This window comes from Abramis brama, assembly GCF_963993115.1.
Source record: "Abramis brama genome assembly, chromosome: 23".
Classification (NCBI taxonomy): domain Eukaryota; kingdom Metazoa; phylum Chordata; class Actinopteri; order Cypriniformes; family Leuciscidae; genus Abramis; species Abramis brama.
The window spans coordinates 17,921,867-18,065,365 of record NC_139985.1 but is presented as its reverse complement, the minus strand read 5'-3'; the positions used below and the strand labels follow the sequence as shown (position 1 = coordinate 18,065,365).

The 143,499-nt window shown below is 37.6% G+C and overlaps 11 protein-coding genes across 14 annotated transcripts; 6 read left to right on the top strand and 5 right to left on the bottom strand.

Annotated features, from left to right (window-relative positions):
• Positions 1–586: 586 nt before the first annotated feature.
• Positions 587–3,951, top strand: LOC311074561 (keratin, type I cytoskeletal 19-like). Of its 2 annotated transcripts, XM_084101269.1 has the most exons (8): positions 601–1,154; positions 1,337–1,419; positions 1,957–2,113; positions 2,284–2,445; positions 2,643–2,768; positions 2,876–3,096; positions 3,220–3,233; positions 3,321–3,951. In XM_084101269.1, the coding sequence occupies exons 1-8, from the start codon at positions 663–665 to the stop codon at positions 3,443–3,445; spliced, it is 1,380 nt and encodes a 459-aa protein (XP_083957395.1). In that variant the 5' UTR covers positions 601–662; the 3' UTR covers positions 3,446–3,951. The 2 variants fall into 2 exon arrangements, with proteins under 2 accessions (XP_083957396.1, XP_083957395.1); XM_084101270.1 differs by lacking the exon at positions 3,220–3,233 and having other exon boundaries at positions 587–1,154; positions 2,876–3,101.
• Positions 3,952–23,977: 20,026 nt separating this feature from the next.
• LOC311074721 (keratin, type I cytoskeletal 19-like) lies at positions 23,978–27,897 on the top strand. The gene is made up of 8 exons (XM_084101580.1): positions 23,978–24,585; positions 24,768–24,850; positions 25,380–25,536; positions 26,330–26,491; positions 26,689–26,814; positions 26,922–27,142; positions 27,265–27,278; positions 27,366–27,897. Exons 1-8 carry the CDS (start codon positions 24,094–24,096, stop codon positions 27,488–27,490), a joined length of 1,380 nt encoding a protein of 459 aa, XP_083957706.1. The 5' UTR covers positions 23,978–24,093; the 3' UTR covers positions 27,491–27,897.
• Positions 27,898–42,638: 14,741 nt separating this feature from the next.
• Positions 42,639–45,786, top strand: cUnh6orf120 (chromosome Un C6orf120 homolog). Its single transcript, XM_084101676.1, has 2 exons — positions 42,639–42,773; positions 44,626–45,786. Exon 2 carries the CDS (start codon positions 44,664–44,666, stop codon positions 45,222–45,224), a length of 561 nt encoding a protein of 186 aa, XP_083957802.1. The 5' UTR covers positions 42,639–42,773; positions 44,626–44,663; the 3' UTR covers positions 45,225–45,786.
• A 1,118-nt stretch (positions 45,787–46,904) lies between these two features.
• On the top strand, positions 46,905–49,998 carry mrpl4 (mitochondrial ribosomal protein L4). The gene is made up of 9 exons (XM_084101574.1): positions 46,905–47,084; positions 47,200–47,281; positions 47,720–47,888; positions 47,967–48,018; positions 48,157–48,274; positions 48,377–48,483; positions 49,139–49,248; positions 49,616–49,689; positions 49,808–49,998. The coding sequence occupies exons 1-9, from the start codon at positions 47,037–47,039 to the stop codon at positions 49,951–49,953; spliced, it is 906 nt and encodes a 301-aa protein (XP_083957700.1). The 5' UTR covers positions 46,905–47,036; the 3' UTR covers positions 49,954–49,998.
• On the bottom strand, positions 49,963–55,510 carry hyls1 (HYLS1 centriolar and ciliogenesis associated). Its single transcript, XM_084101573.1, has 7 exons — positions 52,999–55,510; positions 52,012–52,172; positions 50,932–50,977; positions 50,770–50,833; positions 50,496–50,577; positions 50,346–50,372; positions 49,963–50,249 (listed from the first exon to the last, which is right to left on the bottom strand). The coding sequence occupies exons 1-7, from the start codon at positions 55,427–55,429 to the stop codon at positions 50,118–50,120; spliced, it is 2,943 nt and encodes a 980-aa protein (XP_083957699.1). The 5' UTR covers positions 55,430–55,510; the 3' UTR covers positions 49,963–50,117.
• A 2,629-nt stretch (positions 55,511–58,139) lies between these two features.
• Positions 58,140–71,877, top strand: col9a1a (collagen, type IX, alpha 1a). Its single transcript, XM_084101355.1, has 32 exons — positions 58,140–58,351; positions 58,877–58,951; positions 59,088–59,126; positions 59,213–59,275; positions 60,669–60,722; positions 60,903–60,938; positions 61,236–61,259; positions 61,369–61,422; positions 61,512–61,565; positions 61,675–61,707; positions 62,177–62,233; positions 62,326–62,379; positions 62,578–62,631; positions 62,772–62,825; positions 62,908–62,961; positions 63,143–63,196; positions 63,751–63,804; positions 63,885–63,938; positions 64,022–64,075; positions 64,188–64,232; positions 64,926–64,979; positions 65,062–65,115; positions 65,196–65,249; positions 67,471–67,542; positions 68,165–68,200; positions 68,537–68,581; positions 68,698–68,730; positions 70,107–70,253; positions 70,502–70,556; positions 70,660–70,848; positions 70,981–71,058; positions 71,197–71,877. Exons 1-32 carry the CDS (start codon positions 58,277–58,279, stop codon positions 71,400–71,402), a joined length of 2,064 nt encoding a protein of 687 aa, XP_083957481.1. The 5' UTR covers positions 58,140–58,276; the 3' UTR covers positions 71,403–71,877.
• A 190-nt stretch (positions 71,878–72,067) lies between these two features.
• On the bottom strand, positions 72,068–73,883 carry ptp4a1 (protein tyrosine phosphatase 4A1). Its single transcript, XM_084101356.1, has 5 exons — positions 73,749–73,883; positions 73,507–73,599; positions 73,298–73,428; positions 73,127–73,201; positions 72,068–73,037 (listed from the first exon to the last, which is right to left on the bottom strand). The coding sequence occupies exons 1-5, from the start codon at positions 73,851–73,853 to the stop codon at positions 72,920–72,922; spliced, it is 522 nt and encodes a 173-aa protein (XP_083957482.1). The 5' UTR covers positions 73,854–73,883; the 3' UTR covers positions 72,068–72,919.
• Positions 73,884–74,163: 280 nt separating this feature from the next.
• Positions 74,164–76,460, bottom strand: LOC311074632 (uncharacterized protein). Its single transcript, XM_084101357.1, has 2 exons — positions 76,307–76,460; positions 74,164–74,304 (listed from the first exon to the last, which is right to left on the bottom strand). The coding sequence occupies exons 1-2, from the start codon at positions 76,343–76,345 to the stop codon at positions 74,209–74,211; spliced, it is 135 nt and encodes a 44-aa protein (XP_083957483.1). The 5' UTR covers positions 76,346–76,460; the 3' UTR covers positions 74,164–74,208.
• A 2,749-nt stretch (positions 76,461–79,209) lies between these two features.
• Positions 79,210–82,666, top strand: lgsn (lengsin, lens protein with glutamine synthetase domain). The gene is made up of 4 exons (XM_084100997.1): positions 79,210–79,349; positions 79,524–80,151; positions 80,274–80,440; positions 81,367–82,666. The coding sequence occupies exons 1-4, from the start codon at positions 79,320–79,322 to the stop codon at positions 82,552–82,554; spliced, it is 2,013 nt and encodes a 670-aa protein (XP_083957123.1). The 5' UTR covers positions 79,210–79,319; the 3' UTR covers positions 82,555–82,666.
• Positions 82,667–83,025: 359 nt separating this feature from the next.
• Positions 83,026–106,292, bottom strand: myom2a (myomesin 2a). 2 transcript variants are annotated; one of them, XM_084100996.1, is made up of 37 exons: positions 106,174–106,231; positions 104,741–104,843; positions 102,761–102,853; positions 102,447–102,582; positions 102,087–102,238; positions 101,256–101,348; positions 98,803–98,891; positions 98,670–98,711; positions 97,530–97,691; positions 97,286–97,447; positions 95,717–95,858; positions 95,292–95,485; positions 94,751–94,807; positions 93,139–93,266; positions 92,645–92,828; positions 92,028–92,202; positions 91,774–91,895; positions 90,419–90,606; positions 90,160–90,286; positions 89,823–90,001; positions 89,580–89,694; positions 88,686–88,845; positions 88,275–88,381; positions 88,146–88,190; positions 87,900–88,036; positions 86,738–86,882; positions 86,569–86,628; positions 86,403–86,470; positions 86,205–86,318; positions 85,986–86,073; positions 85,529–85,567; positions 85,303–85,408; positions 84,987–85,150; positions 84,573–84,609; positions 84,452–84,474; positions 84,118–84,173; positions 83,026–83,964 (listed from the first exon to the last, which is right to left on the bottom strand). In XM_084100996.1, exons 2-37 carry the CDS (start codon positions 104,818–104,820, stop codon positions 83,467–83,469), a joined length of 4,467 nt encoding a protein of 1,488 aa, XP_083957122.1. In that variant the 5' UTR covers positions 104,821–104,843; positions 106,174–106,231; the 3' UTR covers positions 83,026–83,466. The 2 variants fall into 2 exon arrangements, with proteins under 2 accessions (XP_083957122.1, XP_083957121.1); XM_084100995.1 differs by lacking the exons at positions 92,645–92,828; positions 93,139–93,266; positions 94,751–94,807 and having other exon boundaries at positions 106,174–106,292.
• Positions 106,293–109,554: 3,262 nt separating this feature from the next.
• Positions 109,555–139,194, bottom strand: ly75 (lymphocyte antigen 75). Of its 2 annotated transcripts, none has more exons than XM_084100742.1 (35): positions 138,911–139,194; positions 135,692–136,060; positions 133,080–133,253; positions 132,309–132,467; positions 131,638–131,754; positions 129,898–130,032; positions 129,617–129,817; positions 129,349–129,506; positions 129,150–129,257; positions 128,865–128,953; positions 128,306–128,475; positions 125,129–125,337; positions 124,895–125,037; positions 124,735–124,816; positions 124,517–124,588; positions 121,849–121,972; positions 121,529–121,564; positions 121,251–121,420; positions 120,460–120,524; positions 120,283–120,350; positions 119,215–119,351; positions 119,026–119,134; positions 118,752–118,915; positions 117,459–117,588; positions 117,150–117,370; positions 115,219–115,381; positions 114,931–115,089; positions 114,574–114,696; positions 113,816–114,004; positions 113,171–113,394; positions 112,877–113,060; positions 112,624–112,782; positions 112,122–112,244; positions 111,755–111,943; positions 109,555–110,833 (listed from the first exon to the last, which is right to left on the bottom strand). In XM_084100742.1, the coding sequence occupies exons 1-35, from the start codon at positions 139,002–139,004 to the stop codon at positions 110,661–110,663; spliced, it is 5,190 nt and encodes a 1,729-aa protein (XP_083956868.1). In that variant the 5' UTR covers positions 139,005–139,194; the 3' UTR covers positions 109,555–110,660. The 2 variants fall into 2 exon arrangements, with proteins under 2 accessions (XP_083956868.1, XP_083956869.1); XM_084100743.1 differs by having other exon boundaries at positions 129,617–129,814.
• Between the last annotated feature and the right edge of the window lie 4,305 nt (positions 139,195–143,499).

The window sequence follows — 143,499 nt, the reverse complement described above, 5'->3', positions numbered from 1 at the left end:
ATAATAAAATAAAATAGCCTAAAATAAAATTGAATACAATAAAATAAAATAAACAAACTGGGCTGAAGTACTCAGGGAGTATGAAGTACTCAGGGAGTATGACCTGTAAAAGGGTGGTGAAACTGTCTCAGATGATCTCACATCGCCTCAGGGAGTTACCTGTCAGCTAAATCCTTCTTTATTATAATTAAAATGGTGAATTTATAAAATCTTGCCCGGCTCAGCCTCCTTTTCCTACTTCTAATTCTCAAAGAGATTTCCTCCACTGGCACAAAACACTTACAAACACGCTCATTAACACACACACATGTATACAACTTGTGTGTCGAAAGCCTAGTTGTCTTATTGTACTCCCTCCATTGTAGTCTGGAGGGTGAGTACATCTAAGGAGTATAAAATTCTTTTGCAGTTTCCTCACCAGGGTGGAGCCTGAACACTAAGTTTCAACTCTGCTGTTGGTGACAGCTGGGTCTGGCACAAACACACTCTCCCACACACACCTTACCTCCCTCACCCACCCACAAAGTGCTGGAGCCACCCTGGATCTCCATCTCTATAAGAGGTCAGAGCTGGGCTCAAACGTGCCATCCTAGCCAGGACAACTCTAACGGTTTCCTTCAGTGTCCTCTCTGGGTTCATCTCATCTCCGTATCCATCCAACTATGTCGGTCTCTGTTCGCACAACATCCTACAAAGGTCCCAAGACTGTGACCTCAAAGTCCATAGTCACCAAGAGTCGGAGCTGTTCGCCAGCCTTCCCACAGAAAGCCTTCAGCGTGCATGGAGGTGGTCATGGTGGAAGCACCCGCATCTCTTCCTCCTTGCTGCATTCCAGAATTGGAGGCGGTGGAGGATACGGCGGAGGATACGGTTTTGGTGGAGGATATGGTGGAGGATTTGGTGGAGGATTTGGTGGAGGATTTGGTGGAGGATTTGCAGGAGGCTGCGTTGTAAATGACCACCAGCTGAATGAGAAGGCCACCATGCAGAACCTGAACGACCGTCTGGCGTCCTACCTGGAGAAGGTGCGCTCCCTGGAGGCTGCCAATGCCATTCTGGAGAGGCAGATCCGCGAGTACTATGAGAAGAAGGGGCCGATCGCACAGAGGGACTACAGCGCCTACTGGAACACCATCAAGGACCTGAAGGACAAGGTACAGTGATCTCTAAATGAATGACACATATAGCAAATTCTAGTGTACTGACATTTCTTTGCATACAGCAGCTGAAAAGCAGACTGCAGATAATCACTTCAGGTTCTGATGATCTACAGCAATGCTCCAGATTTATACATTCTAATGTAATACAATTTATATATCAATATTCTACCTTTCAGATTAAAAATGCTACCATCCACAACGCCAACATCCTCCTGCAGATCGACAACTCTAAACTGGCTGCTGATGACTTCAGGGTGAAGTAAGTTAAACAGTGTTGACCACTAACTTAGACATAACGTTGATGCCTAAAATGCATCACAGTGTTTATCTATGCCATTCAAAAGTTTGGGGTCATAAAGATTTTTTTGTTTTTTTGTAATGTATTACAGTTTCGACAAAAAATATTAAGCAGCACAACTGTTTTCAACATTGATAATAATAATAATAATAATAATAAGAAGAAGAAGAAGAAGAATATGTCTTGAGCACCAAATCAGTGTATTAGAATGATTTCTGAACGATCATGTGACACTGAAGACTGTTATGATGCTGAATATTCAGCTTTGACATCACAGGAAAAAATTGCATTTGAAATAATATTTTACATTATTAATGTTTTACTGTATTTTTATCCAAAAAATGCAGCAGTGGTGAGCATGAGACTTTCAAAAATATTTTAATACTTTCATACTGAGACCAAAATTTTGTATGGTAGTGTGTGTATATATATGATACTCGTCATGTTTAAATGTTGATCTGTGAGTTTAATTCCCTGTGTGACCTTTCCACCAATCAGATATGAGCATGAGGTGGTGATGCGCCAGTGCGTGGAGTCCGACATCGCTAACCTGAATCGCTTGCTGGACCAGACACACCGGGCAAAGGCCGACCTAGAGATGCAGATCAAGAATCTGCAGGAAGAGCTGGAGTTTATGAAGAAGAACCACCAGGAGGTTTGTAGTAGCTTTCTGACATAATCATCTATATATGACTGATCCTGAAAGTTTGGACCACTATATTATATTATATTATATTATATTATATTATATTATATTATATTATATTATATTATATTATATTATATTATATTATATTATATTATATTATATTATGACGTTTTCAGGAGCTGGCAGCACTGAGGTGTCAGCTGACAGGCACAGTGAATGTAGAGGTTGATGCTGCTCCTCAGCAAGACCTGAACAAGGTTCTGGACGAGATTCGTTGTCATTACGAGACCATCATACAGAAACACCGCAGGGAACAGGAAGACTGGTTTAAAAAACAGGTAAGACCTTGTCTGTCTCTTTAAATTATCTTGTTGTGAATTCTAATTTACCATTATACATACTGAAAAACTGAGTTTACTGAAGAATAAACCACATATTCCAGCTGGTGTCTTATAGTACTGTGGTAAAACAATATATCTTAGATTACGATATTCAGTACTTGAATTCATATTGTGTGTTTCTGTCTTTCTTTTAGACGGCAGGATTGACCAAAGAGGTGACCCAGAGCACAGAAATCATCCAAACAACCAAGACACAGATCACAGATCTGCGACGCACTCTGCAGGGTCTGGAGATCGAGCTACAGTCGCAACTCTGCATGGTGAGAAACAAGTGAAAGACATTAGATACATTATCTGAACCAAAGGCAGTTTTATGGCCAAGTATGCTTTATTAAGATCTTTGTGCTTGTTCTCATTACTCAAACAGAAAGGAGCACTGGAGAACTCACTGGCAGAAACAGAGAATAGGTACAGCTGTATGCTAGCAGGCTACCAGAACCAAATCAACATGTTGGAGGCCGAGCTGTGTGAAATGCGGGCTAGCATTGAGCAACAGGGACGAGATTACGTCATGTTGTTGGACATCAAGAGCCGTCTGGAGCAGGAGATCGCCACCTACAGAAGCCTCCTGGAAAATCAGGACATTAAGTAAGGTCATTTATTTATAAAAGTTAATGTGAGTTAAAGTCAGTGAAGCATGGATCATGTTACATTATCTTGTCCTGGAATGGCTTCACTAATTCTTTTTTTTTCTTCCTCCTACTCTTCCAGGACTCAAATACCAGGTAATTGAAATCTATCTTTGTATATAGTGGTATGGTCAGTTTTAGGCATGTTTTACATTAAGCATTAATGACTCTTTTGCCTTTCAGGTGGATCTGTCTCTTTCTCTGGTGGATCTCACTCTGGCTCATCAGGTGGTTCCCACACCATCTCAACTGGTGGACCAACAATCCAAATAAAGCAAACCACCACCACTTCACACCGTACTTACTAAACACAGAGCATGCTGCTCTGTGAGACAGTATTCAAACACATGCACACATTTAATTCAAAACGAGTGTTCATACACATCATTTGTGATATGACAAAGAACAAGGAAACAAGTGTTTAAAAGCATTGAAATACACTCACTGTTGTGTTTTTGTGTGAAAGAAAAAACTGTCTCTGAAAATAAAAGTGCTGTCAGCAATAATTTCGTATGTGTGTTTTTTTTCCATAACACTATGACTAAAATTTAAAATGCTGCTAAACACATGGGAGTTATATTCTCGATGCTGTAGTTTATTTGATCAGTCACAGTATATCATTAATCAAGCTTAATTTGACTTTTCAACTACAATTAGGCAGGGTGAACTGAAAGCTTTTACAATATTTTAGCTATATATCATTGACAAAAGTATGTGGTGCATTTTCTTCCAAAAATGATTTTCTTTCTCAAATTCATGCTTCAAGTTGACAAAGCACAATAAACGAAATCACACAATAACTGTTTAACCAGACATAGCCTTAATTTGCATCTAAATCACTTTCATTGATTGTCTTTCATAATTCACTTACCATAATATTTATTAATTAATATTAGATAATTATTAATATTATAATTAATAAGAGATTAATAATTAATTTACTATCTTGAAAGCCTATAATTAAAAATAATGAACTGTGGTAATTAAACTTATTTGACACTGGGTATAACTGTACACACAAAAGACTGAGTCTCGCTGTATCGCTCAGGCTGCACTGCAGTGTCTATTCACAGGCGCGATCCCACTACTGATCGGCACGGGGACTTTGACCTGCTCCGTCTCCGACCTGGGCCGGTTCACCCCTCCTTGGACGACCTGGTGGTCCCGGGCTCCCCCAGGAGCACCATATCGATACCGAACTTAGTGCGGACACCCGATCGACATAGTCCACTGCAGTCCAGAACCCCTGAGCTCAAGCGATCCTCCAGCCTCAGCCTCCCAGTATCTTGGATTACAGGCGCGCGCCACTGCACCCGGCGAGAGCTGTGAGAATCAGCGCTGATACTGAATCTAGTGGCTCACAGCGACATCTAGTGCATGAAAACAGATGATTAGGTTACAATAAGGCACCGTTAATTAAAGCTTTTTATAATCTCCTTGGTTACTTTTTTATTTTAAATGGAAGTGGTATATTTTCTTCATAATTATATGTTTTCAAATGTATGCTTCAAGTTGATTCAACACACCACAAAAAAACACTACAGCTGTTTAACCAATTAAGTTTTCCATAACTTTCATATTTGCCTTTCATAATGCAATTATAAGAGTATTTATAGCGCTCTGTGAAAGCAGACTGTTAGACTACCGTATACCACAAACACACACACACACACACACACACACAAAACTCAATAGCTGTTTAACCACATTTAAGTTTTACATAACTTTCATGTAGTAGTAATAGTAGTCTATGGTAGTCTAACAGTCTGCTTTCATAGGGCGCTATAAATACATTATGAAAGGCAATTATGAAAGTTATGGAAAACTTAATTGGTTAAACAGCTGGGGTTTTTTTTTTTTTTTTTTTTTTTTTGGTGTGCTGAATCAACTTGAAGCATACATTTGATAACATATAGCCTAATTATGAAGAAAATATACCACTTCCATTTACAGTTTTTTTCGAACTGGAGTCACATGTGCAAAACTCTAACTACAGTCTGCACAGCAGCAGTTCGTGTGGACCAAACTCTAGTTTGTTTTTCATTGCTTGAACACAGTTTTCAAAACTCTACACACTTATCCCATGACTTTAACCACAACCTGCACAACACTGTGGATTTACAGCACTTTGTTCAAATGCTAACACACTGCTGTCAAAACTGTGAACCACACATTCAAAACAGAATAGAGTTCAGCCTTGTGCCTTTCAAGATTGCAATTTCAGCTGAAAGGCTCCCATACACAAAATAAATATATTTGAAATATATTTTTGGAATACATGCAAATATTCGAAATTGGCCCAATAAATATATTTTAGTTAAATATATGTAAATATATTTCACACTTACTGTAACATCATATATTTTTGTTATATTTCAGAATATATTTCAAAATGATAAATATAAGTGACCAACAATGCAAATATATTTCAATGTATTTGGAATATATTTCAATATATTGTTTTTCTGTATGGGTGGAGGTGGAAAGTGTTTGGTCACCAACCACATGACCAAATGTCTCTTTTGGAAGCCATGCGTGCTGGATGTGAGGACACGACTGCCAGGGATGGATAAGGCACTCCAGAAGGTTCTTCCCCAGGTGCATGGCAAGAGAGAACATTAGATGTGATGTTGATGAAAACCTGTGGCCTGATGCTAGAGAGAGGCAGGATTAGCCCCTCAATTATTTGTTCGAATTACATTACATTACATTACATTACATTACATGTTCATATGTACTTTTAGTTTCTACCTTTTTTTTCTCATTACTGTAATTCCGTAAATTACTACAGACTATTGAAGCAAACTGCTAATTTTCATTTACCTTAAATAATTGTTATGTTCTAAAAAAATTATTTTTCTAGAAAACAATTTTTCTCGATTGTTTACACACATTTTCTGAAAGCATGCCTCATATTCTCAGAACTCTACACACAAATCCAAAAACACACACACAATGGGCAAAACCCCTCAATTCTCCTGCAAAATGAAACTTTACATTCAAAACAATGTTATTTCTTCTCAAAATGGTATTTTGTTTTCAAATGACACACACAAACCATCATATGAACAGACATTTATAAGAACCAGTTGAACACTGATGTGCTCAATGTAAAACACTATGATGAATGGAAAACACTTTTTCTCCATTTATCATAATGACTTAGGCCTTTTTTTTTCAGTGTTACACTTTCTACAGACAGTACATATATAAGTGTGTTGTAAAATATTTGAGAATATTGTTTTTATACTCAGAACACACAAATACACGGTAACAAATATATTTTATTTTTCCCACAAAAACAATGTACACAGTGTACATCCCAACCAACACAAAGTTGTACATACAGTGGTCTACATACAAAACAACAGAAGAATTTACTGCATACAGTTACAGTAAAAAAAGAAAAATCCAATGTTGGCATCCATTGCTCCATTGAAGAGCTCACCTGTTGCCCTTTTATGCTAAAGCTCTGATTGCTAATTGTAAAACTGTGTGATGGGTGTTTGCCCATGTGATGAGTCAGTGTGCATATTTGAATGGCAGTGTTTTCCTTGTGAAAACAAGAGATTTTCTGCATGAAAATTGTGCCAAAAGCAGAGAATTGTGTGTAGTGTTTTGAAAAAGGTGTGTTTTAGAAGTACAATTTGAGTGTAAAGCAGGAATTGTGCTTGTAGTTTAGAGGAATTGGTTCAGGGGGTTGGTGAATGAGTTACATGTTGTGGTCATTGTGTCTCAAGTACCAGAAAATGTGTGTAAACAATCGAGAAAAACTGTAAATAAATCATGTGAAAGAATGTCACTCTTTTCTTTGAAGAAAATATTACTTTGTATGAAGTCACTGAAATTGTTCAAACTGTAAAGATGAAAAGTTTGTATTTTCTGTATTGGTGTTTGATGCTAGTGTTTTTACTCTCAGTGTGTTCTGAGTGACAGTGTGTGTTATCTCAGTGAGGGTTGTGCATAGTGTTTGGCTGCACTGAGCCTGTTTTGAGCCATGTGTTAAGAGTTGTGTTGCTTGGAATGAGTTTTGCAGGTGATGTGAACTGTTTAGCTCAGGTGACTGTTGGTAGTGCAGACTGTAGTTAGAGTTTTGCACATGTAGCTCCAGTTGTGCTCACTGTCGTTTAGCAATCGAAAAAAACTGTAAAATAAAAAAGCAACCAAGGAGATTATAAAAAGCTTTACTGTAATTAACGGTGCCTTATTGTAACATAATCATCTGTTTTCATGCACTAGATGGCGCTGTGAGCCACTAGATTCAGTATCAGCGCTGATTCTCGCAGCTCTCGCCGGGTGCAGTGGCGCGCGCCTGTAGTCCAAGATACTGGGAGGCTGAGGCTGGAGGATCGCTTGAGCTCAGGGGTTCTGGACTGCAGTGGACTATGTCAATCTGGGTGTCCGCACTAAGTTTGGTATCGATATGGTGCTCCTGGGGGAGCCCGGGACCACCAGGTCGTCTAAGGAGGGGTGAACCGGCCCAGGTCGGAGACGGAGCAGGTCAAAGTCCCTGTGCCGATCAGTAGTGGGATCGCACCTGTGAATAGACACTGCAGTGCAGCCTGAGTGATACAGCGAGACTCAGTCTTTTGTGTGCACAGTTATACCCAGTGTCAAATAAGTTTAATTACCACAATTCATTATTCATTAATTATAGGCTTTCAAGATTGTAAATTAGATGTCAATCTTTTGCATTTAGCCTATAATATTACATATAGGCTATTTACAGTTTTTTACAATCACTTTGCTACTATTTTCAGAACCTTGATGTCATTTTTCAAAACTCTAGACACAAAACTCAAAACGGTTATCACTTGTAACACAGGCTGTCTAATGTTCAAGACATTGCATTGTGCATTCACATCTTTAAAGAAATCTTGCACTTGCACAATCATTGGTTCAAAAAACAAATTTACTGTGAAATACCATTGAAACATAACTATAGATCACCCACACACAAGCAACCGATAGTTTCACTGTGTCATTGTTCGTACAATCATTAAATATTGTAGAACAAAATAGGTGATACAGGTTTCATTATGGTACTACATGTACAGTAAATACATCTCTGTAAAAGTACTGCAGTAGTAGAGAGAATATTAAAGACACAGTGGAATCATTGAACAAAGTTTGTAATATATTGATGCAAAACACTACAGTACAATCACAACATAGGTTTATTTGAATCAAAGCAAAAATAATTAGCTATGAAATAGAAAAGAAAAGACAGTACTGTAAAACATCAAATGCAGTGTTCCTCAACTTGCTTGCTTGTACTGTAAGAAACAAAACAGGAGTGATTATCTATACAGTGCAGTACTGTCAATACTGTAAATAGTCTGAAAAGGTGGTACAGTATTTGGGACCATAGACACAGTGTCTGATGAAGCATTATGATAAAACATTAGGCTCCATGGATATTGTAGTCTAATTGGTTCATGCTCTACAATAATTGGTGACAATGAATCTCGTTATCTTGAAACTTTCATGATTTACAGTAAACATGGAAGATTGTTTGTCTGTTTCCATACAACTATGCGTTAACAGTAATGCAACAGTTACTTATCATTTTGAGCAGTTGTATCAATTGATAGTTAGATCATTGTGACCACCATCACCGAGAGTTTCTTTCGAGAGCATTTCCATCATCTACAAAAGAAAGATTGTAGATGGCTTGGGCTTAAGGCCGCTAATGGTTTAGCCTATATCCCCTATATTGGTTACCTAGAGTTGGACGTGGGGGTACTGGGGCAATGCATTCCGGGGAGGGGAATTTTAATTGTTAAAGACCCAGAGAATAGCACTCTTAAAGACCGCAAGCTCGTTACACCCGGGATACTTGGAATTAATGTAATTGGGGAATGCTATCAGGTCCTTTTTAAACAACATGGGTCACAGCTCTTTCACTCCCCCCCTGTGAAATCGGAGGCACCGGCAGCCCGATGTGCATTGAGACACTGCGACCACATCCAGGCCATTGTAAATGCACCGAAGCCGTTCAAAGTGAAAGTCCATGGAAAAAGCCTTAACCATGGTCCCGGTTACATGCCCCCAGCTTGAGTCCGCAGAGTTTTTGCTGGAGCCCTTGGGCTTTGACGAGGAGCAGTTGCCCGAAGGCCTACTGGTGTCCCCTACCCTGGTGCCGGCTAGAAAGGGTTTTCTATATGCACCTGTAGTGAATGTGGGTAACACAAAGGTATGGTTGCCCCCACGCCACCCTATTGGCACTGTACAAGTTGTGGCGGCAGCTGCAACAGGAACAGCTGCCTCTATATCAGTCGACCTTTCATGGGAACAGTGTCAAGCTTATGTCTCCACACAGGAGGTAGCTGAGTGCTGCAGTGTCCCTGAGTTCACGGCGCCAGACTTCCCGGGGTTGACCCAGCAACAAGCTGCTGAGGCCAGGGCCCTCCTTGTCCAGTATAGCAACATCTTTTCCCAAGGGGAGGGAGACCTAGGATGCACGTCCTTAATCAGCCATGAGATTCCCCTGTTGGACAATGCTCCTGTTCGACAGCCATATCGTAGAATTCCACCCTCCCAGTATGAAACGGTAAAGGCACACATCCGACAGCTCTTAGATAGTAAAGTCATCAGGGAAAGTAGCAGTCCATATTCTTCTCCAATAGTCTTGGTGACTAAGAAGGATGGGAGTTTGCGCCTCTGTGTAGATTATAGGCAGCTAAATGCAAAAACCCGCCGTGACGCATACCCCCTTCCCCATACAGAAGAATCGTTGGATGCACTTTCAGGAGCGAAATGGTTCTCCACCTTGGACCTCGCAAGTGGATACAATCAGGTTCCAATGGTGGAGCAGGATAAACCAAAGCCTAAACCGCCTTCTGTACGCCTTTTGGCCTGTTTGAGTTCAAAAGAATGGCATTTGGACTGTGTAATGCGCCTGGAACGTTCCAGCGTTTAATGGCGATTGCAGATACCAGTCCGTTCTACTGTACCTGGACGATGTGATCGTCTTTTCCACCACCGTCCAGCAGCATCTGGAAAGACTGGGAGAGGTGTTTTCCCATATGCAAAAACAGGGACTAAAAGTAAAACTGTCAAAATGCCGTTTTTTCCAGCACCAGGTCAGTTACTTGGGGCATGTGGTCTCTGCTGAGGGAGTTGCCACGGATCCCGCCAAGATAGAGGTGGTTAAGGAGTGGAGACGCCCTGGACACCTGGCTGAATTACGATCTTTCCTCGGTTTCGCGAGCTATTATCGTCGTTTCGTGGAGGGATTTTCAGCCCCACTCCACCATCTGGTAGGAAGACTCAGTGGACCTCGAAGGAAGGCAAAGACCCCCCCAGTTCCTCTGGCCTCGGCCTCGGACGAAGGATGTGAGCAGGGGCGGACTGGGACCAAAAAGTGGCCCTGGACTTTCTGGCCCACAGCAGCCCACATCATAACACATTGGCACAATAATGTGCAGAATAATTTTTAACACCTTATAGCATAAAAATATAACACAATACAAAAATTAATGCTATTTAAACATTTATTTTAAGTAACAACATATATTAGGTCATATTTGTAAAACAAAGGGAAACAAACAGAAGAACATTGCTACTGCTACTCTTCGCGCCAAATGTACTGTATGATAGCCTATGTTAATTTGAAGCATTTCACAGCACCTACCTCTAATGCTTTTTTTAACACGTAACCTTTTAGCTCCACCTTTTCTTTTCTTCCTCTTTTCATCCATGGACAATTATAATAATTATATAAATTATTATAAAATAATTATCTGCTTAGTGAACAAGTCAGTGCACGATAATAGAAAAACAGCGAGCAAAGAAGTCAAAACGGTACAGATAGAAGGCTGTTTTAATGTCACGTCATCTTACCTGAGTGTTCCTTGGCGAATATTTCAATATTAACATGAGCGGAGTGGAAGAAAGAAAGTGTTTAGCAGGATTGATATTCAAAACGGTAAGCACGCACTGCTTTGTTTACGGTTTGTGTATCTGCAGCGTCGGTTTCTCTTTTTGAATGATAAATATAGATGAATATATCTGCAGAAATAGACAGTTGTTTCATTTACACGCAGACGCAGAATGTGCATTCTAGCTTGCAGCCGGTCAGTAGTTGTAGTTCTCTCGGTGTGTTCAAGTGCTGCTTTTTTCCCGCGACGCGAGGCGACAACACAGTCGGCTTTCATAAGCGCTAGTTCATCGGCGTCATTCAGTGCAGTCCTCTCCCAAGAACATGAAGGGAAAGTCCGTCCAGTCGCATTTGCCAGTCGGGGACTCAGAGCTGCTGAAAGAAATATGGAGAACTATAGCTCCATGAAGCTTGAACTACTTGCAGTAAAATGTGCAGTAACGGAAAAGTTCCGCGAATATTTGCTGGGGAACCATTTCACAATCCTTACTGACAATAACCCCCTGAGCCATCTGCACACGGCAAAGCTGGGCGCGACCGAGCAGCAGTGGGCTTCTCAGCTGGCGTCATTCAATTTTACCCTCAGATATCGTCCGGGCAAGAGCAATCAGAACGCGGACGCTCTTTCTCGTCAGTATCTGGAACGCTTCACCTTCAGAACAGAGGTCCCCGCATTGGGTGCATTGACCAGCCTTGGTCCGACGCCTGCCATAGAGGGCCAATGCGGGGAGGTGGTGGCCTTACCGGGGCGTACACCTCAGGATCTCAGCTCGCTTCAGGAAGCAGACCCAGTCATCGGGCCCTTGAGGAAGTACTACCAAGAAGGGCGACGGCCAGGTGTAATGGAGCATGAAGCGTTACCCAAGTCCAGCAGAGCCCTGCTCCGACACTGGGACCGCCTAGTCAACGAAGAAGGAGTTCTGTACCGCCTGATTCTTGCACCAGGGGGAGGTCCGGAGACTTTCCAGCTACTGCTGCCTCAGTGCCTTGAAGCCGAAGCCCTATGGAGTGTCCACGACGAGCAAGGGCACCAAGGCATGGAAAGAACACTCCAGCTACTCCGGAGCCGATGTTTTTGGCCCAGTATGACTAAAGATGTTGAACAGTGGTGCCAGCAGTGCCAGCGATGCGTTCTGGGGAAGGCCGTCCAGCCCAAAGTCCGTACGTATTGGAGCACGATGCAAGCCACTCGACCAAATGAAATCTTGGCTCTCGACTTTACTCTGCTAGAGCCATGTTTATGAAGTACTCGCAGGCTGTCCCTAATAAAGACCAAAGAGCTCCCACTGTGGCCAGGGCCTTGGTGTAGCAATGGTTCCACAGGTTTGGTCCCCCAGCTCGTATACACTCTGACCGGGGGCGAAACTTTGAGAGCCTCCTGATCCAGCAACTGTGTCAGATGTACGGTATACAAAAGAGCCGCACCACTCCGTACCAGCCTCAAGGGAATGCCCAGTGTGAGCGGTTCAACCGCACACTCCATGACTTGCTGCGCACATTACCTGAGACAGAGAAGTGTCGCTGGCCACACCATCTGCCTCAGCTCACCTTTGCCTATAATATTACCCCACACCAGACCACAGGTCATACACCATATTATCTGATGTTTGGCCACCACCCAAGATTGCCAGTTGATTTCTTGCTTGGTATCAGGGAGGCTGCCCCAGACACTAAAACACTTGAAGAATGGGTTGAAAAGCACCAGCAAAGCGTCAGGATGACTCATGAACATGTCAGACAGAGATCAGAAGAACTGGCCCTCAGGTGGAACTAGAACCATAATGATCAGGTGAACGATGCCGGCTTCCAAGAAGGGGATTTGATCTATCTGCGGAACCACCCACATGGGAGAAATAAAATCCAGGACTACTGGACTTCTGTGGCCTATTGAGTTGTACGCTGCCCTTCTGGAGCAGGAGAGGTATACACGGTGATCGCTGCAGATGCGGGTGGACCTGTTCGACAGGTGCATCGTTTTGAGATGCGCGCCGTCCCTATGGGATTGAGGCCCGGGCCAGGTGGTGTCCCTGGTCCAGCTTGGGAAGAGGAGACCCCCAAAGATCCTCCTGCCTGGAACGATCGTAATGCCCGAGATGTGATCATTTGGTATGGGACAGAACAAGAACCTCAAGCTGTACCTGCTCCAGTGTTGCCTGAGGACAACATTGTGGCTGTGCGCCGTTCAGCGAGGTCTACGGCAGGGCAGCACTCCAATCTCTACCATCTACCCCGGCCGACTTGTGGCAGAAATGATGGTCCATCAGGAATAGAGGGTGAAGACTCCCGGGCATGAGGTGTCATCGTTGGGCCGCCGATTCATTTGGAGGGGGTGGATTGTAGCCTGTGGGTTTGAGGTGCTCTCTTTTCTCTCTCTCTTCTCCCTCTTTCTCCGCCTCTCGCTCACTTTCACTCTTCCCCGTATTGCTACATCACCTAATGTGGGTGGGGGAGGTTGGAAATTAAGAGCAGGCAGGTGTATAGGCACCTGGGGTCCTCATGCCGGTAGCCATTCACTGTAGCTAGCTGCTAACGTGTTTGAGTGCAGCAGTGTTCCGGGGTGCTGTTTGTAGCGCAAGGTATGTCCAAACTATCTGTTGTTGTATGACTATAATGGTTACTTGGGTTCAGTGCACTAAGGGAGGTTTTATTGTTTTCTTGATGGGCTAAGGTGTTACCGAGTGATTGCCAACAGCGCTACTGTTTGTGTGTGTGCGCGCGTTTCCAAAACATGTTTGGAATGCCTAGAGTGACAAGCATAGAGGAGGTACACTTTTATTCTATCTGTTTTAGCGTACCCCTGCTTGTTTATTGCGTTTGTTGTCATGAGGCTCCGTTGTTATGTTCGCCAGCGTTCAGTGACCCTGGTGAATGCGTGAAGCGCCGGAACACTGTCTACTCACCCAATCGCTAGACTGCAAAAAGGTACGTTATGGCTCTGATTATAATGTGTTTGGTAAAAAGCAAAACGTGTAACAAAGTTATGTGCTTCATGGTCTTTGCTGAAAAGTAATTGTAGAGGGTTTTTCTCTCAGTAATTCTACCGGCTCACATCTGGTTAGGACATACTAGTGATGTATGTCTCGAGACCGGTCTTGACTTTTCACGGCCTTGACGGTCTTTGGTCTTGGTCTTGTCTTGGTCTCGGACCTCTCGGTCTTGTCTAGGTCTCCCTGTCTCAGACTGACATGGTGGTCGGGGGATTTAGCAATACAATACTACAATATCCACTACGACACAACGTTCGATAATGCACCATTATTATTATTTCACGCCCTTCAAATGCAACCAATCACATGCATGTATTTTTTTGTGACACAGTCGTTGGCGCTCATCCATACATATAACATTATTTCTACCAGAAAGACTCGGGAGACTAAATACTGTGACAATTAACCATTTATTAGCAACCCAGCAAGCAATAAAGTTCTTTGGCGTAGGCCCCGTCGTAGCTCGAAATCTGAGGGTCCGGACTCTGCATATCCTGCCTGAAGATCAAGGCAGGGGCGCAGCCAACCCCCGTGAGGTATGGAAGGGACCATCCTGGTGGTGGTGAGGAGGATGAGGGAAGGATTCAATTTGGAGGAGGTGGGGAGGATGGTGGTGAATTGAAGCGTCAGCATCTGCGAACTCAAACATGAGTAAGTACCGATCTTATATACCACAAGTGTTGGAATGTGATTGGATAGATAAAAAGTAGAGTGACGTAACAATTAAGTCTTCCTGGCAGAACTTAATGCTAGAGCTTTCATGCCTCAGTGAGTGAGTGTAGCGTAGAGCGTAAAGAGCACAGATCCAGCATCTATAGTAGCCTAGTCAGTCAGTAGTATGTCAGCGAATTCCTTGGTCATAAAATTTGCTTTCGTAGAACACAATGAGTTCTTCTGCACTTCGTCAAATAAAAAGAAGCATTCGGCGAAATGTAGATTCTGCAAAGTCTGCTTGACAGAGACAGCCGGGACCACCTCAACGTTCACCAGACACCTGGAGCGTAAACACAGGGAAAGGTAAGCTATCAACCCATTTTCAAACTCTTTGAGGTAAAACCTTTCCAACCTCCCATGACCAAACAGATCATGTATCTACTGAATTATTGTTGTTTATCATGTGTTCTTCTCACACGTGCGGTATAAGTTATTTAGGGACATATTTTTTTGCAAGCCTCTCTAAGGACGTAACTAACCTGGTGAAGAGTGTAACTAACGTTACATGCTAAGTACAGGTAGTTAGCTCTATCAGTGGCTACCGGCGGCTGGCACTACTTAAATCAACATTTTACTAACGTTACTTTTGGCGAATTTATTGAAGGAGAAATGTATCGAAACAGTTTCAGTGAGCACTTTACGGGCTGGTACGGTGTGGTTGGTTATCGACTTTAATTGGCATGTTTAATATGTGATTGACCCGTAAGGATGGGCATTTCAACAAGGGTTTCAAAACATTGCGATGTGAAATGCCACAAAAAGCGGTTTGTGAATAGGTCTTAGTGAGTTAGGAGTCCTCTCGACTTCTTTTAAGCTGTCCCAGGCTTAGGTGCTACTTTTAGGGCTAAAATGCTTCGTGAATTACTCTTAGTCAAAAAAATTAGGAGTCCTAAAGTTACGAGTGACACGCCCATTATTTTTAGGAGTTGCTCCTAAATTCGCCAGTTAGGAGCTACTTTTAGCCTTAAAATTCTTTGTGAATACGGGCCCTGATGTTTAGACTGTACACATAGATGTAATGTCACTGTACTTGTAAGATACAGTAGTTTGTTGTGGTTAAATAGAAACAGATGTCTTACAGATTCATTTTCCCCTATTTTGTTGGTACTTGGAGTACAAAGCAGGATCTGCAGCATCAATGACAATAGCTGACCCCACACAGCCTCAAATATCATCGTTTGCTCAAAGGGTCCACTTATATTCCCCAAATTCAGCCAGGCAACAGGCCATCACCCAGTCCATCCTCCAGGACCTTGTGGTTGGATGCTCTCTCCCCCTGTCTGTCGTTGAAAATCCAAATTTTAGACGCTTCCTGAATGTCCTGGATAGCAAATACACTCCCGTGTCTAGGACCAGCTTGACAGAGAAGCGGATACCTCAACTTGTCACTAAAGTTAAGGGCGACATAATCAAATCCCTGGAAGTCCAGTCAAATGTTGCAATAACAACAGACCTCTGGTCTGACCGGAGGCTTCAGTCCTTCCTGGGAGTTACCGCTCATGTTGCCTGCAAGGACAAGGACTCTTACAGTTTAAAATAATTTTTGCTAGACGGTAGGCGTTTCACAGGGAAGCACTGTGGGGAACGAATCGCCTCAGCATTTGACAACATTGTTGAGGAGTATGGCGTTGGCCATAAAATAAGCTACATTCTGATGGATAACGCGTCCAATATGAAGCGGTGCCAGAAGTAGAGCAGCCTGAAGGTGACAGCAGCGATGACCTCGATGATGAAACGATGTGGGAGGATGCAGAAGATGTAGAGCCATAGTCATCGGGTGAACGTCTTTCTTGCTTCGCCCACTCGCTGCAACTCGTCATCATTGACGGGATGAAAGAGGTAAAGGCAATAGCTAGAGCCATTGCCAAGGGCAGCATATTGCTGCACAGCAGTAGCAAGTATAGGGACATGTTTGAGGCCCACTTTGGCTCTAATAAGTCTATCCCAGCAGCAAACAACACCCGCTGGAATAGCACCTACAAGCAGTTAAAGGCTCTCACCACACTTGACCACCGGGGCATCACAGAAATGTGCAGTGACACAGAAAATTTAGTGTTTTCAACCCGAGAATGGGCTCAGCTGAACGACCTTTGTGCTTTGCTTGAGCCATTTTCTGAGGCAACAGACCTCACAGAAGGAGACACTGTAGTTACCATCAGCATGGTGGTCCCCACCGTTCTGGACTTACGGACGCATCTCATCAAGATGGAATTGCACCTGCCGCAGATTGTGACAATAGTCAGAGAAATGAAAAAGTCTTTAGAGAAGAGGTTCTCAGGAATTTTCAGAAGGATCAACATGGATGAGGGAGATCCGGAGCAACCATTTAACCATCGCATCTACTTTCTTGCTGCCATGCTTGACCCCCAGTTTGGATTGGGTTGGGTAGATTTAGATGTCCAAAATGGTGAAACCAGTCCAGCACTGAAGAGGTTCAGAGATGACCTTAAAAAATCATTAACAGATGGCTATATTATTATTATTATTATTATTATTATTATTATTATTGTTGATGTTGCTATTATTACGGTCATTGTTTTTATATAGTCACTAGCAGCATCCTGTCTAATCCTGTCTTTTGTGTGTGTGTGTGTGTGTGTGTGTGTGTGTGTGTGTGTGTGTGTGTATGCACCTTTTTCCAGACCTTTTGATCACAGAGGTAGACAGAGATGCAACTGCAGCACCGATAGCAGAAGACGCACAAGGCACAGAAGAATCGCATAGTGACTCACCGCCGCCCCTGAAACATCAGCGTCTTCTTTCACACTACAAGGCTTTTAAGTTGCAACGTAGCACAACCCAGAACTCGAGCATTAATGCACAAATAAGCAAGTACCTAGTCAGCATAAATGACTGTGACTGTGATGCACTGACCTTTTGGTCAAAAAACAAAGAGCGTTTCCCCAATCTACACAATGTTGCCTTGAAAGTTCTCTCTGTTCCTGCCTCTTCTGCCCCAGTTGAGAGAGTTTTTAGTAGAGGAGGCATTCTAATGAGACCCCACCGTGCACGGCTAGGCCATAAGATGTTGCAATTTTAAATTTTCCTGAAGTGTAATCAACCACTGTTTTAAAGCACACACAGGTGCGTGAGGCTTCAATTAGCCATCCCATAGCCCTACTCTCTGGATCCATACAGTGGACACACTGGAGCCTCTAGGTCTAAATGAGGATTTAGATCTATCTTGCTTCCTTTAGACCTGGAGCCTTTCCAGTGAATGGACTCAGATCCCCTCAAGAAAATTCACACTGGTTCCCTAACCATAGAACAATTTGTTCTTCTCAGCTAATCCACACTGGTTCTAATTTTAATATCCACACTGGTTCTGCGCACATGATATAGTATGCCTTTCATTCTAGTCTGTCTGTGTTCTATTGTTCTTGCCCCACTGAACAACAGGCTTGATTTCATTGACAGTGTGTTATAATCACTTCACATTGGTCTCTTGGTTCCCTAACCATAGAACAATTTGTTCTTCTCAGTTAATCCACACTGGTTGTCACTGTTTTTAATATCTACACTGGTTCTGATATTTATAATGTAATTGTTTGGTATATGTATAATTGCCTATGTGTAGTTGACATGGCTGCCCACCCCCCCCCAACTCCTCCCTGAAAACTTAACACACAAATGCGCACATGATATAGTATGCCTTTCATTCTAGTTTTTGATGTATTAGTTTATCAATCTGTTCTTTGTCTATGGTATCTGTGTTCTATGGTTCTTGCACCACTGAACAACATGTTTGATTTCATTGACAGTGTGTTATAATAACATGCCACTGCAGACATCAAGATATCAGAATCTTATAAATTCTTATTCTTATTAATGTACAATTTGATGTACAGTTTTTGATGTATTAATATTTAGTATTTGTATTTTGCATTTGTTTAGATTAATTTGTGTCTTTGATATCTGTGTGTGTGTGTGTGTGTGTGTTGTTTGATTACAGTATTGTATTTAAGATGGTGTTAGACTAAATAAATGGTCTTTTAAATATCATCTGCATATCTCCGTTGTGTTGACTAAACATTAGGCCTAATCCAAGTTTATAATTGTGTATCTTTAATTTGATGTTACGATTTAATCTACACATTAAGTATAATTTCAGTTGGTTACATATTTCTCATTCTTTAGACAGTTGTTGGAGGAGCAAGATGGTGTTGGAGGTGTTTGAATAGTTGATCTCACCCAGTCTGCAAAAACATTTACAGTGAGCTCACAGTCACACACATGACATGGTCTGTCTCTGTATTGTTCTGCCTGTGTAGTTGAAGTAATACCGTCTAATATGTATTAAATGTAAACTGCGGCTGAACCGTAGTATGCTGCTGTTCTTGAATTCATACAAGTTATTGCTTAGCTTCAACACTAGACTGTTTTTTTTCCCCTCCGGTCTCGACTTGGTCTGTCTTGGTCTTGTCTTGGTCTCGATACCCTCTGGTCTTGGTAGTGTCTTGGTCTCGGTTTAGGCGGTCTTGACTACAAGTCTAGGACATACCAATATTTAATTTATGGGTCTTGTGTTCGGCATGTGTGCGTGTGTGTTTAGTAGCTATATGTAAATAGACTGACTGATTATGAATCTTAGGCGCAATCTGATTGTCGGCTGCTGTTCTCTTAAATGTGTTTGAATGTGTATGTATGTGCAGGTGCTGCTTTTTAGACACTTTTCTGTTTTGTTTATTGATCTATTGATTTTTTTTCTTTTCTTTTACCACTAGCCGGCGGGCTGTAAGAGATTTGTGTTAGTGAACTGATTGTGGCCACCGGCTAGCGGTTTCTTCTTTTTGTTTGTCTTCCCCCCCTTCCCTATTAATAGCCTTGGTGTGGATTGGGCCCATAGGATAGATAGCCCACCGGGTTCTAGCCTGGTTTCCTTAGAGTGTTTCACCTATTTGGAACCAATGTGTGCAGTGTAATGCTGTGAAGTGTGCATATTTTGTAATAGCTCAAAGAGTATGGTTGCCGTGGTGTGTAAACTGAGTTTTTAGTGTTCGTTTTACTCTAAAGTGGTGTGCCTTAGCTCACGTGTGGTATCGAAACCTAGGCCTGGTTAAGCTTATATTCCGGTGGCCCACCCAACTATGGCTTATTCCTATGTTAAATGATGGATTTGTGTGTTATTTATTGACAACCTAAAGCGACTCATTTTTAACTAAGATAAAATGAAGATTGTATCTTTTTACTTTGCTAAACCAAGCCTGTGCGTGCTTCTTTATAAAATAGAGTCCCCTTGCTCTCACCAGTCTTGTCCAAGGGGTGGCGTAGTCAGCACTGCCATCGCCCCACCAGGGGGCAACATATGTATAATTATAAATGCAAAATACTGACATCTAATTTAAAATCTTGAAAGACTATAATTACAAATAATTAATTGTTTTAATTAGACACTGGGTATAACTGTGCACACAAAAGTCAGAGTCTCGCTGTATCGCTCAGGCTGCACTGCAGTGTCTATTCACAGGCGCGATCCCACTACTGATCGGCACGGGGACTTTGACCTGCTCCGTCTCCGACCTGGGCCGGTTCACCCCTCCTTAGACGACCTGGTGGTCCCGGGCTCCCCAAGGAGCACCATATCGATACCGAACTTAGTGCAGACACCCGATCGACATAGTCCACTGCAGTCCAGAACCCCTGAGCTCAAGCGATCCTCCAGCCTCAGCCTCCCAGTATCTTGGATTACAGGCGCGCGCCACTGCACCCGGCGAGAGCTGCGAGAATCAGCGCTGATACTGAATCTAGTTAAATATACAGTATTGTAGCAAATTAGCTCTATGAAATATTAATAATCAATAATAACTGGTTATAATTGATTATGAATATTTGGATCAGTTAATATAATTAACTTACTGTCGTAAATTCATATTACAATCAATTAGCCTGTTTATCCCGTGAACACTCAGGATTAATTGTTTATTAACTCTAAGAAATGTACATTTCCGAGGCATGGGAAATGTCTTTCTTAATTTACAGTACTACTAAGAGCAGTAGCAAAAATCTAAATGATTAGTGACTCCAGTTATGAGCTTGAGACAAGGACAACTTTACGTGTGACATGAACAAGATTTTATTAACTAGTCTAAACACTTAAACTACTCTAACATACACACACATACATGCATACAGTTTACCAAGGGAAAGAGAGCTGAAGCAGAATACAGGAAAGCAAGAAATTATAGCATTGTTTGAAATCATTGTTTGTCAGCAGATCAACAGCCTTGAGCAAACCATCAGTTTAGTTCTAAAACGGCCTTCTTTAAAGGGGTAAGGATACTTAATGTATCAAATAATGAGACTAAGTTTGATACTTGCATGTCTCGCCCATTTGAATTAAAATGTCCTGATGCAATTTGTTGAGGCTCCAGTTGATCTTTGCTGATGTGATCTTGATGAGAGAGAACCAGTGGTAGTCAGAGTATCTTTGGTGAATGGAAAGACAAGGCCGCAGCCTGGCACAAGCTTGGTGGGTCCTTGGAGGCTTCTAGTTCAGCATCATCTTCACGTCAGCATTTCAGAAAAGGAGTAAGAGAGAGCTAAAAGCTGATCAGTGACTTTAAAGCGTGAAGATGGCACAACCTCTGGAGGTGCAAGAGCCCCCTTTGGAGGGAAATTTTAAGACCCTTTGTGTTCTAGCAGGGCATTTGAATATGTACTTTCATTGGGTGTTTAAGAAAAGAATCTTTAAGATTCTTATAATGCATCACAAAGTTAGCAACATGTAATGTAAATTAACAAATCGGAGACGAAGATAGGATTTTTTAGAGACCAAACATGCCGCACATATAATGTTGGTTAACCATAATATGCAAAGTCTGAAACATTAACCCAATTGAGTTTACAAGAATACAAACGCCACATAAAAGGGAAAATCATGAGATGGGAAAATTAGATACATGTTTACACATTTATCAAGTGGTAATATATAGAATATATATAGGATTAAAATAATTTTTATTTCTCTTCCTCTGCAAGAATTTAAGTGAGAGTCACAGCTCTCAGGACATTCTTTTCGATCGTAAAACTCCATCTCAGTGTGTGTCCTGTAACAAGACACTGCTTCCTGCCAGTGTTTTAGCTTCATTTGGGGAACGTTTCACAGGCCTTATTTGGGAGAGTGAGTTTGCTGGATTATTCATTAAATAAATGAATAATATGTGTGTGTCTGATTGGTCCAGACGCTACAGTATGTATAATTAAAAATGCAAAATATTGACATCTAATTTAAAATCTTGAAAGACTATAATTACAAATAATGAATTGTTTTAATTAGACACTGGGTATAACTGTGCATAACAAAAGTCAGAGTCTCGCTGTATCGCTCAGGCTGCACTGCAGTGTCTATTCACAGGAGCGATCCCACTACTGATCGGCACGGGGACTTTGACCTGCTCCGTCTCCGACCTGGGCCGGTTCACCCCTCCTTAGACGACCTGGTAGTCCCGGGCTCCCCCAGGAGCACCATATCAATACCGAACTTAGTGCGGACACCCGATCGACACAGTCCACTTCAGTCCAGAACCCCTGAGCTCAAGCGATCCTCCAGCCTCAGCCTCCCAGTATCTTGGATTACAGGCGCGCGCCACTGCACCCGGCGAGAGCTGCGAGAATCAGCGCTGATACTGAACCTAGTGGCTCACAGCGACAGCTAGTGCATGAAAACAAATGATTAGGTTACAATAATGCAGCGTAAATTAAAGCTTTTTGAAATCTCCTTGGTTACTTTTTTTAAAAAATGGAAGTGGTATATTTTCTTCATAATTATATGTTTTTAAATTTATGCTTCAGGTTGATTCAACACACCACAAAAAAAAAAAAAAACACACAGCTGTTTAACCAATTAAGTTTTCCATAACTTTTATAATTGCCTTTCATAATGCAATTACTTTAAGAGTATTTATTCATAGCGCCCTATGAAAGCAGACTGTTAGACTACGGTAAGCATGGTGAGCTGAAGCTTTTTACAATATATTTTGTAATACTTTTATTGTCAAAGTGTTTTCAAAATTGTATTTATTAAAAACTGATGTCTCGGGTTGTTTTAGCACAATACACAAAATCACACAATAACCGTTTAACCACATAGCTGAAGTTTTCTAGACATAATTTTAATCTAGCCATTCATACGACATAGTCCACTGCAGTCCAGAACCCCTGAGCCCAAACTCCTCCAGCCTCAGCCTCCCAGTATCTTGGATTACAGGCGCGCGCCACTGCACCCGGCGAGAGCTGCGAGAATCAGCGCTGATAATGAATCTAGTGGCTCACAGCGACATCTAGTGCATGAAACCGGAATAACAACCGGTTTCATGCAAAAACAAATGACTCAAAATTTGAGTAAAAATATGTTAAATGTAATAATAATAATAAATTAATTAAAATGAATAAAAACATGATAAAATGTTATTAACCACAACTTTGTAATTCTCCCATGTAAGACAATATTTCTCATTATTCCCCACCGTTTTTACCTAAAGCATTGTGTTTAATTATAACCAAATGCTCAAGACAGACAAACATGCACACATGGGTTATTTATAAAGAAAAAAAAAGTTTACTCTTTAGTTTTAACTAAATGATGTAAAGGTATAAACTTTTTTACTTTTACTCATACTTTGATAAAAATATTGACAATGTACCCATAGGTAAATACCCCATGTTCAGTACAATTTCTAAGTACTTTTTACACCCCAGCTCACATGCACCATAAAACAGCCTTAAATAAAATAATAAAATAATATAGCCTAAAATAAAATTAAATACAATATAATAAACAAACTGGGCTGAAGTACTCAGGCTGATCCGTATGACCTGTAAAAGGGTGGTGAAACTGTCTCAGATGATCTCACATCGCCTCAGGGAGTTACCTGTCAGCTAAATCCTTCTTTATTATTATTAAAATGGTGAATTTATAAAATCTTGCCCGGCTCAGCCTCCTTTTTCTACCTCTAACTCTCAAAGAGATTTCCTCCACTGGCACAAAACACTTACAAACACGCTCATTAACACACACACATGTATACAACTTGTGTGTCGAAAGCCTAGTTGTCTTATTGTACTCCCTCCATTGTAGTCTGGAGGGTGAGTACATCTAAGGAGTATAAAATTCTTTTGCAGTTTCCTCACCAGGGTGGAGCCTGAACACTAAGTTTCAACTCTGCTGTTGGTGACAGCTGGGTCTGGCACAAACACAATCTCCCACACACACCTTACCTCCCTCACCCACCCACAAAGTGCTGGAGCCACCCTGGATCTCCATCTCTATAAGAGGTCAGAGCTGGGCTCAAACGTGCCATCCTAGCCAGGACAACTCTAACGGTTTCCTTCAGTGTCCTCTCTGGGTTCATCTCATCTCCGTATCCATCCAACTATGTCGGTCTCTGTTCGCACGACATCCTACAAAGGTCCCAAGACTGTGACCTCAAAGTCCATAGTCACCAAGAGTCGGAGCTGTTCGCCAGCCTTCCCACAGAAAGCCTTCAGCGTGCATGGAGGTGGTCATGGTGGAAGCACCCGCATCTCTTCCTCCTTGCTGCATTCCAGAATTGGAGGCGGTGGAGGATACGGCGGAGGATACGGCGGAGGATACGGCGGAGGATACGGTTCTGGCAGAGGATTTGGTGGAGGATTTGGTGGAGGATTTGCAGGAGGCTGCGTTGTAAATGACTACCAGCTGAATGAGAAGGCCACCATGCAGAACCTGAACGACCGTCTGGCGTCCTACCTGGAGAAGGTGCGCTCCCTGGAGGCTGCCAATGCCATTCTGGAGAGGCAGATCCGCGAGTACTATGAGAAGAAGGGGCCGATCGCACAGAGGGACTACAGCGCCTACTGGAACACCATCAAGGACCTGAAGGACAAGGTACAGTGATCTCTAAATGAATGACACATATAGCAAATTCTAGTGTACTGACATTTCTTTGCATACAGCAGCTGAAAAGCAGACTGCAGATAATCACTTCAGGTTCTGATGATCTACAGCAATGCTCCAGATTTATACATTCTAATGTAATACAATTTATATATCAATATTCTACCTTTCAGATTAAAAATGCTTCCATCCACAACGCCAACATCCTCCTGCAGATCGACAACTCTAAACTGGCTGCTGATGACTTCAGGGTGAAGTAAGTTAAACAGTGTTGACCACTAACTTAGACATAACGTTGATGCCTAAAATGCTTCACAGTGTTTATCTATGCCATTCAAAAGTTTGGGGTCATAAAGGTTTTTTTTTTTTTTTGTAATGTATTACAGTTTCAACAAAAAATATTAAGCAGCACAACTGTTTTCAACATTGATAATAATAATAATAATAAGAAGAAGAAGAAGAAGAATATGTCTTGAGCACCAAATCAGTGTATTAGAATGATTTCTGAACGATCATGTGACACTGAAGACTGTTATGATGCTGAATATTCAGCTTTGACATCACAGGAAAAAATTGCATTTGAAATAATATTTTACATTATTACTGTTTTACTGTATTTTTATCCAAAAAATGCAGCACTGGTGAGCATGAGACTTTCAAAAACATTTAAAAAATCATACCGAGCCCAAAATTTTGTATGGTAGTGTGTGTATATATATGATACTCGTCATGTTTAAACGTTGATCAGTGAGTTTAATTCCCTGTGTGACCTTTCCACCAATCAGATATGAGCATGAGGTGGTGATGCGCCAGTGCGTGGAGTCCGACATCGCTAACCTGAATCGCTTGCTGGACCAGACACACCGGGCAAAGGCCGACCTAGAGATGCAGATCAAGAATTTGCAGGAAGAGCTGGAGTTTATGAAGAAGAACCACCAGGAGGTTTGTAGTAGCTTTCTGACATAATCATCTATATATGACTGATCCTGAAAGTTTGGACCATTATATTATATTATATTATATTATATTATATTATATTAATATGTCACCCTGTAGCCTAAGACTGGTTGCCCACTGAAGCTAAGCAGGGCTGAGCCTGGTTAGTACCTGGATGGGAGACCTCCTGAGAAAAACCAGGTTGCTGCTGGAAGAGGTGTTAGTGAGGCCAGCAGGGGGCGCTCACCCTGTGGTCTGTGTGGGTCCTAACGCCCCAGTGTAGTGACGGGGACACTATACTGTCAAAGAGCACCGTCCTTCGGATGAGACGTTAAACCGAGGTCCTGACTCTCTGTGGTCATTAAAAATCCCAGGATGTCTTTCGAAAGAGTAGGGGTGGAACCCCGGCATCCTGGCCAAATTTGCCCCTTGGCCTCTGTCCATCATGGCCTCCTAATCATCCCCATATATACTGATTGGCTTCATCACTGTCTCCTCTCCACCAGTAAGCTGGTGTGTGGTGGGCGTTCTGGCGCAATATGGCTGCCGTCGCATCATCCAGGTGGATGCTGCACATTGGTGGTGGTTGAGGAGATCCCCCCTTCTATGTAAAGCGCTTTGAGTGCCGAGAAAAGCGCTATATAAATGTAATGAATTATTATTATTATTATTATTATTATTATATTATATTATATTATATTATATTATATTATATTATATTATATTATATTATATTATATTATATTATATTATATTATATTATATTATATTATATTATATTATATTATGACGTTTTCAGGAGCTGGCAGCACTGAGGTGTCAGCTGACAGGCACAGTGAATGTAGAGGTTGATGCTGCTCCTCAGCAAGACCTGAACAAGGTTCTGGACGAGATTCGTTGTCATTACGAGACCATCATACAGAAACACCGCAGGGAACAGGAAGACTGGTTTAAAAAACAGGTAAGACCTTGTCTGTCTCTTTAAATTATCTTGTTGTGAATTCTAATTTACCATTATACATACTGAAAAACTGAGTTTACTGAATAATAAACCGCATATTCCAGCTGGTGTCTTATGGTACTGTGGTAAAACAATATATCTTAGATTACGATATTCAGTACTTGAATTCATATTGTGTGTTTCTGTCTTTCTTTTAGACGGCAGGATTGACCAAAGAGGTGACCCAGAGCACAGAAATCATCCAAACAACCAAGACACAGATCACAGATCTGCGACGCACTCTGCAGGGTCTGGAGATCGAGCTACAGTCGCAACTCTGCATGGTGAGAAACAAGTGAAAGACATTAGATACATTATCTGAACCAAAGGCAGTTTTATGGCCAAGTATGCTTTATTAAGATCTTTGTGCTTGTTCTCATTACTCAAACAGAAGGGAGCACTGGAGAACTCACTGGCAGAAACAGAGAACAGGTACAGCTGTATGCTAGCAGGCTACCAGAACCAAATCAACATGTTGGAGGCCGAGCTGTGTGAAATGCGGGCTAGCATTGAGCAACAGGGACGAGATTATGTCATGTTGTTGGACATCAAGAGCCGTCTTGAGCAGGAGATCGCCACCTACAGAAGCCTCCTGGAAAATCAGGACATTAAGTAAGGTCATTTATTTATAAAAGTTAATGTGAGTTAAAGTCAGTGAAGCATGGATCATGTTACATTATCTTGTCCTGGAATGGCTTCACTAATTCTTTTTTTTCTTCCTCCTACTCTTCCAGGACTCAAATACCAGGTAATTGAAATCTATCTTTGTATATAGTGGTATGGTCAGTTTTAGGCATGTTTTACATTAAGCATTAATGACTCTTTTGCCTTTCAGGTGGATCTGTCTCTTTCTCTGGTGGATCTCACTCTGGCTCATCAGGTGGTTCCCACACCATCTCAACTGGTGGACCAACAATCCAAATAAAGCAAACCACCACCACTTCACACCGTACTTACTAAACACAGAGCATGCTGCTCTGTGAGACAGTATTCAAACACATGCACACATTTAATTCAAAACGAGTGTTCATACACATCATTTGTGATATGACAAAGAACAAGGAAACAAGTGTTTAAAAGCATTGAAAGACACTCACTGTTGTGTTTTTGTGTGAAAGAAAAAACTGTCTCTGAAAATAAAAGTGCTGTCAGCAATAATTTCGTATGTGTGTTTTTTTTCCATAACACTATGACTAAAATTTAAAATGCTGCTAAACACATGGGAGTTATATTCTCGATGCTGTAGTTTATTTGATCAGTCACAGTATATCATTAATTAAGCTTAATTTGACTTTTCAACTACAATTAGGCAGGGTGAACTGAAAGCTTTTACAATCTTTTAGCTATATATCATTGACAAAAGTATGTGGTGCATTTTCTTCCAAAAATAATTTTATTTCTCAAATTCATGCTTCTAATTTCAGCCTTAATTTGCATCTAAATAACTTTCATTGATTGTCTTTCATAATGCACTTACCATAATATTTATTGGGGGGCAACGGATCATAAAACTCGCGGTTCAGACAATATTATGTCTTTTGAGTTACAGATAGGATAGTTTTTCAGATCAGAAAAAAAAAAACCTTTAAGTAGCCATCAATACCACAGCCAGGGTAGTCTCTTTAGGGGACGAAAGGTGGTGACGATTCTGGGGGCCACTGGTTTTTCTTTCCACACCCAGGACAGGAAAGCGATGTAAACCAAGGGGTGTCAATTTTTTGTAAATCTCTTTTGTAGCTATTATTGTCAAAGGTATAGTACATACATTGTCTTAAAAATTTCTGTTTTTTTTTTTTTAACTGATGTACAATACACAAAATTACACAGTAACCGATTAACCACATAGCCAAGTTTACAGGCATAACTTTCATCTATAGCCTTTCATAATGCATCACAAGAATATTTATCTTCATCTGTTCTCATTTATTTGAACACTTATCTAATTATTTTTGAATATAACTGTTTTTTAGTTTAATCAATTAATAATTTGCTATATGGGCTATATATAGATTAACAGATGTTGTTTGATTGTTAAATATTGGTATTATTAGTTGTAAAACATTGACATCTAATTTACAATCTTGAAAGCCTATAATTAAAAATAATGAATTGTGGTAATTAAACTTATTTGACACTGGGCACACCTGTGCACACAAAAGACAGAGTCTCGCTGTATCGCTCAGGCTGCACTGCAGTGTCTATTCACAGGTGCGATCCCACTACTGATCGGCACGGGGACTTTGACCTGCTCCGTCTCCGACCTGGGCCGGTTCACCCCTCCTTAGACGACCTGGTGGTCTCGGGCTCCCCCAGGAGCACCATATCGATACCGAACTTAGTGCGGACACCCGATCGACATAGTCCACTGCAGTCCAGAACCCCTGAGCTCAAGCGATCCTCCAGCCTCAGCCTCCCAGTATCTTGGATTACAGGCGCGCGCCACTGCACCCGGCGAGAGCTGCGAGAATCAGCGCTGATACTGAATCTAGTGGCTCACAGCGACATCTAGTGCATGAAAACAGATGATTAGGTTACAATAATGCATCGTAAATTAAAGCTTTTTATAATCTCCTTGGTAGCTTTTTTATTTTAAATGGAAGTGGTATATTTTCTTCATAATTATATGTTTTCAAATTTATGCTTCAAGTTGATTCAACACACCACAAAAAAAAAAAAAAAAAAAAACACAACAGCTGTTTAACCAATTAAGTTTTCCATAACTTTCATAATTGCCTTTCATAATGCAATTACTAAAAGAGTATTTATTCATAGCGCCCTATGAAATCAGACTGTTAGACTACCGTAAGCATGGTGAGCCGAAGCTTTTTACAATATATTTTGCAGCTTTTATTATCAAAGTGTTTTCAAAATTGTATTTTACTAAAAACGGATGTCTCAGGTTGTTTTAGCACAATACACAAAATCACACAATAACCGTTTAACCACTAGCTGAAGTTTTCCAGACATAACTTTCATCTAGCCATTGTAAGCTTGCGCTCGATCGGCCCAAATTCCGGCATCCGACCAGCGCGGAAGGTCATTACGTGTTACTGTCTTTTCTCGTGGCAAAGTATTTTTTATTAAATGCAATACATTTTCTCATATGTATTTTCTCGTTATTTCATCTGACTCCATAAATGAAAAGGTTTTAATGATATCTGTGCATCATTAAATGTGAGCGAATGTTTGACTATTCTTTTTAACTCTTTAATGAAAATAATGTCAAAGTCAGTTAGAATAATCAAATGTAACAATTTATTATGTCAGGTAAATATATCATGCCAATTACATAATCAATTCAAAGATAATCAATACAAAACATCAAAAGCTCTGGATTAAAGAGAAGAGATGCGAACCCGACATTAAATTACATGATGCTAAGAGTTTTGGTCACTCTTAGCATCATGGGCCAACTTGAGTTACAAAAAGGCCCAGAGCCCTTTGCTGCATTCCATTATATAGACAGAACCTCTTTCACATGGAAACATGTGCTAACAATGGAAATTTGCATTCAGAGGTTACACCTTTTGGGGGTATGAGACCATTTGCCAGGAGACCACCTTCCTTTGTGTGCCAGTTATCTCTAAACTCTTAAAAACCTTATTACCTTTTGTTTTACTTATTTGGAAATGAGACATTTGTACCAGTCGCACTGAGACATTTCAAATTATACCAAACATGTATAATACTCGAAGATAATTATTCACATCAAACCATATGTATTTTTGGGTAATTTTCATGTGGTCTCAGCATGAGAGAGGGGGAGTGGGGAAGAAGGGGAGAGATGTATTCTGAGGTGAGACTTTGCGTCTCAAATGGCGAGTTCAAATGGTAATTTCCAGCAAGATCCTGTCTTCTCAGGGTCTGGTCGCTCCTCAACCAGACTGTCCGGCATTTTTTAATTTCTCAATTTTTACACATTCATAATGCATATAGGCTATCATAAGAGTATTTATCTTCATCTGTTCTCATTCATTTTAACATATCTGATTATTTTTTAATCAAACTGATTCATAGTTTAATCATTTGCTGTTATATTGGCTATGTATAGATTTACAGAATTTGTTTTTCGATTGATAAATATATAGGCTAAATGCAAAATATTGACATCTAATTTACAATCTTGAAAGCCTATAATTAAAAAGTTGTTGCAATCACATTTATTTGACACTGGGTATAACTGTACACACAAAAGACTGAGTCTCGCTGTATCGCTCAGGCTGCACTGCAGTGTCTATTCACAGGCGCGATCCCACTACTGATCGGCACGGGGACTTTGACCTGCTCCGTCTCCGACCTGGGCCGGTTCACCCCTCCTTAGACGACCTGGTGGTCCCGGGCTCCCCCAGGAGCACCATATCGATACCGAACTTAGTGCGGACACCCGATCGACATAGTCCACTGCAGTCCAGAACCCCTGAGCTCAAGCGATCCTCCAGGCTCAGCCGCCCAGTATCTTGGATTACAGGCGCGCGCCACTGCACCCGGCGAGAGCTGTGAGAATCAGCGCTGATACTGAATCTAGTGGCTCACAGTGACATCTAGTGCATGAAAATAGATAATTAGGTTACAATGCACCCCTTTTATCTCCTTGGTAGCTTTTTTTTTTAAAGAATATTTTCTTCATAATTATTTGTTTTCAAATTCATGCTTCAAGTTGATTCAGCACAACACACACACACACACACACACACAAAAGCTGTTTAACCACATTTAAGTTTTACATTACTTTCATCAAGACAAGAGTAATTACCTTTCATAATGCAATTAATATAAGAGTATTTATTCATAGCGCCATATATGAAAGCAGACTGTTAGACTACCGTAAGCACGGTGAACTGAAGATTATCTCTTTTGTAGCTTTTTTTGTCAGAAATAAGTGTCTTCAAAATTGTATTAAAAAAAATGATGCCTCTGTTTTAACACAATACACAAAATCACACAGTAACCATTTAACCACATAGCCGAAGTTTTCCAGACATAACTTTCATCTAGCCTTTCATAATGCATTATATTATTTATCTTCATATGTTCTCATTCATTTGAACACATCTGATTATTTTTTTAATCAAACTGATTTTAGTTTAATCAATTAATAATTTGCTATATGGGCTATCTATAGATTAACAGATGTTGTTTGATTGTTAAATATTGGTATTATTAGTTGTAAAACATTGACATCTAATTTACAATCTTGAAAGCCTATAATTAAAAATAATGAATTGTGGTAATTAAACTTATTTGACACTGGGCACACCTGTGCACACAAAAGACAGAGTCTCGCTGTATCGCTCAGGCTGCACTGCAGTGTCTATTCACAGGCGCGATCCCACTACTGATCGGCACGGGGACTTTGACCTGCTCCGTCTCCGACCTGGGCCGGTTCACCCCTCCTTAGACGACCTGGTGGTCCAGAGCTCCCCAGGAGCACCATATCGATACCGAACTTAGTGCGGACACCCGATCGACATAGTCCACTGCAGTCCAGAACCCCTGAGCTCAAGCGATCCTCCAGCCTCAGCCTCCCAGTATCTTGGATTACAGGCGCGCGCCACTGCACCCGGCGAGAGCTGCGAGAATCAGCGCTGATACTGAATCTAGTGGCTCACAGCGACATCTAGTGCATGAAAACAAATGATTAGGTTACAATAAGACAGGGTGAATTAAAGCTTTTTGAAATCTCCTTGGTTACTTTTTTATTTTAAATGGAAGTGGTATATTTTCTTCATAATTATGTGTTTTCAAATTTATGCTTCAAGTTGATTCAACACACAAAAAAAACAAAAAAAAAACATTGTAAGGCTTTTTCATTTATAACAAAGTAAGCTTTCTGCACAGAATATGATATCATTGTAATATAACAATTATATAATAAGTATATAATGATATACAGTTTACATTGGCTTCATAAGTTAATTAAAAACACAAAAAACACACCTGATGCGCATTCTTTGTTCTTCATTTTCTATAAGCAGAGTTAACAAACCTTGCTGTATTTTCGTGTAATTCATTAAAAGAAGGTACACCGCCATCTTGCTCCGACGAAACTGACTTGAACGCACCTCACGTCGTAAACACGACTTCCCACCTCGTACGTACGAACTTCCCAGGAGGACTTGAACGCACCATTAGAGCCCTGCAAGCCCTAACCCAGAACTGGGCCCTCATTAAATTATGGAATAATTAAAAAAATATATATTAAAAATAGGCCTATTTGTGTAAAAACATGTAATATTTGAGTTACATAAAAGCTTTATATTTATTTTCTTCCTAATTGTCCTTGAAATAGTGGTCAAGAACCCCACCACAAAAATGGTTTGGCCACTGATCAAAATTTGATGTTGTCATTTAATTTGAAGTTCAGTACGCTCAAAATGTCCGGTCAGCACAAGTCCGGTGCTCAGAAAAGGAAAGAAAAGAGAAGAAGAAAATAGAGGCCTGGGAGATTTTTTTTTGTTGTTGTTGTTGTTTTTTGTTTTAAAGCGGTGTCGGTGAAGCTGGAACTAGTAAAGTCAATGTAGAGCAAGGTAAGAAACAGCGCAGCAAACGCTTACGAGCATTGTCAGGGGTTTTCCTGCATTGAATTTTTTTTTGGCGGCCGCCAAAGCATTTTTTTGTCCCGCTAAAGCCTTATTTGATCGGTAAGTGATGTAGAATAGAATGACTGCTGCGCCTGACAGGGCGATAACGAGCAGAGAGAGAGAGAGAGCCCCGGCCGCGCGCGCGCGCACTCTCACGTCTTAAAACAACACGTCGAGCGCTGTCTTGCGCTCTCTCCCTCGCGCATATTAATCAAAGTCAATTGACACGATAGTAAAAGGTCGGAAGACCGCAGTTTCACGTGGAGCATTTGGAGATTTCTCTTGAATTACCGCGGGGTGTGAATTATGCTATAAAAAAAACGTTGCCTTATTTTCTCTAAAAAGCGTGCCGCCCATTCAGCTGACATAAACCACAATTTCAGTAAACGAAAAAACCTATCCAGTGATGAAATGTTTTCTGTGTTGACACAAATCTTGTGCGAAGTCCTAAAATGCCGAGCAGGGCCGTCGCTAGTGGGGTGAAAGGTGGTGACAATTATAGGGGGCCCCACAAAATCCAGCAGTTATACTATATAGGCCCCTGTTGTATGAAAAATTCTAATATTTATGTTAGTTGTATGCCTGAGATTTAAATGAAAACCACAAAAACATGCAATTTGGTTAAATATTTTTTCCAAATCTCTTACCTCCCTATAAATGGTTTAGTCCGATCTAAAGTATTTATTAATTATTCAGTCAGTGACAAACATCAGATGGACCCAATAAAAGAGTAAGTCCCACCCCAGCTCGTGAACAGAACCAATCAGAGTTGAGGAGGCAGGTCCTGAAGTTAACGATGAACTTGGTGGAAGAGCAGGAGATTGACTGACAAAATGTCGGGGAAAAGAAAACATAAATCAGGGTAGGCCTACCAGAAACTCTATGAAAAGAAGGAGAGGGAGGCCAGGAGAGTTGTTGTATCACAGTCGATCAAGACGTTCTTAAAGACAGGTTGTATTGTTATTTCGCTGGGAATAAGAAAACTACCGTCTACAGCCTGCCGGTATTGTCACTCTCCATTAGCCTATCGGTGCGCACCACAATCGACCGATTACATGGTCAAAATTCCTATCTTTTTACACTATTGTAAATAGTTAAAAAATTGACACGAGTCACGACGCACTGCATTATGCACCGGACCTGCCGGCTGATGATGTATTTATTAAATCAAGAAAACACGAATACAACACATTGCACTTGAATGAATACATTTTTAGCTTTATTTAATAATATTATCTTTATTAAAAAATAAGACAATAAATGACTTTATTTTTTAAATTTGACTGCATTCTTGTCAATTTATAAATGTTTACTTTTTGATTTATGAATTATAACAGACTGATGGGGGAAAAAACATTATTTTGCTGCTACTTTTAAAAAAAATGGTTTTATTATTATTTAACAATTTATTTTTATTAGTTGTAATTTTTATATACATTTAACTTTTAAAATAAAGGTTTTACAACAACATCACCATCTTCTGTTATATATGTGGGCCTCCATACTCATCCATTTACAGTATATGTTATCGGTGGAGGGTGGAGGGGGCCCACATCAATATTTTTTCAGGGCGCCCCGAATCCTCTAGCTACGGCCCTGCTGCCGAGATAATCACACAATGCAGAGAGAGATCTATCGCTGTCAGCAAGCCGAACGCATTCAGTTCCGAATATCTGGTGCAGTTGCTCAAGTGTAAAAAGGGTCTGAACATACACAAGGTCTAAAAGCTACAAACAAACAATCTACATTTACTTTTGCATATCCATCACAATTCTAGTGTGTTGCTAAGTGGTTGCTAGGGTGCTCTGGGTGGTGACTTACTAACCCATGTCAAAAGAGCCGACCATTTTGTCTCTGAAAGATCAGATCCATGCATGACCAGAATATCAGTGTAGTAGCTAGAGTTTCAAAAACCCAACTTAAAATTCAAGCTTGTCCTTTTCCTTTTGCCTTTCCACCCTTTTTGGGGTATAGGCCGTCAACCAGGGCTCAGCAGGCATCTCTATCTTGGGCTTTCCTCTCACCAGAGCCAGAGGTCTTGTCAGATGTAGTCCTCTGTTATTTTTCTGGAGTGGTTGAGCTCTGATATAGACGAAATATGTCCTGTCACATGGAATCAGAGTGTGATTGGACGGAATCTTTTCTACAGGTGTTGAAATGGCTATAAAGAATAACTTCTGTTGAACGCGATCCCGACTGTCTCACTGGTCTCTGCTTCGAACAAAGAAAACTTTACAACAACCTCATGGCTCCAGCCTGGGGGAAAAAACACCAGGGGCCTGATGTATAAATGTTGCATATGTACGTAATTTTTATGCACACATTGAGATTTATAAAAAAAAAAATTATTAGTGTAAATGTGTGCGTACCATACGGATACTCAATGATTTAAACTCTGTTTTACATCTGATATACACATTTAGATAAAATATGCCACTCTCATTAATGGAGTTAAGTACTGAAATTTGTGTGCTGTTGGTGTCGTGCACAGACAGACAGTAGTCTAATGATAACCATTTCCATTGTCTTCCCAATATTATGAAAAATACCAGTGTATTTGAGGGATAGAATTTGAAGGAAACTGTAAGATATGCATGTTTTATTTTTAAAATGTTTTGTCAGTAATGCGCTCTGTCAGACAATTATTTACACTGCAAAAAATAAGTCCTATCTGTTTCCATGCAAAAAAATAAGTCCTATCTGTTTCCATTTAAAAATATATAAACATCCTAAAATGTATGTTTACTTTAAAGGCAAAATTAATTTGATTTGCTGAAAGCAATTTAAAAAAATGCTATTTGGCCAGTGGAAAAAATGAAAAATCTGAAAACTTTCTCTGAAATGTATTTTGATTTATTTATTCTAAAACAAGGCAAGCATCCTGAATGACTTAGCGATGTAATGTGATGGCACATCTCATATTTTCCTAATGTGTTTTAAAACATGCGTGCTGTAGGCCACACGTCCTCTAATGACACGTCCGATACGCATAATACGAATGATTCCTTTGAACCATTCACTTTAATGAAGGGTTAAAACAACTGATCTGTCCAACACTGAATTGGTGTATAAAAAAATTAAATAAAAAAATAAATTTCGGTAACACTTTACAATAATCTTCCATTTATTAAACTCTAGTTAACTACATTAGTTAACATACTATTAATAAACTGCACTTCTACGGAATTGTTAATATCAATTTTAATTTTAATATTCATACTACTAATAGCCTACGTTATTGAAATCAAAAGTTGTATTTGTTAACATATAGAGGAAGAGCAAGGGAAAAGGAGAGATCTGGGTGCGGGGGCCCCATCTAAGATTATCTCGTCCCGGGCCCAGGCAAGACTGTCAGCTGGCCTGATTATGCCCACAAATATTAATACAGACTGTCCATTAGTAGAGAAGCATAAGCATGCAGTAGAGAATAGGCTATTTGTAAAATATTTGATGTTTGGCTGATTAAGGATAAGTGCTACCAGAATGGTGTGTCGATTAGAACACAGGAATGAGTCCAGAAGTTACTTCTCAATTGATTTATTGCCATTTGCTTGCTTGCTTCATTGTCCCATTTCATTAATGTGGCTTTACAATTGCTGCATATTGCTGGTGTCTACAATCAAACAAATATCTGATTATTTTTTAATCAAACTGATTCATAGTTTAATCATTTGCTAGGCTATGTATAGATTTACAGAATTTGTTTTTTGATTGTTAAATATATGTATTATTATAGGCTAAATGCAAAATATTGACATCTAATTTACAATCTTGAAAGCCTATAATTAAAAATAATGAGTTGTTGTAATCACATTTATTTGACACTGGGTATAACTGTGCACACAAAAGACTGAGTCTCGCTGTATCGCTCAGGCTGCACTGCAGTGTCTATTCACAGGCGCGATCCCACTACTGATCGGCACGGGGACTTTGACCTGCTCCGTCTCCGACCAGGGCCGGTTCACCCCTCCTTAGACGACCTGGTGATCCCGGGCTCCCCCAGGAGCACCATATCGATACCGAATTTAGTGCGGACACCCGATCGACATAGTCCACTGCAGTCCAGAACCCCTGAGCTCAAGCGATCCTCCAGCCTCAGCCTCCCAGTATCTTGGATTACAGGCGCGCGCCACTGCACCCGGCGAGAGCTGCGAGAATCAGCGCTGATACTGAATCTAGTGGCTCACAGCGACATCTAGTGCATGAAAACAAATGATTAGGTTACAATAAGACAGGGTGAATTAAAGCTTTTTGAAATCTCCTTGGTTACTTTTTTATTTTAAATGGAAGTGGTAGCCTATTTTCTTCATAATTATGTGTTTTCAAATTTATGCTTCAAGTTGATTCAGCACAACACACACACACACACACAAAAAGCTGTTTCACCACATTTAAGTTTTACATTACTTTCATCAAGACAAGAGTAGCCTACTAATTGCCTTTCATAATGCAGTTAATATAAGAGTATTTATTCATAGCGCCCTATATGAAAGCAGACTGTTAGACTACCGTAAGCACGGTGAACTGAAGCTTTTATCTCTTTTGTAGCTTTTTTTTGTCAGAAATAAGTGTCTTCAAAATTGTATAAAAAAACCCTGATGCCTCAGGTTGTTTTAACACAATACACAAAATCACACAGTAACCATTTAACCACATAGGCCTAGCCGAAGTTTTCCAGACATAACTTTCATCTAGCCTTTCATAATGCATTATATTATTTATCTTCATCTATTTTAATTAATTTGAACACAACTGATTATTTTTTTAATCAAACTGATTTTAGTTTAATAAATTAATAATTTGCTAGGCTATATTGGCTATGTGTAAATTTACAGATGTTGTTTTTCCGATTGTTAAATATACAGTAGGCTATGTATAATTATAAATGCAAAATACTGACATCTAATTTAAAATCTTGAAAGCCTATAATTAAAAATAATGAATTGTTGTAATCACATTTATTTGACACTGGGTATAACTGTGCACATAAAAGACAGAGTCTCGCTGTATCGCTCAGGCTGCACTGCAGTGTCTATTCACAGGCGCGATCCCACTACTGATCGGCACGGGGACTTTGACCTGCTCCGTCTCCGACCTGGGCCGGTTCACCCCTCCTTAGACGATCTGGTGGTCCAGAGCTCCCCCAGGAGCACCATATCGATACCGAACTTAGTGCGGACACCCGATCGACATAGTCCACTGCAGTCCAGAACCCCTGAGCTCAAGCGATCCTCCAGCCTCAGCCTCCCAGTATCTTGGATTACAGGCGCGCGCCACTGCACCCGGCGAGAGCTGCGAGAATCAGCGCTGATACTGAATCTAGTGGCTCACAGCGCCATCTAGTGCATGAAAACAGATGATTAGGTTACAATAAGGCAACGTAAATTATAGCTTTTTATAATCTCCTTAGTAGCTTTTTTTAAAAGAATATTTTCTTCATAATTATTTGTTTTCAAATTCATGCTTCAAGTTGATTCAGCACAACACACACACACACACACACACGCACGCACACACACACACACACACACACAAACTCAATAGCTGTTTAACCACATTTAAGTTTTACATTACTTTCATCAAGACAAGAGTAGCCTACTAATTGCCTTTCATAATGCAGTTAATATAAGAGTATTTATTCATAGCGCCATATATGAAAGCAGACTGTTAGACTACCGTAAGCATGGTGAACTGAAGATTATCTCTTTTGTAGCTTTTTTTGTCAGAAATAAGTGTCTTCAAAATTGTATAAAAACCCCCTGATGCCTCAGGTTGTTTAATTTATAGTTTAATAAATGGATCATATAGGTTATATTGGCTATGTATAGATTTACAGAATTTGTTTTTCGATTGATAAATATGTATTATTATAGGCTAAATGCAAAATATTGACATCTAATTTACAATCTTGAAAGCCTATAATTAAAAATAATGAATTGTTGTAATTAAATTTATTTGACACTGGGTATAACTGTGGACATAAAAGACTGAGTCTCGCTGTATCGCTCAGGCTGCACTGCAGTGTCTATTCACAGGCGCGATCCCACTACTGATCGGCACGGGGACTTTGACCTGCTCCGTCTCCGACCTGGGCCGGTTCACCCCTCCTTAGACGACCTGGTGGTCCAGAGCTCCCCCAGGAGCACCATATCGATACCGAACTTAGTGCGGACACCCGATCGACATAGTCCACTGCAGTCCAGAACCCCTGAGCTCAAGCGATCCTCCAGCCTCAGCCTCCCAGTATCTTGGATTACAGGCGCGCGCCACTGCACCCGGCGAGAGCTGCGAGAATCAGCGCTGATACTGAATCTAGTGGCTCACAGCGACATCTAGTGCATGAAAACAGATGATTAGGTTACAATAAGGCAACGTAAATTATAGCTTTTTATAATCTCCTTAGTTGCTTTTTTTAAAAGAATATTTTCTTCATAATTATTTGTTTTCAAATTCATGCTTCAAGTTGATTCAGCACAACACACACACACGCACACACACACACACACACGTCTGGTTTACTATCTTTGTGGGGACTCTAGACATAATGGTTTTTATACTGTACAAACTGTATATTCTGTCTCCTTACACTAACCCTACCCCTAAACCTACCCATCACACACAACTTTCTGCATTTTTACATTTCCAAAAAAACTCATTCTGTATGATTTATAAGCTTGTTTACCCATGGGGACCTCAATTTAGGTCCCCACTGTGACACGAGTCCCCATGAGTCTGTGTGCATTCAGGTTGAAGTCCCCACCGGAAAAAAACAGGTACATACACACACACACACATACACACACACACACACACACACACACACCACACACACACACAAACTCAATAGCTGTTTAACCACATTTAAGTTTTACATTACTTTCATCAAGACAAGAGTAATTACCTTTCATAATGCAGTTAATATAAGAGTATTTATTCATAGCACGGTAAGCATGGTGAACTGAAGATTATCTCTTTTGTAGCTTTTTTTGGTCAGAAATAAGTGTCTTCAAAATTGTATAAAAAAAAACTGATGCCTCAGGTTGTTTAATTTATAGTTTAATAAATGGATCATATAGGTTATATTGGCTATGTATAGATTTACAGAATTTGTTTTTCGATTGATAAATATGTATTATTATAGGCTAAATGCAAAATATTGACATCTAATTTACAACCTTGAAAGCATATATTTATAAATAATGAGTTGTTGTAATCACATTTATTTGACACTGGGTATAACTGTGCACATAAAAGACTGAGTCTCGCTGTATCGCTCAGGCTGCACTGCAGTGTCTATTCACAGGCGCGATCCCACTACTGATCGGCACGGGGACTTTGACCTGCTCCGTCTCCGACCTGGGCCGGTTCACCCCTCCTTAGACGACCTGGTGGTCTCGGGCTCCCCCAGGAGCACCATATCGATACCGAACTTAGTGCGGACACCCGATCGACATAGTCCACTGCAGTCCAGAACCCCTGAGCTCAAGCGACCCTCCAGCCTCAGCCTCCCAGTATCTTGGATTACAGGCGCGCGCCACTGCACCCGGCGAGAGCTACGAGAATCAGCGCTGATACTGAATCTAGTGGCTCACAGCGACATCTAGTGCATGAAAACAGATGATTAGGTTACAATAAGGCAACGTAAATTATAGCTTTTTATAATCTCCTTGGTAGCTTTTTTTTTTTTTTTTTTAAAGGTAAGTGGTATTTTCTTTATAATTATTCGTTTTCAAATTCATGCTTCAAGTTGATTCAGCAAAACACAAAAACACACACAATAGTTTTACCACATTTAAGTTTTCCATAACTTTCATCAAGAGTTATTGCCTTTCATTATGCAATTAATATAAGAGTATTTATTCATAATGGCCTATATGAAAGCAGACTGTTAGACTATGTAAGTAGGGTGAACTGAAGCTTTTATCTCTTTTGTAGCTTTTTTTGTCAGAGATAGTGTCTTCAAAATTGCATTTTAAAAACAAAACAAAAACTGATGCCTCATGTTGTTTTAGCACAATACACCAAATCACACCGTAACCATTTAACCACATAGCCGAAGTTTTCAAGACATAACTTTCATCTAGCCTTTGCATAAGATTATTTGTTAATCTGTTCGCATTCATTTTAACATAGCCTGTTTGATTTTTTTTTTTTTTTTAATCAAACTGATTTATAGTTTAATAAATGAATAATTTGCTAGGCTATAGGATATGTATAGATTTTCAGAGTTGTTTAATAGGCTATATTATAGGCTAAATGCAAAATATTGACATCTAATTAATCTTGAAAGCCTTAAAAATAATGAATTGTTGTAATTAAATTTATTTGACACTGGGTATAACTGTGGACATAAAAGACTGAGTCTCGCTGTATCGCTCAGGCTGCACTGCAGTGTCTATTCACAGGCGCGATCCCACTACTGATCGGCACGGGGACTTTGACCTGCTCCGTCTCCGACCTGGGCCGGTTCACCCCTCCTTAGACGACCTGGTGGTCTCGGGCTCCCCCAGGAGCACCATATCGATACCGAACTTAGTGCGGACACCCGATCAACATAGTCCACTGCAGTCCAGAACCCCTGAGCTCAAGCGATCCTCCAGCCTCAGCCTCCCAGTATCTTGGATTACAGGCGCGCGCCACTGCACCCGGCGAGAGCTGCGAGAATCAGCGCTGATACTGAATCTAGTGGATCTTTTTTTTCCTGCCTGGTCTTATATCTTGTTGCCTCTATTTGGGTTTTACATTTAAAAAAAAAAAAAAAACAGCATGTTCTTGTTCATGTACTTTTATTTTTTATTGACATGGCAGATTGTAGCAAAAATGACAGTGCTCTAATAACAGTATAGCTGAATACATTAATAAATAACAATTGACATTGAACACGATATGGATGTAATGAAGACCAAGTTCCAGTGAAATATAATTTTATATCAGCATGTTATTATCCTATTCAATTCAATGTGATAAATGAGGTAGGTCAAAAGTATTCTACAAGTAATTAAAAAGTAGTCAGATTATATTACCTAAAATGTGCATGGATTATGTTGCTAACTACATTTTTTGTCATGTAATTTGGAATCAGTAACGGACTACAATTTGCAAGTAATCTACTCAACACTGCCTGTAGTCTCACTCATTGATATACTGAAAGGTATTTTATTTTATTCTGTTTCTTATTTATATTTTATTTTGTACTGTACACTGCAATATTTTTATTGTTTGGTACATTTTCCCAACATAATTTTATTATTATTACTATCATTATTCTTTTTTGTAATCTGTATCCTTTTTGTTTGTGTTTTTAATTGTGTGTATAATGCATAATGTGCTTCTTTTGAAAAACTGAAAATTGTTCAACCATGTGTCACTCTTGTGGCTTTTTAAGAATAAGCACACTTTTCACACTCGCTATTTTATTTAATTCGTCTGCTAATAATGTTTAACTTTCTAAATCCAAATCTCACAGCAGAATTCTGATTGTTTTTTGTAATGTATGTCATTCCCGATCTGATGTCCTCCTGTCCTACAGAGGGCGCTGTGGCGCGTTATAATGACATCACGTCCCAGAACGTGCAGAAGTCAACTCAACACCTGTAACAGAAAATTCCAAACATAACGACGCCGACTCTCCTTCCTCATGGATTATTTTTGACAATGCACCGGTAACTCAAAAACAATACATGTCTGTGTTAGAACCTGTGTTAATTACGAATAGTTATTTTGCTTCAGTTTCATAGAAACTACTGGTCTGTTAGCCAGCTAGCTGAATAGCTGTCTTATTTTGTGCAAGTTTCACGAATTAGATGGCGTTTTAATTTAGAAACGGAAAGTGTATAGGCTAGTATATGGCATTGTGCAAATCATTTTATATAGGCTTAAGTATATAGGCTATATATATATTAAAACAAGGTCTTCTGAAGGTGTCTATTTTTAACATCGCTGCTATATACAAATACACCTTTAAATGGCATCTTTAAATTTCTGCTTTTACTTTCGACTGTTTATGAAACAAAAACTATCTAAAAGACAAACAAGAGATCTACTTTAAGACTGCATAGCATACGCCCTGAAACGAAGTTGCACAATTCGGTTATAAGTCTTTACAGTTTCATTTGAATATGGGGTCTTGAAGCATATTTCTCTGACAGGACTGACAGTACACGACCATGGCCATTGGCTGTGTGTGTGTGTGTGTGTGTGGCTGCTTTAAAATAGTGTGAGAGATATTTTTAGCAGTCAGTAGAGATGTATGACGCGTCAAATGGTGCCGGTTCACCATTATGCAAGGTTTGGATTCAGAAAGCCTCTGGGGTGAAAGTCTCTTGGTCATATGTCACAGGAAACGCATCACTCTAAGGCTTTTCAAAACAACATTGTAATGAATCACACTTATGCAGATAACATATTTTCCCATATTACCAAATGAACACCAGTGAGACAAACTAAGTGAGACTATATGTCACAATATATATAAAGAACAGCAGATAGAATAGTCAACAGAAAACAGCAAAAAAACAACAACAATACAAACATCCCCTTTCAAATTCTTTTAAACAGTCAGGTCCCTTATCTGACCTATAACAAAAAAAAAACAATAAAATATACTTGCAATAAAGCTGCGGCCACATTAGCAATATTTTGGTGGAATTTTGCAGACAAGAAAAAGGTCCATTGTCAGTAGTGTAGCGATGTATTAAGCACTGCGCACACACAGAAGTCCCTTTCAAACCAAACTTGAACATTATCAAAATCTACATGGAGAACTTTTTTGTCCTCAAGAAGGTGGATGCAGTTGTTAGACATTACTTTTAAGAGTTCAGAAGTTAAAAAATAACAGTATTTATTTCAAATAGAAATCTTTCGTAACAATATACACTACCGTTCAAAAGTTTGGGGTCATTAGATTTCATCAAAGAAGTTGATACTTTTATACAGCAAGGATGTGTTAAATTGATAAAAAGTGATAGTAAAGATTTATATTGTTAGAAAAGATTTCAATTTTGAATATATGCTGCTCTTTTTAACTTTTTATTCATCAATGAATCCTGAAAAAAAAGTATCACAGGTTCCAAAAAAATATTAAGCAGCAAAACTGTTTCCAACATTGATAATAAATCAGCATATTAGAATGATTTCTGAAGGATCGTGTGACGCTGAAGACTGGAGTAATGATGCTGAAAATTCAGCTTTGCATCACAGAAATAAATTCTATTTTAAAGTACTGTATTAGTTAACAAATTGTAAAGTTATATTATATCCAGCCTTCTGGTGGGATCAGGATAATCAAAAATCTTTTGGAGATCAAAGGTATCCCACTCCTATTAAAAGGTTTTGAACACATATTGAAGTTCTAGATCTAGTGGATTTAGTGTTCTAATCTGATTTCAGAATCTTTTCTTCTTTTAAACAACCTATTTACATGATTTGATCCAATCCAATAGCTGAAATACAAGACTTTTTTTTGCAGGGCCCTGATGATACTGATAACTAATATATATATTTTTTCGACTGCAGGAAGGTTACAGGTGTAGCTGGGGTCTGGCAGCAGTGACATGGCGCCGTGCTGGGGTGGTTTGTTGGTGTTGGCGGCCCTCTCCCGGGCCCTGGGCTCTCTGCAGCTTTCAGAGGAGCATTCTGTGCCAGAAGAATGGGCCCTGCTCCATGTCGTGCAAGGCCACATAGGGGCGGGAAACTACAGCTACCTGCGTCTCAACCACGAAGGACGCATTATCCTGCACATGCAAAGCCTTAAAGGGGATGCGGATCTCTACGTCTCTGACAAGACGCTGCGGCCAAACTTTGATTCCTACAAGCTTCAGTCTACCACCTGCGGCCAGGATGTGGTGGTCGTCCCGGGGGATTTTCTCAGGCCTGTTGGGATCGGGATCTACGGACATCCCTCCTACATGGAGAGTGAGTTTGAGATGAAGGTGTTTTACGACCAGACAGCACTGAAACACGGTGAAATTGAGAAAAACTCTTATCCTTCAGATGAGACTCCCGGTCAGTCTCAACACTCTCAGGGCCCCGAGGATGTGATGGAAGAAGAGGAATCCATCCTGTGGACTATTCTAATTGGGATTCTTAAGATCATACTTGAAATTTTGTTCTGATTTTGATGTGCCAGCTGGCAAAATATCACATTTGCCACAACATTCTTCCCATTTAGATCAAATAAACAGATTTTTTTTTTTTTTTTTTGGCCAGAGTTTTGACAGAGGATTAGAAATGCTTTGTCTGAAGTTTTGTTTAAATATAGCGTGGCGCCTCAACCATTCTATAAGGATTATGTTCATTTCTGCCATAGTTTTCTTAATATGTCATCTAATTTGACTAACATTTATAATCTGCATATCAACACAACTGATTGCACTTGATTTATTAAACACAAGGTTCTTTCTTTTGACCTGATTTGTTTTCTTCTGACATTTTATTGATTGAGTTAAAAAAAACAAAAAAAACAGTTGTGTGGCGCATTTTTTTGTCTTTTACTGACCTTGGGATGTAAATTCTAGGTTTTAAACTGCACTATGCAATCACACAAATCACCTTGTGATGAAGGTTGTACGGCTGTGCCTATTGTAAAGAAGAGTCTGTTGGCTAATAAACAGCAAAAAAAACTTCTGCACCTGTAGTTGTAAGATACAAATAAAAGAGTCACTTATTTTTGAAAAATTCTCAGTGTTCAACATTACTTAGGATTGTGTTCAGCTTGTGTGTTATATATGTGTATTTTTGTGCAAATAACAAGGTGGGGGTTCCTTTTCAAAAATACCAAATGAGTGAGATTGATAAAAACGGTAATTTAGGTTTGGTCACTGTTAATATAGTATGGTATTCCATGAATACTTAATTAGATAAAGCTTTGTCTCTGAATAAATCACATCAACAATATTATAACTACATTATTATTGTTTTAGAAACAATGTACAGTAAGTATATTATTTTAGAATGCGAAGATACCTGTATATACAATAACATATTATGGTCATCTCAATCTATGTATAAATATTAGAATACTATATATATATATATATATATATATATATATATATATATATATATATATATATATATATACTGCCGTTCAAAAGTTTGTGATCGGTAAGATGTTTTTAAAAGAAGTCTCTTATGCTCACCAAGGCTGCAAATCCTTCTAATATGCTGTTCTTTTTAACTTTTTATTCATCAATAAATCCTGAAAATAATATTACAGGTTCTAAAAAAAAACATTAGGCAGCAACACTGTTTCCAAAACATTGCTAATAACCGAGTATCAAATCAGCATATTAGAATAATTTCTGAAGGAACATGTGACCATAGATATCATAAAGGCTAGATGTCTCGTGCGCGCTGCTGGCCAATGGAGGTCGACGTCCGCACGTGGCGGCCATCTTGCCACAGTGTGCTCGCTCACTCGTTTAATGGTGCATATACTTTTAAATAACCATAACTTACTCAATTTTCTACCGATTTTCAAACGGTTTGGTTTGTTATAAACGTCAGAGATGTAGTTATGACACTGCATACATACACTGCATACATATGAATAATTATAACATACATGTTCAAGCATTCGGAATTATAGCCACGTTAATAACGTTTGTAAGAAACCAAACCGTTTGTAAATCCGTCAAGATTTCAGCGAGATAAGAAGATTTGTGTGCATGCTGATCACTCACCTTAATTCACAGCTTCACTGTGACAAGATGGCCGAACGGTGATGCCGGAAGTGACTGCGCCATAAGACATCTAGCGTTTAAATATGATATCTATGCATGTGACAACAACGCGGCTTACGTCATATGAGGGCGACGGAAGTGTGCACACACCATCACGACCTTCCTGACAGGGAAACCAAATAATGTAAGAAGCTGAAATTATAACAGCAGTGCTTTTAGTGTTTATTTTATTTAGCCCGCATCATGTTTCGTGCCACGTTGGCAATATGTGGAAGAACTGTTGTTAAAAGGGTAAGTGTGCGCATGCAATTCATCATGTTAAACTCTTGTGCATGCGATATTTCTGTTCATGCTGATACACACTGACTGATTAGTGTGTATTAAACCATGATTTTTCTCAACCCAGTTCATCTCATCGGTCTCCGGAGAAAGCGCGCTTCCATCAAATCTGCGACTCCCATCAAATCTCATCGGAGTCGCGGGACAAAGTAGGCAAAGCTTTGTTTATTTAATAGAGAATTATAATGCATTCTTCTTCTGAGAAGAAACAAGTCTCTGGCTTTGAAGTGTTTTCAGCTTTACACTCCTGCTTACATCCTTGAGTTAAAAGTACACCACGGTAAAAAAAGAAAGAAAGGTTTTTACAAATATACCATAGTTACAGAACAGCTGCCACAATGAAACTGAGAACTTTCTATTAGCCATTATTATCTATAAAGCTATTCAACCAACTGACAGATGGAGTGCAAGGACAACCTATATTCATTTAATATAGTTTCACAGTAATAACAACTGAAGTAATTAAAGGATTGGAAGGAACTTTTGGTTTCCATGCTACATGTTGTCAATGAAAGTGCAACAATACCATTTTAAAATGCATGTGGCGTGTGTTTTCATCGAACTGAGCGTGTCTGAACTCGTTTCAGAGAGGGCTCCTCCATCCGGCTCTGATCTTCCAGTTCTGCGCAGATGTGACGCTGATATCCCAGCTCACCTGGCACCCACTCAAACGTGGCTCGAGTCTTTGGCCGGTCTTGACAGTGAACCGCTTGGTGTGGTTGACCTACACCCTGATGTCTTCTCAGTGCCTGTTAGGTAAACCATTTAATCCTCTGAATCCTTTCAGGAGTTATGCTGCAAACAAATGGTCTTTTTTTCTGTTCCTATTAATAGGTTGGACATTCTCCATGCTGTAGAGGTCTGGCAACGTAATTTCAAACGAATAGTAAGTAACCCTGAGGAGCATTTTATGTTTTCCGGTTTGGACTTGTGCATTAAGATACCGTCCAAATCATGTTCTATGAACCTCAGTCATATTGAATCATTGTGAATGAAATAAACATATGTAATGTGATTACTGTAGAGCCATGCAAAAGTCAAGTCAAGAGCTGAAGTCAGCGGTGGAGGCAGGAAACCTTGGAAACAAAAAGGAAGTGGGCGGGCACGACATGGAAGCATTCGTTCTCCACTATGGAGGGGAGGTGAGATATAATTTGAGTTCAGTTTTAAACGCAGAGATGTATGACAATATATAGCAGTGAACCCTCTGAACCACTAACCAAATGCTCCTCTTGCACATTCAGGAGGAGTAGCTCATGGTCCACGAGGACCAACCAGCTATTATTACATGTTGCCCATGAAGGTGCGGGTGCAAGGGCTGAAAATTGCCCTAACTGCCAAACTGGCTCAGGTGAGGGGGGGTGCGCTCTAAAAGTCTTGCTTGCTTTGGAATGCACTTCAGTTTCAATTTCATATTTTGTAGGTTTTTAATTTTTAAATGTTCAGTTGTCATTTCAGTTTTTAAGTATATATATATATATATATATATATATATATATATATATATATATATATATATATATATATATATATATATATATATATATATATTAGTTCTATTTAGCTTTTACCCAGCAAACAATTAGACGTTTAATTACCGTTGAAAAGACGTCCCTCCGACACATCCCGTCATGGTTAAAAAATAGTTCCAAAATGAAAGTCGAATGGACGTCTTTGACGTTATCTGTTCTGTGTTACGTATTTTTACTGATTTATGCCATCCTACCGCTACTATTTTTGGCCAGGGACTCGACGGTGCCGTCCGACTAATGTTTGCTGGGTATTTTTTTTATTTGTTTTAGCTGTAGTAATTTTAGGACTTCTTAAACCTTAAGTTCCTTAATCTTTTTTTTTTCATGTAATTATTTTATTCCAGCTTTTTCAATTTACATTTTTTTTAAAATAGTTTTAGTTAACAGTAGCAAAACTGATGCGCTTGTCAACAAGTGAAAAGTGGTTTGGTTCATAAATATTCTGTTAAGCTAATAGTCTCATTATTTTTCCAGGATTACCTTCATATTGTGGACTCACTGGAGATTCCCACTCTAGACCCCCACTATCTCCAGGACCTGGTCAAACACAGGCAGTGGGGGGATTCAGTCCTCATCGTTGACGTGTAAGTCTGCAAGAGTGGATGTATATGCCATTGCAAACCTGATATATATATTTGTTTCCTTAAAGGGATAGTTCACCCAAAAATGTAAAATTCAGTCATTACTTACTCACCCTCATGTCGTTCCAATCTGTTCATCATATAAAGCTATCAAGTCTCTTCAGAAAATTTGGACTAAATTGCTCAAACTGCTGGATTAGTTTTACGATCTTTTTATGAACTTTCTGAAGCATTCAAGTGGTAGTTGTGCAGGCTGTCAATGGAGGGACAAAAATAACTCGGATTTCATTAAAATGTCTTCATTTGTGGAAAGACATGAGGGTGAGTAAATTTTTGGGTTTAAGTAATTTTTTGCATACTTGCATTCCAGAGGTGAAGAATTCCCTCAGAACATTCTCAAGGCAACCGAAAATCTGAAAACAGTGAATATTATTCCAGCTATAGGTAACCAAACTAACCACATAAGCACACATTTATTGTAGACCGAACATAAGGGAATGTGGCTTATTAAAGCTTCTGTGAAGTTGAAAAACATTATATGCAATTTGTTTTGTTTTTACAGGCCTAAACGTCCACAGCATGTTGAAACACGAGAGCCTGGTTCTCACTCTGGAAGCTGTAAAATTTCTTGAAAAGAAGCTTCTTTGGCATGATGTGCGTTACACTCCCCTGTATCCCTTTAAACTCCCATACAGAGACCTGCCATGAACACAGCACTGATTTCAGAGTATTAAAATGTTTATTTCATAAAAACAGTGATCAAGTTGTCTCATTTCACATATTCCACGTGGTAAAAAAAAATTCAATAACATATGAATAAATAATAACATTAAGAGTATATAAAAGATAAGGCATCAGTGGAACATTCTTCATCAGGGATAGGAGATTTTTGTTGGGATAATGCCGTGTGCTAAATCATGTCGGATCTCCCATCTTAGAGCAGATCGCTTCTTCTCTGTTGGAACCACATAATTGTTGGGGATGAATGTCTTCTGAGGTCTCGTCTGTAGAGAGTGAGAGAAGGAAAAAAACACTCAGATTGAGAGAATCTAGGCAGTCCTTTCCAAAAATAAATATATATGCATATGTGTGTGTCTTACTGGTGGAGGCTGATACATGAGTTGTTCCTGAGAAAAAATAAATACAAATAATGTAATATTTTTTTAATTTATTTAAAAATTAAACTTGCACACATTAATACTCTTCTTTTTTTTAGCAAGCAGCCACTACTAAGACAAGTACAGGATTACCCTGATGGCCCAGTGCAGCTCCTTCCTGCTCTTCTCTCCTGGAGGTTTAAACATCTCCCAGTCCTGCTTATATTGCAAATACCTGATAAAGCAGTCAAACACATTTAGATCAATGTTATGATCAGTTTGTGGTGTTCAGAGGGTTATCTATCACATTTCTAGTGTAAATCCTTCAAGTATTATGAGATCTTTAACAGCAACTGTAAAAGCCTGAACCAATCACAAGAGATTCAAGTCTTGAATTGTTTATGAAGATCAATACAGGACGCCATACTTAGCCACTGGATCAGTTTTCTTCAAGTTCCTCGTGTGAGGATGATCAAAAACTGGCCGTATAACTGTGAAGAGAATTGGATTCTGTAAATGCATGCAAACTGACAGTCATGGGTCAAAGAAACAAGTATGATCTGAAACTAGACGTGAAAATGGAACTTACATGACTTTGGACGAGGGCGGATGTCACTCTCGCTGTGTGATCGTGTCTGTTGGAGGACAAGGGCGTAGAATTTAGTAGGGACGCTAGGGTCATGTCCCCTACCAATATCCAGTGACTACTGAATTGTCCCTAGCAATAACTTTAATCAAACAATTTCAAGGACACACATTTAATGCATGAACAGAGAATATAAGGTAAGGGTTTAAGTATCCTCTTCAACTTAAAATATTCAATATATCTTTAAAATATTTTTTAAAATATGTTTGATTTATCTGTCAAACAGATCTGCGTGAAATTTGTGTTCGTTTCTTTAGCAACAGTAGATTCCTTGTCTCGTTTTCTTTCAGAATTTTCATTGGTTCAATTCATTTTTAACATTAAAATAAAGTTGAAGCCGACAGCCTCATGGGCAGCAGCTCTCCAACATATAATCGGAGTTTGAGTCCCGGCTCGGGGACCTTTCGCCATCCTGTCCCATATCCTCCTACTTTGCTTCCTGTCGATCACCTATAATGTCACCATAATTTCAATAAAGGCAAAAATGACAAATATAAATCTATAAATAAACAGTGTCATTAACTGTGTAATTAGCACCCTGCCTCTGTCCTCTACATACATTATATGCATGTACTCTGATGTAGGCTACTCTAAAGTTAAGTCTCTGTTATGCCTCCTCGTCTTCATTCCTTACCTTTAAAATATAACATTACAGCATTGATTAATTGTCAATATGAGCTAAAAACCTTAGTCGATCCCTGAATAACATTTTTTTCAGTTATGAATGTATGCTTGTTTAGATAAGTTTACAGAAAGCTAAATTGTAATGCTGTTGATTGCATAATCAAGATGATGTTCTGAGTTATAAGTGAGATCCTACCTATATAGATAATGGCTTTATATGACATGAAATTGCAATTAAAAGTCTATCATATCTATGCAAAAAATAGAAAATGGGGGTGGGGTGCTGCTTTTATATTACCATTAATGTCAAAATCAAACCAATGCCCTTGGAAAAACAATTCCAGTTTAAAATTCAAAACTGTAGAAGACTGATCAGTAGGAATGTGTCTGTGCACTGACCATGCCTCTGATGTATTCCCGGAAAGCACTCGGGGGTTCCTCCGTCACAGAGCTGGATCTGTCACTGTAACTTCCTGTTTCTTCACTCTCGGAGTCATACTGCACACGAGATGCACCGATCCGCATGTGGTCCAAACGCTCCTCCAGCTCACTAACTGTACCTACAAAACATAAGTACATGATTACACACATCCTAAACATCTATAATATTGTACATTATAGCCAGTTATTTATATCTTTTGATATAGTATGTCAGTAGGAAATATCAGCATACATTTCCAACATTCCTTTTGCCATTAATTATTGTAATCCAGTGAGATTTCTGTATGCACAAGGAGTCTGACAACAGCCGGTGCTCCACACGGAGATCTGTTAGGAAATGTAAACTTATATTTCCTACTGATGTATATGTATGTATGTATATGTATATGTATATGTATGTATGTATGTATGTATGTATATATATATATATATATATATATATATATATATATATACAGTAGTCAACATTTGAAGTGAAATAATGTATTTCAAATAAATGCTGTCCCATTCATCAAAGAATCCTGACAAAAATTGTATTGTGAAAAATATTAAGCTACACAACTGTTTTCAACATTGAGAATATTGTTTCTTGAGCAACAAATCAGCATATTAGAATGATTTCTGAAGGATCATGACATGATGTAAATTTGCCATCACAAGAATTGTGACATTTTAAAATATATTCAAACAGAAAACAGTTTCACAAAATAACTATTTTTACTGTATTTTTGATCAAAATAGTACCATATAAATATTTAAGATGTTACACGCTTCTAAGCAGTATACGCATCTTCACAATGAGTATTATATTCATAATAATGACTCTTCTGAATAAAATAGATAAATACATCTCTCCCCTCTACTTCCTCTGCATCTTTACCTCTAAAAACTAAAAAGTATTAAAATAAACAAATTAAGCAAATCCCTGTAAACAGTGTAACACACCAAGGCAGCCAGTATAAACTCTGACCCTCTTCCCCTTTGAGCCGTCATCATATCCATCATCATTCTGTTTCTCCTCGGGTCTCCTTTGAACTCTGCCCCTCCTATGCCTCAAATTAAATGGGTGGTCAAGACTGTCCCGCAAAGCCTCAACCTCCAAACCATCGTTGAAGTATGCCACATTTTGAGAGCCTGCATCTTGAGTTCCAGTGTCATTCCCTATGGGAGTCTGCTGCGGGTCGGCTTCATGACCTTTGCTTGGCGTGTCAGGAAATTGATGACCATCATCCTCACATCCATCATGGCTTTGATCAGTACAGTGTACGGCTACATCTTTCCTATCATCTGGTGATCTTGCTGGAGCTCCTCCACCAGATGTTTCTAATGCTTGATCGTCTCCGAACCACACCAGACTGCTGTTCTCCTCATAATCATGAGCATCTAAGATCGACTCGCTCTCTTCTTCTAATCCAGCCAGAGTACAGTCGTCTCTATAGTCCACTTCCTCTGGGTCTCCATCTTTAGACGAGTCTGGTCTGTACGTGCCATAGCCGGACGTTAAAATGCTTGCGGCGGGGCTGCCCAGACTTTCATGATAATCCTCATCATAGATGTCTCTAGTTTCCTTCTTCTGCCGTACATCAGCATGCTCTTCTTCCCAAGCGGGTAACATGTTATGATCGTCCACCTCTTCTTTCTGCGAATGGCCACTGGATATTGTAACATAATCATCATCACTTGCCCATGACTTCCTGTCCTGGTCCCAACTCTCCTTTCCACCAACAGGAGCATCAAAAAACCAATCTATCTCCTCTTTTTCCTTACTGCCTCCTTTAGACACTTCCTCATCCTCTTCCATCCCACTTTCATGTTCATCTGCTCCTGATCTGTTCTCTGCCAGATTGACATCGCTGCTTATATCTTCATCTTTTTCATCACTCTTTCCAAGTTCTATCTCTTTGTCATATTCATTGATTTCACTGTTTCCATCTCCAATACCATTCCTCTCCTGTTCCTCATTGCTGTCAGGGTTTTTCTCTGTACTGTCTTTTGCGAAAAAGTATTTTTCCTCTTCGTCATTCATGTCTTCCTCATTTTTAGGTTCTCTCTCATTCAGTTTGATGTTCTCTGATCCCTCGCTTTCAGAGTTTCCTGTGCTCTCTTTCTTCACAAAAGATTTGCCACCATCTATTTTGTCCTCAATGCCTTCATTATCTTCTGATACATTAGCATCTTCTTCATTTTCTTCTCCTTCCTCCTCGTCTTGTTCTTCTTCCCCACTTCCACCTGTGCTCTCTTCCTTAGTGAGACCCTCTTTCTTTTCATCACTGTCTGAATCTTTATCTGTACACTTTTCTTCACTATTTGAGTCTTCTTTTGGAAAAGACACTTCTTCTTCACTCTCCTCTACACTCACCTGATCTTTCTCGCTCTCTGAATCATTGCTTTTGTCTGTTTTCTCCTCAGAGTTTTCTCCATTGACAGAGCTCTCTTTCTCCTCCTCATTATCCTCTTCCTCCTCACTTTCTTCTAGATCCTCCTCTTCCTTCTTTTTATTCCTTTTCCCCTGTTCACACAGCTCAAACTCTTCTTCCTCGTCTTGACTTCCTTCATCCTCCTCTTCACTTTCTTCCTCTTGACTTACTTCTTCCTTTTCCTCCTCATCACTTGCTTCTCCTTTTTCCTCTTCACTTTCCTTTCTCTTTTCCTCTTCTTCCTCCACTGCAAGTTCTCCTTTTTTCACCTCTTCACTTTCTTGTTCCTCTCCCTCCACTTGATTTTCTTCTTCAAGCTCTTTTAGAATTTCTTCCTCTTCACTCTCATGTCCTGTTTCTTCCTCTTCACTTTCTTTTCTTTTATACTCCTCCTCTTCAAACTCTTTTTCCTCAGCTTCACTTTCTTCTTCCTCCTCTTCACTTTCTTCTTCCTCCTCTTCATTCTTTAGTCCTGTTTCCTCCTCTTCACTTTCTTCTTCCTCCTCTTCAAGCTCTTTTTCCTCGTCTTCACTTTCTTCTTCCTCAAGTTCACTTTCTTCTTCCTCTTCGCCTTTTTCCTCATCCTCCTCTTTTTCTTGATATGTTCTTGTTACCTCTATGCCTTTTTCTATTTCATCTTCTATGAAACATTCTCTCTCGACCTCACTTCCGTCTTCATCTGCCTTAGGATTTGTTTCAGCCTGTACATATTTCTTCTTCTCCAACTCATTCCCTTGAAGAGTTTCCTTCATCCACTCCTTTTTATCATCTCCCATTACAAATCTTTCCTTCTCATCATTACTGTCTCTTTCAGGCTTTCTCTCAATCCTTCTGTTTTCTTTCTTAACATAATCCCTGTCTTCCCCCTCACTTTCCCGATCTGTCCAGAAAGAAGAGGACAGGGATCCTTCATCATCCTTGCTTTCATTTTCCAATTGGCTGTCAAAAGCTTTATACATCTTGAGGTAGATGGACAGATCTCTTTTTTAGCCCTCAGTAAGAAAATGAAATCCTCTTCTGAGCCAAAGCAGATGGCTGAGAGGGAGGGTGAATGTAACTAAGAAGATTACTGATAAGAACTTTACTGGGTTTATTATAAGGCTAATTGCACCACCTGGTGTATGGGAGGTATTATTACTACCATACTACTCTTCAGGATATAATCTGTACACTACAATTCAAATGTTTGTGGTCAGTATTGTTTTACTGTATTTTCAATCTAATAAATGCAGCCTTGGTGGGCAAAGTCTTTTTTTCAAAACCATTAGAAATTCAGTTTGAAATAAAAAGTTGCATAATGCATTATGCTTCACATTCAATTTTTTTTTAAAGGTATACATTAGATACTTTAGTAGTTTATTAGTATTCCTGAAACATAATGACTGGACTTACCAGAATCTTCACTATGCGTGGACTCATCACAGACATGAGACCGACCTTGATGCTTTCTATATAAGGAATTAGAAAATAATGTTTATTGCACATGCGCATGGATGATGATGTTGTTTTTTTACTTTAACTATCAAATCAAGAAATTATTACGTGCCACTCCCCACCTTAACACTTTCCTTTTAATCACAGGCTTCAAATGAGCCCTATGTTCTCTATCAGGACTTGTCGTCTCACTCCCATCCAAAACTGAGTGAAATATTTCAGAAGGGCCTTCCTCAGTCTCCAGCCTGTTGGGTGCTGTGGAGGGCCGAGCTGGTCTGTGAGCAACTGAGTGCCGTAAGTATGAATCATAGTAGTGATTCATACCAGTCTCTCCATGATCGTCCTCATTAAATGTGGAGGTGAAAATCTAGGAATGGAAAATAGGAAAAACACACATATTGTGTAAACAATCCTAGAACGATTATACGTGTTTAAGTCACCATGAAATCAAAATTGTTCAATTCAATTCTTGTTTTTTATGGAATATTGCAGTTTATATAACTGATTTATTCGTGCACATCTTTTCTTTTTAATTCATGTGTCCTCATAATCTTTAATCAAAAGAACTCCCCCCTCCCCCAATGCAGCAACATCTCTTCTTTAATGATGTGTTTGCTGGCATGAGGGCGGGACAACCTGTCACTCACATGACATAATAGCAATAGCAAACCACAACGGTCCAATCAATTCCTGGTGGACAAAATCAAGTTCCGCCCTACATTTTCTTTCTAATTTAAAAAGCCGTTTTACTCGCATACACATCACAATAATGAAGAAAACACTATCGCAACTTCTGTGTCTTTAAAAACTCATACCTCTCTCTGTTGACCCGCTAAGCTGGTGTTCAAGAGAACGTAGTTAGAACCGTGACCAATGTTGTTCAGTTGGACTGAGGCAAAAACACAAATTTAACAGGTTAAGCGTGTAAAAAAAAAATGCTTTAAAGTCACATGAAATTGCACAGCATGAAGCTGGAGTGACTGCTCACCCTTTTCCTTAATAAGCGCTGGTGGACTTTTGCTGGAACTGCTGTGAGATGTTGGAGAAGTCCATTCCCTGGAGCTGTGACTCTTTGACTTTTCATGACGAATCAGCTGATCTAGATCTGGTGGAGATTCATAAATATGACAGCACTACTTCAAGGCAAGACATGCTATAAAATGCAAATAAATGCACTGATGTAGGCTGGAACAGTTCAAAATATTAGCCCACCTCGCTTGAATTCCCGCAGTCTTTCTTTGGGAATATTACTGTATCCAAGTGCAGCTAACTGCAGCTGAATCTCCTCCTCAGAATAGTCTAGACTCTCCATCTTTTAATAGCAAAATAAACATATCAGACATTAGTCAAATACGTCGAATTTACACAAGAGAAAACATCTAGCCTATCTGCTATGTTTAAACAAAACTCAACAAATCTTTCTTTAAACTACCTCACTGACAGCAACGTTCATAGTGCTGAAATAAGAAGGTTGTTGTGCAACATATAAAAAGAAAACATAAGTGAAGTTTAAAGCACAATGATTATTTTCTTCTGTTTTTCCTCACCTTTAAACGGTCAGATTTTATAGTTGTTGTCTTCACAGTACCAGGACAACGGCGGCGGTTCCGTTTTCAAAATAAAAAGATAACCGAGTAAGAAAGCACTTCAATTAAAAGTTACAGCTCCATCTGGTGTTTGGGAGACCATATCACAGTAACCACATTACAGTCGTTAAAGTATTTTATTTTATTTTATTTTATTTTATTTTATTTATTTACCTTAGACGGTTATTTATATTTTAAGAAAAATCAGGAAAAGACTGATGCAAATATTCTATTTATTTTATTGTCCCGTACAAAAAAATATAATCTCCACCATAATATATGGGATCTCGTTCAAAAAGATTAAGAATATTTTTTTTAGATAAAAGTTAGGTGAATTTCTTTTTAGATGGTGGTCACTAATACCAAGTTTCCTATGCATAAAACATAAAGTTTTACATTGAAATCTCGGCGGAGACGGTTGTTACCATATTCATTTTTTGAACCTTAGAAATACTGACAGCCTGGTAGGCTACATTTTTTGAAACTTACTAACACCGAATCCGATCTAAATCTAGGATACATCTGATTCATAGGATGTATTGTTTACGAACGGTACCCAGGTACCCGGAGCTTGAGCCACGCCCATTTTACACAAACCTTTGAACTCATATCCAATCACCTTCAAGTTCCCAACACGGCTCATGAATAAGCATGACTTTTTAATACTGCATCGAGAGACTGGTAGATGGTGTGGTTTAGTTGGGGAATATTGATAGAAAACCCGTGAACCCCAACAAACCTCCTAAAAAGGACTATTTTGCCTCCTTCAAGTCATCGGGGGTGACTATGGCGCACGCCGGGACTCTCCGCGCGCCCGTGCTGCTGATTTTACTGCAGTTAGTCCTGGTCATCTCTGCACAGGTAGGAAACAAGGGATTTCTTTAGCAGTAGAGATGGACTGTGTGGGTGTTTTGGGTCCATGGGTTGAGTGAGTCTCTGTATGGCTCTTAAAATATTTGAATATTTAAACATAGAGACAAAAACATTAAATATAGGCAGAAAAGGAATGTGTGTTTTGATGTGAAATTATTAAATAATATTTAGTCTACTAAAGCAGCAAATACATTTTTCACAAACGGTGCACATTTTCTGAACTGTTTGTCTTATATTACTTAATGCCAAGCTTCTTTATTAATATGATCTGAATTTGCAAGTATCTGACAGCCAGAACATTACTTGACATATGGAAGGTATTTTCTGTAAATTGGTCCAGGTGTGCACAGCTGTTTTCACTTTCCCAGGATAAGAGGAAAGCCAGTGTGATACCTCAGCATCAGGCGCACATACAATGACTTCATTGTTTTTAGGACTTTTAAAAAAAAATTATTTCAGGATAAATTTTGAGTAAGTGGTGGTTTGTTTCATGTTTTTTTTGTTTGTTTTTAGAGGGGGCCAGTTGGTCCAAGAGGGCCGCCTGGACCTCCAGGGCTTCCTGGGTTTTCTGGAGTTGACGGCATTGATGTGAGTCACATATCGATTATTTTGCTTACACTCTGATTTCTCAGAAACAAATTAAAGGTCTGTCCTCATACTATACACAAGGTATGTTTTGTAGCCATGAATAATGTCTCCTTTTTTTGTATTTTGTATGATTTAGGGTGAGAGGGGTCCTGGCCCCGGCCCGGATGGCCCCCCAGTGAGTATTAATCTTTTTCAAGAAACAAATGAGTACGCATAGCTGAAATTATATTCTACAATCCATTAATCTGATTAATTCGGCAGGGCCTTGATGGGGACAATGGCAAAGATGGATTAAATGGCCTTCCGGGAAAACCTGGAGCGGATGTGAGTATTGTTCTTTATTTTTGTTAAAATCTGGAAACCGAGATAAAATCAGCTTTTCTTTTCTAAGTAACACTGGCACCATCAGAGCAAGTGTAGTTTGCATTGGAGGGGTCTGAGTACTAAAAAAAAAAATTCCTAGATGGAAAAAAGGATTGGAGAAGAGAGGAAAGAGAGAGAGCAGAGAGAGACCCATATTAGCTTCCTGGTGGAGACAGAGACCTTTTTGTGTAAGTATGAAGCCACAGGAGCAGAAATGTGTACTATTACTGATGAAGCTGAGCATTAAACCGAAGAACACCTATTCCTTTGTGACTCCTCTGAGCTTCATAGTTTTTTAAGTCATTTGAAAGGCTTAACACAACACAAATCAATTTCTTTATCAGTTTTTTACTCTTGTTTTTCAGTAAAAACATCCAAACATCCTTAAAATAAGATTACTTTAGAAGCAGGCTTGTTTATGATGCGTGTTTTCAGTGACTATATCATGGGTTAAGTTTATTTTTCATACACCACTGGCAGATATATTTTCTGGTTTAATTAACGCATGAAGAAAGACACGTTTTTAATATCTTTTAATATCTTCAGTTTTAATTTAATTAAGTGATTTTATCTTGTTTAAATATATATATTTTTTAAAAGTTTCCTGAAAAACAAGACAAAAATACTGATTAAGAAAGAGTTTTTTGTCCATAAAAATTTATTATGTTAGCATTAATTTAACATACAGATGTTATATTGTAGGTTGCTTGATATTGTAGCATATCATGTTAGCATTACTTTGAAAAAAAAAAAACTTTTCAATATATTTAAGTAAATTTACAGTATATGTATGTATGTATGTATGTATGTATGTTTATATATATATATATATATATATATATATAAAATTGTAGATAGCATAAAATGTTGGTATTACTGATGCAAAGGGAAAAAAATACATTCATACTAAACCATTCTTTATGCATAATTCCATTTAAAAATGAAATTGTTTTTGGTGGCTATCATTTTGGAGAGATGTTCCCTGTTCCCTGTAATGAAGTGTTGAACACAGGCATCTGCAGTGGTCTACTGTGGTCTAAAGTTATCTACACATTTTCTCTAATATGTATATATTAGAGAAAATGTGGGCAGGGTTTGATATTTGTCAAAGTCAGGAGAAAAGTAAATGCCATTTCTGATTGGTTTAAAAAGTGGTTATCATTTTATTGTCAGTTTGTGAGAGTTTTTTTTTGTGTGAAAAATGCAATTAATTTAATACAAATATTAAATAAGCATAAATAATTAGCCCTGCAATCCTGCGGTATCACATTACCGTTAGTTCAGCTGTTGTCAGATCGGATCTGCAGTGAGTTATAGTGAAATCTATGATCATAAATGGTTTTGTCTTTCTAAGGGTTTGACTGGGCCCCGTGGTGTAGCTGGCCCTGTTGGCCCTCCTGGACAGAAAGTAAGTTTCCACTTAATAATACGCTTTATTTATTATTCCACTTTTTCTCACATATATTTGAAATTGAAAGTACTAGGTCTTTTTTTGTGAATGGCTGTATTATGACTGATGCTTCAATTACATAAGTTCTAAATGTTAATCATTAAAAGATCCTATGGTTTGATGTTTATTCTTTATTAGGGTGAACCGGGTGAGCCAGGACTAAGAGGAGCCCCTGTAAGTAAATGATTCAAATTCTCTTCACACTGATCGGTCTCGTGTAATTTCAGTGTGCTACTAGAATAATCGGATATTAATAGGGATTTCTCTTCCATTAGTTTGTTATTATGAATAGATATATCTGTTTAAACAGCGACCTCCCATTATAAGATGGCTGTACACACTTTGAACTGTTGCAGGCAGTCGGTCATTGATCAAGTTTACCTTCTAGCCCATACAGTGATGTAATGATACAAGGCTGTACTGAGCTGATGCTAAGTTCACATCATTGCACATCTGGTACTTTGTTAACAGGGTGTTGGCGAGGATGGTGAAGCTGTAAGTGCTTAATATTTGATTTAATTATTATCATTTTTTAATGGTGGGATTTGCTGATACTTTTTTCTGTTGTTATCGGCTCCTTTATTGTTTTCTTTTTTTACCGAAGGGTGCTGATGGGGAAGATGGATTACCTGGAGAGCTGGGCAAAGTTGGACCTCCTGTATGTAATGTTACTCCATTATTACAATAAATTAACATAAAGTAGTTGAATAATAATTTGAAGTGTCTGTCTCTGGTTCTGCTTTAAAGGGAAGTCGGGGACTGAGAGGTCCTGTTGGTGCGCAAGGACTGCCAGGGCCCAGAGTAAGTATTAATGTTGAGAATGAGATCTTTATGAACATTCACTCACGTCCATGATGCATATATGGCTATAAAAACAGAATTGTTAAAAGTATATTCCTTCTATCCATAGGGCCCTCCTGGAGTCTGGGATGGGAAGGAGTTGGTATGTATCCTCAAGTCTCATATCGGGTTACCTTTGCACTAAATCTAGTGTTTGCTCCTCAGATTTCAGGAAACAGAAACTCAGCAATCTTCTATTTGCTAATCTAACACATATTTGCTGTTCTATATCTGTTTTGGTTGAAGATGTTGAATTTGATGTTAAAATGAATTCAGCTGCTTGGTTACTTTCTCAATTGCTCCAACAAAACTGCCATCACATGTTAAGACTCTTATATTTCTGAGTGATTCTTCAGTTAGGAAAAACTTTATGTCCACTATGATGACCCATCACACACTATATAAAAATTCTGCAGCATCACACTTCATGCCAAAATTGACTTTGATCTTTGTTTATCTTGATCTATGTGATAAATGTTTTAAAATAGATAAGTACTCTTAATTTTAATGGATCAATCACTCGTATACATCAATGTTTCTACTAATTGATTTGTCTTTGTTATGCTTTTTAGTGTCCAAATGCCTGTACTTCTGGCCTGAATGGTTACACAGGTCTCCCTGGCATGAAGGTGCCTTTTAAATGACATTATTTCAATTAATATACACTTCCAGCCAAACACAAGGATGTCTAACACACAATGGTGTTGTTTTTCAACCTTAGGGTCACAAAGGTGTCAAAGGTGAATCAGGTGAACCAGGAAGGCAAGGACATAAGGTGACAGTTGCATAAATGAAGTTCTTTTGAACAATTAGGGAAATTATTTATTAAAATTATTATTATGAGTTATTTTTTGTAGCGCAAATGTGGGCAAATGACCTTTTAATTTATGGTGGCTCATAAATACATAATTGTTAAAATAATTAAGCTAGACAAGATCATGTCTAGGTGTGTAATTTTATTGATTTCTTACAGGGAGAAGAAGGAGACCAGGGAGCACCTGGAGAGACGGGTGCACAAGGATTACCTGTAAAAAAAGATATTACTTATCTAATATTTTTTACTGATGTTATCTGATATACTATATACTTATAGTTCATATGATGTTTGTTTGTATCTTTTCCACCCATGTGTTCCTGTTCAGTGTGACGCTTGTTTTGTTACTGTAGGGTCCGCAGGGTTTGAGAGGAATCACAGGGATGATGGGCCCTAAAGGGGACAGGGTGAGTGTCAAAAAGTCTTCATATCTAATACAATAACAAGGATATGTTTTGAAATTACCAACTGCATATTCTTCTCCATTAGGGAGTTCGTGGGAATGTTGGCGACCTGGGCTCTCAGGGTATTCAGGGTGCTCCTGTAAGTGGCAAAATCAAAATGATGTAATTTTTATCCTATAAAAATGCACTACAAAGGTTTGGCCTTTAACCTCATTTCAAAATATGCATTAGTATTCTTGCCATTTATCTGCTTGATTTGTTTTTGTAAATGAACACAGGAATTAAAACCTATAGATTTATATTGTATTTGATTTTTAAAGGGTGATCGGGGCCAAAGAGGAAAAGTAGGTGAGACTGGACCAAAAGGAGCTAAGGTGAGTCTTCACACAGCTACAAAACAACACATATACATTATATTTATATTGCCATAACAACCTGAGAGTGAGTAAATGATGACAGAATTTTCATTTTTGAGTGAACTGTCCCTTTAAGGCCCGTTCACACCAAGAATAACTATAAAGATAACTATAATATAGTTATTACCATCCACACAAGCAGACGACATGGTTCTGTATATTCTAAGCATGCAATGACATTTTTTCGCCTGTCGCTTTAAATACTCGACATGATTCTGAATTAATTCTGATTGGCTGTCAATGTTTTTATCGTTCATCAGATGAAAAAATAAATCCTTCTGAAAGTGATTTCTAAGATTTGTGTTATCGTTATAGTTGTGGTGTGGACTCTGCTGTTGTAAAATTTAGAATTTTTTTTACAACTCTACAGTATCTTTATCGTTATTGTTACAGTTATTAACTATATCTTTATCGTTACTGTTATCGTCCTTGGTGTGAATGGGCTTTTACACTAAGAAGTTCTAATAACTTTTTGATTTACTGTAATAATATATAATGTGACTTCTTTCTAGGGACCTCTGGGGTTGCTGGGACTTATGGGTCTACCTGGACCGAAAGGAGAGGCTGTAAGTCACCTGTGCTGCTAAAGTGACCTATTATACCATCAAATGAAAAAAAAAATGAATAGAACGTTTATGTGGTGTAGGGTTTGCCTGCAGTTGATGCTCGTGACGGTATTCCAGGACTGCCTGCAGTCAAGGTAATGACTTTAATTTGTGCATGCAGATTTGTCAGCTTTATTCGTGAAGTGAATTTAACTGCATATGTCTCTTATCGTTTTAGGGTCTTCCTGGGAAAGTTGGCTCACCTGGTGACGCTGGATTTCAGGGATTTCCAGTGCGTATGATCCTTGACCCCTTTTCAAAATGCAACTAGTATGCAGTGATATCTGCTTGTGAGATTACCGGGAATAGTTTGCATTATTGATTATTGATTTATTTTCCTCCAGGGTTTGCCAGGAATTTCAGGAGGAAAAGGCCACATGGGTGTAAAAGTAGGTAATTCAAGTGTGAATTGTTAGAGTGTGTCTCCGTTTGATTTATCCAAGATAGATTCCTGTTTTAAATGTGTGCTGAGAAAAACTTCTGTTTAAAGTTTGGGGTTTTTTATACATAAATTAATACTTTTATTCAGCAAGGATGCATTGAATTGATCAAAAGTGACAGTAAATACATTTACACTGTTACCAAAACATTCTATTTCACAAAAATATGCTGTCCTTTTAAATGTTCAACTCATTAAAGAATCCTCAATAAAATGTATCATGGTTTCCACACAAAAAATGAAGCAGCACAACTGTTTTCAACATTAATAATAATCACCAAATCAGCACATTAGAATGATTTCTGAAGGATCATGTGACACTGAAGACTGGAGTAATGATGCTGAAAATGCATCACATGAATAAATTGTATTTTACAATATATTCAAATAGAAAACAGTTATTTAACAATAGAATTTCACAAAATTAATGTTTTACTATATTTTTGATCAAATAAATGCAGCCTAGATGAGCATATGTGACTTTAAGTGACAATAAGTGACAAAAACTATTGAACGGTAATGTAGCTAATTTATTCATAATAATTATGTTAACTCATTTATGATATAATTCTCATTGAAGTGCTGTAAATTATGAGTTTGTGTCCATTAGCAGGAAGGATAACCTGTGTTGTCTTTGCTCCAGGGAAACACTGGTGATCCAGGTGTGGCAGGTCTGATTGGAAATAATGGGAAAACAGTGAGTCCCGTTTATCCATTTGTTCGCCTCAGCCTACAGGCCCATGTGGATGGATGAACATCTTCTGGTGTTTTGATTTCAGGGTGAACGTGGTCAGCAGGGAGAAGTGGGACCAGTCGGGGCAAGAGGTGGGCCAGTGAGTATATTTCCTCTTACATCATATAGTGTTATATAAAGAAATGTGTCACTTCTATAATGTTCTCTCTTTTTCTCCAGGGTGAGAGAGGAGTAAGAGGTCCAGATGGGCCTGCAGGCTTGCCAGGTGCGAGGGTGAGTAATCAGGAACCACAATTTAATCGAAACTTATATTATATAACTATAAAAGACGCAATAGGACATTTAGACAATAACACTCTTAGATGAAGCTTCATGAGCACTGAGAATAGCCTCGCCACTAACAAAAATATGTTCTAAGAACGTTTTGCTAACGTTCCCATTATTGGTTATGTGAATGTTAAAGGAACATTCCATGATAATTTTCCAAAAATTATGGGAACGTTACTTTTGAATGCTAAACAACTAGCATTAAAAAAACGATAGACGAACGTCCAACTAAAAGATAAAACGTTCCATGAATGATGAATAAATAAAAATTTTGTGCCAATGTTTTGAGAACATTATTAAAGACCAGATAACTTTTGAACGAATGTTTTATAAACGTTACTGGAAGAACGTTTGTTCATAACTTTGAGAGAACCTTGAAAAACGTTAACCAAAGTTCTGAGACAGTTCCCTGTTAGCTGGGATGGAGCTACAAAGGAATGGCGAAAATGTACAGAAAGAGGTGAAGGATGAAGTGAAAACATTAAAAGATGACAAATAAGACACATGTAAGTGGATTCCAACAGAAATTCCAAGGATAACATCCCGTCCCCACCACCACCCCCCTAAACTCTCAAAGGTCCTGTTCCAAATGGCATACTTGATGTGGACGTCCAGTTTTGCTGCCTTTACATCTCTGAAATCCACAAGACTGTAGGTTGTCCATTTGTCATTTTAGGTTTTATTTTAGGTCCTTACATCCTCAGTGTGTGGACTTCACAGCATATTACCCAACAGCCTGTTTGGGCAAAGTGTTTAAGAGGATAGTGAGGGCTGAGGTAACCATTTGGGACAGACCAAAATAATACTTCAAATAACAGTGCACATTACAGTTTGAAATCACTTCAACTTGAATTAACACTTTTAATCTTATTTTAACAAGCACTCTAGAAAGTTATATTGCAGTATACATTGAGACATAAGCTCTATATTATTAGTTCTGATATATTTTAATAATTTAAGGCAAAATACCCCAGGTGAATAAGGTAAGAAATTTCACTAATAGATATCACACTTCCCCAGTTGACTGATTACATTAAGAATTGCAAACATGCTTTGTATTACAATTTTTCTTAAATGTTATGTTATGTTTATATTATGTAATTAAATATGCTGTAATTTACATACAGTCCGAACACGGGATAAAGCCAGGTTCAAAATACTTTTGTCATTTTGTTGACATATTAGAGTCAAATGTTTTACTGAGGGGATCTAGGATATCTCTTTTTATTACTCCAAAAATCAGAAAATACTGTCAGCAGCCAGAATAAAATAAATTTTCGCCATGTTTTTAGGAATAACATAAAAACATATAAACTCAGGCAAATGATATATGAACAAACACCTCTGTAAAAACCTTTACATAATAGATGGGGATAAAACTGTCACATTTAGTGTATGTACGTGCTACTGAAGTGAAAAAAAAAAAAAAATAGAGGGAAAAGATCTTTAAAGACGTCTTGCAATTGTTATAAATAGATAAGATGCAATAAAGTTAACACTTAAAAGTGTAGTTTTGGACGTTTCTTTCCACAAGTCTTAAAAACATGTTATGCAAATGTCTCACAATTGACTAGTGCATGAAAAAGCAATGTTTTTGCCTGTAGTGTAGGGAACTATATTGGGACCCAACGACTTGTGCATTTAAACTTGTACTACAACACTGTTTAGATGTCCCACAACAAATATAACACAATCAGAGACATGTTCCTCTTGGTCTTAGTTCTCAGATTCCTGTCCTATGTGCTTACTCTCATGCCGAGGAGCTTAATAGTGCTGCTAACCGAAACACAATCTCCTTAGAAAGTGCTGGAGTGCTTTAGTACAGTAATCGGCTGGTAGGGGCATGAATGGCCTGTTGTCATTTGAGGCCTAGAAGCTGGGGGTATTTTCTTTGGTAAGGGGATATTCAGAGCAGGAAGGGGGGCTTGAATGAACCCTCTGTCTTACAGGCATTCCTTCAAGCAGCCGGCGAAGGGCATCAGGCTTAATCATAGTCCACATCCATCCACACACCTTACGTGCCCCACCAGCACCCTGCTCACCGAGCTGCCGACTCTGTTTTTTTTAGCGCAGATGTGGTTTGTAAGGAAGCTACAGGCACAGGCCGTGTAGTGTTCATGAATTTGTATTTATTTTATGTGTGTCTGTGTGTTTATGTATCCTACAGGGAGCTAAAGGAGATCCGGGCCTCCCTGGTCTCCCAGGGCCCGCTGGCTTCATTGGGCAGAAAGGCGACAGGGTAGGATTTCAAAAGCAGTTTCTGTCCGCTAATCAATACAGAATAGCATTCTAACATTACTAATAACATACTATCACTCTATTTATATACTTTTCTGCATCAAATTATATATGCATAGAAATATATTTAAACAATGGCTAAAATGTGCAGTATACAGTACATTAAATGCACTGGGTATTGCATCCCATAATGCAATTTTGAAAGTAAAATCAACTTTTGACATCTATTTCTTTACTCATTTGATCAGGCTGCCAAAATTTAATTTTTAGACAAAATTGGATTAAAAATGCTAAATTCTTGTATATTTTATATTAAATATAATGTAAATTAAATGTTTAATTCACTTTCTGAATTAAATATGTAATGTGGTGAGGTCATGTGTCTTCTGAATCACAGACAAGCTTTGTTATTGGTTATATGAAGTAAAATTGTTATTCACTTTATCGCAGAACTTTAAAACTGAAATTTTCTTTGTAACATTCTCTCAGAAACAAGCTGGCAAAATGAATAAATGACAACCAATCAAAATCATTATATTTTACATAGTCATGTTTAGGGTAGTTAGGATCATATGTGTTACAATTACTATTAAAAGCACAATCTTATCTTTATAATTCTTCAGGGCGCTGTTGGTCTCACTGGTCCAAAAGGAGAGCAAGTAAGCTAACTTTTTTTATTATTATTATTCTATACACTTTAAAAATATATATATTTTAATGATTTGTTATTGCAACTTTTTTTCTTTTGTCAAATCAACTTAGATAATTAATGTGGTTCAGATAACGTAATATTTTGAGTGTCTATTTATTAATCCAATCTCCATTTTATTAACTTACATTTTTAATTTCAATGAACTCAATATTAAGGCAACCAGCTAACTTTTTTAAGTTAAACCAACAATATTTTTTACAGTGAAGAAGTATAGGTTTTTTTTTAATAGTTAATATAAATAATTAGATCTAAACTAGACCTATTTTAATGCATGTTTGTTTAGGGACCATCTGGTGAAGAGGGAACACCAGGATACAAAGGAGATGTTGTAAGTAAAAACAGCACAGATATTTAATTATGTCACAGAATGTATTGGTTATGCATTCAGACACTGGTCATGACCCCCTTGCTGATCTAAAACTCCATGTCCATTTATTTTCCCAGGGTGATGAGGGCGAGCCAGGCGAGAAAGGATCGGTGAGTTTGCTTTCAGAAGTGATGTTATTGTTGAGATCTCTAGGACTGTCCTCCAGGGTTATTATAGTGAATCTCTTTCCCCGCCAGCGTTTTTGAAAAAAGTTGCCAGCCAGCGCCAGCATTTTTGATCATTTTCACAAAAGTTGCATGGCCCCCAATATTTTGTTGTATGAATATCTGAACATGCAATATGTCAAATAAAGAACAGACCCTCTGCTTTTTTTAAACAACAAAAAAGTTTTATTCTAGCTTTATGCATTCTTTTTTTTATTAACACAATGTTGGTACTTACCCACATAAATACACATAAATAAAAAGCAACATTTTGAGCAAAAAGCTGAGATCAGGTGAGAACGATGTTTAAAACATAGATGGAGTAGATCGAGTCCATAAACACCCCCAAGGCTTCAACAGTCCTATAGCTCGTCCTGGGTTGACATGTCATTCAGTAACATTAGGCAGTTTTGATTTATATGCTGTTAAATATTGATAATCACGTTAGTTTACATATGCATCTGCTTACATATGATATCGGTTGTTTCTGCTTCTTTTTCACATGTCTTTTGATCAAGAGATTCAGTACTCTTTTAGAAGATGCGTAATAGCTCCCCCTATCGTATAACAGTGAAAACACAGGAAGCCGGAAAATTCCGTCAGTGGCGGGGAAGTGTTGTCTCATAAATGACGGAAATTTGCGTCTATGGCTGGGAAAGAGTTAAAACCATAACAAAAATGTTTCTGTTTCTTGAAATAAAATTAACGTTAATTGAAAAAAATAATAATCAATTTTCATTTTGTTTTGAAAGGTCTCCTACAATAGGTTTACAAGCATCCAAGGTCAAAAAACACTTTAATTTTCTCATAATATACATTGTAGCATCACATCTTTTATCACAGTGTCTGAAACAGTTAAATCCGGTCTCTATAAACCGTTACTTTCTGAAAGCCTACTCTGCTCTGATTGGTCAGTTGGCCCAGTCTGTTGTGACTGGTCTACCGCTTTACAGTTCGTCGGAAACTAAATATATCTGAATTTCAGCTCCGGAGGATTCCACAGCACATGTAGTAATACGAACCCTAACGATGGTCGGTTTGTACCATATTAATTTGAGCCCGAGTCCTTTTCATGTGTAAGTGCATGCAAAATGGATTTTGCTTTTCCAGTGCAGAAAATAACATCCTCTCGACTTTTCGAGAGTACGAACCAAACTCTTCCAGGGCTCAGATAGAGCTGCAGTGTTTGAGAGCAGGTCAAAGTAGACGTTCACAGGGAGTCCATATTTCCAGATTTTCAATCCATAAAATGAGAAAAGTGTACAAAATTCTACGTTGGCCTTCTTGAAAATGAGTCAGAATTTATCTTTTGTTGTGCTCAGACTGGAAAACCAGGGGACGCAGGAAATAAAGGCCCAGAAGGTGGACGTGGCCAACAAGGACCCGAAGGCCCACCAGGAGAGCCTGGTCCAAGAGGCATGCAAGGAGACAGAGGGGTACCTGGACTGGCTGGGACACAGGGACGACCAGTACGCCTGTTTTAATCATCTTAATATTGACGGCTTAATCAAAGTTTATTGTATCTGTCATTCGAATTAGATTTCACTGTACTAAACTCATTATATGGTTGGCAGACCATCAGGAATTTTACCTCAATGTGATTTTGTCAAGTTCTAAAGGGATTTTTCCACCAAAGCCCTTTTTACATCCAGTCAGCGAGGAACAATAACAGGAAAATACTTGAAATATTAATAGTGTCCACATAATTCTCCTCTAGGGCCGAGCACCAACAGATGAACACATCAAGCAGGTCTGCATGAGGGTTTTGCATGGTCAGTATTTTGATATCCAAACAGATATTTACAAATGGAGGCTCAACTCATTGTTAAATCCTTGTTCTTCGATTGTTTTTGACATTTTCGTTTTTCCTCACAGGACAGCTTGCCCAGTTGGCAGCCAGTCTGACGAGGCCTGAGTCGGGCATCTCTGGGTTGCCAGGTCCTCCTGGTCCTCCTGGCCCTACAGGGCCTGCTGGAGACAATGGCTTCCCTGGGCATCCTGGAAGCAGAGGACTGCCAGGTCTCAAAGGGCCCCCAGGTCATCTGGGGAGGAAAGGGCCCAAAGGTACGAAGAGACAGTATTCAACTTCTGAAGCTGATTTTGTAACATCTGTGACCAGAATGCAACTGGGACTCATTTTTGGGCCATCAAACAGTTGAGAGCCCTAAGTCCACTGTTATGTTCCTCTTGATTTAGGTGACCAAGGTGACAGGGGAGATAGAGGGCCCACATTGGAGGGGTCTAAAGGTATACCTGGACCACCAGGGCTCCCAGGTAAGAGCAAGGCCAACATCTGATCTAATATCCATAATTTAATTCATCATGGTGCGTTAAATGATCTTGGCAAATCTGTAAATATCATGCCTCTGACCTCTGGCCTGTTTCTCCATGTGTTCTTCCACCTGTTCTCAGGTGAGCCTGGTAATCCAGCATATGGCAGTAATGGTCGTGACGGCCTCAGAGGACCAGCAGGTGTTCCTGGAATGCCAGGTGTGCCGGGACCACCCGGTCCCCCCGGCCTGAACGGATACTGCGAGTCATCTCAGTGCGTGCTTCAAGTAGTTCCAGATCCGCGGTCCATCAAAGATTCCAACATGAAGGGACCAGACGGTCTATGAGCTGACAGACATCAGCGAGCCACACATCAGAGCCCAGCGTCTCTGGACAGGGAAACTTGAGAGACTAATGGAGTGACTCCCTCTACGAGGAGATTTCTGTGTCGATGGTATATGCAGGTGTGATTGTACTTATCAAACACAAGTGTGAAGTTGGATCCGGTTCCCAGTCTCATTCAGACTGACACTTTTGTATAGGTCTAATATTTCTATTAAGAATCAAAATAAACCTAAATTTCCCCATAAATAATGCAATTATAGCTTGCAAAATAATTTGAATATACTATTATTTAGGATGCATACAGTGTTCAAATCATGCCATCACAACCTAGTCAACTTACACATTGAAGACTGTTAAAACTTTTTATATCGCAGGGGGTCCAAACGTTGTAAATTTGTCAATATTGCATTCAGTTAGAAATAATTTGCAAGCATTTTATTAAATCGTTTTCAGGTTGTTTTAACCTTGACATTCTCAGATTTTGTGAAAATGTTTGTGGTTCTTTGCAGTGGGGCTGTTTAAAAATATCTAGGAATTTTCTATATTCTTTATTTATTGTAGAAAGGATTGCTGTGACACCTGCAGTTGTGAAAATGGAGGAAAATAAAAGAATTTTGATAAAGTGCTGCATGTTATTAATTGAAAATCAGGCTTCAAAGAGACAATATTTCCTTCAGTGTATCTTTATTGTACTCTCAAATTGGCGAACTTGTAGCAACTTGTCTCTCGCTATGATAAAACACATATCCACTGATATAAATAAGAGATTTAACAGTACACATATTCAAATACCATACATAAATCAATTATCGAAATATTAAGTTACGCACATCAAATAAAAAGGCATAAAAATACCGCAGACATTGAGGTCCAGTTTAAGCCAAAACACAAACATCACACTATTGACATGGCAGTAATAGGTAAACGAAGTTTGGATAAACAACAAAAACTAGTACCCCAACCTTCAATATATTTATATAAAGAATTTTTATTTTCCTCTATTTTTTTTCTTTTTTCTTTCTTCCTGATTTTTTTCTTTTTTCAACAAAGGACATCGAGAAACCTCTCCAAATGCCATTGAGAACTGCTCCACCAGACGGCATCTTTCTGCTGTAATAAGGCATTTATTTTAGATCTTTTTGGAGGCAGGCATTTATTACAGATAGACTAAAAATCATATCAATAACAAAAAATGCATTAAACAATTTTTTTTTAATTAAACCATTTAGATTATAAAGCATACTGTGTGTTTGGCAGAGGTGGGATTTGACCATGTTCACCATCCAATATAAACTTCATCGCAAAACACCAAGCTCAAGTTCAAACAAGCACTTCACCTTGCTGACAGAGGCTCTCCACAGGAAAATACATAAAACAAAGAGGAGGGAGCGGGACACTTGTAACGAAATAAGCTTCATTTTTGTAACGGCATTTTCACACTTACCAATTAAGAGAACAAACTACTTATGCTAGATACAAATTTCCATTACACATTTGAGAAAGGCTGATGCGCAAGCTTTTACTGAATGCAGCAGTTGGTGCGGTGGCCGTTGGAGTCCTTGAATCGAAGACGCATTTTGGGATGATATTTTTCCAAATAGAAGAGCTGCTTGCTGTTAAATGCTCCACGGCGCTTTCTGGAATTAAAATAAACATTTCTCTTTAAAAATGGAGATCACGCGCTGACTATCATTATAATATTTTCACAAGTACAACGTTAACTCACTGTCGTATGAACTGAACAGCGTCCTCGTATTTCATCCCGCACTCAATCAGGGCCAGGGCAACCAGCACTGGGGCTCTATGGGAAAGAAAACATGCATAGCTCAAAACACATTTTACCCCATGTTTACACCTTATGATGCAAGCAATGATATCTTGAAACCTATGAAACTACCTTCCAAGGCCTGCTACGCAATGTACGGCAATGCAGCAGCCTGGCTCCTCCCTAAACTTGAGCCGAAGAAGATTCAGCCAATCATCAACGATCTGGTTAGAGGGAGGAGCTCCATCGTCAAACGGCCAATCCTGCAACAAAAAACGGTGTTAAAACATGACCAGAGATGATTAATTTTCATTTAAGTGAATTGGTTCATACGGACGTACCAGAACCTGAATGCCTTCTTTAACAACCAGGTTCGCGTCATACGTGGCCTCACACACTCTAACAACCGTCGTCACACCATATTTCTTCAGTTCCTAATGGATGGGATGGATGTCATATAAGTGATATTTTGCTGTTACTGTAATTATAAGCAATTGTAATAGACCCTTATTATGAGCTTTTTATTATCATCTATCCAAAACAACACTTTAAGTGTGTTCAAGCCATTTAAACCAGCACTCACCTCAATGAACTTGTGAAGCGTGGCATTAGTGGGGTTGTGGGTAATGAGGAATCTCATGTTTTTGTAAGTGATCTCCACTGGGGCAGGTCTATTCATACGAGCCATTTTGGACTTTTCAAAATAAAACAGCTTGAAAATCTTAAAGAAAAGTGGGAGAAACTCTCTCCTGTAACAACAGAAAATCTGGCGAATACAATTCGGAGAAAAGAGGTGGGCAGGATTAAGAGAATAAAAAAAAATAAAAAAAATAGGGAGACAACCAAAAAACTAAAGAAAACGAGGCTGGTTCTCTGGTGAGAGTGAAGACGTAGGGCCGGCAAGGGCAGTGCACTTCAAGAGACTTTTTTTACCCCATCCAGAACCGCCGACCGCTGTGGACACCTGCTCTCCAAGCCCGATACCGCCAACGTTAAAACTGTAACACAAGTCTCTCTTCTGATGAGGTAGCGAGGCTAGCCGTTCACTTCTCTGCATAAACGCCGTGCTGAGCCTGGCAGTAGTCCCCACTGCCCTTCAGAAACTCCATAAATGTGTGACCCAAAACACCACAGAACTGCTGCAAGGACACAAGAACAGAAGCACAAGCGGTCAGGAAACAGGACTTCATTTAACATTTTCATTCCTTCATTCATAAAGCGTCAACAGTAAGATGTTTTTCGGCTTTCTGCTTGTCCAGTTTGTGTGTGTGTGTGTGTGTGTGTATATATAGTAGTCAACATTTGAAGTGGATCAAAAAAGTTCAAGTTGCCCTAAGACAAAAACGGGTGTTGTTCAAAACTCATGGATAACTTTGATTAAAGGTTTTGATCCACTTCAAATGTTGACTACTGTATAGCCTAGCCTATATACACACACATACAAAATGTTAGCCTAAATGTAATTATAAAATAACCAAAATACATTTTAGAATATATATACTGTTCTTTTTTATTCATCAATGAATCCTGAAAATAAACAGGCTCCAAAAAAAAAAAAAAATTAAGCAGCACAACTGTTTCCAACATTGATAATTCAGCATATCAGAATTATTTCTGAAGGATCAGTAATGAGTAATGATGCTGATTCAGCTTTGCACCACAGAAATAAATTCCATTTTCAAGTATATTAAAATAAAATAAAACAATTTTAAATTTTAATAATTTCTCACAATATTACTGTTTTTTCTGTATTTTTTGATCAAATAAATGTAGGCTTGATGAGCATAAGAGACTTTTCAAAAACATTAAAAAACATCACATTTAAAAGCACCATAATTACTAGAAATTATAGCCTACAGAAGTTATTTAAGATTAAGTAATTTGTGGCAAAACCACAACCACAGAAAACAAAATGTTTACATTTACAAGTCATGAAATTTATGTTTAGAACCATGTCATCTAGTGCATGTACATTCTATATTAATCAAATATAAACCCAGAGATTTTCAGACAAGTTGATTGGATATGATTTTGGATCAATGCTGACACTCTGTATTGACCAATCATAAGTTTAGAATCTGAAACTGATACACTCATGAACACAAAAATACTCATGCATCCCTATAGCGTAAAGAACTGAAACAGTGTCTTCGTGTCGGCTTTAAAAATCAACCATATCCCTCTCATTTCCATAAACACATGACTCAGAGATGAGTCAACGAGCAGCATGTGGGTCATCAGAGAAGACCGGTTCCGATGGGATGCGTTTTCTGGGAAGGCTGAAATCTTCATGTCAGTCTCGTGAGGACACACACACGTGTCTCGTCAGCTCTTTGGGATTACCAGATACTAAGCCTCTTTAGCAAACCACTTTAAAAAGACGCAACAAGCCTCATGTATTCGTAACCCAAATCTACATGTCAATCAAATGAAAGGCACCGATGTTTGGTTGGGTTATTTTTAAGCGTGACTTTATGGAAATCAAGTGTAAAGGCCCCAAACGAGACCATTAAAATGACCAAATGCAGATTATGATGTAGAAAACCGGTCAAGGTTTGAAATGCGGAGAAATGTTTGAATTGTACAACCGATGAATTGTCCAAAACATCAACAAAATCATCATATCCAAAACATCATCAACATATGCTAATTGATCGACACAAAGACTTCCTCTCGGCTAATATTAGCAATGGGGCAAAAATCTCACAGGTTACCTTAATTTCCAACAACAACACAACACACATTATCTTCCCAGCTTAGTTACTTACTTTGATTAATTTTAATGTAATCGATTAACGACAAATAAAAGACCGAAATGTCGTTCTGGTTTCTCTCACTGATGTAACGTTAGCCTAAGTTAGCTGTGAGGCTAACCGAAGCTAACATCGTCACCAAGACGACATTATAGCGATGCAATCTAATATTTATAATCACATACACAAGGTTTTAGATTTGTAGATAGTTAATACATAATAAAACACATGTATTAATGTATATATAAACTGTGCTCGACAACAAAATCTGTTTTGGTCTAGTGTCAATTAGCTCACAATAGATCGAGATTACGACCATATTTCACAAAAATAAACCCCGAATCCGCAAAAACAATTAAATGTATATATGTTGAAAGGCTTCACTTACTGGAATATGCTTACTCATTGAAGATTGTAGCTTAATCATAAAGCCGCTCCGGAGAATATTTGTTGTGGTGTTTGACCATACAGCGCTGCCGTGTATGTGATGAGAGAGAGTCTCCGGTAACCGGTTACAGCTGGACTCAAGAAACCGCACCCAACTACACACTCTACAGCACACAACAGCCTGACTCACTTACCATACACACAGTTTACACATACATCATTTTATTATCATTCAGGTTGATTGGGACACTTTTTCCCAGTCACCTCAATGGCAAAAAGGGTCCCAAATTACATGAATTCACCCTATTTAATTATATTAATACTTTAAACATATCCTGCAATTGTAATACAACAACAGATCTTATATTTGTTAAAAAAATATAATAATTATTATTATTATCAATAATACTTTTATTTAAAATGTTATTAAATAAATGTTATATATATATATATATATATATATATATATATATATATATATATATATTATTAGCCTACAGGATGTTTAGAATATATATATATATATATATATATATATATATATATATATATATATATATATATATATATATATATTCTAAACATCCTGTAGGCTAATAATAGGCTAATAATAATTCTGGCATGGCAATGAGTGAAAATGTTGATATGTTTGGTCTTGGCAGAATAGATCTGCTACGCTGCTGCTGCTGCTGCAGACAACGGTGGCCTTAAGCATCTGGGGGCCCGTTTCAATAACTAATATGGGGCCCTACCCACATACCTATCCAGCAGTTTGAGTTGAAGACAGTTAATCTGTATTTTGGTTAGCATCCTGTGACGGGGGTTCAGCCGCTGCTGTCGCCGGTAGGGTTACAGATGCTGGACCAAAGATGTCACTTTTGGTAGACTGAATAAAGCTTTTCTTTTGTTGTCCGATATCTTTAGTTTTTCAGTACCACTGACATAGGTACGTTTCATTTCCTCTTAAAATTATTTTCCTGCTCAAAATAACATTTTAACCTAACAGCAAAAAAAGGCAAAGGTATAAAACACATAAACTACCGATTATACTTCAGATTGCTTAAGCCGTTCTCAGGGTGGTAAACGTCGCCATGGTAACCGCGGCACGAGTTCGACCAATCAGAGACGTCAGTGTTTTGCTTAGAATTGTGGGTAGTGTAGTAGCCTGGAAATCCAGACCTAAATCTAAAAGATTAATGGTCTGGCGTCGACTAATGAAAATTGTCATGCTTGGTGCTTGGGCGGCACCAAGCATGCATTTGAAAATCTCACTGCACGCAATTGGATAACACTACGACCAATCACAACAATAAACCCCATACGCTTAGCTACCAGCGGAGCTAACTGGTAGATTAGACTCTTACCGTATCCGGTCGGCAAAACAGCAAAAACGTCCTTCTTGCAAAGGAACGATTCGAGTGGCGTCTTCTGTTCCTGTTTTAAATAAAAAGCCAAGTCTAACTCGTTCATTGTAGCGGCCAAAGCCGTTTCAAACAACTGGTATTCATCCATAGCCATCTTGCAATGTTTACTAATGACTTCGACATCACAGCGCTGTCTTCATCTGTTTAGCTCGCCTCTGGCCCGCCTATATCAGATAACCCGATGTGATTGGTGCAGCTCAGATCAAGGGGCATATTTAATGAGCATTATTACTGGACACCAGAGTAACTCGCTGAGCAAATTCAACTTGTGCTCTGGCAAGAACTCTGGTTTTCCAGGGTAGGTAGTGTAGTATTTCTCCAGAAGATCGCAAATAACAAGGTTGATTTCATACCTTGTGGCTTTTATAGGAGCAGAAACTTTAGTTTCACAACCTCGTAGCTCGTGGTCAATCTACCTTGGATGGTTTAGACATTATTGCTGAAAATCAATATCCTATGGAGAAAATGAATGGGATTTTGCTGGTCTGTTAGGGCCTCCCTTGGAGGGCGGGGCCTGTTTCAATTGAAACGGGTGAAACATAGGTAAGGCCGCGTCTGGCTGCAGGGGCAAGTACGGGACTTGCTACTGCCAAAACATGACACGCTGCTGTGAGCAAGTAAGACATGCTGCTGCTGTATAATATAGCATACATGAATTACCCATAGCAGATCTATACAGGTGGAGCTGGGGAAGGTGGAGGGTTTCTGAAAGCGCACTGCAACTACTACAGCAAGTATTTGAAGGTTGAGCAGAGAGCTCATTGGCTACGGATACAACAGGAACCAATCAGCCTGCCCAATCTAGTTTTTCATGACAGAACTTTGTATTATTAATAATAAAAGTTCATTCTCTTATTTTATTCATGTAGCCGACACATATATCCAAAGTCACTTCCGATGAGGAAAATCACGAACAATTAATCACAAAGGAGCTATTAGCAATGCCTCAATGACAAAATTAGGAGCAGTCCAAACTAACTTGATTTGAAAATAAACACATAAAGATCCAGGTGCAATATATTTACAATATTTAACTACAGCTAAGGTGCTCACTGTAAAATACAAGATTAGGACCTAAACATTTCTGTCTTGTCTTCATTTAGTACAATAATCTATACATTTAACATTCTTGTATAAATGTTTTCATCTGACCTTTTCAAAGACTTGGTTTATTTATCAGTTAATCTAATAATTTTCTAGAATAAAATACATCTTTGTTTGTAGCCATGAAATATGCCTTTTATTTATTTGTTCAAATTTACTTGGCAACAACAGTGCAAAGATAGGCCTATGTTCAATTATGTTCACATTATAATCAATGGCTTTGACATTCTGTTAAATAACCTTTAGTCAAACAACTGCATCTTTCTAGAGATTTGATGAATGATGTGTTGTGGGCTGTTGAAAACAGCTGATGTGCAGAAGCTCACAATAGATGAGTGGGACTGAACAGACTGGACGGTTCATGCAAATGGTTGGGGAGAAAGGGAGCAGACTGGTTTGTTTCAGTCTCTGTTAGTCAGTTGTGTGAGTCACTTCGATTGGGAGATGGTTATGACTTTCCAGACATTCACATAAAAACCGATCATAATGCAAGAATCAGAGGAGACCAAAGATACGGTAAAACTTCAAACCTTTGCAGTTATTGTTTTGTTTTTTACTTATATATTTTTTGTTAAATGCAGTGTGTACATAAAGATGTATGTATATCATACTTTGGTAATTTGGTATCTGATTATGTGTTACTGTATTGTGAGTTATATTCAGTCTGAATGCCATAAATTTCATCTTCAGGAGAACATTCCAGACCAAGTGGATGGAGGAAGTATGAGTGCAGGAAAGAAGAGTGCAGATCTAAGAGAGAAGCATCTATCCTCCTCTAACTGGGACAGAAAAGGGACATCTGTACCCATAGTGCCATCAAACGTACCAATTCCAGGCCCCACAAATGACCCCATCCTTATTTCCATTGGCCCTCCACAACGTTGCCCCTCTGTCTCCAGTGAGTCCCAGTACCAGGGTTTCGAGAGAGAGGATGACTACGCCAACAGGCATGGATGGAGAAGGGAGAACGTGCAATATTACATGCCAAGTGAGGGTGGTGTCCCCAAACAAACAATGGATGAACTGAAAAGCGTGTTGTGCGAGAGCTCCTTACTGAGTGCAAAAGGGCAATATGAAAGAAGGAGCTACCCTCCTGGTCAAAGAGTGGACTGTAAGCCAGACCAAGTGCCTTTTAAGAGTTTCAGCACCTTCAAGCCAATTTCAGAAGCTAGGAGAGCATCCAGACTAAGAGAAGGAAGCTCTAACTTGGATTCAGGCAGGTCTTCAAGGACTGATGGGCCCCCAGACAGGTCCTCTGGTGTGAAATCCCCCACTGTTGAGACATCCCACTGGGGTGAAGCTGGCACATCACATTCAGGTCAGTATGTGCCTTTGGGTCATCTTCTTCTATGAGAATATTTATGGTTGTCTGAGTTTAACTCATTTATTTTAACTTTCTCATCTTTCACCCCTCTGTCAATCATTTCATATTTCCAACAGACAAAGAGAGCTCACAGGAACAATCTTTTGCATCTCAAAGCTTCATTTCTGACGTTGAGAAAATAAAACAGCAAATTGCCTGGGAAAACATAATCTTTGTTCGATTTGAGGCCACCGATCTTCATGGCGTAGCCCGATCCAAGACCGTTCCGGCTCGATTCTTTCATGTAAATATTTTAAATACCTCTTATTGATTCTGTACTGTAGAAAGTGTGTTGGTATATTATGGTACAATCTTAAGATGCTGTTTTTGTTCTATTGTTTACTTTTTTCTGTAAAACATTAACTCTGTATAAGGGATCAATAATTTTCATACATTATATCTTGAATATAAGTGTATTTTGTCATAATGATACCCTGGCATATTTTTGTACTGGTTTAGTCAACAATCTCATTAGAAAATGTAAATATTTTCAAAGCTATCTCACGACCAATTCATACAAATTCGTACGACCTTGCTCGTACAAATTTGTATGATTTGTCTAAAGCCCAGTGATTGGTAGGTTTAGGGGCGGAGTCAGGGGTTGGTAATTCATTCGAATTCATACAAACTGGGCAACTTGTAAAATATGTACGATTTAGCAAAAATCGTACAAGTGAGGTCGTATGAATTCGTACGAATTAGCCACCTCGTAATACGTATGAATTGCCTTGAGATCGGGTTGGTATTTTACAAAGTGTCAATTTCATATGAATTTGTAAGATGTGATTAATACGAAAAAAAAAGTATTTTTTAGGTCCATCCCTAACCCCATCACAGAAGTTTCAATGACAGCCATGTCCTCAGTAAAAAGCAAAAAAAAAAAAAAAAAAATGTAACATGGCCCTCACATGTTAGCCAATAAGAAAACTAGGAGGCACCTCTCTGTCATCTATCAATTTGCACATTTGGGTTTACTGAGATTTGGTTTGCTGAGAGTGCAGGGTTTTGGAGAGAAGAGGGTGTGAAGTTGATGGCTCAGCAAGATGGCTAACTTTGCTTATAGCAGGTTTAATGTTAGTAATAAGTTTGACTGTTTAGTATCCCTTTGTAATAAAGTGTTTTTGAAAATACTGAATCAGTACTAAAAAATAATCATTATTGACACCACAGGAAAAAGCTGTATATGGCATCCCTATGCCGAGAAGCTACCTGGAGTTAACCCTAAGTCCCAAAGTCGATGAAGTTGATCATCAGAGCACAGCCAACTTCAGCAGTGATGTCCTCCTGGTCCCAGACCTCTCCACATTCCAAATCCTCCCCTGGGCGGACCAGACCGCTCGTCTTATCTGTGACCCCTGCACAATCACAGGTGTACCACTGCGAACATCACCTCGCCTCATAGCCAAGCAGATGCTCGGTCAGCTCCAGAGCATGGGATTCTCACTCCACTCATCTTTCACGTATGAGTGCTGTATCTTCGGAGCCCCTGAACGAGTGGGACCCAAAGCTGTCTTCTTCCCTGCCACCACACTGTTGAGCAACCACGATCAACCCTTCCTTCAGGAGTTAATCAGTGGGATGTACTACATGGGAGTTGATGTTGAGAGCTTCTCATCTGCAAATGGACCAGGACAGATGGAGATTTGCTTTAAATCCAGGTTTGGAATCCATGCCGCCGACAACGCTTTCACCTTCCGAACGGGAATCAAAGAGATGGCCAGGAAATTTGACTATATCGCCACCTTTTTCACGGATGAAAATATCAACAATTCAGGATTACTCTCCCATAGCCTTTGGGATGCCAGTGGCAGAAGAAGCCTCTTCCACTCAGGCAACGGGGAACTTTCGGAGATCGGCAGGAAGTGGCTCTCAGGTCTTCTCCAGCACTCAGCCGCTCTGAGCTGCCTCTTGGCTCCAGGGATCAGCTGTCGAAATCAGCTTTCCCAAGGCAAGAAAGATTCCAAGAACCATGTTTACGCCACATGCGGCTGCAACGACAACAGCTGTTCCTTTAACGTGAAGGTTCATGGTGGACGGGAGATGCACATCGATAACAAGCTGGGTTCGGCAATGGCCAACCCTTACATCGTGTTGGCGGCCACGATAGCAGCGGGACTGGACGGTATTAGGCGTAATCTCAATGCCGAACAGGTTCTAAGCAGAGCTCCAGTTCAGCAGAAAGAGTTCCCCATCCCTATTAAACTGGATGATGCTTTAGAGGCTCTGTCAGAGGACAGCGTGTTTCGTGATGCATTGGGAGAGCCTTTCGTGCAGTATTTTATTGCCATGAAGCGTGTAGAGATTGAGACCCAAGAGCAGGATGCCGACAAGAACAAGGGACTTGAGTATTTTATTTAACTTTTGGATTTGGTCAATTTTGTGCATTTCATACAAACAAAATACATTTAATCACCATCTGATAATACCTTTCTTGAAAATAAAATCATACAACTGACTGGTATCAGCACAATGTCTGACTGATTTTATTTACAGTGTTAATGTGTCTGAATAGTCTCAACTTTAAACTTCAGAAGTAATAGTGACTTGTTTTTAGATAACCTACTTGAAGTTTAAACTTTCCAAATCTGATGAGTTTGGACCTGTCAGCTGCCCAAGGTTTCGGATGCAGCCTTGGCCCTCTAGGAGCAGAATTGGACACCCCTGGTATAATGTGTATAGTCTGGTTAGCACACACATCTGAATATTACCTTGATAGAAATCCTGAGGTTAATTAGTCAAACACTAATTCACAGACTGCCCATATTATGTAAAACTGAATCAAATTAATAATGTCCTTTTGGGAAATAAACAGAGACAAAATTCAACTCAGACTATTGAACATCCACTCCAGAGAGGAGACGGCAGATTTTTATTGGCACCAAAAAGCATTTGGAGGGTACAGAATAAAGACAGATAAGACAGCGATGGCCTTTGTGATGATTTTTGACTGTCTCAAAAGCACTTTATTTAACCTTTATTAGCTTTTAGCTGTGAAAGCAACACATAAAACACAATCTTCCTATTTTTTGTCTCAATTTCAGAGATGAACTGGTACTTTGGAGTCTGAAACTGATCTTAAAAGGACTCTTCCCTCAGATATTTTATTACAAGTATCTTTAATCTCGCAATTGTACCAGTGACAGATCCTGATTTGTAGACTTCTGCAGCAAACTAAAACCGATCATCTTCGGCTGATTTGAATTGAAACACTATAAATTAACTTTATCTATCTTCACGTATCTTCAGGTTCTATAAGCCATAGTTTTCTAGTTACTTCTTAGTAGGGGTGGGAGATCGCATGGATCTTGGCGGGGTGGGGGATCTCATGGACCTTGGTGGGGTGGGTGATTTAGGAGCTGGAGTTGGAGTGGGAGACTTCACAGAGGGAGGTGGAGTAGGGGTGGGGGACTTTACGGAGGGCGTAGGAGTTGGAGGAGTCGGGGTCTTCACCGACTGTGGAGCGGGTGTAGCTGGCTTGGGGGTGGCGGCTGGCCTGGACATCTGTCCCAGTTTGGGCTCAGGGATCTCTTCGCCTTGTTTGTAGACGCTCACTGTGATCTCCACAAATTCACCACCGTACTTGTTCCGCACATTGATGCTGTATTTTCCAGAATCTTCCACGTAAACACTCTTGATTGTGAGGCTGGAAAACTTGCCGCCCTCGAAGGTGATCTTGTAGCGGTCGTCAGACAGAATTTCCTGCTCATTCTTAAACCAGGTGACCTCTGGGCTGGGGTCACCCCACACTGTGCAAGTGAGACTCAAGCTCTGCAGAGGTGAGAGGTCACAAATTATGTGCACATGTACTGCGAATTAGTCCATAAAATATGAACACTTCATGAAAACACAGTTAACTTGTGCATGTATTAAAAATAAATAATGTAGTTCTAGTGAACATGGGAAAAGTAAAGGAAATACTACCTTCTTCTCCATAATGGTGACAACATCTGGCAGGCCACCTACCACTCTACCACGGTCTACAGAGGGCAAATAGTTAATATAACACATTTGGACACTATTTCCAACTTTTTTTGGAATAATGTCTATTTAATAATAAATAGGTTACTTCCACTTGTATGAAAATTTGGGTCATAGTTCTGACATCTGAACACATACCTAAGCGAATTTAATGAGATTATTTTCATTGCACAAAGCTTTATGCTCCTAATGGAGTTCAAGTTGAACTGCCTGAGTTCAAGTATGCATGAATACCGGATTAGACCCTTATTAATGACCGGTTCTCAGAAATACTCACTCTTCTCAGCGAAAGCAGCAGCTCTGATGAAAGAAGAGGAGAAAATATCAGTGTAAAACATCAATAGGAAAAAATAGGTGTCTGTAAAGAGAATTAATTGAAGCAATGTCGATTATCTTACTTAAGTCTTTGGAATTCCGCATAGGCATCAGTGTATGCTGTTAGGATGGAAGAAAACACAATAAGTAACACGTTGTAGAATCCATGACAAATAATTGTTTCCATGATAAAGAAAAAATAAACGTTTATAAATATAGTTTAAAACACATTTTAATATATATTTTATATTTTATAATTTAATATATACATTTTTTTTACCCATTATCATAACTGTTCTGATATGGAACAGAAAATGATACAAAAGGTTTTTCTTCCAATTATCATATCAGAACAGTTGTATTACCCCGTCATTTTTTCCCAGACTTTATGCCCCAATCATAGAAAATAAATGTGCATTCAAGTATTAGTATGTATGAATTGCATTTTTTATGTAAATTCTGAGCCTATAGCATTCAGCAGTTCAGTCTCCACTTGCCTTGTCCAGAAAGGTCAAAGGTACGAGAGTGTGATTTTTCCCCATCATGAATCTCAATGGTATAATGACCCTTTTCCTTATCTGTGGGCTCACAGATCTGCATCCAGGCCATCTCAGATGTGCCTCCAATTCTCATCTTCTCTGAGGAGGAGATCTTACTGTCTCTAAAGCCAAAACATCAAAAGAAAATCTCTTCAATTGGCGATATCCCACCGAACACAACATTGTGATGAATATCATTTCAGCATCATTTGATTAGTATATTCTGAGTCTGAAGTTCTGAACAGATGGATGGTCTCTTTTCATGTGGATGTACCTATGAAACCAGCTGGTTTTCACCTCCTCTGTGTAGTACTTCATGTAGCATTGCAGTCTGATACCCTCTGGTGTGCACTGAAGAACCAACTCAGAGGCAGAGGATCCTGTCGTGAAACACAATACAATAATAACACTATACTTATATAATGTGTTAAACTAATAGTAATTTAATTGAATGAATTCAGCGTATTCAGGTTACATTTTCACAAAATTGTCCAACTTACCAGCAATACTGGCGATGGCATTGATGATATCCTCAAACACTGGCAAAAAATAATACAAAAAATAATCATATAACATGACAATTAATGTTTAAATATAATTTGTATATAACATAATGTGCCTATTTATACACACACACTCTAAAAGCTGCCTTTATTTGATCATTATATTTAAGCAAAATACAATATTTTAAAATATTATTTTCTATTTCAATATACACTGATGAGCCAAAACATTATGACCAACATTATACATGTCTTTACCATCACTTTTGATCAATTTAGTGCATCCTTGCTGAATAGTAAGCCATGTATTTAATGCTTAAAAAAATCTTATTGACCCCTAACCTTTGAACAATAGACTGTATATATATTATTAAATATAATAAGTATATATAATTATTATTGCACACTCACACTCACACTCAGTATATATATATATATATATATGAAAAAATACCTTTGCCAGAAATATCATAGACAGAGGTGTCCTTTCCACGGTCATCGCCCAGTACAGCTTTGTAAATTCCCTGGTCTTTCCTGGAGAACTATTGGACCAAAATAGTTCCAATGTCACTGAATAGTTAGATTTATGAAGCTCTAAACTGTTAAAAAAACCTTAACTGCAATTATGTTAATGTTTTATAAACTTCGATCGCTGGAGTGCTGGTGATCATACCATGGGGATTGGAAGGGAGCAAGATCCAGACATTGGGTTGGGTGGAACGTCGACAGTTATTTCTTCATCCTCTTTAAACCAGGAAAATGTTGTCTCTTTCTTCACATTGGCCAGCTACAGTGTAAAAATATGACAAGGATAATGATATGAGACACTGATATCAATTTCTCAGTCTTTTAATTGTTGTGTTGCATTTACCTTGCAGACAAGCATCACTGTGCAGTCATCGGTCACATGGAAAGACAGGTATTCTGAGAAGTGAGGGCCTGAGAGAACCAGAATAATGTAACGGATTAATTACATCAGATTAAATACACAGTACAAACAATACTGAGATTTTGGGGATATGTGTAGCTTCACAAACCTTGTTTTCTGATGTGCTCTTTTCTCTGGAACTCAGCCTCTTTCAGAGCAACTTTGAATGCTAAAATTAAAAAATACCAAGAACATTTGCTTACAGAAGTTTTATACTATTTTAGTTTTATATAGAAATCCCATAACTGCTCTGAGACTGGACGCTGTTAAGCCCTTACCGTCTCCCACAAGAACCAGTGAGCTTTGGCTTTTGGCCTTGCCATCGTGTATCTGAATGGTGTAAGTGCCTTCATTGGCTTTGGTGAAGTGCTCAACAGTCATCTGGATGATTCCAGTTGACACATCATGGCTGATTTTGCAACCCTAAACACACAGTAAAATCAGTTTAAATATACTTTTTCAAGGGTTTTAAATGGGACTAAAACAACAACAACAATAATAACAATAATAATAAATTACTGTAAACAACAATAACAAAGATCACAATAATAATAAACAAAAAACAACGGGCTGTGGCTAATGTTGTTAATATTTGTACATTTATTAGTAAACAACAAACACAATGCTAATAATCATTTTATTGATTATTTGTAAATGTGTAAATGTATTAGTATTATTTTAAATAATAATAATAAATAACTAAGCAATTTTGTTAATTATTTGTAAATGTATTATTTGTAAATAATAATAATAACAAACAAACAATGATTAATAATAATAATAATAATAATAATAATAATAGTAACAATAAATAATAATTGGCTGTGGCTAATTTGGATAATAATTGTAAATCTATTAATTTTCGTAAACTACAGCAACAACAACAATAATAATAAATAACTGGGTCACTTTGTTAATTGTTTGTAAATTTATTAGTAAACAACAACAATAATAACAATAATAACTGGATAATGTTGTTGATTATTTGTAAATGTGTAAATGTATTAGTATTATTTTTAAATAATAATAATAATAATAATAATAATAACAATAAATAACTGGGTAACTTTGTTAATTATTTGTAAATAAATTATTATTTGTAAATAACAACAACAACAAATAATAATAATAATAATAATAATAATAATAAGGGCTATGGCTAATTTGGTTCATATTTGTACATTTATTAGTAAACAATAACAACAACGATAATAATGATAACTGCGTAATTTGTTAGAAACAAACAAATAATAATAATAATAATAGACAGTGGCTAATTTGGTTAATATTTGTAAATTTATTATTTTTTGTAGACAACAACAACAACAACAATAACAACAATAGCCTATTTTGTCTCTTAAATTAAAAAAGAAATTTTTTGGGAAAATGCTGTTATATGTCTTCTGAGTGATTTTGAAGCAGTGAAGTGTTTGGCTGTACCTCAGCACTCGTGATGGCTTTATCGTTGACGATGAACCTGTAGTTGACAGAGGAGGACAACTTCAGAGCCTGGACCCAGAAACGCACATGACCCTTCTCCAGAATCTCATAGTTCAGCTCCGTCTTCAGTGGAACAGCTGATAAAAAAAGTTAAAAAAGAAAAAAACACCAAATCATTCTTAGACAATCAAACTTCTCATGAAAGGGCAATCAAAAACATTCATGAACAATCCACAGGCAACTCACTAGGATGTCTGATGTTGTAGCTCAGATCAAGCACTTTGTTGAGCTCTGTAAAAGAAAACAGGTATCAATATTCATCAAACTTCATCTTTATTAGTAAATACAGGAGATATGTAGATGCTCATCTCTGACCTTCCTCATTGACAGAGTAACTGGATGAAACTCCATTTGTATCGGTCACCGAGACAGAGTAGATGCCCAGATCCTCCATCTCAGGGTTTACAAATGTCAGCTTTGACCTTAGCAGAAAACGTTGCAGATTTTTAATTGACACCACATTGTTTTATGATGCTGTGTTGATAAATGCAACAAAGTCTCATGACTATTCCTAAGTAATTTTCGATTTGAAAAATCTCACTATGATTTGCTCAAGCTCCCCTAAAGGTTAGGTTTTAGGGGTGGACCTTCATGATAGAGTTTTATCTTCAAATCACACGTTTTCATACGAGTCAGATTATATGAAATTGCCAACTTGTTCAATACTTACAAATTATCATGAGATTGGGTTGAATAAAATTACAAATTCACACAGAAAAGACATACTTTCTTCCAGAGGACGTGATGGAGACCCTGCTTGATTCGGTGATTTCTTTGTAGGACTTTGACCAACTGAACTTAGAGGTTTCAGAAACTTCACAAGCTTCAAAGTTCAGGAAAATGTCTCCAGTCTCTTCATCCACACCACATACGATCTCCTTTGTACCTTAAGAAACAAAATAACAGAAAATAACAACAAAATAAAGAGCTATGTATCATAATCCACTTTTTGGCATACAATGAAAGTGAAAGGTGAACCCATTTGCCCCAGGTTCTCATCTGCTTTAATTGTATGGAAAACACATCCTGAGGACATCCTGATAAACATCTTTTGAGTTCCACGCAAGAAAGAAAAGGGGCTTTTGGACTGGGTAGTTATAGGAACGAGCCACCAGGACGGTCCCCCAAAAACTAATGTTCCCCTAGGGCCATTTTCCTGGTTGCATTTGCACCACCAGTAGGAACTCTGAAGTTACGTAAGCTGGCAAACAGCAACGTCATTTAAGTCAACAAAAGGTTGAGAAGTTCCTGGGCTTCGGCGTAGGTCCATTTATCACTGTTTTCCATGTTTGTGGAGTTATGTATATGTAAACTGTGTGTTTACATGGCTTTTTAAAAATGGCGAGTACTGGTGTTTTGTAAGGCATGCATTCGGCCAATCACTGGTAGCTCCTATTGTGCTGGGTTAGACCCTACTCTGAAGTTTGAGCTAATTTAGTCCCACCAAATGGCGTTCCTATAACTAAAATCATTCCCAATTCCTGCGGTGTGAACATTACAAAAAGCAGGTACTTCCAGCAATAGTTATAGGAACTATGAAAATGTTTCTCAGGTGCGAAATCCCCGAAATACGGGTTTGGAACTATATCTAAATGCTGCATGTTAAAGAATGTCTGTTACCTGGCAGTGCTTTTGCACATACTGGATCGGACACATCTGAGGCTTTTCCAACACCTTTATCATTCACAGCCCGCACTCTGAACACATATGACGCTCCACTCTCTAGTCCAGTCACCTACATATCAGAGTATACACATTTGAATACTGAATCACATTTATTTATGTGCTTAGCTTCTGTGTTGTGCCACTTCTTGAACTGAGAGGCTATTTGAATTTTGTAACAAAATTAGTTTTGTTTCATACCTTCAGGTAACAATGCCCCACTGGCTCAGCATTCACAGTGACAAAATCTGATGAGCGCATTTTAGCCATGTCCACAAAGTATCCAGTGATGGGACCATCTCCGCTGTACACAGGGGCCCTCCACTGCACCAGAATGGAGCTATCCCGCACCTCCCAGAAACTGATGTCATATGCTGGGCCTGATGATAAGGAGAAGAATAGAGGATCAAGCTATAAGCAGCTCTACTGAAGACAATAGTGTCTTTATTCAGCTTGAGTCAGTTCAATGTTTAATTATTTTAGTTCAATATAGTTCAATATGTTGAGATGTTGAGACGGTAGTATAGTGGAGACTGACCAGGCTCAGCCATTGTCCAGGCTTCACAGGCAAAAGCTTTGCTCGGCTCAGATGGCAGGCCAACTCCGGCCAAGTTAACAGCCTGAACCTTGAACTCATAGAAAACGCCACTGGTCAGATTCTCCACCTGTGGCCAATCCGGGAAACACACGCCAAAGGTACACATTTAGAGTACATTTTTATTCCATCAGTAAAGATTATTTTCATATTCAAAGTTCTTGTTTTAAATACACAAGAAATATATTCATGTAAAGCGTACCGTGAAGATCCTGTGGACAGCCGGACTCGGGCTAACCTCCTTCCAAATAACCGATTCTGCCTTGCGCTTGTCCACGTAGTAAGACGTGATCTTAGAGCCGCCCGTGTGTTTGGGGCGTTTCCAGGCCAGGGTCATGGAGGATCCATTACAGTTCAGAAGACTGATGCCGTATGGGGCGGAGGGAGTAGCTGATTATGTGGGACAGAGAGACAATCATTCAGCGAGACGAATAAAGGTCCTGAGGATCACATATAGCATAAGTGATTGGAGCCGTGGATGAGCCATTGTGGATCAAATAATGATCAGGTGCAGAGATTAAAATAATTTACCGTGACAGCAGAATCACTTAGATACAGTGATATTGTTAGAGTGATTGGTTACGGTTAGCATTTCATAAATTCATAAACAGGCTAGACTGTCACTGTGCCTCGTTCAATGACTTTAATGCATACTGAGTAAAAGAAGAGCTGATTTTATTAGGCTGGTGTGTAAATATCAGGAGTGGATGTGTTAAATTACTTTATAAATGAAATATATCACATACATACATACCATACTCCACTGCACCCGCTGTGTAAGATAACACAGGTGTTTATATGGCTAACTTCAAAACACTTCATTTAAATGTGTCTTATAAGAAATTTTACATGTCCACCCATTGCATGGTTTCAGGTTTCTAAAATCAAACAATAGTGCACTTGATGCACAAAGTACCTCTGATAGCACACAAACATCTTAGAGACGTCTATTTGATGTCTGTATTTAAGTCTGCAAGATGTATTTTTTAGAGTGTTTGCTCATCTGCAATACGTCTCTGAGACGTCTCCTGTCAGATGTCGTATAGACATTTAGAAGATGTCTTTAAGATGTTTATGGTTTAGAATGCATGTAAAACTGATCTTTCTAAGATGTTTATCAGATGTATTTACACTGCAGATGTTTTCCAGATCTCTAGCAGACATCTTACAGATGTACCTGTGCTATCTTTTTCCATTTAAAAACAGTTCGACACATAAATAAATAAATAAATGCTTAGAATGATATACACCTTCAATTTTCTACTATATGTCCTCTCTGCTGTTGGATACATTTGCATATTTTCACATTGCATCTGAAAATGTTTTTTGCATAATAAAACATCCACGCCACTAGGTGTCAGTATAAACCACTGTTGTCTTCTGTCCAGTAAAACACATTATTTAGTGTGCCTTTAAGTCAACAATGAATCCCTTACAAATTATAATAGTCACGATATGGGTTAATTACTTGTCTTATCCTAACTTTCCATTCCTTTTATTACTGTTTTTACAAAGCCATTACAAAGACATTGCTATAGATGTCAGTTGTGTACGTACAAAGTGCAGCATCAATGAAGAGGGGAGCAGATTCCTGTGATTCTTCACTCAATCCGTAAGCATTCACGGCTTGCACACGGAACACGTAAGTATCTCCTGGGACCAAACCATGGACCACAAACCTGACAAAAGTAAGTCCAGACAGACAGGCCCAATGTAAACCTACAGTACTTCCAGAAACCACTGTAAGAATAATTAACTTCTTTGGTGTGACAAAGTTTAACTAAATCTGGACATTTCTGAGTATATTTTACCTGGTGTGTTTGTAAGGTCTGTGGTTACAAGGGAACCAGGTCTTAGAGCCGATCACAGAGGCATCTACATAGTAACCCATCAGGTTGTTGGTATGTTTTGGGGCCTCCCACTGCACAAAAGCAGATGTTTTGGTGTTTCTGGAAGCAATCACCTGTCCCGGGGCAGAGGGGACACCTGCACAAACCAAACACATTATCAGATTCGTCATCAGATTTTGCCACAGATTTAATAGGGAGTGAACTCTGCACTGCTGAAAGTGAACATGTTATGGTGGACGGATGTGGAGGTGGAACTGAACCACAGCAAATGTGAGCCAAACAACAACAAAGTGGAGGGGACAGCAATGCATTTCAGATCATATAATTATTTGAGACTTTCAAAGAAGTGATTTCCTTTTCGCAAAGCAGAAGGCTGTGGAAGCTTAAACATACATACCAATGTTCGGAACAATACCTGCAAAATACAGCATGGAAGTAGTTACATAAGCAGCATATGTAGAGCTTTGCACTGAACATCATCTGAATGATCTTTCAAACAGCTTATTTAGCATATTTTGGCATCGGACAGTTAGACAACCACAAGTTAAGTTGCAGTTTCACAGTTAGAGCCTTCTTACCATAAGGGTCCACCTTTTGGATGGGTGCTGTGGCCTCTGACGGCTCACTTGAGCCATACTTGTTGACAGTGATTATGCGGAAACGGTAAGTTTTCTTGTCCTCCATATCGAAAACAGGGTAACGGGGGGATCGTAGCTGGACCGCAGTGTTGACTCTCTGCCAGATGTGACTGTCACCTTCACACTAAGCCGAGAGTCATAGATGACCATTATGAGGAGGGTTTCCCCTTACAAACCCAGGAATTATGGGATAAACAGTCTATTTAAAAAATATGATGACTAGCACTGTGCAATTGATTTTCATGTATAAATTCCTCACAATATTACAATTTTTTTCTTGAATTTTTCATTTAAATTAAGCACTATGTTTATTCTTAATTTTTTTTTTTTTTTTACATTATTTACAAATTTACATTATATTATTTCATACATTTGTAACATTATATAAGAAAAAAAGACATTTTTTTCAGTTATAAAAGTGCAAACACACACACCTTCTCAATGAGGTACCACACAGGTGCCCGTCCCCGAGGGCTAGGTGGTGTCCAGCTCAGAACAATATACGTTTTGTTTATTTCTGTAGCATGCACATTGGTGGGTGGACCTGGTATTGTAACATACACTAAACAGAAATAAATCAGATGTTTGTTTATACAAAATACTTTTAACATCATCTACTTTACACTCTTATTCGCAGTGTGTTAGTACCAGTGTTGGGGGTAGCGCATTACAAGTAACTTAAGTTATGGAATCAGATTACTTTTTTACAAAAAAAATATCGGAGTTACTTTTTCAAATAAGTAACGCAAGTTACTTTGTTTTCCCATTTATTAACCTCTACTCTACAGCTGTGAATTTGTAGGTAAAAGTAACGCAAATGTAATGTAACAAATAACTTTATCTAAAAAGTAACTACTGTAAGTTACTTTTTTAGGGAGTAACACAATATTGTAACACATTACTTTTAAAAGTAACTTTCCCCAACACTGGACTTAGTACTAATGTGTTGAGACGACATGAATTTTTGGCAAAATAAGTAAATTAATTATTAGGACTTGTATGCTGACAAACAAAGCTACTGTAGACAAAGCTGAAAGCCATACAGTATATTACATGGATTACTTGGACTTTACTCAGAATATTCTCCGAATATATTCTGTGAATATTTTGAGCATTGTAAGAGAAAGAAAATACATTTTAGCCAAAAATTCAGTTTGTCATTTCCTGGAAAACAATTTATTATTTTATTTTTTTATTGACCACACTGCAGAAAAAAACAAACATTTTAATATGTTGAACTTTAATTAATTAGATTGATTTAATTTAGATGGATGAAATTAATTTAATGGATTATTTCACTCATTTATTTGCTGGTTAAATTCAATCTGAGAAAACATGTTTGGGGTTAAATGCGGCGATGACGGTAAATCAGCATTTTTACTGGTTAGCTGGTTAACAAGTTCACACTTAAAATGTAACCTTATCTATCATAAATTATTATTATTGCCACTATTTATTCATTTATTTTTGCCAGACAGGTCTGGGTAGCTGAAATAAATACCTTTAGGAAATCATGCCTTCCTTCATCTAAAAACAGCATTTTGCTATTTATTTTCTAATTATATATTTTATTATATTTGCAGTTTATGTAACCTCATATTAATTGAGAGACTACATGTAATATCTTTATTTAAAAAAAAATAATTTGTCCAAACATGGACTATTTAAAATGAATTAATAAAGCAAAACAGGTGATTAAAATGATGAAAAACTTGACCAGATACAGGACACTTTCCTTTATTCGTTCACATAAATTTTCGCCTAAAATCTTAATTTTGAAGAAAAAGGTGTCATTCCTTAATTTTATCCTTTGTTACAATGTCCTGTTGACATCATATGCATACATAGATATAAGTAAGAATTGTCTCTCTTAAAAATGAGATTAAAGCTTCATGTTTACCCCTTTTTGTTTCAATAATTACTACATGGTATGAATGAATGAAATGAGTGTTAAGTTGTAAGGTACTTTGACAAAGACAGCATGCAGTATAGGTGGATGGAGAGAGATGATATTAATGGCTCAGTGAAACCTGAAATCGAATGTACCTCCTTGTAGTTCCTCCTGTCGAATCGCAATGTCATATTTCCCTTCGATTTTAATCACTGTTTCAATACATAAACATAATACTTCATTTTCCCATCAGCTTGGGTGATTCCATTTGAACACATTAAACACCAGACAGCTTTTAAGATCATCACTACAGATGCATTTCTGTGTGCGATATATGAGTGTGGATTATAGCAACTTACAGAATGCATTTCAAATGTGACACCAAATACATACTATGACTAACAGTTGTGCAAAATATAGAAATACATTATTAAAGGCACTTGAATCACACATCTGAGAAAGTCCTCATTGTACAGTGAATTACTGTGAATACAGTGAGCACATACAGTAGGAAGGAAAAGCATATTGCTGTATACTACACACTTACCGTGTCTAAAGATAGAGGTGTGAAGAGCTTGCAAAAGCAGCCTTTTGCAACCAATCTTTTTTGCTCCCATTTAATAAAAACGTGTGTGGGCTATACTGGTCCTGTTTTAGCACCTGATATTTTGATCTGCGGATAGTTTTTGGTCCTACCTTCCACATCACTCTCCACTTCTGCAGCCGTCACTCCACAGGACATCCTAGAAGGCAGACTGATGCCATCTTTGTTCACAGCCCTCACTCTGAAGTGATAGGAAGCTCCCTCGGTCAGGCCGTGGACGGGCAGCTTACACACTTTCACAGGGGAGTCATTGCACTGGACCCAGTCCTTAGCTCCTGACTTACGTCTGCCAAGGCAACATGCAAGATGTGCACAAGATTTGTTTTGGCATGCAACAATAATTATTAATTTATTATTAATGTAAATAACAACAATGTAAATTATTTATTTAATTACTTTTTATAATTATTTTATTTAATTTGAATTATTAAAAAATAAATTAGCTTTTGTTTAAATTATTTAATGCATTTAAATTATTTATACATTAAAATGAAATCTATTTGAAATCTATGTTTACCTGTCCACAAAGTATCCAGTGATGGGAGCCTCATGGGTGGTGTTTGGAGGTTTCCAGGAGACCAGGACGTAATCTGCATTGGCATCAGAGACGGTAACATCCATGGGGGCTCCTGGGGCCCCGGCCACCGTGGGAGGGGCATCTGTGAAACAAATACATTCACACATTTATAAAATAGCAAAACATTTATGAATCTCTTTTTCAATTATGTGTTACACTAAATGTAATACCTCTATGGTACTAACACCTAAGGGGACATGTTAGTGGAAAAAATATGCGACAGTAGTAAAAATTATATTTCAATACCTTTGCATTTGCTCACAAAAAGTTTGCGTTCTCCAGAAAAGCTTTGCATTCGCTAGCAAAACTTTAATTCCCTGGAGGATGCAAAAGCACTGAAATGTAATTTTTCCACCCATATCGTTTTATTTCCATCACCAGAACTTTTTCAGTCTCCCGAGAAACTGTGCATTCACTCGCAAAAATGTAGCTTTCTCTCGGAAAAGGCTCACAGAGGAACACAAAAGTTTCGCAAGCAAGCGCAAAGTTTACTGAGGGAACATGAACATTTGCGAGCGAATGACAAAACACTGAAAGATAATTTTTCGCAAAAAATGTTTTTTGCGTATATAATTTTCCCTTCCATCTCATATTATTTCCATCATCAGAAGTTCAGAACTTTTGCATTCTCCCAAGTACAGAGCCCCTAGAGAGGAACATGATGATGGGAAAAAATTAGATGAAAGGAAAAATTATATGTACAGGTGAAACTCGAAAAATTTTCAATATAGTGCAAAAGTTCATTTATTTCAGTAATTCAACTTAAAAGGTGAAACTAATATATTATATAGACCCATTACATGCAAAGTGAGATATTTCAAGCCTTTATTTGTTATAATTTTGATGATTATGGCTTATGAAATATGACTTACAGCTTATGAAATTTTAAAAAAATTCTGAGATTTTGAATTTGGGGTTTTCATAAGCTGTAAGCCATAATCATCAAAATTATAACAAATAAAGGCTTGAAATATCTCACTTTGCATGTAATGAGTCTATATAATATATTAGTTTCACCTTTTAAGTTGAATTACTGAAATAAATTAACTTTTGGACAATATTCAAATTTTTTGAGTTTCACCTGTAATTGCTTTTGCGTTCTCTCGCAAATGTTTTGTGTTTCCCTGAGAAACTTTGTGTTCGCTTGCAAAATGCTTTGCGTTCCCCTGAGAAATCTTGCGTTTGCTCACAAAACTTTTGAGTTCTTTGCGAGCGAACGCAAACTTTCTATGAGGGCCGCAAAAGTTCTGCAAGGGAACGTAAAGCTACTCGGGGAAACGCAAAACTTTTGTGAGGGAACGCAAAGCATTGAAATAATACTTTTTTTCATCCATCTCCTATTTTTTTCCATCATCATGTCCCTTTAAGGGCTCCGTACCCAAGAAACTTTGCGTTTGCTTGAAAACTTGTTTCTCCCATCTCATATTTTTCCCTTTAGGGGCTCTGTATTCTTCCTAGTTATTTTAGGAATGGTTAGATTACTCAATGCATTTATCACTTATTTTTTACCTTTAACAAACAGGTAAGCGCTGTGTTCTGTGGTTCCATCCTTGGTCCAGACACGGAAGGTGTAAAGACCCTCATCATCCTTGTTCAGGTGAGGAAGAGCGAGCTTGGCGACTCCACTACCAATAGACATCTCAGCCCACCTGGATGGCACTAGCAAAGTATCTACACACACAAATGCAAAGCGTTAGTATCAGTTTAAACTTTTTCAGTGGTTCTAAACTGAAAGACAAATGTAGCATCTCACCATCTCTGTACCACATGACCTCAGGTGGCAGGTTCGGCAGGTCCGGCACCACCACAATGTTGGCCACCAGACTAACAGACTCTCCCTCTGTACCAAATGTCACTCCAAAAGAGTGCAGCATGGTCACCTCAAGCTTACTGGGATGAATGCTGCTGAGAGGAACTACAGGAAACACAACAGAAACCCAAGATCAGATACGCTCCATAATAAACCAAACCACTTTTTTTAAAACAGATTTATTAACATATTATTACTAAAATGAATATATTATTAGCTTACTGTGTGATTTGTATATGTACATTAAATACATAACTTAAACACAATCACCTCTGATAGCATTTTCTGTAAAGCTACTTTGAAACAACTGTATGGGGAATGTACACATAATTGTGAAAAACACTATACAAATAAATGTGAATTGAATTTAGTGTTTTAGTTTGATATAAATCTATGAGATAAATCCTCATATTTATTTATGCATTTACTACAATACATTTATTTTTATGAATTTCCATGTTTTTTTTTTTTTTCGTGATTATTGGTTAAGGATTTATAAATTGTAGAGATTGCACTCACTGTTATCAATTCCTAACCAATAGGAAATATTTTAGAGCTCAGAGTAATGAGAAAAATCACTAAATATTTAAATGTAATTATAATGATCTAAATATTCATTTCTATGACTTCATTGTACTCATTTTTAAGTCCTATTTATTTATTTCAAATTCAAATTAAATTACTTTCTGTATTTATTTTATATTTATTTATCAACCATACTATATTCCCTCCATCCCTGTTATAGTAAAGCCTACTGTTTTCACATTTCATTATTTCATATTTATTACATTTCATATTAAATTTCACATAACAGAGGCAATTTTTTCTGTCCATACTTGTCCATATAACAGTCACTTGAACTATGAAGTATGAATATGAATGCACTTTTATGTTTACTGACAACTGGTGTTTACCACACTGCCTTCTGTTTACAAGCACAAATGAACCCTGGGGAAAAAATGTGCCATTGTTTCCATATCTTATCAAGACTTTGCGCCTGGAACAGAACAGATATTTATGGCTCATGATCTCAAGTAAGGTCCTTCAGACATGGGCGTCAGCCAAACACAAGCTCCATCTTACCTTGTCCTGGCAGATGGGAGAGCTCTCCTCCCCCTTGTGGCCCTACATGGAAAAACAAGCAAAGTAGATCACTAAAAAAGACCACTCACCAAAAGAGAAAGATAAAAGATATGATGAGAAAAGAGACACTCACTCCTGACACAGACAGTAGCCTTGGAGGTGGCCTTTCCCTGCGGATTGGTTGCCACGACACTGTACACTCCAGAATCAGTAACGGCACATCTGCGATAAAACAACACAATTTCACAATGTAAATCAACAGACTGAACATTAGTTTTCAAACCAAAATATAGTTTCTAGTGGCCATATGGGACATATTCATTAGAAATCAGATTAAAAGGATAGTTCAGCCAAAAATGAAATTTACTCGTATCGTTTCAAATCTGTTTGACTTCCTTTCCTCCGCTACGTGAAACACAAAAGATATTCTGAAGAATGGTTCTCAACAGTTTTGGTCACAATTGATGTCCGTTGTATGGACAAAACAAACAAACAAAAATCAACACAATTTTGGAACGACATGAGAGCAAGTAAATGATGACAGAATTTAATTTTTTGGGTGAAGTAGCAATTGAATCAGCAACATCATGAACACACAAAAACTTATAAACATTATTAGAGATTTTTGTAAATTAACTTATTATATAATTTAAAGTTCAAGTGTGTAATTTCTTTGCCTCTATTTGAATAGAATTGGAAAATAATTACTGTGTTCAAAAAGGTTTCCCTGAACACGCCCCCTCTTTGCCATTGGTGAAACAAACAGATAGCCACGCCTCCAACTCACACCATTGGTTGAGCCACTGTTGCTATGCTGGGCAGAATTTTCAAAAACACAGATTTTTTTAAAAGTGCTACAGAGCTATTTTGTTGGCTCTGTTGGCTCTGACTTTTTGTTGTTGTTGTTGTTGTTGTTGTTGTCTACGCATATTAAACTGGGACAAGAGAAAAAATGTAAATGGAAAAATTACAAACTTCAGCTTTAAAGGTGAGACAAAATGTTTGCTTAGTGATCCACTGTTGGTTGTATGGCTAGTTAACAGGATGGAAAATATGTGTTTCACGAACCGTTTGGTACGAGTGGAGAGACTTCTGCATCCAGAACATGATCTCACTGGACAGCAGTGTGTTGGTTTCAGACATGCTGTGCTCTCCTTGAAGCACGGAAATGTGACCTTCAGTCCCTGTGGACTATTTTAGAGCCACTCCTTTCCCTTTGCAATGCATATGGCATGTTTGTCCTAACCAATGACATTTTCTTATGTATTTGCATTTTGTTTCTCTCTGAGAGTTGTAGTAAAATATGCAACAAGCTTTTTTCAAGCTTTTTTGAGAATGAATGAGTGTCTGGTTAGATCTATAACTCAGTGGCCACTGCGATGACCTGTGATCTCTGAGAGGTGCTACTGTAATGGCGGCTCTGGGTCTTCACTGGCGTCAGGCGTTCCAGGATCAAATGACGCATAGCTAAGTTGAGCAGAACCGACAGCTGAGACTTCTTCAAGATGAACCTCACTGGGACTAAATAGGAAAGTGTCGCTTTTAAAAGCACTTCATTCACTTTCCCAGGGCGTTACAAACAGGGAGGGGTGAGTTGCGCTCTTCCATACAATGAAAGTAGGGACTTCTGGGAAGGTATTTGTTTAATGCCATGTTAGCACTGGGGCCAACACAAGGTAAACAACAAGCAAAGGTAACATGGTAATAAGGTAACATCGCAAACACAAGGTAATTAAATTACATGGAAATTAATTTTGTTTTCTTTAAAATACCTGACAGTAATTTACTGTAAAATACATATATACATATGAAATTATATGCAATGTTAAACTATTAGCAATTTTTCACTGTATAATTATGTTAAAGCAACTTACAGTTAACCAACTAACAGGTTTTAACTGTAGCATTTGTCTTATTACGTTCACTTAAAACATAACTGACTGTGTTTATGTGAATACTCTCCAAGACCGGCATTTTGACTTTATTTTGTGTGTATTTGACTGTTTAAGTGCAAGAAGCAGCGAAAAAGAACTCAATTTAGTGTTGAGAGGCAGCTTTATGTGTGCACACTTTGGGTGTGAGCACAAAATCTGCGGGAATGAGTAAAATTATGCGCAATACGCGCAATCCCACTCCGAAATTCAAGCCCTGTAACACTAACAATATTCATAGCAAATTAAACGAGTGAGTGAGGCGAGGCGGGTTTGTGTTTCAACTCGCTGTCAGAGAGATGAGAGAGCGAGAAAGCACAGCTGGTATCGTGTAACTATTCTATGGAAAATGAGTCAAGCCCATTCACCATTCACTTTCATTGTATGGAAGAGAGCAGCTTGGACATTCTTCTCAATATCTTGTTTTGTGTTCCATGGAAGAAAGAAATCAAATGGGTTTTTAAAAAGACAAAGGACGAGTAAATATTGAATCCAAGTTCTCTTGAAACTAAAATGTGTTGCTAATTCATGCAAGTACAGTATGTATAAAAAAAATCAACTTAAGTTGCTTATTTTGCAACTATAAGTTAGTTTGAAATGGTAAAAGGAAACTATTAGAGGCCTACTTGTAAACTGAGGGTGTGTGAGGTCATACCTGCTAATAATCAGACTGTGAACCCCATATTTGCTCTCAATTTTGTATTTTCCAGGAGCACTCAAGGGTTCAATGACAACATCATTCCTATACCTGCCAATACAGAGAAATAAAGTTCAGTTGTGCTCAATTTTAACCACATCAGTGAGAGAGCCAAAGTACAGTAACAGTAAACACATAATGGACCTCATTAATGAAGCATGAGCAGAATAAATGCATCTGACAATTTATTTAAGCATGGTTTTATTCACAATTGACAAAAAATTCTTCTCATGTTTCATTGTTTTTTTTGCTCAGAATATTCAAATAATATTACAAACAGTTTATGCAATTTAAAGTCCCCCTGTGGTGAAAATTAAGCTTTTAATGTTGTTTATATGTCTATGTGGTGTTTTTTAATATGCTTTAAGACAAACCATGTGCAAATTCATAGTATTTTCTCCTTAAAACTGCAGTGGATCAAAGACAGTCTCAAAAACGCGGATTGAAATCGCTGGTGTTTCTGACATCACAAACTACCTTAACCAATCACGTCAATGTGTGATCGCCAACGAGTGGATCTCTGAGCGGGTGTGAGTGAGTGGAGGCGGGGCTAATTTGCATATTCATTGAACCACGTATACTAAATGAGGAAAGGGTGTAGTGTTACGTTCAAGCTATTTTAAGGCACGGAGAAAGCATTTTTCAAGGTAAAAACGTTTAAATATGTAATTTTGGTGATCAAAGATGAGTTTTAAGGAATACAATTATTGACTACAGGGGGACTTTAAGTTTGAGTCATCTAATCAGTATCAAAAACATTAGGGTTTTTGAAGTGAAAACCAATCAAACCATTTGACAATAGGGTTGGGTTGGCCAGACACAGTGCAGAACAGCTTGACGGGAGTCTTCTCCCACACAGTGTGAGATCTCAGACTGACCAGGAAGTCCGGTGCTTTGGGAACCACAGCAGGAACATCCTTCCTAAAAGACATTCCCTTCACCTGTTCAAATACAGAAATAACAGAGTAAAGATTCAAAGGTTCTGCTTTTTTGACGTTCATTGTATGGGCAACATTGTAAAAAATATCTTCTTTTGTGTTCCACAAGAGAAAACAAATACAGGTTTGGAACGGCATAAGCATTTTCATTTTTGGGGTGAACTATCCCTTTAAAGGCATATTGTTCCAAGAAGTTTAAGATGATGTTCACCTCTCTAGTAATCTCGATATTTTTCACTTGCTCATGTGTGGCCACTTTCATCCTGTGCAGCTCCTGCTGCAGATTAACCAAATCTCTTCCAAAGTGAGCTGCCATTCTCTGATACTCCTGCATGCCCTCGGGAGCCCTGCGCACACACACACAAAAAATTACATTCCATACTGTACAGGTTTAGTCTTAAGAGTAAAGTGACACTATCATTTTTTGTCGTCTGTAAATATGGAAGCGGGCTTCTGGTTTTCTCTTACACGGTCTTTAAATAGCCTTCTGAACTGTAATAGATGCAGGAGCCAGTAAAATCTCACCTCTCCCTGAAGGTTGGCACTGTGTAGGCTGGTTCTGCCATAGCCTCAGTGGCCTGGACCTGCTCCTTCTTCACGGCCCGAGAGCTTGATTTCCTGACAAACACATCAGAATAGCATTCGAGTCATGTTTGCATTGTGTGACGGCCGGTGTGAGCAATTTGTTACATTTCACACTTTGTACTGTTACAATTTTACTTACAGCATTGAAGCATGGATAATTGATTTACTATAGTAGTATACAGTATATTGTGGATTTACTATGGTGGTTATTATTATAAATGATGAATGCCAAGTGCCTAAACCCAACAAAGACCAGCCTGATCAGGAAACCATATTTCGCTTGCAAAAACAAACCTTTTTAACATTATTTCAAACATCACTTTCATAATTTTAGTTAAGTTTGGTACCAAATTAACACTTAATTGTATTGAATGTGAACTTGTAGTGTCCTTAAAATCTTAAAAGTACAGTATATTTAAAAAACTGAACTGGTAGACAATATAATATGAATTGAATACAATTCCACTTAAGTGTACTTAAAGCTAGTACATTTTCATGACTTTTAAAAAGTGCATTTTTGTAATGTCAAATGTCTTGTCATTTTAAGTGTATATTAAGTACATTTGAAATCAAATTATGTTTAAGGAAAACTTATTTTGATGTGCTGATTAACATATGAAAGCATGTTACATTTAAAGTTGATATAAATGTAAATCTTAATATAAGTGTAAATTGCAACTTCATCATTACATATGTAATGTAATTAGAAATATATTTAATAAATGCATACAAGTTTCAATCAAAATGACATTAAAGTATATTTTAATTTACCACAAATGCTTGTTAGTATATTTGGCAGTACACATATTTCAAAGACAATAGAAGTTTTGAAAATTACATGTAAAATGTAAAAACCGAAGTGAAAGTCAAAAAAGCAGTTCAGTTAATTGCATTTAATATAAATTATACATTATAATTTCATTTTAATATACATTAAACGCTACATTAATTTTGCACTTACAGGAAGCATATTCATTTATTATATAAGTAAATTATTTCCATAATAAGTAGCCTACTCTTTCTTGAGTACTTAACTTCAGAGAGTTAATAAGCTCATGTGATCAGATGCTAACAGGAAATGCTAAACAAATGCAGCATGTTTCATTCAACAGCGCCAGCAAAGCTTAAGAAACGGCTTTGATCGTGCACTGTAAAAAGTGATCAGTTGACTACATAGGAAACCCGTAGCCTTAAAATGATTAAGTAAATAAACTTCATGCGTAATTGAAAAAATTAAGTTGTGTGGAATTGTCACAAAACTTATTTTTTTCAATTTCAATGTACATTTTGTTTAGTCAACTGATCACTTTTTACAGTGTCTTTAACACAAAATAAAATAACACACAAAAAAATATGATTAAAATGGTGATTAAATGGTAATTACTCTGTTCTGCCAAGTATGCTATCTGGATCATACACCAAATTCTCGCAAAATCTCTTGCAAACATTGATTTTTGAGGGCCAAATTGATTACAGCAACATAATCAGTCCCTGTAATGTATAGTATGGATTGGAAAAAGCTGATTTATTCATGCTTGTTAACCTAAAGGCAACAGCACCCACACTGAAGCAAATCTGAATTCCTCTTCACCCAAAATGTGAACTGAATACAAACCATTTTCTTTCTTGTCAGCTGAGAAGCTTGAGTGCCATGCTTCATATCATATTTTCCTACTGTACTGTGAAGCAACATTTTCTCCTTTCTCACAACTGATGCATGACGTAACCTTTGATCAGCCAACTGAGTATCCGAGTATCAGGTCACTTGACCTTTAGATGTCTTATGAAGCAACAAAGAGAGCGGTATTAGCATAAGCGAAGGCGTTCTTCTGGCCAGCTGAAACCTTTGAGCAAAGCTCACGCCAAGGCTATCCGTGTGCTCGGCCAATCAAACTGAGTTTAACCACATCCATCCCATACCTTGAGTGATGGACAACATGTTTTGAGCTTTGATGTTGCGTTTGCTCCTGCCGATAAAGTGTTACGGCCCTCGCAGGCATGTCGGGAACACTCTGAAAAAGACCTAATGACCACACCAATACTCATTGTGCAATCTAAATCACCTTTAAAAGGGTTTATACTGGACAAAAATGTACAGTTAAGAATGTTGAATATGAATATGGAACAGAGCTAGTGTTCTTGCGATAACATATTGGGTAATATTGTAAACTCAAGTTATCATGATATACACACTCTTAAAAAAAAAAGGTTCTTCATTGGCATCAATGGTTCCATGGAAACTTGCTCTAAACATCACTCTAACAACAAACATGTCTTTAAAGAACTGTTTACTGAATTTGGGATAACTGCAAAAAAAAAAACAACACTTTGGATTTTTTATTTCTAAGAATGTATGTAATAAACAGATGAATTCAAATTATTCTGACCTACATAATATATAATAAAGTAATAAAGGAAATAACCTTATAAACACAACCCCAGATAAAACCAAAACCGAAAATGTTGCCTGACCAAAATAAATCAGTATAGTATATAAACTGTATATCAAACTTTATATTCCTAGTTTTTTTTTTTTTTTACTTTAGCTTTTACTTAATTATGAGATCAATAAGTTATGACAATGTGTTTTTACATTGCTTTAACTATGTTAATCAATATTCAACCATTTTTAGTTATAGATCAACAAAGTTATAGATTCAACTGAAGTAAGTTTAATGTAATTTAAGTTGAAATTACTTAAACATCCAAGTTGATTGTACTTAAATTAAAAATTAAGGCAGCAACTTTTTATTTTTTTTAATTTTTTTTACAGTGGTTATTGTAAACTAGCACCAAGTTTCTCACATTCCAGCCCATCAGCAACACCCATGAGGTCAAGTGCATCACATTACAGGCAGAAAGTGAAAAGCTGACCCAAGAATAACTGGCACAATTTATGGACACAAACACACACATCTCAGAATCCAAGTCGGAAAGAATTTGAGCAAAATCCCTTAGATTTGACCTTTGACCTGCACATAATATGACTATGGCAACAAGGTTTCAAGTGGAAACAAACAAATCAATAAACACATTAAAGGATTTGTGCATATTTCTGCATTACTACATGAACTCTTCAAAATTAGAGCTCAACCTGTGGGAAAGTAATACAATTTTCCCTTCCTCACTAAAACAAATATTAAATATGGAAGAATCAAAAGTGACCAGACATTTGGTAATGATCTAAAGTCCAGAATCATGTCACACACAGTCTTTCCCCCAAAGTATTCAATAATATCTTATAACAATATTCAATTGAAATCGTATGAAATACACCCAATATGATCATCTGGGCAACGTACGTATCCCAATACATATCTGTTAACAGATTAATAAAATAAAGCTGCACTTACCCCAAGAGAAAAGAAGAGCTTTGAGTGTTGGAAGAGCAGCCTGAGAGCAGTTGGAAAGCTCCTGCTGATGGAACAAAAATAATGCGCTCACTTAGGGAATGTCTTCACTCAGCCACCCCATGTAAGGATACTCTTAAGACTATATATAGCATTTACCTCAATTTTTAGACCATTTTACCGACTGAAAGAGGACGAGACAACAGATTTAGTTTAACAGGGGTAAATGTTCATTCGTTTCTTTTGAACTCATCTGATGATTCTTGAGACAAATAGGGTAAGGTAGGATTTTACCTGGAATCACAACCTCAGAGGGATCGGCACTGGGACGTTGTAAGCATGTATACGTCCTCACTAACTTCTAAAGGAGAGAAGCACATTCACGGCAACTTTGGGTTTAAGTTCTGTTCAAAATAAGAATCTTTTAGCCCTCTGCACAATTTTGAAAGACGCTTCAGTTTGTAAATATTCAAAAAGCCGTGGGTTGACGCCAAGACGATTTCTTATCAGTTTTTAAATTGTATCTTCAAAAAGAAGTGATTTCCAAAATGATGCTTAAGTCGGCATCTTGGGAGCCCCTTTTTAGGGGTTTAATCTACCCTCCCTCTTACTGGGCTACAGTTGCCAAAATCTATTTTTAACAGGAGATAAAACAGAGAGACTGTAAGTGACACCCTGCAGTTACAGTACTGCTATATAAGACATTAACTAATTAATGGTGTCTGTCAAAACCCTGTAGATGTAGAGCAAGACCAGAAAAATAAAAATAAAAAAATGAGCCATGGCCAGTCACAGGTGAAGTGAATATCGTTGATCATCTCCTAACAAGGACACATATTAAGGTCTGGGTAGATTAGATGGTAAGCAAACAGTCAGTTCTTGTACTTAACGTGTTGGATGCACGAATAACGATCAGAGCGAATTTAACAAGGGCCAAATTGTTATGGAAAGCCAACTAGGTCAGAGTATCTCTGAAACGGCAAGGCTTGTGAGTTGCCCCCGGTCAACAGTGGTGAGAATTTACCAACAGTGGTCCGGGGAGGGACAAACAACAAACCGGTGAGTGTTGGGCACCCAAGGCTCATCAATGCACGAGGGCAACGAAGGCTATCTCATCTGGTCTGAACCAACTGTGGCACAAGTCATATCAAAATCTTAATGATGGTGCCTATGATGAACCCCATCCAGGGTTCTTGCAGGTTTCAGTTAGTCAAATTTAAGACCTTTTTAAGACATTTTAAGACCATAAAGATTGAAATTTAAGACCTACACAACGCATTACCAAATAAATGTTCAAATCAAAGAATTCATTTTATTTCAGTGAATTCAGTAATTGAAAAAGCATTCATTTAATTTACAAATAAATCACATTAGCAACCTTCCTCCACACCCAACAACGCGTGTCAGAACAGAATCAGATATATATTTTTTTTATAGAAAATTGTACTTTGCATATTACCGGTATACTGTAAAAAAACCCCACATAATTAGTTGATTTTAGTTGATCATAGTTGATAATAACTAGAGATGAAATGGCATGAACATTTAATTTCATGATTATAGTGACAAAAATGATCATGGTTATCACAGAATCCTGTTCAAAAAGTATTAATACTACACAATGAAGTTTTATGTCGAAAACCAGCAAATAACAAATAAATTTAGCATCAATATGCACTTTTTGTTTACATAAACATTAAAATAATACCATTAAAAATTAACATTTTTAAAGTGTTGTGCATGTTATACTAACATATACTATATATGTACAAGTTAAAATAAAGGTTTGACAAAAAAGGTTTTATAAAAAGATAAACCTAAATATTTCAGACTTTAAATAATTTTTCATAAAAAGAATGAGTCCAAAAAGATAAATTACTGACATTTACAATGCACTTTAGCTTATCTTTTATTATTAATAGTAAAATTCGGTCCTATTTTCCCGTCTGGCGTCTGGCGTTGCTATGCAACCATGCCCTGCGTCTCCACAATGACAAAGAAGTTTTAGTGGCTAATGGATATCCACCACCGAAAAACGCTTGCTGTAGCTCTGCCACAAGATTTATTTACGGAGAAGAGAAAAACACCCGTAGTGTTTGGGTGCACCCCCATCCTTGATGTTGACTGAGACAGCGCCTGGAAAAAACGAGCGCGTCGCTTCTATTATGAGCACGCTTACCGCGCGCCTACATTTGAACGAACTTGAGCGCGCAAAAGACGCGATATGTGAACGGCCTCTTGGCGAGCGACCTCCAATCAGGCCGCGAGCGACGTGTTGGAGACCCCAGCACTAGAGCTCCGCTTTGTAGGCTACGACTCGATACTTTTTGCTACTTTATAATAATTTTCTGCGGCCAGCGTTTCTGGAAATAAACGAGGGTAAACACTTTTTAAGACCTGACTAAATTAAATTTAAGACCGCGGATGAAAATATGGCCGTTTTGAAGACTTTTTAAGGCCTTAAATTTAAAGTTCAGAATTTTAGACTTTTTAAGACCCCGCGGGAACCCTGCCCATCAACCGTCGAAACGGTGTACAATGGGCACGCGAACGTCAGATCTGGATGAACCCTGGGTCCAGCCATTCGTGTGGAAGTACATTTGACACATGCCACCTGCCTACCTAACATTATGCTTTTTCCATACACTATACAATGCAATTAACTTGCATTGTATAACATTCAGTTTAGTATGACTAACAGAATGAATGACATACAATAGCATGACATACAAGCCACCTTAAGTACATCTGTGTAATCTGTTCTTCACTTTAGTATTCTATTTGCCCTGAACCATTAGTTTCCTATCATGTGAATGTCTTGTGCATTAAATACTGCCTTTTTGGCAGCCTGGATAAATACTAAAGCAGCATGTAGATACTAATGAATACTGCAACTTTGCAACTAAAACTATCAATTAATTTAACACTGTGACTCAAAAACGTTTCGGTAACACTTTATTATGATGGTTATTTTAGATATTCTGTTGACTATAAGTAATGCTGCTCACTTTCATTAGAGTATTAATAGAGTATTAGTAGACTGCCTGTTTAATATCTGCTAACACTTTATTTTGATGTTCCCCCAACAGATTATAAGTAACTTTGTAACTACATTTCAGCTTATTTTACTAACCCTAACCTAACAGTCTACTAATACTCTACTAACACTCTAAAGAGAGTGAGTAGACATGTCCCAGACAGCAGCATAGTGTCATATTGTGTATTCAACGCATACCAGATGTGGGCCAGATCTGGGCCGACACTATGTTGCTGTCTGGGGTACGTGCAACATTACTTATAGTCAACAGAATATCTAAAGGGGACCATCAAAATAAAGTGTAACCAACATTTCTTTTAATATTCACCAACAAAAGACATATACTATTAGAAGACATACATTGTTTTATTGAGCATCTTCTGCTGTGGTCAAAACAGAGGAAAGCTGATATGTATTCAAATCAAAGACAAGGATCACAAAAGATTCTCTTAAAAAATCTTTTTACAAAAGCAGCTTTAGTTAGCATGTTTGGGTTTGCAATATATTACCATTAATTCCCAAATCATCTTTGGTGTAGTTTGGAGTAAAAAAGAAAAAAACCCAACCAAACAATCAACAGCAACAACAAAAATATGATAAAATATTTACAAAGCATGTACTAAATCCTTCACTAATAGTTCGATTCACACAGCTCATTAAAGTGCATCAGATTTCAGTAGTTTGAGTGAATTAAGCAAAAGAGTGCATAGATATAATCTCTGAATGTAATTTATCATAAGCGTCTTGCACTGCACTCAGTGCACTGCGTTACCATAAGCTGTTGTACAGAACTTGGATATTAATGAAAGCAAACCAAGCCATAATACAAGAAGTACATGATACATCATCATAGGAAAACAAAACACTGAGGAAAAACACCATTATGGCAAGTTTGATTGGAATGTTCTATTGAGTGATGACTAATAAATCTATAAATTTTAAAGAGAGGCTTTCAGAAAAAAAAAAAAAAAAAAAAAAAAAGGAAAAACGATAACTAGGTTTGGGATCATTGACGCTCTGTTAAAATAACATCTTCAAAAAGAAAAGAGGAAAATCTTCCAAAATGTACAATCTTAAAATCTTCCCAGCTCTAAGTGCAAGTTAATATTCAGTGGTGCTCAAGAGGAGTGAAAAACTCTGATTTTGATAACGTAATTTCAAGAAAAGCCAAAGAAACACAATTAATTTTTTATAGTACGGAAAGTACCAGCAATCCTCCCATTAAAATATACACAACCATTTCAGACATTTTCATTTAAACATTAAAACCTCAAACATTACCACTCCCATTTTCATTTACAAAAACTGTCGAGTCATCTATCTAAGCCATGCTGTGGGGTGAATAATAAATAACCTTAGTTTGAACCGCTGAAGCAGGTGTTCCTGTTGATCGTGTTTATCGTAAAAGGCACATAATAGCTACCGTTTAATTTGACATCATTCAGTTGAGGCGTTATTCTGCATTATTAATTATACTTGTACTGTCCGCGTCGTCAAAGTTGCGCTGGTAACGCACAGTCGAATGGAAGCGATGCTTGTTTTTCTGGTACAGGAGGAAGACGCCGGCAACGATGATGCAGAGGAGTACAATGATGAAGAAGATCAAAGCCACAGGGCTACCTGGATCTGCACATGCAATATACAACATGTCATACCATAATGTTGCTTTGTTTTGAATTTGCAATGCCACTGAATAACATTGATGGATGAAAAACAATCAACAGTCAAATATTTTTGTAAGAAATTAAGTGTAGTAGGTTTAAAAATATACATGTAACACAAGTAGCCATATTTATGAGAGCAGTAAAGGCACTATTGTTGGAATAGCCCATTATAACATTTTGTGCTTGTTTACATTTTATTATTTTTAACTTAGTCATTTTAATTTCTGCTTTCAGAAAAGCAATCAGTTGTTTTTAGGTTTAGAATCTAATGCTTAAATTTTAACCCCTTTTTGATTATAATGTACATCATAGCCTACAAAGATACATTTACTATATTTGTTGTCATGTGCTTTTATATTACACATTGTTTAGGGGATAGCATTGGGCAGGATGTGGAATAACATTGTTTCAAATAATGTATTATTTTTTTTTTATTTTATTTTTTTTCATCCGATTAATCGGAAACGTAATCGACAGATTAATCAATTATAAAAAAATAATCGTTAGTTGCAGCCTTTTGGAGTTGATCAGATTCACCTCAGGTGAAAACAGTTTTGTAATATTTCACATGAGCTTGATGATTAGTTAAATCTGATCACAACTACATACCCAATTAAAAATAAAAAAAGGTCTGCACACTTATGCCGTCAGGTTATTTAAAGTTTTTATTTGAATTCAATTTTGTATCCGTTTTCTCTGAAATGGTTTTTCAGTGGCATTGCATAGGTTGTAATTTTTACATTAAATGTGAAAAAGTTCTGATATGATTTATCTTGGTTTAATAATATATATATATGATTTATCTTGTTTAATAATATATATATATATTATTATTGATTATATGTATTTTATGAGCCATTTTCAAGAAATTTTGAGGACTCACGGGCAGGTGCTTTGCAGACGAGTCGGCTGCGGCTGTACGAGCAGTTGGCTTGGGTCCAGCTGCCTTTGCTGGAGACCATGACTGCGCAGATCTGCGATGTGTCTGACTCCTGTAATAATTTCGGCCCCAATTTTTCATCCCAGCTAGAGAAGTCCAGTTCACTACCGTCCTGCCAACCAGTGGGCTTACCTTAGAGGAAACAAAGATTTACAGAGCTGAAATAAGTCCACAAAGTTTCTCTCTTCTCATTTGTAAACATTTCTATGTTTACACCGTGTAATTTAATGATCCATGCTGCAATATATAACTCTTAAAAAGTCTTAAAAAAGGACATGGTGAGCTTGAAGGTAGATTATTCATTATTTACTTTTGGAGTCCATGTTGAGCGCCAGCCACACTCGGCTGGTGATGGAAGGGTTCGTATTCATATAGTTGGAGACGAAATCATTCTCCTCTTTACTCTTTATGGTTAACAGCTTGGACGAAGAATCTATACATGAGAAATACAAGATGTTGTTAAGACACTTTCAGGTTGATTTTTGGATGGTTTGTACAGTTTTTAGTGATTATGTTGTGGTTTGGATTTGAGAAACTGGTCCTAAAACAGGGGTAGAAATAACAGTAACCATGTAAAATGCCACTGAAAGTTATTCTCAGTCTGTTCACCCACCACCCGATGCTTATTGCACAGAAAAATGGCAAGAGCTGTTATCGTGGTTAGATACATTTCAGATATGCCCCTAAATAGCGTGTAAAACTAGACAAACTGGTCATTCACACATTCGCGTGTTGTCGCTTCCTGTCTAACCAAGACAAAAAAAGCTCCCAAGTGAATGTGAAAATTGCTAAAGACGCAGCAATATACTCACCCAGTTTCTGACACACGTTCTTGGCACTCTCCATGGTAAAGACTGAGTAGTTGTACGTGTTGAAAGCATAACAGTGATCGTTAAACAGGACCCAAGAGGTCTGACTATCACTCTTAGGACAACTACTGCTGGACTGAGAAGAGAGATGTGCACTAGTTCCTGGGGGGAAAAAAATGAAAGAGAAACCAGTTTCAGACTGAACTTTTCAGAACAACAGTTAAGTTTGTGTTGTGTTATTGCATGCTTGTCTTACTTTTATTGATGTTGTTGTAGCAGATGGCCCCTTCTTGGGTTGTATGGCAGTTGACAGATGACCAGGTGCCTTTGGAGTCAACAAACACACACTTTTCCTCAGAATCACGGCCATCATCTACAAATCCATCTGGTTTGAATTTTATCCCGGTCCCATCTGACCACTCAAAGGGCCAACCGCTTACCTAGAGAAAGAGCCATTAAAAATGCATAATGATAACAATTGAGTGCAAAAGTTTAAGCTCACAGTTAGTAATTGCTGTCAATTGTTGCTATTATCACAAAAAGTGTGTACATCTTGTTTGGAGAGGCCAATCCACAGTGAAAAGCCATCCCTTTTGGCGATCAGCGCCATGTTGTCGTTAGTCGTTTTGTCACTAATGCTGGCAAGATGGCCTCCATTGCTGCCACACTCTTGCAGTGCCTGATACCAGTCCATTTTCTTTGCCACCCGACGGTAACTTATGCCATCCGGAGTATTAACGTCAACCACGCCCTTCATGAATTCATCTTTGGGATCTGTAAAAGACATTTTCGTAAGTTGACAAACAACAAGCTACATCAAGAATTTTGGCTACTAGGCCATCTACATAGATGTAAACACTACCATTTTTTAAAAGAAATTAATACTTTTATTCAGCAAGGACTGACTTTTAATACCCACCAAATGCTAATAATAATGCTGTTTATTATGCTTATAATGATTAATGCTGTTTATAATGCTTAATGCTGTTCTTTTGAACATTCGATTAATCAATAAAAATCTCCACAAAAATATCACCATGAAATCAAAATCATTGATTGTTGAGTAACAGATGGATTACATGTCAACTGCTCATTTTGCAGTTTAAGCCTAAATAAAAAAAATATTTATGTAAAAATATACTTGTCCAGTTTATAAAGGGTAAAACAAGCTGAAAACTCATTGGTGTTGCTTTACCATTTTCAATCTTGCACACCACAATACTTCGCTGTCTGAAGGCATCGAAAAGATGTTTGTTGTTTATTATTTCCCACTCTCCAATCACGTTGAGGCCAGCCATGAAGGGTTTTGTGATGTTTGGTCTTTCACCATATTTCCAGTTGGAGAACTGCACATTGCTTCCATCAAGCCATTTCAGCTGCTCTTCTAAAACAAAGACATCATACAGGGCAGAAATTAACAGCTACAGTATTTTATACTTTCTTACTCAATCCATCTTTCCCTATAAAGGCTGGCATGACTTTTGGACAGATTTTTGCCCTAGTTAACAGTCTGGAGGAGTCAACGCTAGTTAGCAAAAGTCACTTAGCTAGTCTGCAGAGTCAGAGTTGACAGATTTCATAAAAAAATTGTGTCTTGTATTATAGGCACAAACTCAGATTTTTTAGATTTGGACAATGATTCCATCCAGTCGGAGGAGATTAAACATGTTTGACAATTACCTGAATTTAGAACACATATTATTTTCAATTGACATGCGCCTCCTAGCAAAAAGGCGCATGTTTTTACAGGAGTTTAGAATTACTTGAAGGTCTGAAAGTGTGTGATGCCCAGTTTTTCTCTCTAACCATTTACAAAGACAGCAAATATATCATGTCTAGTGTTTTAAAATCAGTTCAAATTTGTGTATGAAAAATTGTGAATATTTAGTCTGATAATTGGCTATTAAGATAACACAACTGACAAGATTGAACTTTGAGAAGTGATCATCTTACCGGTCATGTTTCTGTTCATTCCCAGCCACACAAATGACACCAAGTTTTTGAACGGCTGCAACTGCTGCCTGATGAAATCATTCTCGGTCTCATCACGAATGGTCAGGATTTCTCCATACCCGGCTAAAACATACAGGCAAGATTACCATAAAACATCATGAAATTCAGGTAATGCTCCATAGAAATCATTAAACATTGGCATTTATGTTCATAATCAGCTTTGACCACAGCTGATAAGTAGCTAGTTGCTGTTTAATACTTTGAAAACACAGCAGTAAAGGAAACATGAACAAGATGTTTTGCAGAATAGGTTATCTAGTATTTTAAGTCCCAGATACGACTAAGCACCACCCGTACCAATAGCCTTGCAGATCTGCTCTTCATTGATGTTGTAGTTGCCCCACCTGGAGGACCCCAGCAGTAACGTGTAGCAGTTCTTCTTAAAGCGGATCCAGTTCTGTCCATTACTTTTGTGGGGACATGTGACAGGATTCACTTCAGGATTGACGGTCTTATCTGTTATGACAAATGCATTTTAAAGCAAAACGTATGTGTGTAAATAATGAAAAGCAGTTGAATATTATTAGATCAGGTTAGGAGTTATCATTTATAAACTGAATTAGCTTTGGAACAAATGATCCTCACTGTGTGGGATGTGGCAGATCACTCCTGAAAGCTCTTCTTCACATTCGGTGGCCTTCCAGAAACCGTCAGTGTCCAGATACACACAGGCCCCTTCAGTGGCTTCAGAGGACCAGCGGTTGAACTCCGTGTGGCTGTGGTCTGTCCAGTGGTAGTGCTCCCCTTCCTTGATTAAAAACAAATATTAATCAAAGATGTTCATGACATTGAACTGTTCCAGCATGTAATAAACTACCGTAAAAAAAAACGTTTGGGGTCCGAAATATTTTCTTTAATTAATACTTTTATTCAGCAAGGATGAATTAAATTGATAATAATAAGAAATGTTTCTTAAGTAACAAATCAGCATATTAGAATGATCGGTCCCACTTTATATTAGGTGTCTTTAACTACAATGGACGTATTGTGTTCATGTTGAATTACAAAACACTTTTGATTCTATTGAGGTGGGATACAGGTAAGGTTATGAACAGGTTTGGTTGTATGGGTAAGTTTAAGCGTGGGTTATGGGGTAAGGGAAGTGTCAACAGTGTAAATATAGAAGAAGTCATTACAGAATTTAAAATTAAAAGTATTTTTATATACAAGTACAATGTAAAAACATGTATTTATTTACACAATAAGTGCATCGTATCAAATTATTAATTGAATTGTACACAGTAGTTAAAAACACTTAATATTAAAGGTACAATATGTAAGATTTTTGTAATAAAATATGCAAAAATCACTTGCACAGTGTGATATATTTCCTGCAGTTGTGTACTTACAATATCCCAAAAGTTCCCAAAGATTTTTAATTTCAGAGAAATTCCAATTTTAAATAATGGCTCGTCACTGGTCATTGTCGCCTGTCAATGACGTAGCCTAATATCCATGTTATCCCTGGTTACTGCTTGTACTGACATAGTAACCATGACAACAGACGTGGACAACTGCGTAACGTCTAGCGGCACGCTCACACTGTTGTAGTTTTGTTCAAACATTATGGACCATGGCAAGCAGACTTTGGGTCAAAAGGAGAACTAAAACTAGGATCAATATCAGCGTGGCGTTTTCGAGATGCTGAGAGCTCCACGTCCGCGACAAACTTCGACTTGACAGAGACGCCGCTCTTGCATGTACTTTATTAGACAGGTGAGCAAATGTACATAAACTAATCAATGTTATATAGCTCAACATGATGAAATGTTAGAATATGATCAGTATGTTATTCTAATGTTGATCTAGCTTACTGCTAGTCTCAAACAGACAAACTAACACACTGAATAACATTATAACTTTCAACACACTCAAATGCAGTTTTGTGTGATAGTGTAGAGCAAGTGAAACAGCGCTGCGTTACCTCACAAGTTTCATTCGTCTAATAAACTGACATGTGTGAGTATTAATTCAGCATTTGCATGTAGTTCAGTAGAATTAAATGTCCTTATTCCTTTTTATCCGTGGGACTCGCGTGTGACGCTGATATCTGTCTCTTATTAGCAATCGCGCCCTGCTTCATACCACAGTCATGTTAAAAACATCCATAAATATTATTATCATCAAGGCGACAAGTTCCATAATTACGCTTATGTGTCATCAACCTACAGCTTTGTTATTGTAAGAGGTTAGCGACCCCTAGCGGCAAAACAAATTACATATTGTAGCTTTAAGTGGGTCCAAATGATTTCTGAAGGATCATGTGACACTGAAGACTGGAGTAATGGATGCTGAAAATTCAGCTTTGCCATCCAATGCAATAAAATTACATCTTAGTTAGTTATTACATCATACATAGTTATTTTAAATTGTAACAATATTACTGTTTACTGCTTTTTCGATCAAATAAATGTAGCCTTGCTGAGCATAAGAGACTTCTTTCAAAAACATTCAAAAATCGTACCGACCCCAAACTTTTGAACGGTAGTGTATGGGAGTGTGTGATTTTCACTCACGTCTTCGCTAAAGAGTCCAATCCAGAGTGGCTGTCCTCTTCGAGAAACTTGCACTGTAAGCACTGCTTGGACATATGCATTCGGTATGCTGGCCAAGTCCATATCGTTGTTCCGGCACAACTGAAGAGCCTCTGACCAAGTTAAATTGTCATGCTGTACCACCCTAAATGTATGATCATGAACTGTGAAGTTATCCTCAGGCTTAGGTTCCTCTGGTTTATCTGGGGAAATAGTCAGTTGGATGTTAATCAGCAGAACGCTATTTCATTTAACATACAGATGACTGAGACGGTCGCTGGTGGCTCATACCTGCATAATGCTGGCAAATGCTGAGATTCTGCCGGTCAGTGCAGGAGGTGTAGTCCCAGGTGCCCATCATGTCAGAATGATCATCATTGTACATGTAGGCACAGAGCTCCAGGGAGTCTTGTTCAAACGTCTGCCAAGCAATTCAAGAGGAAAAGGAGAAAATAAGTCAGATTAGGTGTATCAGGATTACTCTATGGCCTCAAAATGTTTTAAGTAAAATTCTGAATGAAATGTTTGCTTATGATATTAAAAGTAAAGCCAACTGAATACATGATGTGGCGTATGGAGATGAATAAAACTAAATGTGTTCCTTTTCATTTTGCATTAGAGTGACTAGTATATTTCAATTTTTTAGAGCGACACGTATAAGTTTCATTCTTCCAGTAAGCAAATAAAGAGATATTTTGGGGAATGTTCATGATGCTCTTTTCCATACAGTGAAAAGTGAACAGGGACTGAGGCTGTCAAGCTCCTAAAATGCCAAAAATGTTCTTGCATGTCTGTTTTCAAGTTATTGTATGACTTCAGAAGACCATTCAAGTGTGATGGATCAATATTATGTTGCTTTTACAGTACCATTCTAAAGACTAGGGACTTTTTTATGTTTTTGAAATAAGTCAAGGCTGCATTTATTTGATCAAAAATACAGTAAAATAGTAATATTATGAAATATTATTACAATTTAAAATAACCATTTTCTATTGTAATATACACTAAAATGTAATTTATTCCTGTGGTAACAAAGCTGAATTTTTAGCATCATTCCTCCAGTCTTCAGTGTCACATGATCCTTCAGAAATCATTCTAATATGCTGATTTGCTGCTCAAGAAACATTTCTTATTATTATCAATGTTGAAAACAGTTGTGCTTCTTAATAATTTGTGGATACGTAAAAATGCAGAATTCTTTGATGAATATAATTTTTTAACATTTAAAATTTACATCTTTTGTAACATTATAAATGCCTTTACTGTCACTTTTGATCAATATAATGCATCCTTGCTAAAAAAGAAAAAGAAAAAAAAGAATTATTTACTGAGGCTTTAATTTTGGGGTAAACTAACCTTTAAAGAAGAAGCTAGGCTTCCATTGTTCCATTAATCTAAACATATTTCCTGTTTTTATAAAATGAGAAACAAAACTATTCTCTGTATAATCCACCGTGTGCCACAAAGGCTGTACATAGACTGTTGAACCCCCCCACCCCACCCCACCCCCCATTTCTTTGGACCAGATCTTTGTGGTCAAAATTATAATTTACAGTAAGACTTTCAAAGCAGATGGACACTTGCATTGATGAATATGGGTCGTAACTGGCCATGCAGGAGAGGATTGAAGTTCAGATATTCAACTGGCGAGTTATCCACCCACTGAGTGTCATGAGGCTTGAACTTCAGACCAATCCAGACCTTCTGAGGTTGCCCAGGTAACTGCGGTAACATTGTAGTGATGAAGTCTAGATGGAGGCAAGGTGCACATGATGGAAAGTTGTTAAGTGTGTTAAAGATGTGTTTATATTTAAATATGTTCTCGTGGATTTTTAATGCTATATAAAACCAAACAAACCCTGTTCAACTTGGTCAGATACGGTGAGCATCGAGCCTTTCAGTGTTTTGCAGAACTCATTGGCATCATTGAAGTTTTTGAAATAAGAATCAGATAAGAGCCAGTAGCACTGCAATACACATATACAATGATGGCATTAAAAAACACACACATCTTCAAATTTCAAGGGATGTGACTGGCATGTCAGACCTTGTCTTTGAAGTGCTGGGACCTGCCCCCACACGGGGTGCCGGGTGGGTGCGGTTCTGGGGTTCCTTTCTCCGCAGAAGTGACATTCAGGGTCTCGCACACAAAGGGCTGTCTTTCATTACAGCTTCTGGTAAAACCTACAGGGATTAAAGAGGATCATCTGAGTTGCTTCATAAATCATAACTGTTCTTATCTTTTACAATTAAATTTGTCTTTCTTATCCTCAATGCTTTATTGGCTTTTCTTGTACAAAATGGACCTTATAATTATATAATAGTACTAATAAATAACATTTGGGAGGGGTCATTTATAAGTAGTGTGTCTGGAAGAAAAATATTATAAATATTATTTATTTAAATTTATTTAAACTTAATCAAAGTGACTAATACTGGATTCAAGGTAGACATTGACATTTTATTATTTCTTGCTCTTCCTGGGAAATTAACTCATGACCTCTATGCTCTATTGAGCTACAGGAAAATAAATCATTTAAACTATTATTTATACAATTTATTAAAATATTTATACATAAAATGAGAGCATTTAGCCCAGCACACAGCATTGCTTTGGATGATCAGTAAGATCCGTTGGAAAATATACGCAATAAAAGCCGATCAATCAGGTTGTGAACATATCTCTATGCCTTTAGGTTCAGTGTTAAAATGCCAATGCTAAGCGGACCAAGACTAAATGCTTTTTGTTGTTTTTTTGGTCCAGACCAAACAAACCAAGCGAACCAGCACACCCTAAAAATTGTTAATGTTTTCTAAAATTTATACTGATATTTACTCAACTTTTTTCATTGTCAGGGAAAATGTCACCAGGGCAATTAAAAAGGAAAAAAATAATAAATATAAAATAAAATAATAATAATAACTGGCCTGGCCAAGCTAGAAGTGATTTATGGGTCTTATGACATTCACAGAAATGTACCATTGTGCTACAACTAGGGAGGCCATTTGAATGAGTCATGAAACATCTTCAAATGAAAAACATGTCAAGCTGCTCCAAGATCAATTCTGCAAGATGTTGAAATTACTTAAGGGAAAAACAATAAGACTCTCATACTGGGTTCAAAATTGACGGGAGTGATAGAAGGGCATCTGCCCAGGAACGCTGCATGATAGTGGTGGAACCTGCAAGCACACACAATAAAGACCCATATAAAAGACAATAAATGAAAAATAAAATAAAAGGTTCATGCCTGTAATTGTGGTTTAGATAAGGTATGATAAGCCAACTTACATAAAGGGAAGCTGAAAACCAGGATAACGCAGGTCTGCCCACCACCTCACCTCTTTTCCTGCATGCTACAACAGATCATTACAATTAAATTAATTACTGGCTGATATGAACAATCACATATTCACTCATATTAATTCAATCCATTGCCCAACAGATCTCTACTTTCTTGTGTTGTGGAGGATCAAACATTGTACTTTTATGAGTATATGGGTTTTTCAACATTTAAAGCAACACCAAAGCACTTTTCCTTTTTGGTCCCCCTACAGGTTGGAAGCAGAATTGTCCATTACCGCTGTCGCAAATAATTTAGCCTACCACAGGCTACCGTCGCACGCACGCTATTTGTTTATCCAGCACCGGCTTTGGAAATAACGATGTCCACAGACAAGGTAGAGTGTCTTGCATGATTTTATGAAAGTATGATGTATGGCGACATCAGAAATGGCTATTTTTTATATAGGCTCCACCTATCGGCTATAGTAACGCTTGCCGTAAAGCAAGTCAAATTTGTAGTTTCTTATATCTCATTCAAACTACAGATCCGCAACCCGATCTGGCAAACTTGCACAGTGCAGTTATAGCCGATAGAGGGTCGCAAAGCGAATGCAGAAGTGCCGTTCACCGTTACAGGTTGATGAACCACTAAAACGATTTTTTGTTTAATTGTGTTACTACAATACCTCACAAAGGCTTTGTTTTGACATTCTTCTGAAGGTAAAGCTTTAATTAAGGGTTCAGTCCACCCCTGAACTGCCCTGTAATTCAAACGTCTGCCCTCTCTGGTACCGTACCTGAAAAAGATGTTCCTGAAGGTGGCGGGCAGCATTAGGGCTGGCGGGTGTGGCGAGTTTGCTGTTGTTGCTGCTGCAGTACAATACGGCCTCATCAAACGACAGCTTTGGCTCTGTTACAAACCAGAACTCCTGGTCGTCTATAAACACTGATGTGTTATGGTGCCCATCTGTTAGTAGTGAAACAAAATATGTCACTGATTTCCACACACAAAAAAAGACATAATCCACACAAAAAACAAAAACAAAAATGTAGGAATTTGAAATGAATGCTCTACCTGGGTTGTACCACTCTGGAGTTTTAGGTGTTTGACCTAAAGAATTATGCAAACACCATGAAATCACAAAATGCTTTTGTTAAAAACATATTAACACTGTTCCAAACCTGTATGCAGTTACTTTTTTTTCTTAGAACATATAAACTCTGAACGCACTTGTCACACTTTTACAGTATTACAATGAAGGAGACTGAACTTTTCAAACTCATTCAATTGCAAATTAAACTACAAAATTTGCAAAGAAAATATAGAATCTATGTTAGCAGTTTTAACTAAAACTATAATCTACACTTTGCCAGGAAGTGTTGGGTGTTGTTTACCTCGTGGAATCTGACACACCCATTCCAGTTTGGCGTCACAGTGAAATGTGCTGGGATAAAAAGGCCGTGGAGGAACATTATGATACATGAGGAAGAAAAACGGCCTGTGGGTTCCTTTCGAAGACTGAAGATAAAACACAAAAACACAGAATAGTATTAATTATCACAAGCTGTCTTAATTCTTAATGTCTTCTTATTATTATTGGCAGTTTGATAACTCTGATGTGCTTTTGAGTATTTGAATCTTGAATCATTTGAATCATGTTTGATGACAATCCATCGATCTGATTTATCTCCCATCTCTCTCTACTCCCAAATAGAAGGCGGAAGCCATATGTAGGTCATGCTGTGACTATTCTAGGTTTCTGATTATTGATTGGCTGTTGTTTGCCAACGTTGAAAGGCTGTTTTGTGTCAATTACTGCCCCCTCCTCAACATTTACACATCCCAATGAAACTAAAACATCAAACTCATATTCATTAACTATAACCCTGTTTTCATGTCATGTTTGAATTACATAAGTTACATTATAATGTAATTTTAATGAAAAAAGAATAAAATACTACAGTAAAAACCTGTTAACAATAACCATAAATTAGAAAACCTTAAGCACTATTTTAGATTTTACTTTAAAATATTGTTTTTTTGTAAGTAAATGTTTGTGTGATGCATTGGCTTTTACTATATTTTATATAAATAGCTATTTTTCTTATTACTTTTTGTGATCAGTTATGCACATCAGTGTTCAATGTAACATTGTAGGTTGTTTAGATAACATTTATTGCATTATTGGTAACACTTTACAATAAGGTCCCATTAGTTGATGTACAGTAAGTTAACTAACATTAACAATGGGCAATACATTTAATAAAAATACAAGTGTTCATTGTTAGTTCATGCTAGCTGAGGTCTATTAAATAATATCAATATAAAACTTTTGATTTTATTGATGTACAACCCCAATTACAGAAAAGTTTTGTAAGACGGAATAAAATCAAGAATTTGTTAATTCTCTTGAACATTTATTTAACTGACAAGAGTACAAAGAAAAATATTTCAATGTTTTCACAAGCCAAATTAATTGTGTTTTGCAAATATAAACAAATCTTGATTTTGATGGCTGTAAAACACTCCAAAAAAGTTGGGACAGAGGCTAAATAAAAGTGAAAAGACTGCTTACAGAATATCCAAGTTTTGAAACAGTCCACAATTAGCAGGTGAACTGGTAATAGGTGAGAGTATAGTGATTTAAAAGGAACATCCACCAAAAACTCTGTCTTTGCCAGCACAGCTGGGTCATGGCTCACCAATTTGTGCCAAATATCATGAGAGAATTGTCAAACAATTCAAAAAACACATTTCCTCTGTATATGCAAAAATGCAAAGTATTTAGGTCTTTCACCATCTAACATACATAATTCTGTGAAAAGATTCAGGGAATCTAGAGAATCTCAGTCTGTGCAAGGCAGTAAATCTCTGTTGAATGTGTGTGACCTTCGAGTCCTCAGATGGCACTGCATGAGAAACCATCATGTTATGGTGTTAAAAATAGCCACATGGGCTCGGGAGTACTTTCCGTAAGCCGCTGCATCACGAAATGCAACTTGAATCTCTGTTATGCAAGAGAAATCTATAAAATAGGCCTACATCAACTCTATGCAGAGATGCCGGCGAGTTCTCTGGGCCCGAGCTCATCTCAGATGGTCTAAAAGACAGTGGAAATCTGTGCTGTGGTCAGATGAGTCCACGTTTTTAGCTTGTTTTGGGGAAAAACGGACATGATTTCTCAGTCCCAAATACTAAAGGGACCAACCAGACTTTCATCAGCGACAGGTGCAAAAGCAAACATCTGTCATGGTATGGGGGTGCATCAGTGCAAACGGTATGGGTGACTTGCTTATGTGTGACATTGAGATGTATTGGGATTGTACAGTGACATATACTGCCATCGAGATGACTTGGGATGACTTTCATGGGAAGCAAAACAATGCCAATTGCAACAATTAGTATCCTCAATTCCCAAACATTTAAATAGTGTAATTAAAAGGAAAGGTGATGTGACACAGTAGGTGATGCGTGTTGCGGCCATCAAAATAAAAAAAAATTGATATTTACAAAATACACTGAAGTTGGTCTGTGATTTGTTCATTCTCTCTAACCTTTTTTACCTGACAAAAGTACAAAGAAAAGATTTTCAAAGTTTTCACTGAATCTTGATTTTATCGCATTTTACAAAATGTCCCAACGTTTTCTGGAAATGGGGTTGTATTAGTAAATTTTGAAAATGAAACTAACCTTGCCTATGATTAATAAATTCTTCAGAAGAATTTTTCATTGTGAGTTCATGTTAACTAATGCAGTTAACTAATATGTTAACTAATGAAACCTTATTGTCTTACTTATTGTCAAATAAAATTAAACCTATCATATTTTATTTATTAAGAGATTGTAGTATATAGTACAGCCACCCAAATAGCTCTAATGGTCAATTAAGTAAAGATTGTAATTATGTATTTTATTAGTATGGAAATTATGAGGCCAAAATAGCCTTTCTTGTGTAGTTTTTTTTAATTGTTTTAGCTAATATTGCATTATAATGCAGTATTATGATGTTATGAGAGGTCATGCAATGCTAGGGTAATGTTTCGGGGTTTTTGTTTACCACACCTTAAAGGCAACACAATCCCTGTTATAGGCATCATCTTCGTTGAACTCGTCAGGAAAGATCATCATGGAGACCTGTTACCAAGACACAAATTACAACACCTACACATTTCACACATTAGCTTTAGTACACAAACTAATAAAGAAGCAAATGATGGCTCTGATCACAACTTAATTATGTCTTTATTTCGTTCTGGAAACATCACATGTCAGTGACTCACCGGACGCCCATCACTCCACTCCCAGTTGTTATTGTTATTTGGGTTTCGACGATTTAGTCCCACCCAAAAAAAACGATTATCACTGTAAAGGGAAACAAAGAGTACAAATAAAAATCAATACATTTCAGAGTTATAGGGAAAAAAACTGTGCGATCTGTACCTGATAGAGTCTCTCAGGATGAAATGTAACGCTTGCATATCTTTCATCTCAGCGAGGCTGGGCAGATGACCTCCCAGCGCCTCACAGAAACGCTCCGCCTCTTCCCACGAGCGCTTCCGGCTCAAACGCTCCTCGTGAAACACCTGCAGAAACGGAAAACACATTCAAAAAGATGTCAGTTAGATCTAACGACAAAACGTCTTCATTGTCTTGATGAATACCACCTCAACACACCTTGTAACAGTAGTTTAGGCCTTCTCTTGAGACCCATCCTGGTGCGCAGGAAGCATTGGGGTTGGGCACAATTGGATCTGGGGTGGGTTGGACCATGGATTTTATGGGTTTCTTACAGATATTACCAGCTTTGAAATGAGAGCAGTTTTTAACAGCCCACTGGCCCAAAGGATTCCCAGTAGACATCACCACACAGCCACCGGCGAAAGCTGGAACACATATTCACATTCAAACTCAATGCAAAATCTTTTGAATTATTTAATTTATGATATTTAAAAAGTTAGGATATTGTGTTCCCCAAAAATATATATTGATTATTAGGGCAAAATTTCATGAATTTTCAAAGTTGGAAACTTTCCATGGGAATTAACGGGAATATATGGGAATTAATGGGAATAAACTGAAAATTTGTAAAATTAAAAGGTTAACACGGAACTTAAAGGGGACCTATTATGCAAAATTCACTTTTATAAGGTGTTTGAACACAGATGTGCGTCCAAAGTGTGTGTAAACAACCAGTCTATAATGGTAAAAATCCACCCAATACTTTTTTATAATCCCCGTATATCATTATCAATCTCTCAGAACAAGCCGTTTCAAATTTCCCCCTACTCTTTAGTAAGATTAGGGAAACCCCGCCCACAACTGATGACGATCCCTGAGTGAGAAGCAGCAGTCCGACATTATAAACGTAAACAAAACAATACCTGTCCTGCTCTATCTCTATGCAGCATATATTTTCTGTCTTAATACAGTTCACACACAAGCATCTATACAACAGTTTATATATTAACATGACGGTACAGGCTAGTCGATGAGATGAATCAACGTAACTCCACAAAAACTAAGTTACTTAAATCATTCAGAAACGTCCATGTACAGTCTAAAAGTTGCAACCTCTTCCTGAGTCTCTCCATTTGTGTCTGACTCCGGTTCAAACAAGTAAGGCTGCACTCGTTACTGGGTATTATTAACATTTTTCCTGAGAGAAATTCGGCTGTTATGTTGTTCCAGTATCCGAAGCTCGTGTAAAAAATCGTCAGTCTTCTGAACGGAGGCGGAGCAGCAGCTCATTTGCATTTAAAGGGACACACACAAAAAACTGAGCGTTTTCCCTTCACACCCAAAAAGGGGCAACTTTGACAAGCTATAATAAAAAATCTGGGTGGTATTTTGAGCTGAAACTTCACATACACATTCCGAGGACATCAGAGATTTATATTACATCATGTGAAAATGGGCATAATAGGTCACATATAAAAGTAGTTGAAAAAAAAAAAACATCTTGCAGCATAATCTTGGTTAAAACAACCAGGTTTAATGCAAATTATGTCGAATTTCTACCCTGTGCATTCCTCAATCACATGCATACAGCACACTACTTACTGCAGGGCTATTGAGGATTGAGAGGAAAAATTTAGAAACTAGAAGCTTGAGAGAATATATGTTTATATTATTTTTATTTTATTTTAAAGGTCTACTCACAAATAAATTTTCATTTTAAGTTTTAATTTTAATTAAAGTCAAAAATGTATTTTTTTTTATTTGCTTATGGCCAAACAAAATGTTTATATTTATGTTTGTATATGATACAGTTTGTATAAATTACCCCCAAATTTCCAATTAATTCCTTTAAATTCTTGTTAAGTATCCAACTTAATTTCCAAGATTCCTCAGCTTAAAGGGTTAGTTCACCCAAAAATGAAAATTCTGTCATCATTTCCTCACCCTCATGTCGTTCCAAACCCATTAGACTTTCGTTCATCTTTTGATGAAATCTGAGATTTCTATCCCTCCACTGACAGCTACGCAACTGACACTTTGACGCTTCAAAAAGTTCATAAAGAGATCGTAAAACTAATCCATATGAATGAGCGGTTTAATCCAAATTTTCTGAAGCGAGTCGATTGCTTTATATGAACAGATTGAATTTAGGCTTTTATTCACATACAAACCTTGATCAGCGAACATAAACAGAAGCTCAACTAAACCTAATTGACGTGCGAGAACAAATCTCGTGCTGAAGTTCAAACTAATGCGTAACACGAGAATGAACCTCATTGGTTCTCGCACGTCAAACGAACATGCTTGAGCTTCCGTTTACCACAACTGATGTGTGAGTTGATGAATGTTAATGAGAATAAAAGCCTAAATCTGTTTATCATATAAAGCGATCGTGTCTCTTCAGAAAATTTGGACTAAACCGCTCATTCATATGGATTAGTTTTACGATCTCTTTATGAACTTTTTGAAGCGTCAAAGTGTCAGTTGCGTAGACTGTGTTAATAGAGGGACAGAAATCTCTCAGATTTCATCAAAAAGATCTTCATTTGTGTTCCGAAGATGAACGAAGGTCTTACGGGTTTGGAATGAAATGAGGCAGGGTGAGTAAATGTTGACAGAGTTTACTAACTCTTTAACCTCCTTCCGCAAATTTACCCATTTGCAACTCTATATATACCCCAGTGAAAAATAAGATGTACAGTAGGGCTGTCAACGATAACACGTTAATGGATGCATTTATTAATGCCTGCATGCACATTGTATTTATGCACAGACACATTTCACTAAATTCACATTGTTTCCACACATTTCAGGATAATGTTTTGATCTGTCATGTGTATTTTGCTGTGGTTAGTAATTCTGAATGGATCCGTGTACTGTAATAGTTATACGTCAAGGCTATTGGTTTAGGTTTTGTTTTTCGGCATCTCTGTGTGTTCGGTTATTTGACTTGTCTAAAATGTGAACAAGCTCTTTGTTGTTGCACTGTACACATACTATACAAAGTGAATTATTTTTTAATAGGTGCTTCAGTGTGCATACATTTATGAATTATAAGGACTGGTTGTTTGGTGTCCTTTTAGAGTCTCAAAGTGTCCTTTTTTGGAAAGACACCTAAATTTACCTTGAGAAAAGCTTGCAGAAAATACAGTTTTGTGAGAGTCACCCTTCAATCTGCTGGTTTACTTTGCTGGATATATAGCAATTGATGACATAATTAACATGTTAAATAAGATAAATGGTGTATGCTTAATTTCACGATAAGTGTGCGATTAATCGCGAGTAAAAAAATATCCAATGATAGCCCTAATGCACAGTAATAAGATACTACAAAAGCTGAAAAAATGTATTAGGATATTGAACAGCCACAGCCAAATCCATAATATGCATTACCTGGTTCTAGCCATTTCCAATTGGTGTAGGTGACCCCATCTGCTCTCCCATCCTGACTGATCCACTGGTACTCCCTGGACCCTTTAGTGTCCTGAAGCCCCGTCCAGAAATACGAAACCCCAGAGCCGATATGCTCTTTCAGAAGACTGTTAATGAAGGCCTGTTCAAATCTAGATAGAGGATTATACATCTTCATGTTACTAGAAAATTAGAAAAATAAGCATGAGTTCTCCTATTATGTAATCAAAGTTTCACTATTATTAGTGATCATACTTGGGGGTTAGAGATTTGAACAAAAGTGTTAATCAGTCATATCTAGAGACCAGAATATGATTTTTCTTTCACTTAGAGAAGAAAGCAACTATCTAGCAACAAGAACCTCTAGAACATACACACGATTAATCGTGATTAATCGCATCTAAGATAAAAGTTTGTAAATTATATATATATATATATATATATATATATATATATATATATATATATATATATATATATATATATATATATAAATCGCGATTAATCGATTTGACAGCCCTACAAATTACTGAACTGTTACCTGTTATTAATGGAGATGTGGCAGCTGTTTTTGAAGAGCATAGCCTCAGTGTCTACTTTATAGCAAGCATTACCATGTCTCTTCCAGTTCTAGAGAGTAGAATAAAAAAACAACAGATGTCTGCTTATACAGTATATCTAAATCAGATTCACATGTGGAATCTAAATGGATGGCAATAACAACAACATGAATCACAAACATGATTGATGTATTTCCCCTGGAGTTACAGAGAATTGTTCAATAGTGGCCCTCTCTGTCATGTGTCAGTCAGTAATGGTCACTCACCCCGTCTGGAGGGCAGCCTTCCTCTGGGGCGGTCTCGTTCACAACCCCCTTTACCTTACACATGTAAGCCTTTGGCTTTTCACAGTCAGACACAGACCATGTGTGATGCTGCAAACATGCATAGAGAAATCAGAGAACAGTGCTCTTGTTCATGTGATACTGCTTAATTAAAATCTGACTGGATGAAACACACACACACCTCTCCTGCATAGGACACGCAGTTGATGGTATTTGGTAGAAGTGGTGGAGGTTGAGCTCTGGCCCAGTATGTGAAAGACACTGGTACTTCATCGATCCATTCGAAGACTGAGGTGCTTCCATTACCCAAAAGACCAATCCATACATCGGTCTTCAGATCTGTCACACAGTTTATAATGCAAATTGGACAGATATAACACGAAACAAAAAACGTTATATATTTTCTCAGAACATGTTGTTGATGCCTGTGTGTAGTGAGACGTGTTTACCTGCGTGAAAGTTTGTGTGTAGCATTTCTATTTCCTCTAAACTGTGCATGCTGGCAAGATGAGAATTCTCCATCTTACACATGTCCTGAGCTTCATGCTGGGACAGTCTTGACTCTGTTGCACTGTGGAGTTTATAACAGAATCCTTTCCACCCAATCCAACCATCTTTACACATCGTTGGCTTATAGACCTCCCTGACTGCTGAAACGAGAGGAAGGGAGACTGTGCAGAGAAAGAGAGAACGAAAAGAAGGAAACCAGTACGTGAGAACAGTCTCTGACCTGTACTCGCATTGTTATTGTTATTCTTCATGCAGATGAACGGAAGCCGATTTTCACACGTCTCTGCGCCAAAATGCAGCGGCTCCTTCAGAACCCCACAGTCCTCGTCCGACAAAAGTGATCTTATTGGGATCCCTATGCCAAATGACAAACAAAAATTTAACACTTCAAGCAAACATAAAATATATATATATATATATTTTTTTTTTATGGAGAAAAAGTACTATTTAGTATTATGCCTAAATTTAATATCCCAAAACATTTTTTTTTTAATTAAGTGTCAATGACGTTTTATTTATTTATTTATTTATTTAGCAGGGGGCAGTGCACATTAATAAACAATACTGTAAATGCGCCAGAATTAGCCAAATATATAATCAATTATTATACTTTACAATATCATAAATGCATAAATTATATCATAAATGCAATTTTTTCTGAATTATTATTTTCATCCAAAAATCAATTTAAATGCAATTCATTCATACAATGCCTTAAATACACCACTTCTATAATAGTTATGATGTTTCAATTAAAATGTATTTTAATATTTTCTTAAATTAAATTATCTTAAAAGTCTCTTTAATTATCTGATCTTTTTATGACAGGGTAAAGTTAGTTCAGGATGTAAAATATCACATGGTGCAATTCTCCAAAAAACAATAGTATTTATGAAAAAATTATTCATGATATCCATAAAAACAAACCTTTATCTTTTAGACGTGTATGTATTCAAGTTTTTATTTTACAAGATAGCCATAGCATATGATATTTTTTGTCAATAAATTTAAAAGTAAAAGTTTTTCAAAACCATAGAATTCTTTTTAGAATTTTTTAAATCTGAAAGAATAATGCTTATGCTTGCATATAATAATATAACAATACAAGTCTAAAAAGGTCTAAACTCCATTGAGAACTGAAATGACAATTTGGTGTCTATCATTTTATTGTTGATATAGTAAAAATATATATAGAGAGCTTAATTAGTTTTTAAAAATGAATGAATTAATCAGTAAAGTGACAATTAACATAAAATAAAGCAACTATTAACAATCTAGTTTTCTAGATTAAGACTGCATTATTGCAGTTACATCTCCAAAAATGTATGCAAACAACTGGCATAAAAAGTGTTTATAGACACAGTTCATTACATTGACAACACACACATGGGGCGAGGAGAGACAGAACGCCCACATCACAGTTGACCTTCAGTCAGAGACAATGCTGTCATCACTGTCCTCAGAGACAGAGACCGATTCTGCCTGTGTTTACTGCATAAAGACGCCATTCAACTCATTAGTTTGTTATTCAGCAAAACAAATCTCATTGTATGCCCATACACACACTGCCACATTAACACTGATAGAAGTGTCATTGTCAGTGTGAACGGCAGACTCGTGTTAAGATAAGATGGAGAATAGATCCACCGTGATCTGCTAAACCTAAATCACTGTGAAACTGAATAACAGACACACTGTAAATGTAATGCAGATGTACTGTAGGACGGTGGCACAGCAGGTTATAAAAGGGAAATCCTTGTTCTTTCAAAAGAAAAATGTTAGATGTACTACACTGTACGTCAGACATTTCACTTCTCCTAGAAGTTTGCCAGAATAACACAGGGGTTGAGTAAATGATGACATCCTTTTATTTTTTGGTTGATATATATCTCTTTAAAACATAGAATAAAAAGCAGTGATTTACAATAATATTAATTATATACTGTGTGCTTGAAATCACCTGTTTCCCAAGGGCAATAAGATAAAGCTGATCCGTCTGACCACTGCCAACCCTGCATCCAGTCCAGATGGTTCAAGCCAATCCACAGCTTGCTTGGCAAGTCTTTCCGATCTTTAACTGCAGGGAAAGAGATAGAGAATGAACAATAAATAAAGTATGGATACAAACTTTGAGATTAGTGTTTTGCATCACCAAATGGAATTGCAAAACTAACTAGTTTGTCAAGACAAACTTTGTTGACTTGAGAAAGCCTGACCAGAAAGTTTGAATTTGTTGCTAGGATGTTATGGGTGGTTGCTAGGGTGTTGCTATGAAGATGCTAGGGTAATCTAGGTGATTACCCTAGAATAAAATATTCCAGGTGGTTGCTAGGGTGTTGCTAGCTAGTTACTAGGGTGTTCTATTTGGCTGCTATACTGTTGATAGGGTGTTCTGATTGGTTGCTAGGGTGTTGCTATGGGGCTACTAGGGTTTTATAGGTGGTTGCTACAGTGTTGCTATGGTTTCTGGATGGTTTCCATGCAGTTGCTTGGGTGTTCTGGGTGGTTGTACTATATAAAGTAATGTACTATAAATATATTTAACAGAATACTATAGCTGCAGATTGGAGGTTCAGAGATAGAGCTGGGTAAAAAACATGAAAGCAAGTGAAAATGAGATTTGAGTCTTACAGAACTCAAGCTCTTGAGGGCTAGACACACTGAGCAGATCACCATCTTGACTCCGACAGGCATCCCGCGCCTCGTGCCAGGACACCACCGCTGTGGACACCACCTGATAGCAGCGTTCTTTCACTGGGCCTTCTTCCCATAAAGTAGAACATCCTTCCACTAAATAAAAGAAAACAGGTGGGGGGTTAGTTCAAATTCTTTCACTGTACAGACCTCCATCTGTCTGTCTCACATATGTGATTCTTTCATCTGTCTCTGACTTTTGAAGCGTTGGACAACTCTGCAATCTTTTTCCATATTTTTTTCAGAAATTATTGGAAGCCATAATAAAGGAATGTGCAACAAACATGAGTTATAGTTAAAGTGGCTTTGCAAGAACAGAACAGTGCAAGTCAATGTCTTTTCCCTGCTGAAAACTGCAGCTTAAACCAGCATGAGTTCACTTAAAACCACATTAAGTAGGTCAGCATAGTGTTTGTGGGAAACAGTTACCCAAGTTAGTTCATTTATGTTAATGTATTTGTTTGTTTATCTCCACACATTGGTTGGAGTTTGGCTAAGAAATTAATAAATGAAAAACAGCTTCCAATTACAAAAAGTGTATCCCTTTATTATACCAATGTTTACATCAGTTGTAATTGCGTTGGAATTAATAAACAAAAGTATCCAATAGTCAGTAGTTTAATGTCACATTGTTTTGTAAAATGAGTCACGTTTAATGCGATTTCTCTCTGGAAAACACCCAGAAGCTGTGGTGGATGTAAACTTTACCGTATTTCAGACAAGTTCCCCACTTCTTATCTAGATCATAGTTTGCTGTAGTAGAGCACCAGTCCAGCGTTCTGTCGCCAGTGCCAGGCAGGCAGCTGTGGTGCCAGGTCCCATTGTAGAGAAAGGGGAACTCACAGGGTGCCCCGTTAGAATTCCCCCCGCTTGTGTGCATTCCTGAGAAACAGAGGAACAGGAATTTATACTGTTTGTGGGTTTATGTAGTTATGCTTCGCTCAACAAATTGTCCCCAGAAGTCAGCTTAATCTGACAAAATGTCCCCTCGGTCGCATCCTTAAAAGGATAAATGACTCATACAAATAAAGGAAATGTTCCTCAGGGTAGAAACATTGGGTAAATTTAGTTTTAGAGTGAAGCAAACAGACTACGGCTGAAAAAGTACAGTAAAGACCACGACTGCACAAAAATATATAACAGAATTAATATATAACATCCATGCAGTCAGTGAGTAACAAGTTAAAAGCATCCAAAATACAGAACATTTTTAATTGTTTAAAAATCTAGTTTGAGTTTTTATTTTATTTTATAAAAAGTATAAAATTAAAATAATATATTGTTTTTTAAAAATTAAAGTAAAATTAACTTTTATAAAAAGTAATAATAATAATAATAATAATAATAATGACAACTATATATATATATATATATATATATATATATATATATATATATATATATATATATATATATATATATATATATATTAATTTATATAATTATTTTATTAATTTACTACTTTAATTTTATATAAAAATTTAAATATATAAATTTATATATTATATAAATTAAAATAAACCCACCATTAAAAAATTAGGATCCGTAAGATTTTTGTTTTAAGAAATTAACCAAAATTGATCAAAAGTGACAGTAAAGATGTTATAATGTTAGATAAGATTTGTTTCAAATAAATGCTGAAATCCTGAAAATGAAAATTCCACAAAAATATTAAGCAGCTGTGTAACACTGATAATAATAACAAATGTTTCTTAAGCACTAAATCACCATATTAGAATGATTTCTGAAGGATCATGTGACATTGAAGACCATCACAGAAATAGATACATTTTAAATTGTAATATTTACAATATTACTGTTTTTTTATATATTTATTATCAAATAAATGCAGCCTTGGTGAGCATTAAGAGACTTAAATTGCAGTGAAAAAAACTTTTGAAAGTTAGTGCATATTTTATGTAAAAACAAGAACTCATTTAAAAGATAAAAATAGAAACGTCTTCAGCCGACCTAACAACCACATTCTGCAGCTGTGACACCAAATTCTCAAACATTTTTGTTTCAAAATGCTTACTATCTGAGAATATGCAGATTCGCTGGGCACAGAGCAACAAAAGTTAGTCAAAAGAAAAACAGAAAGTAAATTCAGACGAGTCGTTAACTTGTATACAGCCAGATATTAAGCAATCAAGCAGGTGGAGTTTCCCGTAAAACTCCATTCCTGTATTGCTAGTCACATGACTCAACGCTGGTTAAACCAGTAAGCAAACATCCAGAGCAAAACCTAAAACTATTCTTGCACGGCAGAGCAACGGAAAGCAGATGAACTGGATGATCTGAACAACAGTTAAACCACAGCAGCCCCCACCCACAAACGCAGAATTGTCTCTAAATGTACCTACTGTATCTATCAATGTCGCAACAGGAAATCCCCTGTAATAAAATAAAATGATTTAAAAAAAAGTATAGTCTTACTCATTGTGTCAACCTCATTCCGTAAACACGACTTAAATAAATAACCGTGTGGCCTCATTTCAATAAGTTGTGGCGTCAGCCAATCAGATTAGTGCAAGATCATCAAGATCAAGTGCTTTTGTGCATCATTTAGCAGACACCTTTATCTAAAGTGATTTATAAGGTCAATCACCCTGGACAACCTTTTTCAAAGGCACAATGGTTCATGCATCACCTTTTCTGGGCTTTGAACCTACAACCATTCAGCTACCAGTTCAGAGCATGACCCATTACAGACTACAGTATTTTACTGTTTTTGAAATAGCCTAAGTCTCTAATGCTCACCAATGCAAGATTTATTTGATCAGGAATCAGTGACACTGTGAAATATTATAAAATTTTAAATAACTATTTTCTATTTAAATATATTATAAAATATAATTTATTCCTGTGAGGGCAAAGCTGAATTCTCAGCATCATTTCTCCAGTTTTTAGTGTCACATGATCCAATATGCAGATTCAATTTTTATCTTCTTCTATTCATCGAAGAATCCTGAAAAAATGCATCACGTTTTCCAGCAGCAAAAACAACATTTTCAACATTGATAATAAGAACCATTATTAGTTATTTAGCACCATTAATAATTCATAAAAACGGAGCACTTAATCCGCATATTAGAACAATTTCTGAAGGATCATGTGACACTGAAGACTGGAGTGATGCTGAAAATTCAGCTTTGCCATCACAGGAATTAATTATATATTAAAATATATTGAAATAGTTCAATTTCACAATATTACTGTATTTTTGATTTTAAAAAAATCAGCCTCGATGAGCATAAGAGACTTTTTTCAAAAACTACTGACATGTAGTGTAGGTATATAAAGAAGCGGTAGTGTCATACTTCGATACGCCAGCTGACAGATGTTATCCGAGCTCCCTCCTCTTTTCCAAGTGTCCTGTCCGTCCCTCTTGGCGGCGACGGAGTCGTCAGGCCCGGCGCTGAGTTTCATTTGGTATTCTGTGTAGATGACGTCCTCATAGCACTTCCACCGCAGAATCTCCGTGGAGTCGCAGCTGGACAGGGTCACGGTTTTGGAGCGCACCTCCAGACCCAGACACTTAGACGATTCCACGTGGAACAGCCTGTGGGCCGAACCCCACTTCCACGACGCGGCCGGGACTAACGAACAATTTCCCAACTTCAAGGCTTCATTCTGGACCAGGAGGCATTTCCCATTCTCATTGTGCTGGATAGTAAACGTGTCATCTCCTGCGGAAATAAAACAGTTAGTCATTTGATGATTATCTGAGAGAAGATGACAGTGGAGAGAAATCGACTCTGAAATCTAATGTGCAAAAACCAAACACTGTATCATGGCTCATAACCACTATGTGCTTTTAATAAGTTTTAGCTAAATCAGCAAAGATAATTAAGATCCAAGTGTCCTTAGATGCCCTTTTTACAGACGCCATAGAGAAGTTGTGGTGAATACGTGAGGAAAGCACATTTTTAACCCTTAAATGCATGAATGTTTTGCCAATCATTATTATATGTTCGGGTCTTAAGCAACCCGGATCTATATTTGACACGGATGGATCTCTACCTGTACCGATAATATAAAACTCTCCTAATATTAGAGTAACAATAACAGAAGAATAAAATAAGGCATATTTTGTTAACTTTTGGAGCTTGGAAGGGTTTAGTTTGAGCAGATGTTTTACACCATCATCACTGTCCTTGTCAGAGCTCATTTCCCAGTACATTCGGCATCTGGCTTATATTCGAGATCTCAAACATATTCTCAAAACTATCATTTTTAACTTCTTCAAAACCAATATTTTGATCGCTGACTGCTTCCTCACCATATTCACTATCAAGTGACAGTGACACTAATATTTGTAATTCAGTAGTATTGCTCTGCAGTAAATCGCTGAGCCATTTCAAGTTTTGCTGATGATACTTCCTATTCTTTTGTTTTCTGCCTGAAAAGGCTTTATCTTTGAAAGTAAAGGTGATTTGCAACTATTCACTCATCAAAGATTAAATTATTGTTGTGCAGAAAAAAATATACCTCGGGTCGTTAGCGACCCTATATAATTTTTTACAAAAAATGAATTAAAAAACACATTATAATTATTATTTTTTCTTGTTGTATTGTTTATAATTAATTGATTGAGGAATACTAAGAAGGTTGATGTCTAACTTTAAAAATGAATGAGAAGAAGGATAGTGAATGACGTCCCGGGCCACCAAAGACCCGAGGTATGCGTTTATGGGTTAATCAAGACATATCTATTTGTATAGAAGTGCAGAATGTCTAGAGTCGGTTGCAATCTTTGTTTATACAGCAGTGTGTTATTGTTGAAGCAGCCTTGGAGCGCATTTAAATAAACACTGGGTTATTAATTGGTATTTCTCTCTTGCCAAAGTTAAGTTATTTTCCACAACATCTGATAAAGTGTCATGGTTGTGTCATAATGGTGTCTGCACTCTGCTTTGCACTTGGCTGTTTGGAACAACAGGCAAGAAAACAAAGGGCTTTTGAGTCATGGAGTGCTCTGTTGAGGGTGTCGCGTCACTGCAGGCCCAACCAAACAAACACTACATCGACCGTTCTCTGAAGAACACGGCTGCAAATCTTTGTTTGTTTGTTTATTTAACCAGTTTATTTACATATTTAAACAACATGCAAAAGCATGTGTGTGAACATGCTAGAAATGAATAATATATTCGGTAACACTTTAGGTTTCATTTGTTAACATTATCTGATAACTAACATGAACTAACAATGAGCAATACATTTGTTACAGTATTTATAAATCTTTGTTAATATTAGTTAATAAAAATACAATCATTCATTGTTTGTTCATGTTAGTTCACAGAGCATTAATTGTTAACAAAAACAACATTTGATTTCCATAATGTATTAGTAAATGCTGAAATTAACATTAACGAAGATTAATAAATGTTTTGTTCATTCTTAGTTCATGTTAACTAAAGTAGTTAGTTAACTAATAAAACATTATTGTAAAGCGTTACCATATATTCAATATATAAGTACGTATTTTAATATGTTAACATAATCTTATTCTCAATTCTTATATTACATAATACAATTTATATTTTATTTAATAATACATACAAATTATTATAGTTATATAATTAACTTGAATAAACTATGAAAATGTTAATAAAATATAATATAAATAAATGCGTATTGATATATACTGTCCTAATCATATTTGATTGTTGATATTTATTATAATACTATAAACTTTTTTAATTATAAGTTTGAATTATGTCTATGAACATACTATAAATAATATAGTAAATCCTTAAAATACAAGGCAAACCTGAAGGCTCGAAGGAAAACAGTTTAAAGGCTTAAGGCCATACAAGTGTCATGGAAGTTAAAACGGTTCTTTGTTTCACTTCCTCCCCCCACTAACTCTAATAAATATTTTATAAATATATAAATATAGTTATTCAATATATCAATACAATTTGATGTTTATATACATATTGTATTTCAAATATGTAATTAATTAGAATGTTTAATCAATTATATTTATAAATACATACAGGCCTACATATAGGGTATAATGACAAGTATATATAGATATAGCGGACTTCATCAAGTGGACTTCATCATTTGAAGGCTTTCTCTCTCACACACACACACCTAACAGAAATATGAGGAGGTGTTTTGCAGAAGGCTGATATGAGCCGTGATCGCCATGAGGCAATGAAGTGGCAATATGTCAGTGCTGTTAAAAAACTGTGTATTGATTTCCAAAAATTGGTCATGACCCTCTAAACAGGCAGCATGTGACAGACACACCAGACCCACGAACTCACACATGCAAACTGAATTAACAAATGGCCCACTTATGAGTGTATTAAATACTTCAGAACGCATAAATTATATAACCAACTGAAACAACCTGCTTAACTCCCTCGAGGTAACAGCACCTTCACCGTCAGACAGGCGGGGCTTCGTTAATTTTAGGCTTTTCATGTTTTAAATTTCAAAATGGTTAAATAATAATTGTATCAATAGCAGTGAGTATGATATTACAGAGAGGATGTATATCATACAGAACAGAAAGGCAGACTTACCGCTGTTTACAGCTGATGCGTAACTTGGAGCTACGTTTTCTCCTGAAAGTAGCAATATAATAGTGTAAAACAACTTGTGTGTGCTCCAATCCATGATGAGAAATGTAAACAACCCCTCCTGACTGCAGTCACACGTTTCTCCAGACTACATATGCTTGGAAAGGCCGGGTTTGTGCTCTCACGCTTTAAGCGGCAGAAAATCCCCCTTGATGATGTCGCCTCGACACTCCTGAAACATTTTCTGTTTCTGTTTATTGCGAACCAAACGGGCCGCTGTGGTGTGTGTCAGCTGTCAAGCAGACTACGTCATGGTGCAAACGCCACGCCCAAATATAAAGTGCTGCTGCTTCTGCTTATTGATCGATCGTGCTTCGTGTGTCTCATCAACCTCTTTGAATATAGCAACATTGATTATTAAAGCTGTTTTTTGTAGCTTGGAGGGTCAAAAAAGGTTTAAAATAATTAATAGTCGTGTATTTGACTATTTAATCAGCAGTTTTAATATTCAATATAAACATTCAGTTTTAAATATTATGATAATTACAATAGTGTGTGTGTGAGTGAGTGTGTGTGTGTGTGTGTGAGTGGGTATACTGTGAGCAGTGTCGGGGGTAACGCATTACAAGTAACGCTAATTACGTAGCCTAATCAGATTACTTTTTGCAAGTAACTTGTGAAGTACCATATTACTTTTAAATGTTTCCCCATGGATTTTACTGACACCTCTCCAGTCCACTCCCCATGTTAAGAGAAATCTGGAGAAAGTTCAGAGGCGTTGTGTGCGCGCTGTGTGAACTGTGAACTAAGGAGTGAGATGAGTAAACGCCTGCTCACATTTAGTTTAGAGCTACAATAACCATCATTATTGTAGCTCTAAACTAAATGTGAGCAGGCGTTTACTCATCTCACTTGCACACAAAAATTCCATATTTATCAAAATGAATAAAAACAGTAGCATGCATACTCAGAATTATGTGCAAACATGCAATAACTAAATATGTTAAATTACACAAATATACTTTATCCAATTCAAACATACCAATAAACCAAAATGACTTTAGATAAACATAAAAAAATATATATAGGCCTATATATTTTATTTTTTTCCTGAAGTATGACTGTTAAACTTTCAATGCTGAAAGGTTTGTTTGAGCTGTACATGTGTGAATTTGCATTTCCTTCAGCCAGGTTATTAATTTCCCTTTTGGTGTAAAAGGGCCTTTACATTTTCCAAAAATAGAACTTTTTTGTTAGCCTATTAAAAAACAAACAAGCAAGCCCAGCATAGATGAGGAAAAGTAACGCAAAAGTAACGTAACACATTACTTTCCATAAAAAGTAACTAAGTAATGCAATTAGTTACTTTTTTAGCAGTAACGCAATATTGTAACACATGTTAAAAAGTAACTTTCCCCAACACTGCTTGTGAGAGCCAAATATCCTTAGTGAAATATTATGACAACTGACTAATGAGGACATTTTTCTGGTCCTTATTAGTTCAAATAGGTTTATTAGGTTTTAGGGTTAGAGAATATAATATAGTTTGTACAGTATAAAAAACATTATGTCTATGGAAAGTCTCCATAAAACATGAAAACCCAACATTTGGGTGTGTGCATGTGTTTGTTTTGTTTTTTAGTATGTTATAGTACATGTACATTTTATCATGTAGCAGACGCTTTTATCCAAAGCGACTTACAAATGAGGAGAGCAATAGAAGCAATAAAACTAACAAAATGGCAACAATATGCAAGTGCTGTGATCAGTCCCAGCTAGTCCAGCGCAGTACATGTAGCAAGGTTTATATATATATATGTATATATATATATATATATATATATATATATATATATATATATATATATATAGAATAGTCAGTGTTAGTATTAATGGGTTGTGTTGCCGTAAAAGATGTGTCTTCAGCCGTTTCTTGAAAATGGCTAAAGACTCGGCAGGTCGGGTTGAGATATATTGTAAATTGTTTTGTACAGTATTGTATACTGCATTTTGTGTATGAGATTGTTAGACTTTATTGTGTTTTGTTTCATGTTGGGAGCAAATTCCTCATAAGAACAATATTACTACATAGATGACACAGAAACTCCAATATCAACTGCTTATTTTGGTTAATTGGTTTTACATACAGTATGAACTATCTTTTTCATTAACCTGTGATTAATATAATGAGGAGGTACAAATGAATTTGTTGCTCTTTGCTGTTGTAATTCAAATTAATTGTTTTGTAGATTCATTGTACTAGTGCAAAGTGCTTGTGCAAAATAATTTTCTGCCTGTGTTTTTAGTAATTGTTGGTTCAGTGTGTTTTTAGTGCTCATTGTTACAATGACACAGCAAAAGTTCAGTGACATTTTTATCTGTGCATGGTAGAAAGCAAATACTGATACTGACATAATGACATACAATAAATATGGAAAATTGAACTACATGGTTGAGGGAGCAGGCTACACAGTGCACTTTTAGAAAACGCTTACGCTTGAGCAGTTTGTGACTAGGCTGCTACAAATGATGGCCAAGAGACTGTGAACGCACTGAATAGGATATGTTTAGTTGGTGAATAGCATAATATTACACAGTAGCGATAACGTTAAGCGCACCAGAATAAAATATAATATTCAGAAGTAAACAGTGTAGCTGACTTACAGATTCAGTTAACATCCACAAATGAATAAGAGCGACGATTCAGGGAGCTATACAGTGAACTCAGAAAAAAACGCTACGCTTGAGCAAACAGTTTGTGAATAGGCTACTACAAATGATGGCCGTGAATAAAATATAATATTCAGAAGTAAACAGTGTAGCTGACTTAATGTTTAGCTGACAGAGGGTTTATGTCAGAATGTTTATTTTTAAACCACAACCCTCTAATGTCAGAATGTTCATTTTTTAAACCACAACCCTCTAATGTCAGAATGTTCATTTTTTAAACCACAACTCTAATGTCACAATGTTTATTTTTAAACCACAACCTTCTAAGTACTTATTTTACTGATATATTTAACGATATCTTTTGCATTTCTAATCCAAACAACGTCAAAATTGGCACTGCACTTACTCGTGCCCGTAGCAAGACACCTGTCAAGTTTGAAATCCATCGGACTAACGGTTCGAGAGATATGCGAATAAGAGACACACAAACAGATAGACAGACAGACAGTCAGACAGAGGTTTCTGTAATTTATAGATAGATAATTATAGACAAGAAGATTTTAATATATTTTTTCAAGTTTTCTTGAAAACTGGTCATAAAAAAAAAAAAAAGAAAGAAAAAAGCCAAAATTTACATGGACAATTGTACTTCTTTAGAAACAAAACTGCTAAACAATGATAAAAACATTAAAAATGTAAACAGTGACACGCAATAATACTATGAAGACCCTTTAAACACAATCACAAATATAAACACAGTCTTACAGTAACATAAGTTCAGAATGAAAAGAACCTATCAGAACATAACTGCTTATCAAAATGTACTACAAATACATGAAATGTGTGTCGATTAAACAAAAACAAAAACAATGATGCCACGATTGTCTTGCCAGATATAAAAAAAAGAAAAAGAAAATTCCAAGGCAGTTTTATACTCATTTCTTATTACAGAGGGGATTCCTGAAACTGAAACGTGCAGCCTTTCCTGTGTGTGCTTCATTCACTTTTTTGTGACAATTAATGAAGCACTAATAGCCTAATTTCCGTTAGACAATGCAAAACGTTATAGAAGCACATTCAGTTAAATACAGAGGAGCAAAACAGCCAAAATGAAGATTTGAACTTTGACCTTGGGGTCAAGTTTTTTAACCACAGAAGAAGAATCTGAAGTGCATAACATGGCTCCGGTGCAATGGGAGCTGTGCAAGGTAAAAGAACAAACACGTAATCCAAACAAACACACTTTAGCTCAAACTAGTTTCAGGTATCAAAGGAGAGAATACAACACTAAAATAAGGTTGTGTAACTGATAACACCACCAACTGTGCAAGGTAAACATTTATTCATGGCCACACTGTTCTTCTGTGCTTTGGTGTGCAGTGGCTTATTTTGAATATGTGGACTCTTTTACTGTAGTTTATAGTTCTATCTAGAACAAGCTACTTGTGAAAACAAGCTTCCTGCTGTAGATGAAAAGACTTCAAAAGATATGTTCTTCCTGGGTAGGAGGATCACCCCAGCTAACCTTCTCAGAACTTCGGCTAACGTTCTGAAACGTTCTTTCAGTAATATTAATAGAATGTTTGTTTTAAGTTATCTGGTCTTTAATAATGTTCTCACAAAAAAAAAACATTATTCATGGAATGTTTTTTTGCTGAAATGTTTTACTTGAACCTTTCTCTAACATTTTAAATGTGTTCAAAGCGTTCCCATTATGTTCCCATAACCGAGAAAAACGTTTTTAAAACATGGACCTTAGGAATGTTTCAGAGAACACTCAGAAATAACGTTTTCATAACTTAACGGGAACGTTAGCCAAAAGTTCTTTGAATGTATTTTTGTTAGCCGGGACAGAGATCCGAAAGTTGCATTGTTTAATAGTTGCAATAGTTGAAGAGTAAAACTTAAAGTCAGCATGAAAT

Bases quoted from the DNA above. Each gene is read 5' to 3' on its own strand.
- LOC311074561 (XM_084101269.1), top strand. From the start codon at position 663: ATGTCGGTCTCTGTTCGCACAACATCCTACAAAGGTCCCAAGACTGTG. The intron at 1,420-1,956 runs GTAAGTTAAACA...TCCACCAATCAG, and splicing joins GCTGATGACTTCAGGGTGAA to ATATGAGCATGAGGTGGTGA. The intron at 2,446-2,642 runs GTAAGACCTTGT...TCTTTCTTTTAG, and splicing joins AAGACTGGTTTAAAAAACAG to ACGGCAGGATTGACCAAAGA.
- LOC311074721 (XM_084101580.1), top strand. From the start codon at position 24,094: ATGTCGGTCTCTGTTCGCACGACATCCTACAAAGGTCCCAAGACTGTG. The intron at 24,586-24,767 runs GTACAGTGATCT...TCTACCTTTCAG, and splicing joins TCAAGGACCTGAAGGACAAG to ATTAAAAATGCTTCCATCCA. The intron at 26,815-26,921 runs GTGAGAAACAAG...TTACTCAAACAG, and splicing joins TACAGTCGCAACTCTGCATG to AAGGGAGCACTGGAGAACTC.
- cUnh6orf120 (XM_084101676.1), top strand. From the start codon at position 44,664: ATGGCGCCGTGCTGGGGTGGTTTGTTGGTGTTGGCGGCCCTCTCCCGG.
- mrpl4 (XM_084101574.1), top strand. From the start codon at position 47,037: ATGTTTCGTGCCACGTTGGCAATATGTGGAAGAACTGTTGTTAAAAGG. The intron at 47,085-47,199 runs GTAAGTGTGCGC...TTCTCAACCCAG, and splicing joins GAAGAACTGTTGTTAAAAGG to TTCATCTCATCGGTCTCCGG. The intron at 49,249-49,615 runs GTAAGTCTGCAA...CTTGCATTCCAG, and splicing joins TCAGTCCTCATCGTTGACGT to AGGTGAAGAATTCCCTCAGA.
- hyls1 (XM_084101573.1), bottom strand. From the start codon at position 55,429: ATGTATAAAGCTTTTGACAGCCAATTGGAAAATGAAAGCAAGGATGAT. The intron at 52,173-52,998 runs GTGTGTTACACT...TATGTTTTGTAG, and splicing joins AGTTTATACTGGCTGCCTTG to GTACAGTTAGTGAGCTGGAG. The intron at 50,578-50,769 runs GTATGGCGTCCT...CTGCTTTATCAG, and splicing joins AAAACTGATCCAGTGGCTAA to GTATTTGCAATATAAGCAGG.
- col9a1a (XM_084101355.1), top strand. From the start codon at position 58,277: ATGGCGCACGCCGGGACTCTCCGCGCGCCCGTGCTGCTGATTTTACTG. The intron at 64,233-64,925 runs GTAGGTAATTCA...TCTTTGCTCCAG, and splicing joins AAGGCCACATGGGTGTAAAA to GGAAACACTGGTGATCCAGG. The intron at 65,250-67,470 runs GTGAGTAATCAG...TGTATCCTACAG, and splicing joins CAGGCTTGCCAGGTGCGAGG to GGAGCTAAAGGAGATCCGGG.
- ptp4a1 (XM_084101356.1), bottom strand. From the start codon at position 73,853: ATGGCTCGTATGAATAGACCTGCCCCAGTGGAGATCACTTACAAAAAC. The intron at 73,429-73,506 runs GTACGTCCGTAT...TTTTTGTTGCAG, and splicing joins AAGAAGGCATTCAGGTTCTG to GATTGGCCGTTTGACGATGG. The intron at 73,038-73,126 runs GTGAGTTAACGT...TTTTAATTCCAG, and splicing joins GCTGTTCAGTTCATACGACA to AAAGCGCCGTGGAGCATTTA.
- LOC311074632 (XM_084101357.1), bottom strand. From the start codon at position 76,345: ATGATTAAGCTACAATCTTCAATGAGTAAGCATATTCCA. The intron at 74,305-76,306 runs GTAAGTGAAGCC...GTGTCCTTGCAG, and splicing joins CAATGAGTAAGCATATTCCA to CAGTTCTGTGGTGTTTTGGG.
- lgsn (XM_084100997.1), top strand. From the start codon at position 79,320: ATGCAAGAATCAGAGGAGACCAAAGATACG. The intron at 80,152-80,273 runs GTCAGTATGTGC...TATTTCCAACAG, and splicing joins AGCTGGCACATCACATTCAG to ACAAAGAGAGCTCACAGGAA. The intron at 80,441-81,366 runs GTAAATATTTTA...TTGACACCACAG, and splicing joins TTCCGGCTCGATTCTTTCAT to GAAAAAGCTGTATATGGCAT.
- myom2a (XM_084100996.1), bottom strand. From the start codon at position 104,820: ATGCCTGCGAGGGCCGTAACACTTTATCGGCAGGAGCAAACGCAACAT. The intron at 89,695-89,822 runs GTATGAAACAAA...TCTGATATGTAG, and splicing joins TGGGGCATTGTTACCTGAAG to GTGACTGGACTAGAGAGTGG. The intron at 84,174-84,451 runs GTGAGTATTTCT...TGCCCTCTGTAG, and splicing joins TGCTGCTTTCGCTGAGAAGA to ACCGTGGTAGAGTGGTAGGT.
- ly75 (XM_084100742.1), bottom strand. From the start codon at position 139,004: ATGGATTGGAGCACACACAAGTTGTTTTACACTATTATATTGCTACTT. The intron at 121,565-121,848 runs GTAAACAACACC...ATAATTCTTTAG, and splicing joins GGTGTGTCAGATTCCACGAG to GTCAAACACCTAAAACTCCA. The intron at 117,589-118,751 runs GCAAGTGTCCAT...ATTGCTTGGCAG, and splicing joins TACGACCCATATTCATCAAT to ACGTTTGAACAAGACTCCCT.